Genomic DNA, 144,179 nt, shown 5'->3' on the forward strand with positions numbered 1-144,179 from the left:
AGGTATGACCGATTCTTCTTCAACCTGTTACTTCGAAATTTATGGCAATTGCAACTTAACACATCGTTTGTCATGTCTTTATAACATATATATTTTAACAAACACTGAATGCTTTTTTTTTTGCTTTTATTAATCCATTACAGGACAAGTAATAGTTATTCTTTAAGTGATCTGACGACGTACGTTGAGAGAAATGATATTTTTAATAGCTTCAAATTATAGCTGGATTCGGTTAATTCTATTAGTTTAAGCAATGGCATGAAAGTGTGTTATAAATTTGACTAACTTGATATGACATATTTCATCCCGGTGGGGTTATAGTCTCTTTGACATATTCACATATTCATGCTCGTTATAACTTGTTTATTTAAAACCAAAGTGATATTTCAGCCAATTACATATTGTTTGTCCACAGATATTCCTGTTTACGGTGCTATGACACATGCCGACAGATATACTACAGAAAAGGACAAGAGATCGGAGGAAAAAGAGGGTGCTTTCATGAGATGTCGTGGACTAGAAAAACACCGGTTTGCAAAAATTGTGAACTACTGCCCAGAAGTTGATCCTGAAATGAAATATACTGATTCTATAAATCCTTCATTGGATGTACCTGTTCTTTCTTTTCTTAAACAGGTATATCATTATAAGTAGATATTATTTAATTGATAAACTTCTTTCGTAGCGGATATTTTATTTTACACAAATAGGCTAGTAAATACCTAGGTCATCCTTTAAATCACCTGTCAATTCTGACCATAAGAAGTTAAATATCTAGAGGTAATCGAGCATGACAATCATGTTTGTGTCTGTCTTCAGTCCAACAGTGAAAGAGTATATACATACTGATACTCATACTGAGTAATCAAGGGAACCAAGGTTATAGCGGTAATCAAAAGAATGCAATCCAGGAACAGACTAGACATGGAAAACAGACATACACAAAAAATCACATAAAGTAACTAAAATCATACATACAAAGTAACAAAAGTAAATTAGCAACTCGGACTCCACTAAAAACTGGGAGCATGGACCAGGTGCACCGGTAGGGTAAGCGCCTTCTGCTTTTCTAGAAACACCCACCGAGTTTCTCATAAAAAGTCAAGTCCAGGGTTGACAAACGTGGAAAGGAAAACTATGAACCGTTGAATAAATCAGTTTTCACGGTGCATAACGATCCACGGGTTCACAATGACGACTATAACACTTATGTAGTGATGACTTCAATCTTGTAGCAACATAAGCCTGTTCCAGAAGCTTATTTGTTAGAGTTCTAGCGCGATACAAATGTCTGCGTGGTTTCGGCAAGCTCTGACATAACATATGAGTTGTGATATGAAAAGAAAACAACAACTAACAGCCAAACCTACCACTAAAATCGTTGAGAAGAAATGTGGTTTGGTTAGAAAGTATTCATTAAATAACTTGCTAAAACTTACTTCGGATGTTGTGCCACTAGAAATGGCATGTTTTGGTGTGAAATTTCAAAAGGTCATTATAAAAATATTAATGTAAACACTTATAAAACTCCCAATTTTGCTAATAAAGGGATAATAAACAAAACTCAACTTCGAGACAAACTTGTATGTACAGAAACTCTTCCTATTAACATCATTAAAAACAATGCAAAATATATCATGATCAAATTATCTTCTTAAATAGAGTTATATGTGTTTTTGTTGTCGTTCTAAATGGCATTATCTAGTTTGTTTGTTCATTAGAAATTTATGCGAAATTAACAAAAGTCGACATCAGTAACATAAATTTTCTTTTATCAGGTATTCACACCAGATTTAAGTGACTCCTCTGAACCTCCTCCGGTTGACACTGACGACACAGGATACTGTTCTCAAAAATGTTTCTTTTTAACTGTTTTTATTATTGTGGTAGCAATCGTGTTTCAATGGTGGTACAAGAATATGAAGAATGGTTACTATCACTACAGTCATCACAACTATCACTATAGATAATAGAAATGGCTTGTGACATTCCAATCATTTCGTTCAAAAAAGTCTGTATTAAATACTTTACATGCTTTTTGTGAACTTTAAACATTAGATTGAGTGCATTATTTTCTATTCGTGTTTTTTAGTTTAAGCTTTGTTTCAGCAAGTAAATTAGAAGTAATTAAATAGTAATAGTGTGAACTTTATGAAAGAGTCAAATACAAATGTGTCTGAACCATAACTATTTGTGCACTACAACTTTGATATTTGATTGAAAATAAAATTAAATAGATCTTACCTCCATAAGCAATCTTCAGCCGCTTTATCAATTGTTTTTTCTTGTGATTATCTGATTATTTAATTCAACAATTGTCATAACTTTTGTTGTTTCATTTTTTTTTTTTATGGCAAACACGAAGATGACGTATATATAAACTAAATAATAATAAAATAATGAAGCAGAAAGAAAATTGTATGACTTTTTATTTACATCCAAATATATAGTTGGCTATTGCTCAAAAGTCCGATAATGTATAAACAAGCACTCCACTAGTTAACTGAAAAACCAAAAAATGAATACAAAAGACAATTAACAAATAAAATAAAAGTAAATTAACAAACTCTTATTCGAATAGTTCAAATGAAAAAAAATATTTTCGTGTTGGTGACTTTAACATGTCACCATATAATGTTTCGTCAAACTAACTATTAAGTCACCGATAAATAGGGGAAAATGTCCATTTCCATGACAGAATATAATACTCGCAACAGATCTTGCAAAATTACACCCTCTGTTCAACAGATGATAATCGATTTAATTATTGTTGTAATATTGTTAATTAATTGAAATACAGAAGTACCAGTCTTTTGTTAGAAACATGCAAATTCTGTAATATTTGATACAACCAAAAAAGGCTACAAATTTTTGTCATTAAGTTGTTTTATGGGTCTTTGGAAACAAATTTATGATCATTCATTCCAATCTGTGTTTTAAGGAGATAATTAAGATCGAAAATCCAATAGTTTCTACAGTATTTCAGTGCAATTCACAGAGTTATCACCCTTAATTTTGAATTCTACAATACAGACTTTATAATATACATTTCCTAAGAACAAGGACTATTTGAAAATCTGCATGTTAATATCTGTTTACTAAAACATTTTAACAAAATATAAAAAATAAGAAAATGTGGGATTTTCAACCTTGAATCACATTTTCGCTGACTCTTAAGTAACTTAAAAGACAATAGAAATTCATCAGTACTTTGTGTCATCTATGTGGTAGTAGACCTCAAGCAAAACGATCCGTCAGAAATGAATGGCTACTTACATAGATATGGAAAAAGGGATAGTAATATCATGTGTCTTTTCTATCTTGAACGAACAACACATATGTATAGATTGCAAAGATAATGAGAATTTGGAAGTAGCTATAAGGGCTTATTTACATAAGGTCTTGCTCAATAATGCCGTTTGATAGTTTACTTATAAATTCTGTGATGATATACATGTAACGTAAAAGCATATCCAAGAACATTAAAATTTCATATCCCTTATTTTTGCGTAGTGATTTAATTTCTGCTAAATACGCAGTTTACGCCGGGACGCAAAATAAAAACAGATGGATTAAAACTAAAACTCGTGTTCTTTGACTTCTTGTTTTATCTGATCAAACAACAAACAATTTTACAGAGAATAAATTTCTCAAATTTCTAACTGCTTTTCTCATTAGTTTTCCCACATAGAATAAAAAACATAAAACTTAGGGTTTTTATCAGACACAAGGAATGTCGTTCTTGTCGTCCGTAGATATAAATTTTACTATTATATACTACAAGTATATAGTACAAATTATACTACAATAACTTAAATGGGGTTTAGTATTGTTTTTTTTTAATTGACTATTCAGAACTGGCTAAAAAGTGAAAAGACAAAAACATTTTCATGATATTTCATGAAGCAACAGTCCGCAAGTACGCATGTTACCACATTTTTACACATTCATCTGACAGTGGGAGGGTTGTTTTCCTTAAAACGATAAAATTCGAGAAGTACCTGTAGTTGTTCAAACAATAAAGTTCAAAGAACTAAAATGAAGAATCACGTTGATTAAATTGGTCAATGTAGTTTATGAGCAAACACTTCAGTAAAACATCTAATAGTAATGGCAAAAGTATTTTGAATTGCAAATTAAGTTAAAATAAAACAATGTGAAATAAAATGGAATCGATTAAGAAATGACGACAAGCAATGTAACTCAATACGTAAAAAGACAATTTTGTCTCAATTCCATGTATTTTTGGTGTAGAAGTAAAGAAAATCCCAGCGTAAAAGTATATATTGGGCATGGATGAAGACAACTGAGCAGCCACAACGTATGGGTCTAATTGCAAGCCTTCATGACAAGTGTTTTGTCAAAATAAAAAACATTTATTCTTTACAGATTGAGTACATAGATATATTCAGTTGGTATTGAGTTTTAAAAGTCATTCAAGCTACATGTAAATACGAATGTCAATATCATTTGTATTTTGTGATGAATAAATGTGTATTGATATCATTCTCACCGTGTAATTGATTATTTTTGTTTGCATAATTGCATCATACTCACTCTATTTTACAAATGGAGTGTTGTTTTGTACAACAATCATCGATAATATCTATCTTTGAGATCTAAACAATATTCGTTTCCGACAGAGTAACTTGGATTATCCAGGCACCAGATTTTTGTTTTCAAGAGGCTGTGAAGAGGAGGCCGAGTTCCAATGTCCTTCAAATATTTAGTCTGATCCATCTATCCAGAATCATTATGAAAGGAAAGTTATTATGTAAAATATAATTTTTTTATGATATTTTATCTATTTACGGTTGATAAAGTTGCAAGATATATTTGAAAAGGTCAGACCTTGGAGACTTACGGTTCCACTAAAGGAAAATGTCAGTTGTTAATTTCTTCGTTATTACTCCATAAAAAGACTTGAAACTTGGCCAAGAAGTTAATTTTGTTACTATCTTTATATCTTTAATGTTATGTTGGTGTGCCACATATAACAAATAGTGTATTTATGGAAAAAATGTAGTTATTTTGAGAATTTTAAAAAAGTAGGGTCACTACAGAACACATTTAAATGATACCAAATCGTTACCAGTAACTCATTAAACCTTTCAAAAAATAATCTAAAATATCGGGTGATACTGAACCGATCTAGTCAGTGCCGACAATATTTCACCCAAAAATTTTTTTGCGTAACTGTAACTTAAAATATTTATGATGATAGTCGTTTTCATCAGAAACTGCTGCTTGCATCCTGCACAACTATATCTGTCCAAATCGAAAGTAAATTGATGTATCCCTCCGCTCTAAAATGTATTGTTACTATTTTTAATTTTACAATGAAGTTAAGATTACCCTTCTAAATTTTGAACATGCTCTTAAATATTCCCGCTTTTAAATAGAAAATCATAATTTCCCAATTTATTTATATATAATGGATAAAAAAACACCATATGAGGGATAGTACCCCAAATGGGAGGTTAACCCTTATTTCAGGTCTTGTTCCCAACCTGCAAAATGGCAAACAAGATAAAAGTAGATGAACTAGGGGGAGGGTCTGGTGCTGGAATATCCTTTTCATTGGAAAATTTTGTTACATTTGTGCTTAATGTACTGTAAAATTGGTAAATTACAGCCTTGAAACCACCCTTTTTAACGCCACTTTTTTCAAAATCTTTGGGTCTGCAACATGCGATAAATGTAATGTTTGTCCAGCTGTCCCGGATTAAAAAACTCTTCTGACAAGTATATGTACATGTACATAGTCAATTTGAAAAACAATATGTATACTTTTATTTTTCAGGTTGTTCTATGGAAAAAAATGACAGATCCATACAAATACAAAAAAAATGTTACCAAGACCTGTAGATGGAGAGAGATTAAGATGTAGATCTTACTTTAGATAATATACATCTTATAGTTGCAGAGTGTAAGTTAAAATTCATGTACATGTATATGGATATTACTTTTTGAGTAAATAATATTGAAGTGTCGGATAATACTCACTATATAATTAATTTATGATCATCAGGTGACATTTAATAGATCGAAGTAAGTCTCTTGCCTAATTGATTTTTACCATTTTTTTTATGGATTTTTTTTTCAAATTGAAAACTGCACCATGCAAAACATTTTATTTGAGTTTACCTTCAAATTTGTTTAGTATCTGGCAGCAATACAACTTTAATACAATTGATTCTATAGTTGAGCATGAAAGTAAACTAATAGTAAACTAATTTATGACCGATTATTCTTATTTTTTTTGCAATATGACAGTATGTAAGTAATTTTGTAAATTTGTCCATCCTCGGGTACTGTATGTAATAGTTGGGAATAAGTTTGCTACTGAATTCTCTTACTACACTATTATTGCATATAAATAAAACATGATATTCAACCCCTATCACATTCTTACACAAAGTAAACAATCTTTCTTGTCTTGGCACATTAAATCATCTTAAAGTTTCTATTGGGAGACGTATATTTGATGTACGTAATTTAGTTTTCCAAATTCTACTAGTTTTTTTGAAGCACTATAAGATTTTTCCCAAGTGAAAATTATGATATAAATGAACCAAAAAGTTGCCCTTTCGTAGAATTATTTATGTTACTGGACATTTTTGGTATAAATTGATACTGTAAAATTTAGGTTACATAATTCAAGTCAAATTGACCATTTTGATTTAAAAACACATATCTCAAGTCAGTTTGACTAATTATTCATCCATTTGAAGCTCTCAGTTTAAAACACTTTAGTTTATACATAAGAACATAATAAACCACCAAAGTTATCTTTGTTATTGATAAGTGTAAACCAAAATGACAACATTCTTCTTTTAACACTCTTTTCTTATGGAAAACGCCCCAATTCTCCATAAACCATAAAATTAAAGGTCAAGATTTGAACCTTCAAAATTCTTTTACAAAAAGCAAGAAATATTCTTTCTATAATTTTCAATTTTTCATATCCCCAAATTTCAGAACCATACAGTAAAAGAGGTTCAATCATTGTTTTAGCTGAAGAACAAAAGGAATGTTGTGGTTTCTAGTATTTTTATTAATGTTAAATTAATCTCTTTGAGCTTAGGAAACAATTTTTTATATGCAATCAGAAAAATTGCTATTGTACTTGAAAAATAATCTCAGATAGGAAAAATTATCTATAATTCTATTTCTTCGTCTTGTAATCTAAACTGGAAAATAATTTAGGTTCACAAAGTATAATAATTTTTGTCTTCTCTTTATAAACTTTCAATTTTCAATAATTACAGAATTGTTGAAAAATATCATTTAATTGGTTTATACTGCATTCTTTAGTGGATCAATGTTTACATTCATCTTTTCAATTAGTATTGAAATTGTGTGTACCAAATACAAATGTAGCAATTTCATTAAAGAATAAACATCAATCATTTACAAATGAATATTTGATCAGGGTCATATTACTGTGATCTACATTAATACGTTTGACATCAACATTTTGTAACATCAACATATTCTAAATCATCTCTCAATCATTTGCTTTACGCTGGTTCCATTATAACCTTTCTTTACATTTATTTGTAATTTTCTCTATTTTCAACTTTATCAGAGCCAGCTGTTAAGGAAATACACAAATGCGGCCATTTATTCATATATGAAAACATTGGATTAAAATCAGTGATTTCAAATTCAGTCATAACATCGAACACATAAGGCAAGAGTAACAACAAATCAACCACACAAGATTTTTTACAAGAAGTTCGTCCTATGGTCAATACTTATACGGTCATTAGCGACAAAAATGTTACACTTCTTAAATAGTTCTGACAGTTCTAAATCATACATTTTTAACACGGCCAGCATCTTCACCTGTTATTTCTATTGGGATTTGTTTGTGTCTTCCATAATCAAAACCAGAAAAAAAGTTCGTCTGGACTATATAAAATATTTAAAAAGTACTCGTCAGGCACTGCAAATCTGGTACAATAGACGGTCGTGCGTTCGTATCACCAACAACTAGTGCATATTATCTGATATAAACATCACAAAACTCATTCTCTTTTCCAATGAAACATTAATCTGAAAAATAGTTCGAACCTTAAGGCGGTACATAGAAACATTCAATAGGAATAAGCTCGTCTAAAAGAGAAATTTGTTTTGATATTTTAATCCACTGGACATACTCGGAGTCAGAGTCATTTAACTCTAAAAAAAATCTGAAAGCACTCTTTGTGTATAACAACGGTGCTACTAGATATATTTATTAATTAATCTTTTTTTTTGTTCTGGTCTTAAATAAAGATTGTAACCCTGTGGAATATTTTAGGGATCAAACTGATCTGTTCTTGCTTTTCAAAAATAAATATCAAATAATATTGCTTTATCAATAGGTGAAAGTCAGTTCAATAACTTGTATTCCAGAGACGTTTAATAAAATCGATTCTACCGTCTGGTGCGTTTTCCTAGTCGTGGTTGTCACGAATTTGATCTTTATTGTATATTGGTTGTGCGGGTGGAAGATCTAAAATGATACTGGTTTTATTCATCAATAAACAAAAGAAAGTCAGCAATCAATTTTGTGAAAAGAGTACAAAAAATCGAAAAATACCATCATGTAATTTAGAAAAACAAAGTGTTATCATATAGCATGGTGAAATATTGGTCGTGAACGCAAAACCGTGCGCGGCCATGCAGTCCTTGAATCAAATGACTTTAACTGATAGTCTTACACGAACCTATAGTCATGAATATCATAAGATAGTACACTTACTGTTAGTAATGGAAGTACAATAAACGAATCATTTGTCTTATCAGCTAAAGCCGAAACTGCGAATTGTATAAAGTAATACACTGGCGGATCTGGCCTATTTTGAAGATAATCCATAACTTTTGTTTTTTTGTTTTTTTTGTTTTTTTTTTTGTTTTGTTTTTTTGTTTTTTTTTTTTGTTTTATTTTTTGTTTTTTTTGTGTTTTTTATTTTGTTTGTTTGTTTGTTTTTTTTTTGTTTTGTTGGTTTGTTTCGTTTTGTTATATTTTTTTTTGTTTTTGTTTTTTTGTCTGTTTAAATGGGATAGGCACACCCCCACCCCCCCCCAAAAAAAAAAAAAAAAAAAAAAAAAAACACTGAGTAATGGATGACTTGATTGATCGACAGTAGTACAGGTGACAAGCTGATACGTACAAAAATGTTCGGTCACAAATGGATACATTATTCGCGTTTCAAATAGAAAATAGCACGTATTATTGAACTGAAACCAACCAATTATTGCTTAGAATCTAATTAAGAAAACTCGCTTATAATACTTAAACAAGTGTCAAATAAGTTTAGTTACATTCAAAAATTTTCAGGTTTTGAAAATAGTTAAAAATATTATGTTGATCAGAACATCTTTTTCCTTGAAACCTCATCTGAGATTTTATTTTAACAAAATATTTATTTTATATATAAGTCAAACACATATTGGAAACTTACATTTAATATATCACATCAAATTTTCAATTATGTTAGTGTCTGTAGACAGCTCATGATTTTGCTGTCATTAGTTGTGATAAGTAAAGCATGCACAGTGAATGAGATTATTATCGTGCTGGAAATAATATCCATGGACTGAAAAGTGACGATCAATTACTGTCCAAAGATTGTACTCAAGCATATCAATGTGCATTTTTGTTACCCTGAAGATGTGTTATTGTGTAGACTCCAAACCGGTATACACCCCAAATCATAACATCATATTTTAATTAGGCTGACCGTGTTTAGTTGAGCTACCTCCAGATATGATTTAGTCTAATTCAATTACAATACTGATTTCATCGGAGAAAATTACGCTTTTCGTTGCAAATTAAAAATTAAAGAACATTCTTTTTGTCATGTTAACACCCTGAACTACTACTTTCTACTTGTACACTCGGCGAATGCGTCAATTGAACGTTCGGACGTTTGGCCAGTGTTTTGTAGTGCTACCATGTGCTCAAATAACCGCTTAACCACCCCACTATATTTTGTGTAATTGTGTGAAAAAAGTTCGTTAAAGAATAACAACACTGTGAACACTTTTTCTCGACCAAACAGTAAGATATCGATTCTTCATCCGATGTTAGGGACTAAATTCTATATTAAGGTATCGTTGTTGTAACATAATAGTAAAAGAGAAATACAGTGTACATATACGATTATATTGTCCTATTTTTAGAGTAATCAAGGGAATAAAGGTTATAGCGATAATCAAAAGAATATAATCCAGGGACAAAGACCAGACATGAAAAACAGACATATACAACAAAGAACATAAAATAACTAAAATCATACATACAAAGTAACAAAAGCAAATGAGCAACTCGGACTCCACTAAAAACTGGGAGCATGGACCAGGTGCACCGGTAGGGTAAGCGTCCTCTGCTTTTCTAGAAACACCCACCGAGTTGCTCATAAAAAGTCAAGTCTGGGGTAGACAAACGAGGAAAGGAAAACTATGACCCGTTGAATAAATTAGTTTTCATGGTGCAGATGGATACATCATAACAATCCACGAGTTCATGATGACGACCATAAAACTTCTGTAGTAATGACTTCAATCTTGTAGCAACATAACCCTGTTCCAGAAGCCTATTTGTTAGAGTTATAGCGCGATACAAAAAGTCTGCGTTGTTTCGGCAAGCTCTGGCATAACGTATGAGTTGTGATATGAACACTCCATACGCAGGTGCTGAAGGGATGTCGCCACAGATGAAAGGAAAGACGACAATTTTGAATGAAAAGTCATCACGTTTGTCGTAAAGTTTGGTCAATAGTTTTCCTTTACCATCGATTTCTAAGTGTAGGTCAAGATATGAGGCTTACTTCACAGTGTCTGTAGTATCCTTTATCTCAAGTTCTTTTGGGTAGATGCGATATATCAAATCCCCGAAATTAGGATTGTTTAAAGATAATACGTCACCTATATAGCGGAACCTGAGATTAAAGGATCTATAAGTGCAGATCACTATTATCGAAACCAAAAATGTCATTAGAAGACATTTGTAGTTATAAAAAATCAGATGATCAATCGCCAAATTTTAAATTGTAATTAAGAATATTAATACTAATGAAATTTAACACAAATAATCAAAATTCCTGAGAATAAAACGAATTTTATATGCTTATCTCATGACCAAACTTTAATATCTGAAAATTGTTCTAATCAGAATTTGAACTTAACAGCTGAACGATAACTGTAAAATGTATTTATACCTGAATGAGAAAAGACAAGAAGGGGTTTTTGCTATAATTAACAAATGAAAAATACAAAAGATTGGCCAAACATATAGCGAACCCTGAAATAAACGACTTATAATATAATATGAGACATTTGAAACGATTATTTCGTAAGGAAATAGTTCCAATACCGAACACACATTCGAAGATAAATATCGTTGGATTGCATTATCGTTATGACAACTGCCTGTTGGTTTATTTGAAAACAATTTAATCATGTATATGTTATAACCGTTACGAGAAATTCTGCACGAAATAGTGCTAGCATTTTTTTTTTCATATCATTTCGTTAGATTAACAACTCTTTTTCTAATGAAACAGGTAAAGTGAAAATAAAACGGATGCAGTTCTGGTATCTGGTTGGTACTTGACTCAAATTGTCATGTGCTCAGAAAATGAGAATCAAGGGTATTCGTCAACCAGAAATTATGAGTATGACGAATTACCACGATACGCCGAGCATGACCCAGAATACAGGAAGAAAATAAATTCGATACGTCAATGCCACAAATTATTGGGTGTAGAAAACCATGATAAAGAGCCATTAGGCATTATAATAATCGGACCACCCGGTTGTGGGAAATCAGCCTTCCTTAATACAATATTTGCAAGTTTCAATGAATACAATTGGCTAGAGTATGTAAAGTCTGGTGTTTTTTGTTTTTTTTTTTTTAAAAGATGAACATTTTTCCGTTCGTTTTAAGAGGTAAGATGATTCCAAACAAACATGTTTTGCTTTTCTCATGTTCCGTTATAGTTACTTAATATAATGACCAATTGCAGTTTCGGTTCTCAAATTTAGATGTTTTTTTTTTGTTTCAGTTCTCTGTAGAATTTCTAAAATAACATGTGTTTGATAGTGCAGTTTCCAGTAATAAATTTGACAACATAATGTATTTGTAACATTTCGAACTATCATTTGAAAAAAAGAAAGATTTTTACTTGCTAGCTAATTTTTTGCAAGTTCATATTTTACGTTTGTAATTAGCGATTAGCTATGACTTACCTACTAAGAGGATTATCAGCCATACGATTGATAAGCATTTCATTTTTACGACAAATATTTTGTTTTTACATTGAACTCACTGTTTTCTTTAAGTATTTCAATTTATTGACTCCCATCACTAAAAATAACATTTTAACATTGATTTGAGGCAAAGTCAAACGTAAAACGCCAATATAACTTGAAATAACTTTATTTTAAAATTTCCGCATATTTAGAACCTTTTTTTTTCTTTTTAGTAATGACTTCATTAGGATGGATTGACTTAATATTATCATAACATTTAAAATGAAACCCTTCACAAGTATAATTTTAATGTCAAAATCCCACAAAACTAGATTTTTACATGTTGGCAACAGATATTCCTGTTTATGGCCCTATAACACATGCTAACAGATACGCTGCAAAAAAGGATAAGAATTCTAAGGTCAATGAAGCTGCTTTCATGAGGTGCCTTGGACTAGAAAAACACCGGTTCGCAAGAATCGTTAACTACTGTCCGGAAGTAGATCCAGAAATGAAATATATCGATTCTATAAATCCTTCATTGGATGTACCTGTTCTTTCTTTTCTCAAGCAGGTATTCATAATTATCAAGCTTCTTTGTTGTCAGACTAAAGCAATCTCTTACATGCTAGCAAATGAATTAAGAGACGTTGTTTTCGAGAATTTGTACAATACCTGAAAAAAAAAAGAAAAAAAGACGTTAATTGACATATGATATTGAATGAATACATAATTCATTCGAATGAATTACTAAACTTTATTCACCTTTGCAAACAACTGTACTATTTAAAAAAAGAAATCAGCTTACTTTCTTACGTATGACACATGAAAATATAAGAAATGTTTAAGTTTTGTATGGGTGCAAGGAACTTTTCAAGAAATAAATCTTGTCTTAATCATTGACCGAAAAAAATTAAAACAAACAAACAAATAAATAAACAAACATACATACAAACAATTAAACAATCAAAAAAGAAAATCATGGATAAATAATTGTTTTATATTGGCCCACAGTTTGTCCATGAAAAAAAATTCCAGGCTTGATTGCATAAAAAAATCGCGCTGTGTTTAAATATTAGACATCATTTCGCCCCTCCCCTTCCCACAAAAAAAAAACAAAACAAAACAAAAAACAATGTGCATTTTCATAAAAACTTTGTCTTTATTTTACTTTTTAAATGAAAATATATATATAGACTTGCCTTATAGCAAACTAGTATTGGATGTCTATGAGTGAACTGATTGATTTACATACTAATAATATTATACCTATGATAACAATTATGTTGTTTTATTCATAGGTATTTACGATAGACTTAAGTGGTTCGTCGAAAATACCAGAATTATTGGATCGCCGTCTGGATTCAAAGGCTACAGATGAAGTTCCAAGCAACTCCTTTCCAATATTGACATTTAACATTGTAATAATATTGATTGTTTGTCTTTTAAGTGCTGGATATTTTAATGATTGTACCTTTGTATGATTATTATAGCTCTTGTATTTCTCATATATTATTTTACAAAATCAAGAGCTTAGATGCATTTAGATAAGAAGATCTTCTTACTTTTTGTGACTAGCTATGACTTATTCAAATTGTTCAAGTAATACTCAAAACATTACAGAGATATAGAGCACAATTACAATATGACATTTGATTTTAATAATTTAAGTGCTATTACAATTTCTAGTGTAATGAAATCATACTTAAATTTTTATATCAATCTTAATCTTTTAACTGCTAATGAGAGGATTCGCCTTGAAACCCGTGTACAGCATACCGATATTGCAATACCTATGTGATTGGTTATGTTTGTATTTGAAAACAACTGGGCCGATAACATCGCTGGTAGGCCAGAGGTCCCCTAGGATATTCATCAACACAAACTCAGACTTGACTGGCAACTAATTTTATATCATATAGTATTTAAAACAAAATCCGCTGTAGAACAAAACGTGAAACTGGTTAAAACTGGTGTAGAGCTGGCATGTCAGTTAATGCTAGTAGTCTTTAGTTTGTGCATTTGTGTAGTTAACATTTAGTTTCTTTATTAACGTTTGACCTTTTGAACTGATTTTTAAGTGTTTAATTGTGTGATATTTTTCCCCAGTTGCCAGATTTTAAAGGAGGGTTATCATCATATCAAAGTACTTTACCCCAACAGAATTTTTTGCGCCTGTCCCATCATGAATTTCTTGTCTCTGTATGTTTTACCTTTAGTTCATTTTTTGTAACTTGAGTATATAGGGACAATTGTTTCGCTGTACCTGTGTATAATATTTCGGGACCAGCTGCAGTCTGCCCTGTGATGTGAGGGTTTCCTCGTCGTTCATTGAAGATAAATGGGTGGCCTTTGACTGACATTTTCATCCCGGTTGGGTTGTTGTCTCTATGACATATTCACCATACCTATTCTCGTTGTATTTTGATGTAGTTCGAAAGGACACACATTCGCTTCTAGTACTACTCCCCGTTATACTGGTACATGTATTTCAAATGGAAAATGTTGTAGAAAAAACAAAACCAATAATTTTGTATTCAAACAATACTGTAAAATATAAACAAAGTATTCAGACTATAAGTGGATGTTTCGCGAGTCTGGAATCGAATCCCACGCAATGTAACAAGCCTATATAATGCTTCTGTCAAAATATTAAGTGGCTGTGATAAATTGTATGAGCGAAAACTGCAACAAAAAAGGTGGGGACAGAAAATCAATTCGAGAAGATAATGTATAAAATAATATAATATAAAAAATAAAATATAAATGAAAGCAACATACAGCAAGAATTTTGAGCATGTAAAAAATACAAAAAATGCAATTCCATGCAATTGGGTTCTGGTGGTGGTGGTGTATATAAGTTAGTCTCTTTGATTTAGTTGTGTTAAGTAAAAGCTAACATTCACAGCAAAACACATATGAATAAAACAAAATTCAAATTGCAAACTCACATATCTATTTTACAACCTATCTTGAACTTTCAGTTAGTCAATAATGAAAGGATTGGATCAACTCAATAAATATATATCAGTGTAAATAATGTCATGTTTTCGATGTTTACCTATTGTATATCAGTGGCCTTCTAATCAGAGATACGTTTTAGCAATCACCATACAATTTCAAAGAGTCTCTTCAATTAAAATATGAAGGAAAGGAAACTGAAACAAAAACTATCCTCTCCTATCTCATTGATAAAAAAATGTTGATAAATAATAATTGATTGTGGTTTTACCTCTTTTGGCATATTTGTGGAATTGAATGATATCGTTCAAGTATGAATTGTTTTTGATGAGACTCCTTTGTGACTCGTGAAGGGGAGCTGCATTATTGTGGCTAGACACTCGTTTGATGAGACTCCTTTGTGACTCGTGAAGGGGAGCTGCATTATTGTGGCTAGACACTCTAAAGGATAGGATTGTTCATTTATTTTTGTACTATGATTATTTCCTTGAATCAACTGTTATTATTATTATTTCTTGCTATTATTAGTTTGTATATTTCCATTAATTCTAAATTGTAGTTTTTTTCTTTCGTCATTAGTTTTTCATATTATTTTTCATCGCTCGTTTATCTTGCGGTTATACGCACACTAGGAGTGTTCGTTTATCGTTCGTTTGGTGAGCGTTTAGCTTACGTTTAGGTACCGTGCGTGCGGGAAACCTAAACTCTCAAGGAGTGTATTGCGTATTCGGTAATATGTAAATTGCAATTTCTTTTCATTTATTGGCGCATAATAAATACATATTGTCCTTATCGTTTTCCGTACCCTGTCGTACTTTAAGACGAAATGACTGAACGTAAAAAAAAACCGACATACTGTTGTTACATAACGTTAATAGAAAATGACCACATGTAATTATTAAACCACAGCAAGTAATAGAAAACTGACAACACGTAAATAAATGTGTATCTCATCAGACAGTTTAGGCGTTCCATACAATTAGCTTAAGATCGTGCACCACGCTGCCTTAAAATAGAATATTTTAAGCTTATTGACACTTGACTTCACAAAAAAATTCTTCATTATTTGCATGATGTATTCTGTATTCCAAAATCAGCAAATGATTTATTGTAGTGGCTTCTGCACTATCAAAGAACCGATTTGTTCAACGTGTTTTCCTTTTCTCTTTCGTCTACCCCGGACGTAACATTTTTGGAGCATCTAGAAAGACAAAGGACGCTTACCCTACCAGTACACCTGATCCATGCTCCTAATTTCAATTGAGTCCGGTATATCATTTATTTTTGTCTCTTTTTACATGTTATTATTGTAATTTCATGTTTTTTGTTGTGAGTGTCTATTTTCCCCGTCTTGTTTTTCACTATTTATTACCCCCCGAATCTTGATTCCCTTGATTATTCTTTCATTAACTGAGAATTGTGGTAGTTAACTCTTTGGTGACATATTTAAAATAAGATCCTGTTGGATATGTGAAGAAATGGGCAATTTTTACCAAAACAGCTATTGTATTCCCTTACCAATGCATAAAGTTCATCAAACTCTTTTCACTTAAACATAAATAAACACATATAAATGTACAACTAGGGTATCTTTTATTATCAATAGATAATGTATAAAGGCATAACTTTTCAAAACTAATCAACAAACATTATATATAACAAAGTTCACCGAATACCATATACCCTTAAATATGTCAACAATTAACAACATCTGTCATTTCAAGATGCCGGGTAAAACCAGAAATTGAATCAAAACTGTTTACAATGTAAAACCATTTATAAATGTGTACTCTGATCATGAGGTATTTGCTTATTCCAGTGTGCAACAATATTATGGTTAAATGTTATTTCACACATAATTAAGAATAATAATAACAAAAAAACAATGTATGTTTTTGTATTAATGTTTTCTTAGTTAAAATTAAAAAAAAAACATGCCTATACAATAAAATGTGAGATGAAAAGAAACACTTGAAAAATTGAACAGCAAGCACATTACGTACCCATCTCCATGGTGTAATTGAAAAGGCAATTCCATTCGAGGTGTCTTAATAATAACCTGGACTTTCATTGTCAATTCAGAACACCACGTTCAAAAGCTATAATGTATCAAATCGGACTGATTTAAAAGGAAAATCTTTTGCAAAACAGTTAATGCATTTTTTCGGATCCTTCTTACAAATCCAAACATCTATCAGTACAGAGTAACAAATAGGGCATTAGTGGAACATTAAGTAATATCCGGCCACATAATGGTGAAAAAGAGTGATGGCAAAAATTTCAGATTGACCTTTCTGTTTATGCAGAAACAAAAGTACTATCTTTTAAATATCATAACTTGAGGGGGACGTAATTTCACCAAAAAAAAAAGATATGGAATTTAAAAAAAAACAGCAATAAGGCTAAAATCGGTGAAAATTAACAAAATCTGGAAGGTGACATATTCATGTATATTTACTGTAAATTCAAAAGACCAATTTCCAAGAGCAGCAATACATCCAAAAGAGATCGCATTGCACTACACATCACACTTCTAATATAAAATCGCTTTAAATGGAAAATATAAATTCTGAATCTCGACTTTGGGTGGTTACTTTATATTCATTACACTAAGTATACAACAAGTTTACATCATTTTAAAGTAAGTAATTAGTTTCCTGTAGTAATTAACGTCAAATATATTTTAGGCATTAAAGCCAATTAACATATGTATTGAAAACCTACAATGTCCATCCATATTACAACAAATTTCACAGTTGACAATTTTTTTTGGCTGACCAGAACAAAAAATAATATGTTTAAAGTTCAAAACAATAAATTGTTCAAATAACATGACAAAAACGTTAACACTCTACACTTTTTGGTAAGCATAAATATTTTTAAACCAAGAACATTGTTTTCGAACGAAATAAATTAAGTCAAAGTATTGAAAATTTGTAAACTTTTTTTTAAACATTGGTTTGATTGTACAGTATTTTATTACTTTACCCTAACATGAGAAAAACATAGTATTGATATGAAATTGATTAAAATAAATACTGAGTTGAAAGGTATAATATAAATATAGTTAATACTGTCTGAAGCAAACAAATGCAATGTTACATTGGCCGTGAGTTTAATTAACAAATGATCAACAATGAATTAAATCTGGTACTTCCGAACTTCAGATAATGTCTGGTTTAGGCAGGTTTACCTATACGAAAACAATCTTTTTGATCTTTTTATTACATATATCTTAAAGTGGTCTCAGCAATACTGTTTAACACTGCATTACATGTATGAGAAACGAAAAACTCCTATTTCTTTGGGTATCAGCTTTGGCATAAAATAATAAAAAATAAAAATTGGCACAAATGAAATGCATAAATGTTTTGTAAAAATGGGATAGAAAAAATAAATACTTTTAAAACAAATAAGACCGAGGTCGTTTTCAAAATTTCAAGCATAAGATGAAACCCAAAATATATTAACTTTTTTGAGAATTTAATGCTAAGTAGTATATTTGATTGTTCAGACTATGCCTTAGTTAATATTTAAACATAGAAAATGTATGAATTATGGATATAAACATAATGTAAAAACTATCATACAAATTTATAATAGAAGCTCTAAAGATAAAGTAATCTCAATATTTTAAGAAAAATAGATAACTGAAAAATGTAATAAACTGTGAAAATTACTATAAAAGAGAAACTATATAAATGTGCACAATAAAATAATAAAGTACATAGCTTATTTTATTTCATTTTCATTTCTTATCTTCAGATTGTAATCTGCGGTTTGGAAACTGGAAGTATTTAATACGTTTTACATCCTTAAACATTTAAAATAAATGTGACACACTTAAAAGCCGATTTTTCTATATGTGTATTTTTCCTAATTTTCAGCAAAAAAAAAACAATTAATAATCTTAAATATCACCTTAAAACAAAATGCATACTGACAATTAGACTGAAAAAATAAACAGCATTTTTTTCTATCAACATTTTCTTCAGAAGAAAAAATGTTTTTTGAAAGATATGAACTCTATCAATGACACAAATTAATTAAGTATTAATATGAATATTTGTTGTTTTTTTGGTTTTTTTTGTTGTTGTTCAAAGTGATTTTTATCTTGAATTCACCTCTCACTAATAGCATAGATTCAAAAGATTCTTATATTTCAAGGGATTAGGCATCAAAACTTGGATAAAGTTTTTTGCACAGCAAAAAAATAACAATCATAATTTTAACTATAAAGTAATCAGCAGAATTATAAAGTAGGAACATAATTAATGAACCTCTCAATAGGAAAGAGAAGTAGGAGAAACAATTGTTCTTTCTTTTTCAGTGAATCCCAAAAAGAAAAGGTGCATCCTCTTTGACATTAACATTTCATTTTGCTACAGCAATTGCATTTAAGGAGGTCGACCTAGGGTAAGGGACATAACTCTTAAAAATCATTGGAACGTTTGTATTCAGCATTGTACATCATTGTTATGTAAGCATCTAATTTACTTGGATTCATTTTATTCTGCTTCAAACAAAAGCTTAAGAGGCTTCAGTGAAACTGATTATAATACAAACATATCACTGATTTCATGAGTTATGACCCTTACCCTAAGTCTACCTCCTTAAAGTAGAAATGATGTAATACAATTATGTTATACAGTACAACCTGTCAAAACCTAACTCTCTTCAGAATGGTTGATTCGATCTGTAAATAATGAGATTCAAAATGCATCAAAACTATGAAAAGTGATCTATGAAAAGTTTTATTAGACAAGTTGTTTTTGGTTTTTGTTTTTTATTTAATCACGATTCGATACGACAGGTTCCACTGTTTAACTGGGGTTTATTTAATAATAGAAAAATATTTTTTTCTTCCTTTCTCCTCTCTCAGACCACTTCATGAGATGGTTAAAATGTGTTCTAGAGAAATGGTATTAAAATGTTATATTTGAGTAATTATTAATCTTAGAAATATTAAATAAAGGTCATATATAATTGGCACTATGGTATACAACAGTTAACAAGAGTATAAATAAAGGACTAATGTGCAATACCTCCTTTCCACACAAAGCACAAATGAACATTTTGGTAACTGTCTAGTGGTGAACCCTTCTTCAAAAAACACTTTTAAGTCTTTTAAACTAATTTACAATTGTTCATGATCATTCAAATTTAGGACACTAAGTCATGGTGGGAATAATGATGAGAACTATGAAGCACTTTATAAATTAAATTGTAAATGATGAAACATCAATTGGGTTACCCAAGAAAAAATTCAGCAAACCAACAAGTCAAAAATAAAGTTTCAAACAAAATTCATAATCAATTAACCATTAACAATAAAGAAAATGTTATAGTTTATAAAACCACCGGTACAATGAAATCTAACAAAGTTTTGCACTAAGATTAACAATTCATTTGTGCTTATTCAAGAACTGACAGAACACACTTAAATTTTACAAATCTTCCACCAAAGAAACAAAAAATCACATCTTGATTCTGTAAAAAAGCACACACAAAAGTCTGACTAGCTAAAAACTAGGACAAGGTGAAAGTTCAAAGGTTACCTATTTGCATATTAGCCTTAAAGGCCAACAGCCAGATTTCTGAAAAAGAAATAAATTACTATTAATAACCAGTCAGGACCAATTTAAGTAGCAATCTTGCTAAGAATCATGCAAAATGTGATATATGGGTAAAACGTCTACATATTTTTATTTTTGATATTTTGTTTGAATTGCCACAGTAAACAGAAATTAATATTCAGTTTTTCATATAACCCATGTTCTTAGGAGATAAAAATTATATAGAATGCACTGTAGATTTCAAAATTAAGGGAGAGAACTCTGTAAATAACACCCTAATACAATAGAATCTATTGGATTTCTAATGTCAGTTATCTCCTAAGAGCAGGCAGATTTGAATGAATAATTAAATATTTCATAATATAGACCCATAAAACAACTTAATTGCAAAAATAAAAATATGTAACCTTTTTTGGGGTTTATCACATTTTTCAGATTTTACATGATTCTTACAAAGACAGTTACTTAATTTCTAAGCTAGATACTGCAATGATAAACAAGGTTTATTGGATTTTTATCTACTTAGCTACTGCATAGGATGTCTAGAATTTTTACAATGAACACTTACAAATTAATTTTCTGTTCATGTTTATTTTAATTTTGTATTAATTTCCCCTTCAACTTTTACTTTCTTTTTTCAGGCTAAATACTATGAAATAAACAACAGATTATGACAACTAAATATGCTATGGTGATATTGGTCAATTAAATAATTAACATTAGTTTAAACAAGTAAATATGTATTAATACTAAACGTACTCAAGAACCTAATACAAGACAACAGCAGAAACAAGTGAAAATTCAAACCGAAATATTTTTATTATCATCTAACAACAGTTTGTCCACAACCTTTTCACCAAATATTTGTAATGATACATGTATATTGAATTTAATTTGACATAATCTGTGAAAACAATTTCAATTGTGGGTTTGTCAAGTTGTTTTAATTGATGGAGTTTTTTATCTTGAGGATTTCATTAGACCATATAAGTTTTCAATTGCAGTTTAGCATTTAGTGAAATTTGAATGCATAAAAATTGATATCTCAGAAATGATAATTCATCAACAGTTAAGCTTTGAAGCATTCCATTTACATACAAAATTTAAAATGAAATGTTCCACTCACCAACACAAGAAAACGACAAAATAAATCCTGTTAGAATTTGTATTATACAGCTCACATAGCCAGACAATAAAATGTTAGAATACATGGCAGCTTTTAAAATACAAACAACTGATTAACACAACATATGGTACGGTACAACCATTACAACAGATATACAGCTAAAAAAATAAGATTAAATAAAAAAAGGGTCTTCATGAAAGCAAAGAGAATTTCAGTTAAATATCTTGGTACAAACAATGTAATTTTTTTCTGCATGGGCTAAAAGTACTTAAGCATCTCATCTATGATCCCAGGCAATGGCTTCATAATTGAGACTAAATTGGCAAGGAAAAATCATTTTGAAAAGTCTGTAATACTTTGGTTGTATGCAGTTAAAACAAATAGTAAATAAGTCACCGAGGACTTATTGTTTGTACTACATTTTTTATTTTACTTTATTATAAATTTTTCATCATCTTCCACTTTCCAGATCATAGTTTCTCAGAAATCATAAAGCAGATTCTTTACACTTTTCAACATGGGCAAAACCATCTAAAAATTTTGAAATTTCCAGGCACACAGGAGGGGACTTGCTATGTTTCATGAAACATAAAAATTTATTATTGTTCTAATTTTACTGTAATTCACATATTTGCTTTCTAAGTATGTCCCTCTTCTCATTGTGAGTCTCAGGCCACTTTTATTGTATGCCTATTTATTCATGCCTTCTTACTATTATTCTTTAAGTTAAATTTGTTTTTAAACCTATTGTCATTGAGCAAACCACAACCTTTCACATCAAAAAATTACTGAACGGCATTGAGCAGCATTGATACCTACAGCAACACTAGAAAAATCTTCATTTTCTTCAACAAGCATACAATTTTCAAGTGATTGCTGCAAAGAAGATAGTTAAGAACTGACAGTTACAAATGAATTGAAAAAATACTGTTTTAACCCATGCTTAGCTTTTTACTACTAGATGGAAAATCTTAAAAACCATTGAAATTTGCTTGATGCAATATCCATACAAAGTAGTTCTTCTAAATTTATGTAGTAATTTAAAGCAATGTGGTATTTATATTGATAAACCATTATGTATACCTGTTGTCACTGCTTGATATTCTTATGATAAAGTGCAGTTGGGCTGGGTATTAGTGAAATAAATAAAAGTTTGGCGTTTTAAGGAAAATATTTTCATTTTTCTGATATCCAATGTTAATAAAATTCATAAGTATCCAGAAAAAAATTCCCAAAAATACCAAATAATATAGCACTCTGAAAGTCATTTTCATAACTGAAATCGAAAATTGTCACATTGTGTCCAAACAAATATCATTTTTAAATTGTTCACACATGAAAATAATGACAAGCAATGTCAATTTATTACATCAACAAGTGAAAATTAACTTTATATTCTCCATGAAATCAATGCTTATTATACAAGCTAAAACACAATCTTAATGCACTAATATAAAAATGACTAGACAAAAAATGTAATATCATAACAACAGAATATTAACAAAACACGAAACATAATTTGAACGCTCTTGGACATAATAAAAACAGAACTAAAAATTTCAGAAGCTCACTGAAATATGGAAAATAATTTCTTTCTATTATAACAAAAAGAACTACAAATGTCAGTAATCTTCTTCCAAACATTTGAAAATATAAATATAATTTATTGTTGAAATCACTTTAAAATGTTTAACACATGTATATTAAAGAGAATATCTAAAAATTTTATTCCTAAGTCATCTTAAGTTAATGACAGGAAACATTGAGAAAATATGAACATGAGTTAAAATACAGTTGAAAAGAGTGAGACTGCATTAGTAACCAAGCCCAAGAAGCAACCTTAAAGTTTGTGATAAATGTAAAAATGTTTAGAACCATTAAAGTTGATATCCAAGTCCTTGTAACTCAAATTTATGATGTTTAGTTTGCATTTACTTTCTGTTAAGGCATTTATAGAGGCTCATTCAAGAATTAAAAAAAAAAAACTCAAAAGAAACAAAATTTTCTTTTTTTTTCACATAACCACAACTTGTATTGTTAAAAGTAATGTGATGAAGAACAACTGAAAAAAAAATAAATTAAAAAGGTCACATTTAATTAATTAGAAGATAATAAGCTAAAACCTCAGTCAGCTCATATCATTTTACTTGATATTGTAAATAGCTAAAAAGATAACAATGGCAAAACTACAAGGATTTGGATATTTGCTCTATAAGATAAAAAACAGGTTTTACAATCAAGTTCCCCTGTATTTCATTTTTTACAATTATCTTTAAGCACTTTACAAAATACACTTGGTACAGTATATGTAACAAAGCAGTATAAAACAAGGCACTATGTAAAAGCTACTAAAATATACATGTAAATGTAAATGTAAATAGTGAACAGCAGGGTAAAATATCCATTTAAATAACAATGGCACTGTCATAACAATGAAAATTCTTTATAAAACTTTTATTTATGAGCCATTATATACAAATTACAATAAACGAAATTTCATTTGTTGTCACTTGTGTGACCATAAAAGAGTTCTCATAGAGATGTAGTAAAATTTTGAAAATATTCTCATTTAATTTTCATCACCTTAATTTGATGAATACCAAACACCAAAGCATCATATATTTGAACTAGGCAAAAAAAATTACATTCAATAACATTGTTAAAAAATATTCTAGACACAATTGTCAGATGAATTTTTTGTTCTTTTACAGTATGCCGACTTAGCTCTTCTTTTTGGTATATATGTTGATTCATACTCAACTGAAGCTTTTGATGGAGTCAAGAAAGAAGTTCGATGCTTTAAAAATTCTGCTTCAAAATCTGAACTGAAGTCTGGGTAAATGAATTTTTCTGGCCCATACTCAACAAAATTATGGCCACTCCCTAATAATTTTTCATCAAGAACATATTGAAATACAGAGTTCTGATTGGCTGATTTAGATTTAGTCCGAATCATACCAGAGTTTGTTAGATCAGAAAAACTCACATTGTTGTCAATTGGATCAGTTTGCAGAATTACCTCCTCATTTCTACTGGTCCTATATTTCCTATAATCCCCTTTCTCATTTATTTCACTTTTGTCCTTGTGACCCCTATCTGACTCTACTATAGTTGTACAGACATTGTGATTGAAAGGTGAAGGTAAAGGCTGCTTGTAGAAATTAACATGTTCTAAAGATGACAAGTGCACTTGCTCCTCTGCAGGAGGAGAAAGAGGAGGTAATAAGTCCTTCCTTCTTGGAGACCTCCGTGCATTATTATTGAATGAAAAATTGTCTGTATTATGTAAGTCACATTTAGGAAGATTTTTCTCCTTTTGAATCATACTGTCATTTTTTATCACTGGTGTTCTGGATTTGACAGAGGAATAAGCCAAAACTGGTTTTTGAGTAGTTGAAGAATGGCAAGCTGCTCTTTTAGAATCAGCTGACTTTTCTGAGGCTGATGATTTCCCTGATCTGTCTGACTTCGCTGAGCTGCAAGAGTATCCCGAGTTTCCAACTAAGCCTGATCCATCTGTCTTCAGTGATTTCCCTGATTTCCATGGAAATTCTGATACAGTAGAATTTTTTTCATCTGTAGCAGAAGCCATTGATTTTAAAGAGGTAGTATCAAGTGACCTTAAAGACAAGGTATCTACAGTCTCTATGTGATTGGTATTATGAATATCAGAAGCAAAACCACTATCAACCCTTGGGTCTTTTTGAGCCCCCTTAAACTTACTCACTGGGGTGTAATCCACATTCCCTCCCCCTTCCCCATAATCAGAGCTAAAATAGCTATAGTCGTCATATTCACTGCTGGTAGACTCTGTAGAATGACTTTCCAGAGGACTACCAGCTTTGCCTACTTTAAATCGCCTTCTACGAATGCGTCTCACCTTATCTCCTATTCTCCTACCCTGCTTAAGACGACGAACATAAGCTGCTGGGGCGTTTCTTTTTTGATGTTGTAAATCTAGTCCATTTAATTGTGCAATGGCCTTAAGATGTTTCTTGTATCTGATTTCATTTTTCATGAAAGCTGGTAATTTCAAACAGTCTAATCTGGCTAACCGTTTACAGCGTTGAACCTCGTCTACACAGATTTTTCCACTCATCATAACATTAAAATCAATCATATCAAGACTCCTCAAAATTTCTACAGCGCCTGTAAATACAAAAAGAACTGTTTAAACAGTGATTGATTAATTTATGGTAAGTTCCTATGGCAATTATTTAAAGTATTTCAGGACATGAGCAATTGACCAATCGAACAGACATCAATAGTTGTAAACTGTAATGGTCCTCATCAAGGATATTTTTAAATACTACATATCAATGTTATATCAGAACAAAAAGGCTGCTATAAGATTCAGAAGAGAAGATCCTTATCCATGCTGGTTCACAACAGAAAATTTCACTATTATTTCACATCGGAAAATTAGATACTACAAAAATAAAATTCCATTATCCATTTAAAGAAATTGTTCCAAGAACTAAAATTCTAATTGGTAAACAAAACTGTTGTTTGCACCAATAACATTGCTATCCAATTTGGTTATCTGTCATTCATAGTGATAATTCAGGCCTATAATGTAACATAAGGGGCATAACTCATACAAATCGTAAACCATTTTACATAAATATTATCATGTAAGCATCTAATATAAGTAACTCAGATTTAATTTAATCTGTTTCAAATGAATGCTTGAAAATTTTTTATGAAATTGAAGATGATAAAAACATATCACTGACTTCAAGAGTTATGTACATTAGTCTAGGTCTACCATCTTTTACTAACCTTCAAAGTAACACTGGTCTTTCCCATAACCTCCAAGATCATTAGGATCCAATAAACCTCTTTTGACCCTCATACAAAGTCTCCATCTGTGTTCCGGACTTCTGACATAGATACTTAGATGATCAAATAGTTGTTTAAAAGTCAACTCTGCTGCCTTACATGCTGTGTCTGCAAAAATAGAAGGAACAAGAAGAATTTACTGGAGGATTTTGAGCAGGGTTCAATGCCTTTCCCCGTTTATTATCATTTTTTTCTACAATGTTATCCTCTACCAGTTTATAAGGATTCATGTCGTATTTTCTTTAAGTAATCCTTACTTCAATCGTGTTTTATAATATTAAACAAAATATGATGAAGGTAAGGCTTGCTACAAGTCCATTTCTATAAATTATAAATGAAATATCCCTCTGATAGCAAATCTACTTATTTTTGCTGGAAATACATACAAAGTAGTTTGTAGAAGTGCTATCAAAAAGGTTAAGTACATAAATTTTACACTGAATGTAAAACAAAAAGGGACTTGAAACAAATCTGAATGGGGGAAAAATTTGAAAATGATAGGGGCAACAAGATATCTAGAATGACAAACCATAAAACAAGTCAACAAATAAAAGAAATTGTAAGAAAGCAAAACTGGACACAGATTTTAGTAATTTGTGAGCATTTTGTAAAGTATCTTGCACTTGTCTGCTAGACAATCTTTGAACTTGGCTGAAAGACAACCTTTAAAGTAAATTTCTTACATTCTTATGAAACCAAACTATATATCATTCATGCATTTTAGAGAAGGGAAAAATCATTCTAGAGTATATTAATTATGTAGTATATTTTTTTTTCTCTATTTGAAAATTTCATATCATTTTGATGTAAATAATATCAAAGCATAAACAACGCTGGAAATCATATGAATAACATCAAATTTTATCATAATAGTATGAATAAAATAGCAAATCTGCTAAAAAAATATAATAACTATATATACCCCCAAAAAAACTTGAGTTTACACTTTGACAGAAATGTCTATTTCATTAATTTCATACTTGTTCATGTACACTGTACTGAACAGTCATGGAATTGATAGATGAATATAATAGTTAATATATTAGAACAAGGATGATTCATTCATAAAGTTTAGCTCATCAATTGTTTGCGGAGTCTAACATTTAGTTAAAGACTGGAAGATTTTTCTTCTTTTAGGAAAATTTCAACACATCTTTTAGGTTTGCATATTTTGATATTGTTTCAGGATGGATATGCACAGTGAACTTGAATAGTACCTGTCAAAACTTTGTTTCTATAAAGAGCAGTGAAGGACATATAAATACTCTTAGAATTTACTTACTTAAATTTAGTATTTGTGATTGAATGTAAGTCCAATCTAAAGAGCTGAAACTCTCTTTTCAAAGGTATTTATAGGTTGACTTTCTTCCAGTTTTTAATTAAATGTTAGATCTCAAGCTGTTACATGCATGGATTTTCACTAAAAATTCAAAGCTGGTGCAGAGTTGACATATTCAGGGTAAATGCCACCACTAGAATATTTTTTACAGTATATCCTCCATTTTTTCAAGCTAGACAAAAAAAACATGCATAAATTTCAAGTATCAAGGCAAAACTTTCACAGTAACATTGATAAATAAAAAAGAAATTAGCCAATCTGTACTATAAGTTGAAATCACGCCATAAAGGAAAAAAAAAACAGAATAAAAAGTGAATAGAGAAGAAATGAAATTAGGATCAAGCTACCCAAGAAAACATTAGTATTTTATTAAGCAGAAAAGAACTTCAATGTCAGGTAGCTTTCAGATAATTCCAGATGATTTAAATTTGAAGCCAAGATATCAAATATTACGCTTAAAGATAAAGAAACAAATAAATGCTAAAATAACCCCATTTGTTTTTAATCTTGTGTCACAAACTTCATGCAGATAGCACATGGAACAACACAGAGACAACATTCAGTGTTACTGGTTAAGAAAGACAGAGTAAACTAAGTGGGACCAATTCAGAAATTCCATTTAGTCATTCTAACTTTGCTTATCTTCAACATTAATAATTATCTTCAATTTAGTTTTACATATAGTATGGTTCATATCATGTTTATAATATGTAAGAAGTGTTTTTTTTCATTGGTTTACATTTAAATCATCAAAATTTACACACACCAAACTCTGAGGCAATAACAGAGAAAGTTAAAATATTCTTACATTTTTTTCTCAATTTCTGCTACTTTATTGTCTAGCGTTCGAATATTGGCCTAAATATGATAAAAACTACCAATATGATACAAAATATAAAAGTGCGCCAATACATAATATAGCCATCCAATATGGATTTAGCCTTCAAATACAGCTTTTACTCATCCAACACATCATATAAGACTGGTTAAAATCCATAATGGCCTAGTGTATTGGACTAGTTAGGCAATAAAGGTATAATTGTGTAAGGTTTTCCATACTGACGTGGTCATTGGTCCTGGGCTAGAAATATTGGACTTTGGCTACGCCTCAGTCAATATGACTAGCCTCAGACCAATAACTAAGCCAATATGGAAAACCTTATGCAATAATACTGTAATATTGGCCAATCATAATTATCTAATAAAATACCAAGTGCAAAAACATTTGTTTCACTTCTGAAAAGGTCCATTGCATGCAAACAAAAGATAGAAATAAGAAGAAAGAAGATGCAAAGACACTTACAGTATAGAAGAGCAGGTCCCCACATGTACCTGGCTTTTGCATTTAAAATTGTGTTTATTGCCGCTAGCCCTTCTTCTGCACGTAACTCTTCAAGAGAGCTAAGGCTTAGGAGATCAAATCTTTTCCTATCACTATACCATGGCTGTAGACCATCATTAAATGATCGAAACTGTGCAAAAGGTCAAGGATAACAAGTGCGATAACTCTATCACATAGTAAATACAATATTCAGTGATATAAATGTACATTGTCTAAACATACTGCAATCTGTTTTCAACATTGACAATAAACCTACCTGTACCCTGTAAAAGGAAAAAAATAAGTAAACACATATGAGAGTTGTTTGGTTAAAAGGAGGGTTGGGAATTTTGATAAGCCAAATACTAACACTGAAAAAAAAACTTCCTAGTATTGAATAAATTACCATTTTCAGTTCATTCATGGATCTTATCCATGAAAAAGTTACTCAAAAAATGATGAAAGAATTTTTTTTTTATCTATGTACCTGACCAATTTTTTAATAGGAGACTTTCACTGGTTTGTCCAGCATAAAAGAGGAACCCAATGAATAACAAAACTTACCTTAATTACAGTCCTTAATTAAGTCCTGAATGAACCTGAAGCCCAACCTCAGTACAAAAGTAAAAAGGAGGCCTTAAGAAGCATGTATGTTAAGTCTGACCAAGAAATCATTTTGTTCAAATAAAAATAAAGAAAAAGTGCATATAAATGTATGTAATATTTATGTTATTATACATACTGTATATGTGTCTATACATGTATTTCATACTGTTCATGACAAAGAAGGTTAAACATGGTTTGAGATTTTTCCCATTCCAACATACATGTATACTTATACAATCATTGAGGTATTAACTAAGTACAAAATGTAAAGGGATGGAGTGAGGTATTGGGAGTTGAATCTTTGGATAGGATTACATGGGATTTTAGTAATGTGTCTAAATACTCACTGAACTCCTCTTTTACTTTCCCTTATCCTAAAATAATTAAAATTAGGGAGACACACAGGTTAAAGGAAGGGTTCTCCATTTTCATCAACACTGAAAGGATCTTTTATTGTAATATACATTTCAAGAAGAAAAAATACTATATTTACAATGTGCAATATGATATTAGTATTCAAATTTGTTCGATGATTTTTATCTAATTTACCATGACCTCAGTGACACTTATATAAGGCTACAAATGGTCATCTTCACATGAATATGTGCTTCAGTTGGTTCAACGACAACAGTAAAATCATTACTCCTCATTTGCAACTTTGGTTTTGTTACTTTTCTTTGAGTAATTAATTATAAAGAAAAGATGACCAAAGACAATCATTCCATCCTTGCTTTGTTTATGATGTCTTTGTTGACAACAATCTGTGTATTCTTTTGAAGTTTTTAGAGATAATTTTATTTTTCATTCTCTCTTACTACACTCTCACTCAAAAGGGATATTACCAGTCATCATAAAGATAAAAAAAATTTCACAAAAGAGCTATCATAGAGAATCTACCATTACTTTCAATGTCAAACCACATATTTTTAGTTAGCCTTAAATTTGGATTCTTAATAAATTTCTTTCATATCTTTAAACTGCAAAGTCAATACTAATATCCATAAACAAAACTACAATTCAAAATGAGCATACCACTGTAATGAATATCATCCTGCCAATGCTCTTCCCTACCTATCAAGTCAACAGGACTGGCAAAAGAACCTTATACCTTAGGAGATGTGCCATATTTCTATCCACAAAGACATAAATTGATTACTTGCTACATTTATACATGTATATGAAAAATCAAAATGTGGAATGTGTAAAAGGACCAGACAAAAAAATTATGTGATGAAAATGGAGAACGAAAGAAAAAAATGATTGGAAGAACATCTTTGACTTACAATACTGCAGAGCTGGTAGCCACAAATACTGCTCCCCTGCATGAAAAATTGTATGAATGGCAGCAAGCCCTTCCTCTGAAGCTAGTCCTTGTAAAGAATTTTTATCCCTTAAATGGAATCTCCTTCTATCACAGTTCCAAGGTTGATAGCATTCGTTAACAGAGCGTAACTACAAGTTAGTCAAGGATTATCTGACTCTTGTTTTTTTTTGGGGGGCTTTTTTTTTTGCAAATGTCATTGGTGATTTAAGCTTGCAGTCAATTAAATGGAGAATGACATTGATGATTTTTAAAAGCCTTCAGTTTTAAATTTTGAAGCCATGTTGCCACTTTTATTTAAAATAATGGATTCCAAGAGAAAAGTGCTCAATAAAACATCATATAAAAAAAAGAAATCTATAACAATTTTGTTTTTCTTTCAAAAATTAATCTTTACCTCTCATTTATTCAGACATCAGGGAAAATCCATTGTTATATCACATAATTTTAAGGGTATAGTGTATGCAGCTAAGATTTAAGCAAAGCAGACTAAGTCAATGCAAATATAATGTTTTCAAGAGGATTCAGCTAAGTATTAAATAAAATGCTACCAACTTAAACAGGAGATGCACACAAAAATAAAGGGAAAGATTTCTCTTATTAACCAGGAAGGTTTGAAGAGTAAAAAAAGCTGATAATGACTACCAAGATGTTTTTTTTTATATTATAAAAACAGAAAAAGATGTTTTCTGCTTTAATGCCAAAAACTGCTTAAAGCTCTAAAAAAAAGCTCTTTATCAAAATGTTTTGCATATCATACAGACAGTAACTTAAAAATCCTACTGACACAAAAAATGCACTAAACTTACAATACTGAAGTGCTGGAAGCCATAAGTATCTAACCCTAGAGTTCATGATAGTATTTAAAGCAGCCAACCCCTCCTCTGACCTTATAGCAGGCAGTGTTGTCATGGCAGAGCCGCGAAGACTAAATCGTTTCCTATTGCTATACCATGGCTGAAATCCATCATTGTATGCTCTAACCTGTGTTACGGGTCAAGGATTATTTCATTCCTAAGCTGTTAGTGATGGTGGTGATAGCAGCTCATGAATTTCTGTATGAAACTTAAAAGCAATGAATGAAAACAGGTTTGTGCTTACACACAGCCAAAATCAAAGCAAAAAGAATAGTTGCAAGGTGTATACAATAAATACTATGTAACAACTTCTTTTAATATAATAAAAGTTGTATAGTTTTGTTAAATGAAAACCAACAGAAACTAATCTTTAATTTCTCACAATTGAATTCAGAAGGTTCACTACAGCATCTATAAGGGATTAGTCAAAATATTGTTGTTCTTTTTTTTTCAATTTTAGAATTGAAAATATCATATGTCATCAGGGATCTTTATAGGAATATGGGCTCACATTCTCTATCAGAATTTCACATTCTAACAGACAATAAAGGTCTAACATCAAACATAGAACAGTATGGGTATTAATGAAAACATCAAACATAGACCAGTAGGGGTATTAATGAAAAACAAATCAAGTTAGTCATATTTCTTATCATTATTACTTCTTGAAAATATCGGGGCACACAATTTGCCACAGTGTTAATTTTGGATGCAGCTCAAACAAGACGACATATTAAATTAGAAAATTTTAAAAAGGCAAAGGTCAAAAATTAAATAAAAATATAATATGACCTATAATTTCTACCATTAACTGTGGATCGTAGTTAATGAAATATTAGAAAAAACTAATCAGTCATGGATTTCAGCTTGGAATTTCAAACATCAAACATTAAATGAAATATTGTTAAGTAATTATTCTTTCTCAGATTTTTTTTTATTTGGGGGGGGGGTGACTCTGAATCATATATGCAGAGAAAAAATTTATATTTCTAACTATAAAAACATTATACATATGTGTAGGCCTGTATACTTGTGGTTATTGCTGCATTAAAATGTCAAGTTCATAATGCTAAAGCCAGAGCAAAAATGAGCAACATACATGTTACCATTTAGAGGTTCAAATTAGTGTAAATTGGGGTCTGCAGATTTTCATTTAGTTAGGCCCCATACCTTCATTCCTTATACTTAATTTAGGTGTCTTTATTTTCCTCAAGTGGACCCTTGATTTGCAATTTGGACCATTCACTGTTGAAAATAAATTTGAACTTCTGCTATTCAGAGAGTTGACTTTAAAGTGAAATATGAGTCAGAACAAGAAATACTGTGAGCAAGTAACTCAAATGTTAAACCTTTAAGTGGGTTATCTCTAAAGTTCCTTCTGACAAGGCCTAATTTTATACCTATAAAATGTCATCAAAATCCCTTGAGTGGCTTAGGAGGGGAGCTGTGTGGACAGACAGACAGACAGACAGGGTGTTACCTTTATACCCACCAATCTTTGTTGGGAGGATATTTAAATGATATCTATCTAGTTTTTAGATCACACAAATTAGATCGATAATTCAATTAGAGAATAATATTATCAATTCTGTTTTTGCCAAACATTGAAAAATACAATTATGTGCTTACCATACCACTGTGCTTTCAGAAACAAAAGTCTAGCATCAGTTCCTGTAAATATGAAAGCTCTGTGAATGAAATTTTTTAACTACATGTGAATTTCTTTAAACATTTGCTAAGTATCATAGAATTGAAAGAAAGCTGGAAATTGACAAGTGATTACCAACTCAGCAGTGGATCCAGGTTGGAATATCAGTTTCGTTTTTTTTTTTAATTCTTGTTACTGTGAAAGTATTATCGTTTGTGGGGTACACATTTTTCAGGATTTTCCTGGGTATGATAAACCATGAAATTAGGTTCCACAGTAAAAAGAAATAGAGTTGTTTAAATCCACAAATTCAAGAATCTGCAAACTTATCATTTCCCCCATAACCACGAAAATTGGTATCCACTAACAAAAGTACTTTCATAGTACTTTTGTGCATATAATTGGGCAAAACTGATCATATTACAGCATGGAACACCCTCCTCATTTCATAAATTTTTAGATCTGCCCCTGAAATGGCATATTCATACTGTATACAACTTTTGTAAATAATGCAAAGGGTTTGTTGTGCAAGTGCATGACACATGTTTGCAAATATTAATGCCCTATAGTAAAATGATTTCCTGAAACATCATTCAAAAGGATACAAAATGAGTTCCTATTTCATGGTCTGCCAAACATCGAATACCCTGTTCACGTAAAAAATTATTGTCTGTTGAGTTTTTTATCCAGAATGAGTAACTTCTTGCTTCTGGCTTGTTGTGTTTACAGTGAGGTCCTATCCACATCATCCGTGCACTGAAATTGAACCAATCAAGAAAACATTAAATTTCATAGTATATTGCCAGCCTCTTATGGTTAAATATTGCATTTCATAGCATAGCAATTTTTTGTGGAGAAATATTGCATTGCATAGTAATAGGAAGATACTGTATGGTGGTGAAATATTTTACCAATTGCATAATATAGCATGTTTCTTGCGATGAAATATTGCATTTCATATTATGGCAAATTCATGGTTATGAAATAATTTAAAAAGTATTGTGACTGAAACAAAATAGCTTAAATTTGGTGATTGATCATATAAAATCAAAACTTCTTCATCTAGGAATGAGGTTTACTTTTGCTAAGAAATTTCAAAAGGTCTGTGAACAAGCTTATATGTATTTCTGCTTTGGTAAAATGATGAGTTACAAGAAGTCAATATGATAATATTTTATTCTAAAAAAAAAGTACACATGCCAAATTATCAGCATTTTTTTTTACCCAAAACCTCACAAGGTATTGTAAAACAATCTAATTTCTTAAATATTTTACTTAAAATAAAGTTCCTACAAAATTTGTTTAAATTAAGCGAAGTCCAAAATCATACATGACATTAAACTCATGATTATCACATGAAATCCATAATTTTCAAGCAAAATTGTTATGGCTATATACAATGGATGTGAACTCCTTTACAAAAATTATTTACTGACTTGTGATGAAAGCCCTGTTTAACATGCAGACAATTTTTCTGTTCTTTAAGAAATAATTCATGGAGGAGGTAGATTATGTATCATTTTAACATGGGTACGGCATTTATATTTGATTATTTAACACTGAGTGACAGTGAGGTGTTAAATGAGAATATAAATGCCACACCCATGTTAAAATGATTATAAATCTACCCCCAGAAGGAAATTATTTCTTTTCTAATATGACAAAAATTTCCCTCAGCATAGCCAAAACAACGACTGTTCCGCTTAACCTCCCCAGTATGGAAGTTGAATTAATTAAGAAATAAACAACATATCCAAGTAAACCATCTTTTGAATAAGTATCAGTATCAGTATCAGTATAGTATTAGATAACCTCTCAGCTGTTAAATCATTGCATAAACCTTTCAAAATGAGTGTTTTGTCTCGAAGTGACAGCGAAAGACAAGAGACAGTGCACAGGTGCTACAGGTGGAGTTGTACCGACATATACTGTTTGACGAAATGAAGACGTCATATTAGAATTTCAAATAAAATTCAATTTCCATGGTTTACAAGCAAAATTGTTCATGTAAAATTAGTGCGAAGGCTTTATGAAAACCAGAGAACATTAAAAAGTTATTTGCTCAATCCTGCAACTCTCAGTTACGTGTACCATACAGGTTTTTTTCCAGCAAAGCATAAATATTATTGGAAGTTTCTAGAAATCATTATGGACTGGTACTATTAAATATATTTTATAGATTACCTCGATTTTAAGCCCTACTCTAAGTATCAAATGGAGTAATACATTATTCACCTCAAAGTTCAAGGCTTCACATTGAATGCTCTATATTTACATGTATATATGATAATTAATGATATGTTATTTAAAACATTCTATAACAAATAATAGAAGAAATATCAAGTAAAAGAAATGATTAAGATATTGATAATATATGGTGTAAATTAAACAAGTCTATTGATCTTTATAACTTAACCCAGTATTTTTATTTTATTAAGTAGCTGTCTTTTGAAGAGTCATGCAAAATCTGAAAAATGTGACACACCCCAAAAAAGGCTGCATATTTTTATTTTTGTAATTAAGTTGTTTTATGAGTCTATACTATGAAATGTGTAATTATTCATTCAAATTTGCCTGCTCCTAGGGAATAATCAACATTGAAAATCCAGTAGATTCTATTGTATATGAGCATCATTTACATAGTTATCGCCCTTAATTTTGAAATCTACAGTGCATTCTATATAATTTTTATCTCATAAGAATACGGGATATATGAAAAACCACATGTTAATTTCTGTTTACTATGGCAATTCACACAAAATAGCAAAAATAAAAATAAGTAGGCTTTTTAGTAATGAATCACATTTTGCATGATTCTTAGCTGGAGCATTACTTAAGTACATGTCAATGAAAGAATCAGGCAGTAGGTGGTAAACTGAAGTTTTTGCTGAGTAATTACAACATTTTTGGACAAAAAAAGAAGAAATTATAGAGTGATGGCTCACTAGTGATGTGACTCCCACTTTCAATAACAATATTAGGAAAATAAACAAAGTCCTATGTAAATGTTCAGGAAGTTGTTGAATTTTTCCAAAAATGAATCCCACCCAGTGTTCTCCCCCCGGCCATCATAGTGCTGTACTTTGCAGCGCTATGATTTCTTAGCACTGTGCTATCAGTAATTAACATAAGTTTGAATGCACTATGGACACTGTGCTATAGCCTATAATTTTGGAAGAAGGCCAAAAGAGCTGTGCTACGCCATTAAGCACTGTGCTATTTACAAATTATGGGAAGAACACTGACCCTACCTTATGGCATACCTACAGGAAGCATACGTTAAAATTTAAAGCCATTGTGACGAGTAGTTGCTGAAAAAACTGTGATGGAAAAAATTGTTACAGACCAACACACAGACATACAGACAAGGGTTTACAGTACACCTCCTGATACACTATCTACCCTATTAATTTTACATCCATTTTGACTCAAGCACTGTTATAGTCTACATTGTTTCTCTGCCTCAAGCACTGTTATAGTCTACATTGTTTCTCTGTTAACTCAATGTTTTAATGTTTTGGAAAAATAAAATAATAAGTTCCCTACCAATCCATTGTTTCTTGCTGTTAGATGGAAACTTTACTATTATTATTTCTATTCATCTCAATACAGAAAAGCATTAACACACCCACAAAACACTCTTGACACAAATAATCTTAATGCTGAGAATACAGGATATTTTTTTCTCGTTATAAAGAAAATAAAAATGACAGAAAATTTTGAAACTTGAATTTAAACCACATCTTAAGTCATTAAATCTATCTTCACCATCAACCATCATAGTTTCGTACTACTGGTACTAAAATTGAGTGAATTGTTTCTGATATGCACCGAATGTTTTACATCAAAAACAGTTCTAAAAAGCTTAAGCTTTATTTATACTAAAATAGGACCTGCCTGATTCCTACATTTGTCTGTTATAAAGTAGCTGGCCTAGGTTCTTTCTGACCGTTTTTTTATGATCATATTGAAGTGATAATGGTCCAATGGATATATCAAATATACAATAAAGTTTGAACCATTTAAGTAGCACTCCACATAAGAATCATGCAAAATGTGATACATGGTTGGAAAGCATACATATGTTTATTTTTGATATCATGTTTAAAATGCTTTAGTAAACAAAAATTAACATTTGGTTTTTCATATAACCCGTGCTCATAGGAGATAAAAATTGTATAGAATGCATTGTAGAATTCAAAAGTAAGGGAGATAACTCTGTAAATGACACTCAAATACAATAGAATCTATTGGATTTTCAATGTTCATTATCTCCTAAGAGCAGGCAGATTTGAGTGAATAATTATGCATTTCATAATATAGACCCATAAAACAACTTAATTACAAAAATAAAAATATGTAGCCTTTTTTGGGGTGTATCACATTTTTCAGATTTTGCATGATTCTTACAAAGACAGCTACTTAAAAAACATTTTACTTTTATTATCCTTTTACCATATCTTTGAAGGGAAACAATAAGCCTTTCAAAACAGTATGATGACAACACAGTCCATTCAATAAAATTGCATGTATTTTTGAATGTTCAATAGATGTTACAAAATAGGTTTATTCAAAGAGCATTTTTGTCCTAAAATCAATAACCTGATTGAAAGATAGTTTAGATTTGTCCCATGAATAACCCATTTATATCCTTATCAATAGATTTATCTGACAGGCATTAAATCTCAATCTAAAATCAAAATACATTGAATGTTTATTGATCAAAGAATGCATTTCTTATGTCAGCAATTTAAAATGTGTTCTCACCACAAAAGTAGTTTACATATCTGATTAATGATGTATGAATAACTTCCAATATCACACATGTTATGCATGTAAAATAAGACTATGGTCTCACAACTTTATTGCACTAGTTAAAATTTTCTGAGTTTCTTAATAAAGGATGGTTTAATGTTTCTACATATAAAAATAATTGTAAAAGCATCCTAGAGCCATATTTGAAGGCACAACATGCAAGCATTAACATCTACTCTGGGAAAATTGATCGAACAAAGCAATAGCAGGATTGACACTCATCAAAATGAGAAGGGCAATATCGTCACTCTGAGTTTCATATATTTTTTTTTGGTGATTAGCTCCTACCTTGATGCCAAGTCAGCACACCAGACAATACTCATAGCTCCATCTAGGTTGTTTTCCCTCAAATACTGCTCTAGTATATGTGTGGCTTCCTCTTTGCTGATCTTCTCACCAAACTGAGCAGTAAGATAATCGTCTCCATCTCCATATTTCTGTTTCACAGTCTTTAAAATATATTCTGCTTCACCAAACAAATCAAATCTTATCTGGTTTCTTGCCTTGTTAAAGAGATCCTCAATTTCTTCTTCTGATCCTTTCAAAACAAATTTTGGTAGCTTTCCATGCTTCAAAAATCTTTCCTTTTGCTCTTCTACATTCAGTGGACAAATAGCTTGGGCAAACTTAATTGGTTGTTTCTCTAGCGTTTTAATGGTAGTGTTACCAATTCGACGTGAGTTGAATCGACGAGTCATGGTTATTGCACTTCACCAATAGATGGAAGGCAGCTTGTGAGGTGTATTTCTGAACTCCACAACAAACAGAACCTAAAATTTCAGATAGAAACAAAATGGAGAATACACCAATCATTTTTACATGTATTTTTTGTTTAACTCATGTTCTTATATATGTTGAAAAGTAAGAACTATGACCTAATTATTAAAACCTTTCAGGTTCCACCATTAACTGAAATTAATAGCATATGGCTAAATTAATTTTTATTAATAAATAGTCAGCAGTTATGTAAAAGTAGGAGAGTACACATACTTTTAAGAGAGATATATAAATGCATGAGAAAGCTTTAAGCTAGAAAAACTCTAAAATCTTAGCACAAAAAGAATATGTTCATTCATGAATGGGTAAAATTTTCATGACTAAAAGGATCCAGTTTTCCTTTTCAACAAGCCTAACCGAACAGACTTAAAAAATGTTTGATTGAAGTTGCATAGTAACTTTGTGGTGAAAAAAAGTTCTATACATGGGTTTGTAAGCTGATTTTCTTAAAGTTTCTGAATATGGTATATAATATGTTACAAAACACAGTCCGTCAAAAATGAATTTAATTTTAATAATAAAAAATGTATATAAAAAAGCTGTGATTAAATTTGGAGTTATTGAAACATGCTATGTTTAATCACTATACAAAATTACCTGAAAATGAACAACGGCAATAAAAAAAAATAAATAGCCATTTTCATGGTAATAGTAAAAACTGTGGGTAAGTGGATGAACACGTGTGACATACATGTACTTCTGGGTGGTAGAGTTTGAGGAAGAACAAAAGAATTTTCATTCTAGAAATTTTTACTATTTAGCAGTTAACACAAAAAGGTCATTTTAGTAGAAATTATGTTATCAAATTTAGAATTGAATATAAATTAGACCTGTACAATTCATCGAGTCCAGAAAAAGAAAAACAAATAATATGAGATTCCTACCACCTGACCTACAGCATTTTTTTTTCATACAGTAACTACCCTAACATTTTAATGCCATTTTGGCTCGAGCAAGATAAATTATTTCACCAGTAACTCAATCTGAAATGTACTTGAAAAATGAAATAATTTCCCTACCTACGTACCCTATTTATTTTTTTTTTTTTGCTCAGGTAGCAGGATACAAGATTATCTTTTCTTTTTCTTTTATCTCACTGAAAACTAAGATTTCAAAATTTACAATGTAATTACTACTAAGGACTTAATGTTCTGTTCATGTTATTACAGCAATTGAGCCAGTTTTGGAGCAACGATGAAACCGTGATCTTGTAAACATCAATACTACATTTCCCACCAACCACAAAGAAGATTTAGCCCAACATTTTGGACAGAACTCTACATTTTTGTACCTATCATGATCATAAACCACCCTCTGCATTGACTGTAATACTGCAGGTGGCTACCATTTTTTTTATATTTTTGACATAATGCAATCCTTAGAAAGAACAGAAGCATCAGACTGCTATATGAAAATGCAAGTAAATTTAAAAAAATAGAATGCATACACGCACTGATGCAGTCTTTTGCCTTTGGAACTGTGGCAGGACGGCCTACCCGCGTTGTAGTAAGTAGTGAGGTATAAATACCAGTTAACTGACTTGGCTAAAGGATCAGTTTGTCACTGGCTTGTCACCGAGCGGTCTAGGGTTCGATCCTCGTTGGCGGAGTATAATTTTGGAAGTCAAATCATGTTCTTCCGTTACAGAACAAATGTAATCATATAAATGCACTTACCAATGTGTGGCATGTTTTATGCCACACAATGACATATATTGTTCTCCATATGAATCGATTTCACTTAATTTTCACTTCACGTCAACTATGCACCGCCATATCTAAATAAAAAAATGTAGCTAAGGTTATTAGTGACGTAGGAGCTACTCGGAGTAAATTTTAACCGGAAGTTCTCATTCAATGTGGGGAAAACAACTGAAAACTTCGAATAATATCCGGGATCACGTTACTTTCAGTTTCACTTTGCCATTCGAAAGACTCGAGACTCACGCCGGTATGCATACACGTGTATTTCCTTTAGTTTAACTCTTTTATGATGTTTTAGATTTATAAGCAATAATCATGCCATGGATCATCCACCATATACTTTATATGAGGAGACATACATTTATTCGTACATATATCTATCGATTTTTAAATTGTGAACTTAAACCTTCACAATAGATGCTTTCTTGCTAACTGTGGAATGGTGGACGAACACAAAAGAGTCTATTGCTTAGGATTACTTTCACAAGGAGTAAAGTCTATTATGACAAAAGACCAGACAAAGTATATATGTTTCAAATTCCTTTCGTTAAAAATGGTACATGTAAGTTACCCATTAGAGTACTTCACACGTTTTCAAAAGAACTGTTAAGTCTGCAGAATCATGTTAACATCTCAGAAAATCTTTAGGTAATCTTTAGCATGGTGGATGTGTTTTTCAACAGAAGGTCAGCATTCTCATGAAAAAAAAATGTGCTTACCTATTCCTTCACGCTTATGTCATGAGGCTGACTTAATAGCTGATCTGATCCATCAGAAGGAACTTTGTTTAGCTAGATCCTTTTATCTCAGTTTCTGCTATACATTTGTATATATCTAGATGACATATTGTCTTTAAACAATCCTAGTTTACGTTATTTTTTACACCGCATCGACTCCAAAGAACTTGAGATAAATGACACTACAGATTCTGTGAAGTCAGCTTTATAAAGTCCAATACTTGTACAGGGTTTGAAGATTAGCAGAGAAATGAATCACACTTTGTCTCTGATATTTCATTTGGAGTTTCCCAGGTAGATTCAGGTCAATTGAGTGGTCCCTTAACCCTTATATCCAAATGAACAATATGATCCAAGTTAAAATGAAAAAATGTTAGTGTGAAAATATAAGGCACCCTATGGAATCAATAATTAAATGGTTATGGCCATATCTTGACTTAATATATTTAGATATCAGTGGAAAAGGAAAATTCTTGACCAAACTATACAGCAAACGTGATGACTCCTCATTCCATATTGTCAACTTTCCTTTCATCTGTGGCAAAATCCCTTTTACATCTCAATTTGTATGTTATGCCAGAGCTTGCCATAACTACCCAGACTTTAGGTACCATACTATACTCCTTACAATTAGGTTTCTGGAACACAGTTATGTTGCTACAAGTTTGAAGTCGACATAACAAAGTTTTATGGTCATCATCATTAATTCATGAATCGTTTTAGTGTATCCATTTGTACCATGAGAACCGATTTGTTTTTAGTCTTTCTTTTTAAATGAACAACTCAGCAGATGTTCCCAGAAAAGCAAAGGACACTTACCCTGCCAGATCCTCTGGTCCAATTGGTCATTTACTTCTGTTTACTTGTACATGTTATTTTGTTTTTCCATGTTTTTGGTATGTGTGTCTGTTTTTCCTGGTCTTTAGTCTTTATCCTTGTAATATATTCTTTTAATTTCTGCTGGAATCTTAGTTCCCTTGATTAATCATTAAGATCAGTAAAAAAGGCATTAAAATCAGGTGTGTACTTCATTTTCATGTTCATCTAATAGTTTATGATGCTGAGGATCATACAGCATAATATGGGCTACTTGCTTGCCCCAAAAAAATATCAGGACTGAAGCATATCTTAGGTCAATTGAATTTTTTGGGGTAACCAACTGGTTCCTAAGTAACATGAACTATTTGCTGTACTATATTATGTTTTTCAAAAGTAGTTTACTCTGGAGTAATGTAAATGAAAAGAAAAATGAATTTTAGCTAAAGGCCATGTGAGCTATTGCCATCACTTGGCATTAGTCGTTCTCATTGTCATTGTTAACAATTTTTAAAACTCTTCTCCTTTGAAACTGCTCAACCAATTAGAACCAAACTTCGTGTGAATATTCTTTATGGTATTCTGCATAGAACTGATGTAGAGTTTTTATATGTCGAAAAAAAAATTAGAACATAAGGGTTTCCCAATTCTGACAAAGGACATTGGTGTTTTGCATGATGAGATCTATGTGGTCAAAATATCATGTAAATCTGTTTGTCCATGCCCTTTTTTTTTCTCTATTTGTAATGTTATTTCTTTCAAAAACTTTCTCCTCTGACAACATCAGTCCTATTAAAACCAAACTTGGTATGAATGTTCAATAGGTGTTCTGCATAGAACTGAAGTGGGCATTTGTGATCTGTCTAAAAATTTGGCTGCTGTTACTAAAACTGGAACATTCGGGTCACACAGAAGTATATCACATATATATCTCTAAAACTGTTAGGTTTAACCTCTTCTGACATTGGGATAAAATATTCATCATAATGAGATCTATCAGTAGTGAAATTTTCATGTAAATCTATGTACTGATAGCCATGTTAGAGTTATTGCCCTTTTTTGACACCTTTTTGCTAAGTTTAATGTTATTACTTTAAAAAAAATTATCTCCTCAGAAATTGCTGGAAAGAATTCAATGAAAATTGTTATGATTGTTCCTTAGGTGTGAGTGTTAGGAGTTTTAATTCAAGAAAAAATATGGTCACTTTTACAAAAATAGAATGTTTCTTTTGGAACCAGGAGAGCAATTCAGGCTTTTTAAAGCTTCAAGTTAAAATTGTGACTTTACATTCTTAATCTGAAGGTGAGGTGTCTATATGATATTATATGGATCAGCAGAGATAAATAAGAAAGTAAACAAATAAAATCTTGACAGTATAATATACCTTGAAATGTTTTTTTTTTTTTTTTTTGAATTTAGTATACCTTTACAAGTTTGATTTAATCATGGCTGAAGATGAAGATATGCCACAGTTGTCTGCCCATACTTTAGCTGCTTTGCAGGAATTTTATACAGAACAACAAGAACAGCAAAAGCAACTATTTGATGCTCAACAAGGGAATGTCAAAGATGTTGATCTGAAAGAAGATTGGGTGACATTTAGATATTGATATTGCCGCATGTTTTTTTTGTTTTTTGTTTTTTTTGTTTTCTATCTATACCGACACATTTGCTTCTCATAATTTGTTTACAATAAAGTATTTGTATGTTATTTATTATTCGCAACTTGATCATTTTTCTATTATTCTTACTGCATGATAATTTCTATCTTAGGCTGCTGCCTTGATACTAAAAAAAAAATTAAGCAATTTTCAATTACAACATTATGTTGAATAAAGTGTGAGGTCGCCAATTAACAGAATAAAATCAGTTATGAACTTGACGACGGAACATCACATCTTGCCCTAACTAAATCTCCTGTCTTAACATATTAATTTACAGATAATTTTTATTGCAGCAATTGAGCCAGTTTTGGTACAATGATGAAACTTCAACAAGGTTAGCTGAAGAGGCACTTAGAGTAGTCGGAGATAAGGGGAGGTAATAGCATTGTGTGTGTTATAAACCTAAAACATACTTAGTAAACTGAAATAATGTGCAGGTATTGTCTGTGGTATTTTCTTAAGTGTCCTATTTAATATATGCATTTACAATTATATTGTCTTATGTTCATACATTTCTTGTTACCCATTCACAGAGAAACTAGTAATACAGAAATTAGTGATATCAATAAAATTTGGAACCACACAATACTTTACAAAATATAACAGAGTGGGGATATTTTTAACTTAACATTCAATCAAAGTCATAGGGATTTATGACATACAGTCCAGAATATACTTAGACTAAAATTGAGACATTTCTTTTTAATTTTGTTGTGGCAGTGGGGCCATTACAAATCTAATACCAAATCACATATTTGACAGCTAATTAAATTATGACTACATGGATACAATGCGATTTTTTGTAAAGAATTATATCTTTTGTATTACACAGGACAAATTTAAGCAATGCATGTATTAAGTTACACCTTTCACAGCCTAGATAAAACTTTGAGATATCTTCTTGAGGTTTTGGCATTATCTCAATGATTTTTTTTTTCCATATTCAGAAATACATGTACATGTTCCTGACAACTTTAGAAAACTGCCATGCGAGTTCTTAGGTGGAATTACGAGTGCATGGACAATTTTGCAACATATTTTGCAAACTGTTTGGCTTTTACTGAATTTATGTATGAGTGGCACTCATCTAATATTAAAAGGCTTTTCAGTTGATCAAATGTTTTATGACAATATGTGCATGTAAGGCCAAAAAAATAATGGTCCTGTTTCCTGCTACCAGCAAGAAAAAAATAAAGTAGGTAGGTAATGAAATTATTTTATTCTTTACAAAACATTTTTTACATTCAGTTAATCTAGCCTTTTAATAGTGCTTGATACAAAATTGTCATAAAATGTTTAAGGTAGGCCCAAAAAAACTAGGGTAGGAAGGGTAGCAGGAAACAGACATATTATATGGCCTATGTAAATTTTGTAAGCCCTTCTTTGTGGTGGTCTGACAGTATAATTTTGTGAAAAATTTTTTTTTTCAGTATAGCTTGTCTTAGTTCACCTACAGCTTACAAGAAATTAAGAGCAATCAAACCAGACACTGTTACAGTTAAATGTATGGAATTTGATACAAGATTTGAGATTTATGGAGAAGACTTTATATTTTATGACTATAAGGAGCCATTAAAATTTCCCGAAAACTTGAAGAATAGTTTTGATATTGTGATAGCAGATCCTCCTTTCTTATCTGATGAATGTTTGTGCAAAACAGCTGTTTCTATAAAATATTTAACCAAGGATAAAGTTATCTTATGTACAGGTAAGCACTCTCTTTCTGCGTGCGTTTGATATAAAATCTGTGTATAAGAATCAGGCAGAATGAAAAAAAGCCAGGGAGTCTTTTCACTTTGTTTTTTATTTGCACCAACAAAATTAACACATGTATACTGTATCTTTCTTCTAGGAGTAATATTTTCAATGAAATACAAGATACAAAGTATCACAGTTGTATAACTTATGCCAGGTTTTTTGTTTTTGTTTTTTTTTATGGTCAAGTTTTTATTTAATTTGTTTACTTTGTTTTAAATTGTACTTTAAGATTTATGCATGATAATTATAATATTGACTTATGAAAGTTTAACATAAGAAATCCAGAAAGTATATTGTTGTGATCTTCATTTAATGTAAGTCATGGATTGCTTTCTAAAACTTTTCTCTTTTTACGAAGTATGTAATTACAGGTTTTTATTTTGTTGATTCATTCAATCTTTCAGGAGCAGTGATGACAGAGTTAGCGGAGAAGTTGTTAGGTGCAAAGCCATGTGAATTCAAGCCTCAACATACAAATAATTTACAGAATGAGTTCACATGTTACACGAACTATGATAGTATACTGTTAAGTAAAAGTTGATCAATACATTTATTACTTCTTGTACACATGAACCAACGACAGGGCATCAAAAATAGTGTGGTTTCACCACTCTTTTTATTATAGATTTAATGCTAGATTCAGCTTTCAAATTGTAGCTAATTGATTTTGGAATGGAGAAACTAGCTTAAAAATCGACTTGTACCACTGAAGGACAACTCCACTACCACCAATTAAGAATATTTGACAATAACTCATAAGTCATTTATTCTACATTGTAACATTTCTAAGATTTTAACAAATAAAATAATACCTCATGTGGTGATTTTTGACTTGTACTTAATGCTTAATCCAATGTACAGAATCTACATAACAAGAATGTTCAGCATTTCAGAAATGATATAAAGGTTTGAGTGGGTTGTTCACATTGTTGTTCAGAGTATTTGCAAAAATATCAAAGTGTCAATAATGGGATAATTTAGATTCATCAAAATCCCAAAACGGCCTGAACATGAAAACAGGAAACAAAGGCAATCTACGTATACATACTCCCTCAAAAAGCGTGACTGACATTAGTTGTGCATAAAGGATAAGCATGTCCTGCTCTATCAGTGGTACTTGTCACATTGCAAGTGAGTGAAATCAAGTTGAGTCAGATTGATGTGTTTCCATTATGTTTAAAGATTGTATTAAAAGATGGCAACAAGGCAGTCATCCACTTTAAAATTGAAATAGTTATAATTATCCATGCTACAAAACAAAATATCACTTTCAGCACTGAACTCATTATCATACATGTTTACTATAAATGTAATTTGAATTCCCATTTTTTATTTTATTATGAAATAAGCAATTTCAAGGATTTTTCTACTGTGCAATGGATAAACTATCTATTTTAACTACAGTATAAGACCTTAACACAACTTTTTAACCACTTGATCTTGCTGATCTTGTTGAAGCATACTTTCCTTAAAAAAATGCCAGGTTATTTGTTTTAACCATGTTCAGTCATATAAACTACTTTAAAATTGGTACTTTCTTCTTCACCCAATATGTGGTGTATGCAAGATAGATGGTAGTCAGAATAATGTGTCCAAAGTTGCTTCTGTGAAACACACAATTAAATCCAGCTAAGTGTGATTAAACAAACATTCTCATCCTTAATACATAACATACATGCTAATAAACATTTAAGTAGCACTCCAGCTAAGAATCATACAAAATGTTATTCATGGGTAAAAAGCCTACATATTTTTATTTTTGATATTTTGTTTGAATTGCCATAGTAAACAGAAATTAACATTCGGTTTTTATATAACCCGCGTTCTTAAGAAATAAAAATTATATAGAATGCACTGTAGGTTTCAAAATAAAAGGGAGATAACTATGTAAATTCAACTCAAATACAATAGAATCTATTGGATTTTTAATGTTGATTATCTCCGAAGAGCAGGCAGATTTGAATGAATAATTACTAATTTTTAAGTATAGAACAATAAAACAACTTGCTTACAAAAATAAAAATATGTAGCCTTTTTAGGGGTGTATCAACATTTTTCAGATTTTGCATGATTCTTACAAAGACAGCTACTTAATCACAATCAATCAAGCAAGCAATAAATTATTTACTGGAATTGTATTATCTTCCCTTATAAGTATTTCTTCTTGACTATATGTTTCTTTCTAAAGATGACAATGGTGGATTGTAAGTAAAAAAGTGTTTACAAACATAAACGAAAGATTTTAATAGAGTAATTCCTTATAATGTGTAACCCATTAGCAGAGATGTTAAAATTCAAGCAGTACAAAAATGCCTTTATTGATAATAACAAATGACTAGCATCAAGATTCTGTCCTCTCCTGTGTGTCTGATGTTCTTAAAGAGTTGACAGGTTTAATTGCATGTACAGCATAGTTAATGTCAGTGTTACTGATCCAACTCCATCTGTTTGTGAGAGGGTTATAACACATACCATGGATTAAACGTATGACCATGCCATCTGGAAGAAGAGAATTATTCAAAATCAAATTAAATATCAAAGACTATGCCAAGATATAAATTCAACCAAATAAATATTCCATATACATGATGAAACATCTGTAGGTTTTTAAATGATACATTATAGTATACAGTATACTATGATAATGATAATTTTAAAATTTGTTTACACATGTGGTTCTTCAAATTGAAGACCTATCAAAATGATAGTATTGTCAAATTAATTGTGGAGTAGAATTTAATCTTAAGAAAATGATTGGATGTTCATAAAATAGTGGTAGATCCAATCAGGATTCATTTTCTAATTGTCAAATCCTGATCAGCTGATTGCTCCTCAGAGACTAATTATCTGTCATAAAAGTACCCTTACCTGTTTAGACAGCAATTAACACCTTTTGTCAGATTAATGACTCAATTAATTAAAGAAATGAGATTGAAACGTGAACTAGGGGTTTGATTTGGGAGTTTTTAGGTAATTTTGACAAAATTAGTGTCAAATTTGACCTAAGAATCGTATTAGGTAAACAACAAAAATGGCGGCGAAGTTTCGTGATTTCGAGAGGGCTAAAATTCTAACAGGGGTACATTTTCACGACCGGAAAAGGCATTTGGCATGTTGGAAAAGGGGCATGGCATTCTGAATAAAGGGCATGGCGCCGCGCCATGCTATTTGGCTTTAGATTTAACAAGTATTACTTGTACAAAAGTTGTCAATTTAAAGGACAATTTTCATAGGCATATATTAGTGGTCTTTCTGAAAAAAATTTTAAAAATTCCATGAAATATTTAATCTTGGTTTAAGTACTCCGTGCATCATTTAAAATCTGACAGTCAAAATTAACAAGATTAATTTGTCATTTACCTTTTGCTTCAAAACTGAAAAATTTTACACCAACCAGATAAGATTCTTGCTACATGTACCATTAAACTATCATTAAGGACTTATTTCGATTTGACTTTAGTGTAAGTAAATATATACATGAAAAATATTTGAAACTCCTATAATTTCTTATATGACTACAAGTTAATTACAATAACTACAAAAGCACTATTTTTTGTGGGGTATCAATTTTTGTGGTTTTTGTGGATCTTATAAATCATGAAATTTGGTTCCAGATAAAAAGGAAATGTTCTATTTATTTGTTAAAAGGGTTGTCAAGAATCTACAAACTAACATTTGTTCCCTAAAATTGGTACTCACAAATGAAAGTACTTTTGTAGTAAATGATAACTAAATATGGATGTCCATTAGTAAAAGACCTTGTCTGGCAAAAAATTCATATATTGATCATAAATCTTAGAATATTATGTGACTTTTACCATTAATAAAATAGCTTTTTGTATTAACATGAAGAAGAATATGGTCTGTAGACTGAACTTTCCCATACACTGATTATGAACTGTATGCTCTCTATAACATTATTCTCTTCTTATAAAATGTAGTCAATAAAAAGTTCGTACAATTTAACATGCTGTCGAAAGTTCAGTTTAAGGCTTTAAAAAGATGGTACCATCCTACATATTGAAGCATGAGTGAAACTCCCTTCAAACCTAGAGCAGATCATAAATTTATATAATGTTAATCATTAGTAATGATTGCCTTTTCCCAACAGACTAAAATCAACCCACTTTTTTCTAAATCTGTCTGGAGATCTTCTGGTGGAATAAATTTGTTCCAGTCATGTGTACCAGGGGGCACCACTTGCAGTATCCTTTCTGCACCAAACACTGCAAGACCATATGACAAATTGGTTTTGTTCAAGGTTGTTATGAACAAGGATCCTCCAGGCTAAATAAAGAAAACAATCAAAATGATAACCTGACTTAACCACTAAGCAGTACCCATTGTATAAAAAAGTACTTGCATTAACATACTAGAACGTATAACCTATTCTTAATGCTTAAAAATAGAGATACTCCTCTTTAAAAATAAAATTCCATTAATATTTAACAAACCTATGTGAAATCTACATAAATGGATGAACCAACAGTGATTAAGTTTATCTACAGGAGCTGCTTCTAAAAAGTGGATACCTAAGGTATGTAGGGTCATTGCATATATCTATATTCTATTGTTTACCAGCTTCTTAGGATGATAACAACAATAACCTACAGAAACTAGTCAACAATAAATTTATAAAAAAAATATTGCAAATATGCCAAAGTGACCTGTTCAATTTTTTTCTTAATGTCTTAAAAGCCAACATATCAGCTCAATAACAAAACATAAAGTTGCATGTATTGTAGTGCTATGCATACCCAACTTGTACAGAAAGTTGATATAGGACAGCATTCAAAATACTGTAGCTTACAACATATACTCCATCTATATACAGTCGCACACTCACAACAAATTTGAAATCAATCCATCTATTGGGAGCCATGTTTTTTGTGACAAGGATTTTCTTTATCATTCCATATAATGGACAATGGAAATGCCCCATGAAACAGGAAGTTGGTATCAATCAGACAGCACTGAAAATGTCTTACAATGTATGAGCCATGTTCCAAGGATTGAAGTTGAGATGATTACAACAGAATTCGAACAAACAGACAGACAAAATGATGGACAGACAAGTTGATTTAAAAATCATTGAGTGGGTGTATAATTACAAAAATAAAATCTACTTGTATGCAAGCATTAATTTCTAGCTTAACAGTACAAGATAATATCAACAATACACAAACCTTTATAAGTTTACAACAGGAAGATAAAAAGGAGCTAACATCAGAAACATGTTCAACAACTTCTGAGGCTACAATGGCATCAAACCTGCCTTCCTCAGTACCAACAAGGTCTTCAACAGCTCCGTGTATGTACTTGACATGGCCCATTATACTGGGATCTTGTGAAAGGTGGGTCTGTGCTACTTGTATATTCTCCTCCACCATATCAACTCCTATCACAGTTGCTCCTAACCTGGCTAAAGGCTGGAAATTAATTTTACAAAACTCAGCATAATGTTATAACAGATAACATATTACACTATATGCTACTGGTATTTTAGATCTTCACAGGGAATATATGCTCATTTATATTCCCTTTGACATGTTTGAATACCCCAAATAAAAAATGAATTCTACTATAAACCTTTTATCAGTTTTAGTAACATTTTCGTATTTCCTCAACTAATGCCATCTTAGCTTCAAATATTCACATCTTTTGCAATGTTACACATCAAGTTTACATAATGTAAGAAAACAGCATTAATTTTTCTTGAATTTTGCTCATTCTTATTGTAAAAAATGTTCGATTGATTCTTTTTCAAAAATTAAATAGGAAACTGCAGAAGTGCTGAGGCCCAAACAATTTTTCAAAAGATTGAAAAAGATGATTATATACACTGTACCGTAGAAACTTTCCCCAAGGAATTTAAAAACAAAAATTAAATCAATAAAATTATACTCTAAGGTACCAAATTTGTGAGTGTCAAATTTTTCAAATTGTTCAAACTAATATTTTCGGATTCAATATGACCTTATTATCTTATGATTAATTGCACTTTGGCATCGAAAATTGACAACTTGTTATTACTGTAACTAACATAAATGTATCCATAAGACACAGATGCTCCAAATAAATGATTGATAACTAGGTTATTGATTTGTGACAGCACCAAATTTCAGACAATACATGTACTACATTTGTAAACAAGTATGTAAAAATAACAGTTGTGACATTGCTTAGTTTACCATACAGATAAATAATAGTAAAAAATACATGAAAGACACATTTCAAAGGTAAAAAAGAAACAAAAAACACATAAAATATGTACATGTAAGTTCAACTATAGTACTGCTTTACTAGAACTACCTCAGCTATAATTCCTCCACCACTCCCAACATCCAAGACAACTTTATCTTTCAGAGGAAATATATTGTCTTCCACAGCATTATCTATTCCATCCCTAATCAATGGAATTCTTAATTTATTCATTGAATGTAATGCAAAGTATTCTCCCCTTTCATCCCACCATTGGTTGGCAAGCTTCAAAAACTTATCATGTTCTTGTTGATCAACTGTTGTGTGTACCTCAGATTTGTTTGCTGTTGAACTGAAATGTCTGAGCTGTCTAGAAGCCTGTAATCTATACAAAAAAGAAAAAAAATTCTCAGTGTAATTCTAATATAACATCCTTAACAGGCTTTGAGACCACAACTGCGGTTGATATTCGATTGCCATATGAGCAGCACACGACTAATTGAGTGCGGTATTGGGCACGTCTTGTGTGTAAATTACTTCCCACCTTAATCATGTAAACAAACACACGTAGCATTCAAATGTGTAACAGCTGTTCCCATTCATTTCAGTAGCGTGAATAAAAATCAAATTCATATTTAATGAAGATATTAAACGCTATGTTTCAGAAAAGTTACATTATATCTCGTAAAAATCACTTACACACATACTCGGTAGCATGCCCCACATGCCAAGTGCACCATCATGCATAAAACCAAACAATAACAATCACCAATGAATGAAACATTGTAACTGTCCATGTGAGAACACTGTGACCTTATAAATGGAAACAACTATTGCCATATCTATCATCGATCTACTTAATTCGCCTTTCCTTCATTATAAAAAAAACTAAGGAAAGTTTCACAAGTGACCATTTCAATTGACATAGCTAGCGTAAAGTGTATAGCCAAATATGGACAAATACATGTACGACGGGTCTAAGGTTGCCGTAATAGGACACAAAAGTGTAAAAAAGTACGGTTTTTATCCTATCAGAATCGAAATACACATCATGGAAAATTCATTTTATCATTGTTTTACCATGGCTGACCATTTATGCCGATGTTTTACCCCTTTCTATTGCTCGCTGTAAAATAATGTGACATAAATGGTCAGCCCGTGGTAAAACAATGATAAAATGGAGTTTCCGTGATTTATTTCTTAAATAGCTTATGTTTACTATCATAGTAGTGGTTCAAAGAGGTTAACTTGCCGAAATAAACTAAATAAAGTTCTATTTCACTTGTATTGTATAAAACATACATCCACATTTTACATAATAATTCAATGCCAATTTTCGAATAAGATTACAATACGATATGCATTTGACCAACAATTTAGTCAGACCAAACAAACTTTTGTCTACATACTTAACAATGAACTGACCATCTCTATTCACAAATTATCTCACTTCAATGGTAACAAAATTAATTGCCCTAAAGACTAGACAGCTAGAGCAATAAAACCTCTGAACTTTTGATTTAAGATAATTAATAGGCTGACCAGCTGTTCTTATTTCTCAAGTTCTGAACTAAAATTAAATGTTTTAAGCAAATCAAATGACATTTGAGATACAAAATACCTTCGGACAGTTTTAACTGAAAGTAATTAAAAGTACATTTCTCTTCACACCAGTTTATTCAAACCATAAAGTCATTTTCATTTAAGCTTTGTCTTGTCAAACACTGGCATTAGAGGATTATTATTTCTAAACAAGCTAAAACATAAAAATGCATACAGTAATTTCCATGCATTTGTGTATATCCCACACCCCTTCTCAGTCAAGGAAATTGATCGTTAAAGCTTATGTATGGTGAAAAATGTGCATTCATGCATTGTTGTGGGGACTGGGTAGTGAGTAAAATTCCATACAGAAGATCATTTGGAAATGGGCAGGTACATATATTCACATAAGTTTTCATTCAGGTTCTACTCAAGTCAAAATCTGTGACCCACACATATACACATATAAAATATCTGCAAGTCGTTTTTGAAAGCTTTTATACTTCACATACATGTACTTCTTAAAATCATAACATATTTTTTTCATTTTCTAAAAATTATTTTTCATGCAAATTTTTGGTAATTTTAGGATTTAAAAAAACATATACAGACAAGGGAGATAGATATTTCATTCCAAAATATTTGTTACTAGTTCTTTTGACATCTTCCAGTGGTCATCCCAATTTTGGTTTTATGGGGAAATACTTTAAAAGTGAAATAAATGATTTCTTGTGTCATTTGGAAACATTTGTGGCTAAAAGACAAGTCATTCAGATCACAGACTAAAATAGTACTCCAGCAATGCTAGAGGTGGTCTGCCAAGCTATTTTCTGACTTGGTGCCATCCTAACCTCATCCACTAGTTTCAGAAGAAAAACACCATTGCTACTAATCATGCTCCTCATCCTTCTCTCACTTGTTAATCGAACTGAAAACATATAGCTCTGAAGGTTGCTATTTCTTCGTTTGGATTTTTTCTAGTCACAAAAAAATATCCAATAAAAAGAGCAACTTTCAAAGCTTCATATTCACAGCTTAGGTTGCCCCTGTCTCAAATTAGTAAACTAATTAATAATGCATGTACTTGGTATACTGGCCACAGAGTAGACCTAAACATCTTTGAGACAGAAGCACAGTTAATGTAATTCCTTAATGCAAATTGTTGTCTGATAGCTCAAATTTTTGGAGCAATATATCAGCAACGAGTTTTACGATTTATCATACACTTGTTTCACTTGAAAGGATGACAAATCGCTTGGCGAGAACTACTCCATGACAAGTACAAGGGAGTACTACCAGTAGCTTTTTTTTCATTTCTCTTTTTATTTTTAAATATAATTTTGGTACACAGGCCCTTATCAAACTTACTTTGTCAATACAAAAGGACTTTTATGGTGTTTAAAGCTAAATCTTGAAATTAGATTGTAAAGTTTGATAATTTTTATGCATTTTTGGCATCCAACAAAGTTTGACCGAAGAGACATTATTAGTAAAATTTTGGTTGTGTCTGGTTTCTTTTGAACTGTTTCCCTGTTCTTCGACCGCTATTATAAAGTGTTCATTATGTGGAATAATTCTTCGAAAAGTAACTTAAAAACTTTAGTTTGATCTATGTATTGATTAGTTTTGTGATAAGTGAAATGTATATAAACATTATAAATTTATCTAATTTTTTTATATTGCACGTTTTAGGATGTGTGAAAATGTTCAATGAAATGAATGAATTCAACATTACACCATAGAAGGTATTAGATGAATTTGATTGGATACCAACTTCGACTGAATCGATATCATGGCGGTGACTATTGCACCAATTTGATAAATTGTTTTGACTGGAAAATAGAGTACAACAGACTTACAATAACACATCATATCCCTTTATTCATAACGCGTACGTAGTTGCTAAACTGCAGTTGTTCTATATTTTTGATGCGCGTCTATTATATTAACTACAACTTTAGTATTATGCATCGATGCAAATGATGCATGCCCTTTGGCTTTTCACATTATTTTCTATAATTGGACATTTTTTTATAGGTTGTCAAAAATTCCAGTCTGATCTTTTTCCATTTGGTTAGTGATATATTAGGTCAGAAAAATGGGCAATACTATAAGTTTTAATTTCGTCAGTAGTACACTGTACAGTGTGGGGTATTTCCTGTGTTTCATTATGCCAAGACCATTCAAATTTGAAAAAATGAAGTAGAACTACAATTGTTGCCTCAAAAAGGAAAGAACGGAATTACATTTGAAATTTGTATTGAAAATTGTAATATAAATGTAACAATACATATAAATAAGGCCAAAGTCACCAAGTTGTGTTGGTCTATATTCTCAACTCCAATGTGTAAATCATTTAGAACCACTGTCTCAATCTCATATATATATATATATAGAGAGAGAGAGAGAAAGGTCTGAAAAATTCCCAACAATGTTAGAACTGTCAAATTTGCGTTTCAAATTTTTGGTAATTCCCTCCGCATAACTTGAACTTGTACCGCTGTGACATCTATGGCAATACCGCCTGCACAAAGTCCAGCGCCCTAGACCACTCGGCCAGCTAGGCTATATAAAAATATAGCTTTCGCTGGCCGGGTCATTCCTCCTCGTAGGATTAATCTAGGGCTGTGACTTAGTACACGATGTATGGTAGTACGGGACAGTTCATTTAGATGTTAGTATGTAGGATAGAGGATCAAATTAATGATGCATGTCACAACAAATCAATATTATACAAACGTCTTAGAATGTGACGACTCTATTCGCTACACTGCTCCATCGGATCAAATTGATACAGGGAAGATATATAATTGTATAAAAAGGTCTGTCGCTGTAAGTAACTGAAACACATCCAGAACAAAAAATCCAGAAATTTGGTGATTGCCTTAAGGAATATTGTGCCCCAGCAGGGCCTACATGCCACATTTTTTATGTACCATTCCTAAAATATCCGTGCCAATGGCGCAAGGGCATGGTCTGGATTGAACACTGTCTTATAATGCAGGTAATTCAAATATGAAAGAAAACTTGGTTCTGTAGTTTTGCAGATAGGTATTTGGATACTAACTGTTTGTCTTATTTCAGAACAGCCATTTTAAAATGTGGGCTAACCCATGGCCTGGGGGAATGAACCCCATGATGCACCAAGCTGCCTTCCAAGGTGTTCCACATGGACAAAGTAAGTCAGATGTTGTCACTTACAGTCAGTAGAATTAAGATGAGTACTAATGTTAGGTATTTAACAATGGCAAGGGCATAATCCTTACTGTTTTTAGCACTATTCCACTCATAGGAAAATTATCATTTGCAACTTTGTACAATAAATGTAGATTTCTTTATATGAATTGCGTGAATTGTTTTGTGTTTATTTTGTTGTCGTCTTTTTTAAACAATTGAAGAAACAAACCTACAATACAGCTTCCATGATTAAACAGACAACATCAAGTCGTTTTGAAAAAAAATACGGCTTACATGTACATGTTTCTTCTTTTGTTGAATTACATGTAAGAGGAAAGAGAAAGCTTTTTTTAGTTTACATAATTTCATTGATGAATATATGAAAAATTATTATAAGCAATCACTTAAAGAGTAATTTTTAATTTATTTCAATTACAGTTGACTGGGCTGAGCTGGCCAAGCAGTGGATCCAACACAAAGAAGTGGCAGACAATGCACCCCCACAATCAAACCATGAAGGTGTTGACCTGGGACAACCCCCTCCTCCCCCACCCCCCATGCCCCAGGGTGATGACATGGAGGTGGTGAATGAAGAGGAAAACTCCCAGGATTCAAATAGCAATAGTATGTATACAGGAGGGAATACAGATGCAGTATACAGTATGTATCTCACATCAATTTTTTTTCTGTTGTAAAATTGACTAAGCTCGTTTGTTTTATCATTGATTTTTTTGGGTTTTTTTTATGGGGTTTCATTTGGTTTTATCGATCTTTAGAAGGTGGATTCTGTGTTTAAAAATGCATGCCAAACAGGAGTGAAATAAAAACGAGTTGAGAAGTAACTATATTATAATTTTATATATAGAGGGACAGTTGTATTTAGTGTTGTGATGTACATATTTTTTTTCTCTTATTGCATAGTTTATCTTTTTAAAAAAAAGATAGCTTGTTTGCTTTACTGTCATTATTTATTGTATTGTTAAAAAATGGTAAAAGTGTAGATCATCATGTACTTAAGTTATATTATTATTAGATATATAGGAGTAATGTACTGAATGTTCCCTGTGTAAAAAGTTTTGATAATTTACACAGAAATTAATTCAGTAATTTCACTCTTAAACTTTCTACTGCCAAAACGTTACATGAATATCAATCTGCCGTTCTTGAAAATAAAAAAAATATATATATCGATTAGTAGAGAAAATCTATATAATAAATATGAAAGTCAATCGTGAAAAATATGATCACAAAGAATGCATTAAGATTTATCTTGTGCATGGAACATGTTCCACACAGTTGTTAAATCTATGCGTTTTTCAGCACTTGTGATCATATTTTGGTTATTCACTCTTTCGAAATAGTTATTAATTGTTTGGCAATTATTTTCTTGATTTTTATGTGGAACCACTAAATCAAGAATTCAATGATCAATTATTGATGACTCCCAAACCCTGAATTCAGGTATGCAATGAAATGTCTGTATTCCTCTACCCACGAAATAAATGGAACTACTACAGACAACAGTATTAGTCAGTTTTATTTTGAGTGCCATTTATTATTCCAGTAAAAAAGTCAGTCTTGGAGTACATGTACTGATTAGTCTGATATTTATAATGTTATCCAAACAAATATTGCATTAGAAAATAATACTAATTTATCCATTGCACTGTACTTAAAATTTACATGTGTAGAAAAAATTATCAAGCTTTTCTCTAATATTTGTTTTTATTTTCAGCATATCAAGGTCCTCCTACAGGATGGAACTGGAACATGCAGTGGAATGCCCAGGGATGGGGAGTGCAACATGGTGATAATAAGGTGAATAAATATGATAAGTTGGTATTTCATATGACGGAATACATACTAAAGTACATATATGAGGTTGTTGGCTTAAACTACTAATTAATATACAAGCAAGTCTCTTTAATGTATAGATCTTGCAAGACTTCCTTTATTTACTCTCTGACACTAATATGCAACTTGACTTAAGTGGATGATAAGCCAAAGAATAGAAAATATGTTGTATAAGCTATTAGTAAAATAGTGTAATGACACAAGACAAAATGATTGTGTCAACTTGATAGGCTTCATTACATATTTAAATAACCCACTAAAATATGGTTTTGTTGTCAGTACTGTTTCAGTTGTGTTATTGTTTGCATCAGTTGAGGGTCACATGATCCAGAGATATTTAAATCCTCATACAATAGAAGCTGTTCAAACATACAGAACAAATTGAAAATGTAAAGCCTTTTTTGTATTCTTTTTTTCTATTGAGATAAAACTGGAAACAAATTTTCTTTAATTTTTATATTTTTATAGGATAGCATATTAAATTCAAAAGATTAAATAATTTAAATAATTAATTTTTCAGGAAATTTTCAAAGATTTATAAAACTCAAATGGAGTTCAAATTCAGAGCTGGTTGTTGTTTTTATGTTTGTCCTAACTGTTCAGGGTCATATTAAGCTGCATTATTTATTGTCATAAAAATTTGATCAACTCTAGCTATGTTAGTAATTGATTGATTGTACTTAAATTATTTACATTTGGATCACAGGAAAGTTAACTTTATTTGTAGAGTAAAAATCCCCCACCCCATTCTGTTATCCCTCCTACATAATTGGGGAGACTCCAACAAAAACAATTAGTCTAGTCAATCTAGCAAAATTTGCCCATGATCTAAACAAATTGCAACAGAAGATACTTAATTTCTAAGCTATAGCATTATGACCATATTTAGAAAAAAGTCTTAACTAAATCTAACTTGTGGAAACCTCAAAATAAGCATTTCAAATTTCCTCTGGAAAATGTCAATGGAAAGGGGATATAACTCTGTTAAAGTGGCAGAAATAACAAAGCAATTTGGTACAAAATTGTAATTATGGTTTTAACATGTTAAAAAAGGGAGAGGGAAATGATAAAGAACTCGTTTCTTTTTTATTTCGTCTCCATGTACATTTCAATAGGAAATGTATATTTTGAGGTTAGATTTTGTTCGACTTCTTTTCTATGTTGGTATGGGTAAATTTTATCGAAACATTTTCTGTTGCAATTTAATTATGTTTAAGATTTATTTTGACTAAATGAAAAAAAATTAGAATCTCCTATAAAAAATATAAAATAATTAGTATATTTTCTGCAAAAAACAATACCTAACAACTTTTAAGTAAAATGCACCCACACAAGACTATGTCAGTGGGGGAAAATATTGCATGAACTTCTCAAAAGAATTCTCCGGGAATGCCATACCTGTGTTCAAATAAGAATTCTTATATGCCTTTTGTATCAAAATAGTAAAATATTTTGATATTGATTAAAATGATTCATTATATTTAGCAGGAGGGAAGTACATTTGAATACAGTAACTATGGTAACCAGTATGATTACAGTAATGGTGGACAATATTATGACCAGGTTTGTTAGATTCATGTTTACTATCACTTGATGTCATTTTCTAAAGTAATAAATTACATGTACTTGGGCAATATTTCAATGTGAACATCTAAAGTTGGAGAACTCTCTTGTCAACTGTTTCCTTCCCATGCAAGTACAGCAACATGAAAAGAAATTCTTATCCTGTTTTTTTAACTTTACAAACAATTCATTACTGCAAAACAGAATTTTTTTCCAAAAATGAAAATAACTTGTATTTTGTATGATTGAAAACTTGCATTGTGGAAGTTTTAACAAATAATTCAAATGGGATTGTATTTTTCAAAATCTTAGTTTTAACTAAAATGACATAATGGTTTCTGAATTTACAGTATTTAAATTTTATGGTAAGGTATTATGAGTAGCTTGAAATATTGACTTATCATTATCAGCACAATTTAATAACTAGACATTTAGTGTTCTTTTAATGATAACCTCTTTTTTCCACAGAATGAACAAGGAGATTATAACAACCAGTACTGGAATGATGAAAACCAAGATGATCCACAGTTTCAGCATCATGGACGTAGAGATCGGGGACGGAGAGACAGAGATAGATTTAGGCATAATGAGGATAGCAATGCTTCTGAGGATTCTGGAATTGGTTTGTTATCTAAGTTTAGAGTCAGAATCTGTTTTAAGTAACTATAGTGGAAAAGAATTCAATACAAAAATTATAGAACATGTACTTGCTAAGTCAATACTTTGAGAGATTCTAAGAAAGGATCTACAGTAGTATATATATTCAAATACAGAAGTGTAAAAGTTGTCAAATGTGTTTAAGGTCACAAAATAGAAAATGGCCCGAAGACAATAAAAATTGATTTCCAGATTCTTGCATGTCATACATATTAAGCAAATGACTTGGTACAAATCAATAATTGAAACAATGTTTGGTTAAACTGGAAAGGAAAATGGGAAAGTTCTTAACTGTACTCGACATCACATACATAACATATCGTTCAAGTTTGAAATAAAGTTGGTGTAGAGTTTAATTGACACTTACCGATATTTAAAATGTGTTAAATAACTTGCTCATTCATAGCACAAAACAACTTCTCCTTAAAATATGAATTGTTCAAATCCAATGACATATTAAATCATGATCACAATGTTTACATTGTCAAATTGGCCATGATTTTGTTACCAAGATGATTTTCGATTGTTGGTAGTGATGATAACAAAGATTTATCGCCTTATTTTGTGTTAAAAATTCTTCACAAGGTTATCATTCCTACTAAATAACTGTTTATTTTTTAAATTTGTGAGAAATTACATTTTTGTCAACATAGAAATTAAAAAATACTATTATCAGTATTTTGTCAACAATCAGCACTTAGCAACTAAAATGACGAATTTCTGATTAGGAATTATAAAAATCTTTATGATTCTGCATATCAATCGTTAGTACTGATGTTTGGTTTTTTATAAACTGAGAAACACATTACAACTAAAATGAAAGACAAAGAACAGCTGAAGAAAATTATGATTAAATTGAAAATGGGCTTGAACTGACAGTGAGTATAGATATATATAGATTACGATCACTAGAAACTTGTTCAGTTTACAATTTACAATGTTGTTAGTATAACATATGTGAACTTTACATTTAAGTTTTCTTTCACATCTACTTAGATGCAGCTAAGAGGAAAACTCTGCCAGCATGGATTAGAGAAGGCTTGGAGAAAATGGAGGCAGAAAAGCAAAGAAAAATGCATAAAGAACAAATGGAAAAGGAGAGGGAAGAACAGGATAGACTGAGAATGGAAAGAGAAAAGGCAGCTAAGGAGGCCATTATGGCACAAAAAGAGGGTAACGACTCAGAACCTTCATTGCCCAAGAAAAGTCGCTTTGTAAGTTTGTCTCTTTTGAGTCTTTTCGTTTTGAATTCCTTCATTTCTTGTCTGAGCTATTCTATTGCAGGTTGATTCTTTGATTTTAAGTGGTTTATTATTGAGGTGTTGATCAAAGTGGTTTAGATGTCCTAAAAGACCTTCTCTTTATCATTGGAATATAGGAATTGCATAACCAGATGACAAAAGAGTGTTTCAACCTTCTATTTCCTTTTGTGCCTACGATTTTTGGACCGATACAAATATAATTTCCAAAGGGGAAGGGCTCCTAAGATATTAAGAAATTAAGGTCGGCCTGAAAGAAAGTAACAGTATACCAGTGTAGTTCTTTCCTTCACACACTTGTACATTCATTTGTTTTTTGTTTTGTTGCAACTTTCTTCAGTAAGCACCTTTGTTTCTTCCTTTACATTCGTGGTAAGTTTTAAACCCTTTTTCACTCAATATTTTGTTTTGTAGGAATCTGATGATGAAGGAAGTGAGAGATCAAGGTCACCTAGTAAAAGTAGGTCACCTGAACCTATTTCTGTCAGAAAACGCAGTCCTTCTCCAGAGGAGTTCAAAACAGAAGAGGAGAAACAGATGGAAATGGTATTTTAAGTTATGATTATACAAATGAAACAAAGATGTATTTTAGAAAAATGATAAAAATATCAACCATAACCTAAAAACTGTTCTGACATCCTTTTTGAAAAAGATAGCTGTGCTACTTTGGCATCAAGCCAAGGGTTGGCGCAATTATTTCATATTATATAGATGGCAGTGATTTACCAATTGTTCCCAGTGTAATTTTTTTGTTTTGATGATTCACACTGTGAAATAAATTCAGTAATTTTACTCTCGTGCTTTCTCCCTCCAAAACGTCACAACACGATTATCAATCCGCCGTTCACAAAATTTTAAAATGTGAGTATAGATATATACTGTGTTGAAAATAACAATGAATAATGGAGGAAATCTATATAATAAATAGGATAATCAATTGGTTATTAGTGAATAACCAAAATCTGATCACTTGTGCTAAGAACACATTAAGATCTAACTTGTGCGCGGAACAAGTTCTGCATACACATTAAATATAGGCATTCTTTGGCACTCTTGATCATATTTTGGTTATTCACTCTTTCGAATTAAATATCCTTTTAATACTACATTACAATTGAAAGATTTAAAGTCTTACTTATTCTTGTCGTGTGATAATAAACCACTTCACAGCTGCAATATGTACATTTATTATACTCTTCTCGTTAAAAAGCAATAAAAAAATTTTAGATTCAGCTCAGTTACTCCTAATTTGGTAGAGGATTTATAAAAAAACACAACAAATGAAAACATTCACATCTACATAGAAAAACTAGTGGTTTCCACTAATTCCTACATGGGGTCCAATTTTAGTTCATCAGTATGTTAACTGGCAAGTTTAAAAAAATAATTAAGACTTAATTAGTAGTCTTTGTTGGATTCATGCAAAGTCTGTAATATGTGATACACCCCAAAAAGGCTACACATTTTTTTATATACATTAAGTTGCTCTATAGGTTTATATGATAAAATGTATAATTATTCATTCCAATCTGTCTGCTCTTAGGAGATAGTGGACATTGAAAATCCAACAGTTTCTATTGTATTTAAGTGTTATTTACAGAGTTATCTCCCTTGATTTTGAATTCTACAGTGCAGTCTATATAATTTTTATCTCCTAAGGACAAGGGTTATATGAAAAGCTATATGTTAATTTCTTTTTACGTATATGTTTTAAACAAAATATCACAAATAAAAATATGTAGGCTTTCCAACCATGAATCACATGATTCTTATCTGGAGTGTTTCTTATTATGTTACAAATGTACAAGTCATTACGATTAGGGACAATATCTTTCATTCATGAAATAGCCTTGTCATTTATGTATTTTCAGATGATGAGAGTCAAAAAGATGTTAACAGAAGTGCTATTAGAAGTGACAAACACAGAAATCACTGATATTGTTAAGGAGGTGTACAATAAAGCTAAATCTAAGGCTGCTAAAGGTACACTTTACATGTGTAATGTGGACTCCACATGTAAAACTATTGTAAAAGTGATCAATGTTCAAAATGATATCAAAATGAATATTTTGTGCAATACAAGTACTGGTACATGTTTTTTACAGTTTAGGTAAAAGATATAAATTAATAGGTGTTTGGCAAAAGATATCTTGTGAGTTCAAAACATGTTTCTTTTCTTTTACACACAATGTGAAATGGGAACTTACAAATTTTTGTCTCTAATTTGAAGAGCATGGTCAGAAAACGACCTACTTAAAATTTGTTTTCCTTATTAACTTGGCAATTGAAAGAGAAGTGATCCAAATTTCTGAATTCATACTGTCAAAAATGTACTTTATTGTCATCTGAAAAAGGAATGTTGTATATCTTGTCAAACAGGTAAACTATTATATCTTGTATCATAAAGACTTGGTCAGAGACGTCTGAATATCTTATCTATTTGGATAAGAAAACTTATCTTTCATTCCTATTTCTACAGATTTTATAACTTAATTGTTGTGCATGTTTATTTATATGTATATTAATCAGGCTTTGTATTGTAGCCAGTTTGGAGAGAAGAGATATGTTTGATTTTCAGTGATTTTCTACTTTCACTTTCACATTGGAGACTAATTATATTTCTCTATTAATATAAAAGCTCCAGCTAAGCAGCTTGCCAAGTCCACTGCTTTAGCATCTATTACGGGTCTTGGTAAGTAAATTTTTTAATTTTAGCTAACAAAATAGGTCAGTACACAGCAGATACAAGAGATGAGAATTCTTCGATATTCGAAGAGTTAAAACAAGTATTAACACAATCCTTCTGAAAACTGAGATTGTGGCTCAATCATTATACCTTTAGCAAATTCTAAATTTTTTGATACACAAAGGATCAGAATCTGCCTGAAAATTGAGTTTGCAGCTCAGTGAATACACCTTGAAAAGGTAAAAAAATTGTCAACATTTATAGGTAGAAAAACTTATGAATTTGGCTTTTTGTTGTACAAAGAATGTCTGAGGTAAAAAAGAACAATAATATATTAGACTAACATTTCAACTTACAAAAATCAAGAAGTAGGCCCTACATGCTTACATGATTTTTTTTTGTCTAGTATTTTGAAGAAAAACATTTTAGAATTGAAACCAACCTAATAAAATCCAAGTTTATATATGAACATAGAAATGATCAAATGATATTGAGAAAGCATGATTATGTCTGTTAAGTTTGTCTATATTCCACACATTTTGTGAACTTACCAATTCAATGACTTTCTGATTTTGTTTTAGGACTTGGATATGGTTCAGATAGTGAAGATGAAGATGAGGAAGAAAATGTTGATGATTATGATAATGGTGTTGATAGAGACTCAGATGAAGAATTAGAGGAAACGATACGACGAAAGAAAAAAGAATTTGCTGAGAAAATGAAAAATCAAGCTATATATGAGGATGATGAAATAGGTAAATGCATATATTGATAAGTAGAATTATTTTATCAGTTGATGTCCTGATTTTTAGTTACACTGAAGACTTTGTATTGAAAGTGGTAGGAGTTCAGTTTTAATGGACACTTTCACAATAACTGCAGAACCCTTATTCGGTTGGAATTTGCAGTGTCACAGTATTCATTTGATTGTTTGATGCCCATCAAACACAAGGCAAAGAGCTGTTTCTACTACAAAAAAAAAAATCCACAGTAATTGTGAAAGGGTCTATTGCCATAATTATTTTGAGTATCTATAACTATAATTTTTGAGATAGCATGTGAAATATATTTCTTAGCTTTTTTACATTTGTATCAGAGTCAAACGTACATTTTACATAAGTTACTAGTTGCTTATATACCCATATAGATTTTCTAAAAGATTTACTAGTCCCCTACAGGCAAATTTTGCCGAAGGGTGCTTTAGGCTTGTACTCTGTCTGTATTCACACATTTTTTAGGTCATTCTTGCTGATATACATTTGTTATTATGTACATTTTTTACATTGACAAGTTACAGATCAAAGATCAATTTTTTTTCTGGTCCATTAATTTGTGGCTGAGTTATGGCCCTTGGACTTAGAAAGTTAATGCATAGTCATGTACAAATTACGCATGGTTTGCATTCTGTTCTCTTCAACAGAAATTTCTTCTGGGAGGGGATTTTATTTTGCCTTCCGATACTCTCAGAATGCCCGTTTAATCTACATGTATAACTATATTTCTTTTATTTCAGAACCAGAGACTCCTGCATATTTAAAAAATCCCATCACTGAAAAAAGCAATAACCCATTTGAAAGCAAATATAGTCAAATTCCTGGTTTAGATGTGCAAGTTAAGGAGGAAAAAGAGACTCCAAAAACAAGTGATAAATCTAAAAAATCCAAAGGGATATTGGGGGACAATAAGTCTAAAAAAGGAAATAAGGGGAAAGGGTCTGAGGAAAGTTCTAGTTCAGATAGCACAACCAGTTCAAGTTCTTCAGACTCTTCTAGTTCAGATAGTTCTTCCAGTTCAAGTTCAAGCTCATCGAGCTCTGACTCAGAATCAGAATCTGAGAGCAGTTCAAATGCCAAAAAAAAGAAAGCTAGGAAAGTTGAAATGGTGCGAAGGACTTCTAGCAAAGAGGAGAAACGCAGAGAAAAAGTAAAACATCAAAGTAAAGAGTATTATGAAGAGTCCTCAAGTAAATCCTCCAAAAAGAAAGAAAATGAATCACGGACTAGAAGCAGGGAAGGGGGTAGGTCCCATAGTAGGGAAAGGGAGCACAAGCGGCATAGAAGTCGCAGCTACAGTAGGGAAAAGGAAAATCATAGATCACATGACAAAGATCGTCGTAGGTCACATGATAGTGATTTTAGGAAAAGTCATTCTAGTTACCATGACGATGAGGACTACAAAAGAGAAAAACAAAGGCATAGAGACCGTAGCTATAGTAGGGAAAGGGATAGGGGCAAAGATAGGTCTAAAAACTCACGCAAATCTGAGAGGCATAGTAAATCTAAAAAACGTAAGAGGTCTCGATCATACTCTGAAGATAGCTATGAAAGTCATAGTAAGCATAAAAAGTCCACAAGGAGTCGTAGGAGTTCATCAGATGAGTACAGGTCAAGAAGGAAGGAAGATCGTAGTGGTAAGAAGTCCAGTCGAAAACGAAGGTCCAGATCAAGGTGGGAACTCTTTTTCCTAAACTAAATTCAGATATTTAAGTAAATCTATGTCTGTTTGATAAATTTATTCATGATGTTTTTGAAGACCATTTGAAATCTTACAATTTTATTATGTGTACTTCTATGAGGTTTGTCTTTTATGTATGCTAAATTTTGAAGATTTTTCTTTGAAGTAAATTAAATTAAATTGTTTTTTCTGATGGATGAATGGACTGAATTGGTCCATCTGTTGTAGTTTACTTCTCTCACAGACATGCCATCTGTTTTCCTAGAAATTTTGTCTTGGACTTTGTATGTTCTTGTTCAAATAAGTTCACTTATTTTAAATTCAATTATAGTTATAATTAAGTTTTAATGTTTTTTTTTTGTATGCTTCAAATGTAACCAGCTTTCTGTAGCAGTTTTTATTTACAGACCTGACTAACTATTTCATTTCTTTTTTTATACTGTTGATTTCCATTAGATTTTGCCAGTTGTGATCTGTTATTCTAAAACCACTGCTGTGATTACCTTTTCAAACTCTATTTTTCCCTCTTCCAGGTCATAGCTGACGGTTTTGTAGATGATGAAAGCACAATGGACTTAATGAGTTGCCAGAATTTTTACCATGTCAAATAAACAGTTAATATATTGCCTTGTGGATTGGATCAACCAAATGACAAAGTTTATTATTGTTATAATGCTTTTTTTTTTAGAATAAATTGTAAGCTGACAGGAAATGAACTACAACTGTTTGAATCCATATAGCTATCATTCTTTTGTTTTATAGATTTGATTTTGTTCCTGCTTTTTAGCAGAATTCCATTTTCAATTTTTTTTTATCAGTGTTAAATTTTGCTGTAACATTTCTTTTTTACCCAATGTTTACCTCCAATTTCACCAATTTCTAATTTTCTATTGGCTTTGTTAAATCATGTCTGATTTTATCAGGAACACATAGACAATCTAACAATATAAAGTACAAAAAAGAAAGGTTATGCTATTATGTATGGTGAAATTCTTTTTTGCATCATTCACAGAAAAGAAAATCGAACTACTTGTAGGTTTGTATTTATGTTTCCTTTATGGCAGATCCCTGTAAGTCATCATAATATCACTTGTCCATTTTTCTTAAATTCAGTTTAGTTGGTTTTGTAGAAGTTAATCATCAGAATTCAGTTCAATGTTCATTCGTTAAAGGAGTAAATACACAAGGCGTTTTCGAAGTACATATTAATATATAAATCTTAAGTCTTAGGTACATGTATATACAGGTAAGCATTTATGTGGAGCTATAAAGACTAGGTTTGGATTCAAATGGTTGTAGTTATGTTTGCTGTCAGTTCCTCATACAAATGATATACATTTTCTTGCTCTTTAAGTGACTCATCTTGCTCCAGTTTTATGATTTAATCTAAACTACTATCAGTTGTGTAATGTATTATGATATAAAGTTGTCTGTCCGTCCATAAATCAACAGTTCACCATACTTTGAATTACAAACCTGTAATCAAGTTTTCGCATTGAACACTCTAAGCTTACACTTTATTTGCTATTGAATAGCCTGTTTACATTTTAGTTTTCATTCAGTTCAAGAGTTGTGGGACTTTCTAAGATAACCAAAAACTAATTTTTCTAGTGTTGCACTGCTTCTCCTAATTAGTGACTTGATTCAGATTTGATACAGTTCTCTTTGTGTGGAGTTCTGGGACTTTGTATCCACCAATGAATGTTAGTCTGTTTGGTATACTTCTGTCTGTGTGCCATGTAAAAACTAAGAAACGTTGTAGGCTTGGATACAAGTTTCCTATGATATTTTATTGGTTTATTTTTCAGTTTTTTCAAGTTATGGGATTTAAATGTCCAAAACAGAACTTTTGTGACAAAGTTGAGGAGTATTTAGGAGTCACTTTGTCCACATATTTTGTTAGCAAAAGATCAAAACAACTGAATACGTTTGAAATTTTAGAAGAAGGTTAGACATCATATGTAGATATATGTATAAATGAAGATCATTATTGTCTGGTGCCAGCAAGTGGGGATAACTCAACTTGAGAAGTTAAAGTTTCTTTAAAAAATGAGATTTGATGAAACATGTTCTGAAATAACCCACCACATTGACACATAACATGACTTTTTTGTACCATAATAATCAGAAAAGTTGTATGGTAAAATGAGTGGTGTTTTTTTTTTCATTTAGATGCAAAGCAAAGGATGGTATTGTGATTTGTGATTTGATACATGTAGCTCTGCAGTGTTTAAGATTTTTTTTTCATTCTTGCAAAGACTTTTACTTTAAAACTTATAATGTAAATACACCTTCTAAACTGATCAACATGATAAAATATTGAAGAAGTTTATAAATTTTGCATTTGTGGGAGAAAGAAGATAATTGACCATTGTTGCCATGGTTGTATAATGGGATGTTTCTGTTGTCATCTGTGTGGACACCTGATTTTTGTATGATATCCTAAATATTGGTTGATCATTATAAAGTTTTGAATTGAGAATACTATTGTAGGGAAGAAAAAGTGTCCCTAAATCACCCTTGAATTTCTTTACATATAAGGTGTGTACATGTACAAGATAATGTTTGCTGAGGTTGTTAAATGGTATAAGAATGGGCGATTTATGTGGTATGATTGCCAATGAGGCAGTTATCCACCAAAAGCCAAGCAACGAACAAGTAAAAACTACAGGTTAACACAGTCTTCAATGATGGAAAAACTTGTACCATAAAGCAAACTGTGAAAGGCCCCATACTGAAGTGAAACTAACTATTAAAAGACGAAAATCAACCTAGTCTTTGGACAAAACGAATAACAGTGAACAAAAAAAAAAACAGTGACAGTTCATTAGAAAACGCTGGAAAATTTGTATATTCCTAAGCTTGTCTAGTGATGTCAAGGTTGCAGTAGCAAGCGATTGTAGAAAAATGGAGTTTGAACCTACAGATTCTTGTTCAGATTAAATTAAGACGTATTTGGTGATGATACCAGTGTTTATTAGATTCATCTCCTGCAATAAGGAGTAATGTGTTATATTTTATTGAGGGAATGAGTAGAAGCAACCCCCCCCCCACAAAAAAAATGCATATTTAATATTGGGAGCGGGCACCTGTGGCGGGGTTAAATATGTTTGTGAGCGCTCAACCCTCCTACTTACCTGGGACAGTGGTAGGAAAATAAAACAATAACACGAACTATAAAAGTCTGAATTCGGATTGAACCCCCGAGATAGATAAAAAATACGAACACTTTAATAAATAGAACAAACAACAAGCTCTATCGATCTCAAATGTATATTTTTAGAAGATAATCGATATCTATTCTTATGCAAACCTCAATTATGCATCTGCTCGGCGAAATTTTTTCAAAAGCAGGTATCTAGAAGGCTTAACACTAAGTCAAATATGTTTTTCTCAATTAGGTTATAGCATACACCATGAAAAACAATGATACTTCATCGGGACATTCAAGCTACTTATCCTGGCATTGATGAAGCATAATTTGTGCATGATACTGTTCTTATAGGCCTTTCAAAGTTAATTTCACAGTTCATGGAACATTTTTCATGAAACATTTCTTTTTGCGTTTTAATTGTCCTTAAAATGGGAGTACTTATCATAATGTTCATAGATGAAATTCTTTTTCGTTTGTTTTTCTTTTGTTGATAATGCAATTATGAGGCACCGTCAAAATCAGACGAGGGGAACTATGCAATTAACTTTGGAAGGTCTTAGTTATAGGAAACTTAATACTCCCATTGAAAAAAAAAATGATAATCCGTTTTATATTTCCTTGCGTACATATGTACTGGTAAAATACACTCTTGCATAAATACTAGAAAAAAATGGTTCTAACTAAACACACACTGCACTTGACGAAAATATCCGGTCATCTATCAAATACAGTTTTGACTTCTCGCCATTGATCGGCCAGTTTCCGATGAGAATATTGCCATTCCAATCAGTTGTTATACTATATGGCATCTCGATCGCCAGTTCGTTGGCTGACACTGCTTTCAAAAGCATACCATTCCTATCGAGAATGTGTAAAAGACTATTGCTGTAATCGCAGACGACGACATTTCCGGTAGCGACTGAAGTTACACCAGTAGGATCAAAAGGCTTTTCTAATGTTAATGATATATCACCGGTATAAATATGATTCAATGCACCATCTGTGGAACACATGATAATCCTACCGTCAGTTTGTCCAGTAGAGTCAATTGCTAAAATGTCTCCTGTTTTCTTATTGACCGAACAACGTAGTGGAAATGTGAAAATGGCCATGTCATTTTTGTCTCTTTCTATTTCAAACAAGATGGTTCCCGGGGGTCGGATTTCAACAAGTTTTCTAACGCTATTTTTGTCGACCCAAAGACTGCGTTTTTCTGACAACCCTAAAAGTACTGTTTCCTTCGGGGTTACGTAAACGCAAGTCGGCAACAATGACTGGAATCCTTTGGAACTCAGCTTTTTACCTTGTGGAGTAACAACTGAAAGGCTATTGTCTTCTAGACAAGAAATCCAAAGAGAGTCTTCGCCTTTAAAAACAGAAAAGTCTATGAATTTAGTATTAATTTTAGCAATTGTTTGAAGACTTCCGTCATTTGTTTTCCTTACAAGATGAATACACTGCGTGCGTATATCGCCAATCCAAAATAATTCAGGGCTTATCGCACTTATTGAGGTTATTTTCACCAGTTCTGTAGGATAAAGAGATAATTTTGATGCTGATTCAATCTCATCCTCCTCGTGTGTCAGGAAATCGAATGCCCCATCAACCGTGTCATCTATTGAGACAGTGTCCGCGTGGTCATAATCTGTAGTTGGCGATTGTTCGTCGCTACTTTGCACGGACGTGGCTTTTCTATTTCCTATCGAGAATGATCCTAGAGGTGAAGGAAAGTTCGACAAAATATCTGGGCCAGGGGCATACTGAATATCGTTCACTGAAGGGAGTGTTAATGACTCCCATTCTTTAACGCTTTTATCCACGCCCAAAACCAGCAATTGTGTATTATCTGATGATGCTAAGCATACCAGTCGTTGTTTTTCCTGTTGTAGCCTTTTTAATTGTGACTGAAGTATGGGTTGAAATTTTGAGAGTTTTGTCTGCTCAGTGATAGAAAAATCGTCCAGTTCATGGAGTAGGGCATTGGTCCATCCATCTATCTGGTTTTTTAGGTAAGCTTGTCTACTCAATATTTCTTCTTTAGTCTTCTTTGATTTCGTAGTATGTCTAGCTTGCAATATCCCCACTTTTGCCTGTAAATCATTCATGTGAGGCATATGTATGTTATCAATTTCCGAGATCTTTGACTGAATCTGGTTCTTCTTCTGTTGATTGACATTTTCGAGTTTCTCAAATGAGTGCCCATTATGCTTGGAAGCAATACAAGCAACACACACTAATTCCGAGCACTGAGCGCAGAAAAGAGAAATTGTACCTTTCCCCTCACAAGAACACATTAAATTAGAATTGATTGCTTCCTCCTTATGGCTAGTTTCTAATGTTTCAATACTTGTAAAGCTATGCGATTTGAAAAACGATTTTCTACCGTGAACTTTCTTGCAGCCATCACACAGAATCTTTTTACATTTAACACAGTTCCATTTAGCACAGTTAGGCCTTGAACATTTTGAACAGGTCGAAACCACACTGGTTCTTCGTAGGTTAACCTGTCCAGAATTTTTGATGTCAGACATCTTCTCTGTAAAATTGTTCTAATGAAAATCCGATACGTGTTGTTCTTTATAACACAAGAATGCACAGGTCCTTCGTGTCATATTGGACTGTAATTATGAAAATGATTCGGACGTGTCGTCTTCCTCTTGATATGAGGCGCTTCAGGATGATTGAGACGTATAAACTTTCTACTTGACTCTTCTTTAAAAGTTTAATATTATTTAATGTGTAAATTCCCCCATTTAATGCCTCATTTTAGTAGTAAAAGTATATATCACGGATAACAAAAGATACGAGGAGACCGAAATTTAATCAAGTAAAAAGATACTTTTAAACAGCACAATGGCTTTTCATGGGTGACATACCACACCTTTGGATGGCTTGTAAATTTTTGATGTATTTTAATATATATATAAATAGGTACATGTATCTGTGTATATCACTGTCGTTAAAGAGAACTAATTCTACAACCCTTAACTAAGTAGGGGCTTTAGACTTAGTTTTCCTAATGCCCTGATTAATTTTAAACTTTGAAAGTTCATATAAATAATTATTTATGGACGGTTTGATATGAAACCATATTCGTACATAATTGGTATTTTAGTTAAAATGCAGTGGCAGATCCAGAGATTTGCAACGTAAGAGTAAACGAGGGCTTTTTTTGCTCAAGAAAAAAGTAAAAAAAATAAGCATTATTTAATTGTGATGATAAATATAATGCTAAATTGCTCGATTTTTTATTGAATGAAATATTGCCTTATAAGTATTTTACTCAATGCAGTGTCTTCGCGCACACAATTTGTGTACTCGGAGCCTCAGTGGCTCCACATACACAACAAAAATACTGCATTTTCATTGGGCAAGAACAGTTTGTTATATAAAATGACGATTTGATTAATAAACTGGATAATTAACAAAATTTCTGGTCTTGTAATATATGATTCTAAGTTTGAAGGTAATACACAAACTCTTTAATTATCATATTTTAGTAATCCTTTAGCTTTACATCGATATGCTCCCAAAATTGGACTTTCCTTAATATATATATATATATATATGAGAAATAAAAGTTTGCTGCTATGCATGCCATAAATATTTTGATCGCTGAGAATATCAGACTTATCGAACACATTCTTGCATCATCGGACTGCTGAATCTGGCTGTGGATGATTGTACCTTTATCGAAGACACACATTACCAAATGATTAGGAATCTGAACGAGAATGAGAACGGGGGTGTTTTTATCAAAAACTAGAAATGAATTAAATGTTGAAAAACAATTAAGAAAAGTCATATTATGGTAGTAAACCGTATTGATGTATAGCATAGTGCTGTACTAGTGTTTGACCAGGACCTAACAATAAATTATTTCCTGGTTAATTCCATCTGGAGAAATTGTTTGTATTTTTTTTTCATCCAAAAGCTTTCCCGAGACATATATGTATAAACGCCTCCCCTTCGATCTGGGCCTGAAAAAGTTTAATACAGTTCCAGAATACAGTAAAACTTATTATTCATGAATAAACCTGAAAGCTATCTAGACCAGACATAGACTTATTATAACCTTTTATATTTTTTGAACATATGCCGCAAAACATTTGCCCAAGCTCAATATACCATTCAATCATAAAAAAATTGGTAGCTAGAAACATATATTTTATGTAGGTTGACTGGCCGTGTAGTCTGGGGTATTAGAGGTCGGCAGATGTTATAGATGTCAGGGGCGCTGGACTGTGCAGGTGGTGTTGCCATAGATGTCACAGCAGTACGAGTTCAAGTCCCGAGGAGGGACAGTATGAATTTCCTGACACTGCAACCCTCCTTTTTTTATTTGGATATTGATATGTCGGTTTCCAAATAAAAAAAAGAGGGTTGCAGGGTCAGATGAAATTCGGACTAGAGGAGGGAATGACCAAAAATATGCTTTGCAAATTTGACAGATCTAACATCGTTTGCAATTTTTCAGACCCTTCTAAAAAACATTATCTCCCCTGTCATCACATTGTGAGACATAAGAATATATATACCTGCCCCATCAGAATCAAAGAAAAAAGATTAAATCTGCCATATTACCTGATAAATTGAATTATAATTTCATTGAAATCCTCTGAAAATGAACATTTTAAGGGCAGATAACTCTGTCAAAAACCTCATTTTTCTAACATTCTGTCGAAAATTTCTGAGCAAATCCATTGATGCAGAGAACTAATAATGGTCTTTTCAAATAAAGATATCATCTTTGAGTAAAACTGTAATGTCAGATCAGTGGGTTTTTGACATACATGTTTCTGATTTTTCTCATTTTGCCTGATTCTTACAAATACTTTTTTATTACCAAAGATTTCATCATTATATGCAATCAGGAATATTCAATTACTGATGCAATAGTGTAAAATCGCAGGCTGACATTCAGTTGCTTTCTGCGGAAAGAATTAAGGCACTATACATCCATCCCGACAGGGACTTTATATTATATACTTCCTGGACCCAAAAATTAGAGAAAACAAAAACAAATCATATGTTTATTTTCACAAATTCTTCATATGTGTACATGTAATAGTACAAAGTGTTTGTTTATTAACAGCCCTATGAAAATTTTAATAAAACCATTTATGAGGCTCTCTTTTGTCATAAAGTTATAAAATCAACAAATATCACAGTTACACATTATATACATGCATGTATATATAAAAATCAAAAAGAAAAGAAAAGAAACATTTAAAAACAGTCTCACTTAGGAATGAAGTAAATATAGAAAGGGCAATAAGTCGAACAGGTCAATTTCTCCTTTATGAAGTCAAATTAATTTAGAAAGGTTCTTATAAGAAAGGACAAGAGGTGATAAAGGTTCTTATAAGAAAGGAGAAGGGGTGATAAAGATTCTCATGTCTATATAATACAGCTCAAAACTAATTATAAAATGTTGAAAAATTTCATTGAAAATTTGGAGATTTGAATCCCTAATATATGAGAAAAACATAGACTTTTGATTTCATTTAATGGACAAAACAGGTGCTTGAAGTTGACTAAAATTCAGATATACTGCCAATTTTGTACTTTTTGGTCACTTTCCAGTCATATTTTTGGCAAGGAAATGTTGTCCATACTTCATGTTTATTTAACATGTTCGTTATTTCATAGTTACCATATGTTAACATATCAAGTTGTTTCAAGAGTGTGGGCATTGCTTCTGGAAGTACATATGGCAGAAAAAAAACAACAGGATTTACAATGCTCAGCAGTTTTTGTAAAATGACTATACATATATACTTATGGCACCTTAGGATGTCATTTCCATTAACTACCGCCATGAAACTTTTTTCCCTATTTTTTATATATTTTACTGTTATGAACAATTTTTATGTTGATATTTTTGGGTAATATTCATAGCTAAAATACCCTACACCTTTGTCTAATATATCAGTATAGTTAAATTTCATTGAAAAATATTTCCAGCCAATTTTTTCACTAAATACAATTATATAACAGTCTTTTATTTCTCTACTTCTATCAACTTCTCCGTTTCTCTAAGTCACTAGTATTGAATTTATTTCAACTAATAAAAAAAGTTGACAAAATATGGACTTAAAATTCGCTGCATGATTTTTAGGTGAACCTGTGTTTAATTCTAAGCTTGAGGTGCCCTAAACCTTCAAAGCTGTGTATTTACAAATGACAGAAAAATACAAGTAAATTATGATTTAAATCAAGGGCAGTAACTTTGTAATGAAGTCCTACAGAATCCTACAAGTAAAGAAAATACTGACTTTTCTTTGGTTAAACCTACATACAGTTCAACAATATATTTTACTGTAACAGTAGATTCAAGTAGAAGGCATTTGAAAATATGTTTTTAATGTTGCTAAAAAAGTTTCAAGTATTTTTAAGATTTTGCAGTGATGGTACCATTGTTTGTAGGATACATGTATAATTAATTGAATTAATTTTCTTTAATGAATCTAAATAGAAGCTATCTTTAGAAAATTACAACCTAATCCTAGTCTATTGCTCTTTCGTACTATAAGTGAGAGCATATTAGCAAGAAAATGCCAATTCAACGGTTGCCAGGTTTTATGTTCGCTTGACCTAAATATATTTATTAAATAATATTTTTAAATTTAGAGTTTGAACAATTGAGAGGAAAATACCAGGTGACCACTAAAAACAACAAATTCTCATGTATGCGTATACTGAAGCTTACATGACATATGAAACTTTTATGGTAATCAAACTTCTTCATTACATTTATACAAATTTACACTTATTTTGGTTGAGGAAATAGAGTCTTACATATTAAATTGTACCCTGTTATCAATCAGAGACAAAACCAAGTAAAAATTATTCTGAAAAAATTTTCATTTGACTAGTGAGATTCAAAAACATAAGCCTAAATATTTATAACTGGTCGAGGTAGTGACACAAAAGTTTCAATTTGTTGTAAGTATCCAAGAAATTCCACACCAAACAAATCCAAAAGAAAATCAAGTCTAAACCATCCTAGATCTATATAAAAAAGAATTTAAAAAAACTCTTTTACTCTATAATCATAACCCCCTATTATCATCATTTTTGTCTTCACCAGTTACTGAAGACCCTGATTTGCTTTCATCTGCTTTGGTTAATAATTGATTCTGCTTTGACCACAAGTCACAATACAAACTATTGGGGTCGGAAAGTAGTTCATAGTGTGTCCCCTGTTCAGCAACACGCCCTTTATCAAGCACCAAAATCTTGTCAGCATCAACTACTGTTGAGAGTCTATGTGCTATCACTATGGTTGTATGTTTCTTTGTTATTCTTCTTAAAGCCAGTAGAATGTTCTGCAATATAAAAAAAGTCTTTCTTCATTTTTTGCTGCATTTCAAAAATAAAAACTGTGAAGATATAGTCAACGGTATACACCCTACATGCAGCATATGTTTATGGAATTCTAGATAATGTCATAGGCAGCACATCACAATAACAATATCAATGTTAGAGTCATTCTTGAAATATTTATTGATGATGAAAACAGAAGAAATAGGTCCTTATACTTATTATCAGTGACAACTCTGGTTCTTACACTCACATGCAATATTTTACATCTTTTCCTTGTTGCGACTTTACTACATTTGGAAAAAAAAGAAGATGGAATTTCTTACACTCACGGAAGGTGATCAAGATCTTCACTACCCAAAAGTATAAGAACTTATGAATCCATTTTTACACATTTTTGCTCTGAGAAAAAAAACAAGATGTTTTGAGAGCTATAAGCAAATGAGACCCCTTTCACTGTCAAACAGGAAGTCTGTGAGACAAAGGATATGGTGACAGAAATACAAATAGAAGCAAACATGCATGTACACCCAAAAGCAGAAGACAGGAACTATCTTTTCTTTGATAGTATCCAATGTGTACACCCAAAAGCAGAAATAAAGACATGAACTACCAGTTCTTTGATAGTATCCAATGTGTACGCCCAAAAGCAGAACAGAACTACCTGTTCTTTGATAGTATCCAATGTGAACACCCAAAAGCAGAATTGAAGACAGGAACTACCTGTTCTTTGATAGTATCCAATGTGAACACCCAAAAGCAGAACGGAACTACCTGTTCTTTGATAGTATCCAATGTGAACACCCAAAAGCAGAATTGAAGACAGGAACTACCTGCTCTTTGATAGTATCCAATGTGTACACCCAAAAGCAGAACAGAACTACCTGTTCTTTGGTAGTATCCAATGTGAACACCCAAAAGCAGAATTGAAGACAGGAACTACCTGCTCTTTGATAGTATCCAATGTGTACACCCAAAAGCAGAATTGAAGACAGGAACTACCTGTTTTTTTATAGTATCCAATGTGTACACCCAAAAGCAGAACTAAACTACATTTTCTTTGATAGTATCCAATGTGTACACCCAAAAGCAGAAAAGAACTACCTTTTCTATGATAGTATCCAATGTGTATACCCCAAAGCAGAATTGAAGACAGGAACTACCTGTTCTTTGATAGTATCCAATGTGTACACCCAAAAGCAGAACTGAAGAACAGAACTACCTGTTCTTTGATAGTAACCAATGTGTACATCCAAAAGCAGAATTGAAGACATGATATAATACACTACCTGTTCTGTGATAGTATCCAATGATGAAGTTGCCTCATCATATACAATAATTGGTGGGTTCTTCAGTATAGCTCTGGCTATAGCTACTCTCTGCTTCTCTCCTCCTGAAATATAAACAGACATCTATTTCAAATTTGACAATTCTTTTACCACATTCCTGAATTTTTCTGTCTACTTTCAAATCATGCCTTTTATGGCTCTTACACAAAGTATGATCAGAAATCAATGAAAATTGCCTGATACACAATGTTTGCAATAAGGGATGTGCTAATACTGGAAGGAGATTTTAGTAAATATTTACAATCAAATTTAACTGTCCTCTAATACCGAAAAATACAGGAAAAATGTACATCATTTTACATTATAACCAGTTAAACAAATCTCATAATACACAACATTCCAGTTAAAGTAATATTGTGTGAAGGATCATTTGAAGAGTCTATTATTATTCAAAACATTGACTACTTTGGGTGAAATATCCAATAGTTGATTACAGTAATCATCTTCTGCATGATTTTTAGACAGAACTGTACTTAAAATAAAATGTAAGAACAAGAGTCATACCTGATAGTATCAAGCCCCGTTCTCCTACTAGTGTGTCATACTTAATAGGAAATTTGGTCATAATAGAATTATGTAACTCTGCCACACGGGAAGCTTCATATATTTCCTCTGCAGACTTCTGTAGATCTCCATATTGTATGTTGTTATATACAGTATCATGGAAGAGTATACAGTCCTAGAAAATAAAACAATTAAACCATAAACTTATATAAGTTTCAAAATGCCGAAATTCACAAAAATGTGATTTACAAAATATATAATTGCCAATTACTTTGAAGAAAAAGGTGCACAATCAACTGAAAGAAAACACATATCTATATCTTTAACATGAATGATTGTACCATGAGTATTATACACATAGGCCTGAAAAAGTAAATTAGTTGGTTCTCAGATTCTCTCTCATCTCATCTGAGGGTACCTTGTTATGCATAATTACTGAGATACCAATTAAATAAAAACCAAAAACAGCCTCCCTCATAATTTATTTCTGACTATGAACAATATTGAAAAAAGAACCAACATAAATTATTTGGGGCATTAAAATTGTAAAAACAATAGTTTTAATGAAAAATGGCCTTAGAACCAAGAAAATAACTTTGAAGGACCTTATGCATTTTTATCTTTCTTATATTCAATAAACAGAAAAATAATTTTGTATTGTGTTCAAAGGATTGTAAATGTAAGATAACCTTCCCAGACAAACCTACCTGAGGTACAACACCAATAGCCTTGTGTAAATTGTGTAAATCTCCACACCTTCAATGTAGAAAAGCCTTCCCAGACACACCTACCTGAGGTACAACACCAATAGCCTTGCATAAACTGTGTAAATCTCCACACCTTCAATGTAGAAAAACCTTCCCAGACAAACCTACCTGCGACACAACACCAATAGCCTTGTGTAAATTGTGTATATCTCTACACCTTCAATGTAGAAAAACATTCCCAGACAAACCTACCTGAGGTACAATGCCAATAGCCTTGCATAAACTGTGTAAATCTCCACACCTTCAATGTAGAAAAACCTTCCCAGACAAACCTACCTGTGGTACAACACCAATAGCCTTGTGTAAATTGTGTATATCTACACCCTCTTCAATGTACGAAAACCTTCCCAAACACACCTACCTGAGGTTCAACATCAATAGCCTTCATAAGCTGTGTATATCTACACCCTCTTCAATGTAGGATAACCTTCCCAGACACACCTACCTGAGGTACAACACCAATAGCCTTCATAAGCTGTGTATATCTACACCCTCTTCAATGTAAGAAAACCTTCCCAGACACACCTACCTGAGGTACAACACCAACAGCCTTGCAAAAGCTGTGTATATCTACACCCTCTTCAATGTAAGAAAACCTTCCCAGACACACCTACCTGAGGTACAACACCAATAGCCTTGCAAAAGCTGTGTATATCTACACCATCTTCAATGTAAGAAAACCTTCCCAGACACACCTACCTGAGGTACAACACCAACAGCCTTGCAAAAGCTGTGTATATCTACACCCTCTTCAATGTAAGAAAACCTTCCCAGACACACCTACCTGAGGTACAACACCAATAGCCTTGCAAAAGCTGTGTATATCTACACCATCTTCAATGTAAGAAAACCTTCCCAGACACACCTACCTGAGGTACAACACCAATAGCCTTGCGTAAGCTGTGTATATCTACATCATCTATCATCTGATTGTTTATTTTAATGGTTCCCTGCTGGGGGTCGTAAAAACGGAACAACAAACGTACTATTGTTGACTTTCTGAAAATTAAAATCACCTTATAAAATACAGTATAACCTGTTATGTCTGCCAGCTGAGTATTCCAAAAACACTTACATTTTGACAATTTGTTTTTATACTAAATTACATGTAAATGTATGTCTTGCACTGATTTTGAAAATGTGTATTCCCACAACCTGTTTATCAAGAATATTTTTTGGTCCAGCCAGTGAAGTTGAGTACATAAGTTCCACTGAATAAAAATCATTTATGCTTCTGTCAATTCATTCATCCATATACATTGTAGCACTACTTGAATTTTTCTCTTATTGCTGTTCCAAATAGTCTAAATTTTAATTACATTATAAATATCAAATCCAATCTATTCATGTTATGCTACATTTAAATACAATAAGATAGAAATCCCAGCCTAAATTTTGTGGTATAGAACCTTGTAGTACAATTTCATGCAGATCCATACACTTTTATTAAAGTCATTGTCTGAAAAACAGCCAGAATATATGTTTGTATTTTCAAATTCTTGTCCCTTATGGGTAATTCCAAAACATTTAGTGTCATTCTCCAAAATGAATTCTAATCTTCTTGTGGTATTGAAACCATGTGTACAATCTCGTACAGATCCTTACATTTTTACACAAATTACTGTACAGAAACAACATTGAATCATGTTTCTTTTTGGCCCCTTTTGCCCCTATGTGTTTCAAGTCATAACCCCTAATATTAATCTCCGTCCCTTTGTGATTTAACTTTACCTTACCCAGATCCACTTCCACCAACAATAGCAACTTTCTTCCCTGATGGCACATCAAATGATAAACCATTCAGAATTCTCTGACCAGGTTCATACCCAAAATATACATCATTGAAAGTAATAGCAGACTCGGTAGGTGATACCATCAATAAGGGTGCATTGATTTTGTTCTGAAGTACAATATTAAATTAAATAGTCAGATATTTGTACGGTTTAAGCCCAAATGGTATAGAGTAAGTATAGAGGGCGCCATTCTATTGGCATTTAATGTAACTTCACATGCTATTTGTATAAGGCCCAAATACATGTTTGTTTGTTTGTTTGTTGGGGTTTAACGTCCGAGCAGCAATATTTCAGCTATATTCAGACGATGAACATGAAATTGATGATAAAATGAACATGAACATGTATTACTGTTATTTTAATTACAATACTGTGAGTTTCTTTGGTTAAAAATTTGTTGTATTTTGCATAAATAAGTAACTAAGAATGACGCTTGAAAAATTTCATGAAATTTTCAGGTTGGAAATAAAATATCTATGCGAAAAAATTGGAAAATATTTTTTTTTCAATTATACAAAAACATGTATGTGTTTTTCATATCTTCTCATAAAAGGCTCTCAGACTACCTTACATAAGTTTTGTCCTGGAAATAACAAATAGCACAGCACTTCTTGACAAAGCATAGTTCATTAAGCTTTCCAAAACATGTAACACACTGACTTTTGTGTATTAAAACACAAATCACTGATACTACAGTGATTTGGATTAGATAGGAGCAGGTGCCATTATCACATTCTTGATGTAAATATCACATTAAAATCTTAATATTTTACCCAAAATGTTAAAAAAATGGTCTTTGAAACTTTCAGTACATAACAAAACGGCTCATTCTTAAAAGAATTAACCAAAATTGATGGACAGTTAGGTGCTATAAAGTATTGCACCGGAAAGCATCATCATTACAATTATTTACCTGTACTTTGGGTTTGATCTCCAGAAGGGAGAACATGCTGCCCATGTCAATAAATCCTTGATTTAGGTCCCTGTATATAGATCCTAGAAAGTTCAATGGTATAGATAACTGGAACAGGAGACCATTTACCATAACTAAATCTCCTATAGTCATTGTTCCTGGAAAAATAGGAGAAAAGAAAACTTATGACCTATGTGTGCAGAAAATAATAAATGATTGTGATGACATACCTATACCTGTTAACCACTGAAACAGTTAATGTGGGAGATTTACCCCCATCACCATTCTCTCATGTGGGAGATTTACCCCCATCACCATTCTCTCATGTGGGAGATTTACCCCCATCGACATTGTCTCATGTGGGAGATTTAACCCCACTGACATTGTCTCATGTGGGAAATTTTTACATGAAAGCTTTTTATCTATGTAAATATTCAATTATTTAGAAAATATAGTAAGTAACTTAAATCAGAAACTTCTCACAAATCTTACATTTTTATATGGGGGATTCTAAATTTTTCATTGATTTTGTTGGAGTCTCCTCACTAATGCTTGAGGCTTATCAGGTATGCATGCATGACATTGACTTGGGCATAAAACTAGTAAGTTTCAGCAAATATGATCTAAAATAAATGTCAAAGATTGATATCAAAAGTACTTCATATTGGGTTTTGTACAGTGTACAAAGTTGATGGTTAAAGATTTATGTATTACTATCTAATTACACACATCAAATGAAATATACTGTGAGAAAAAAAAACTCGTTTGACAAAATACAAACATTTGCAAACATCTAGAAAAGTGTCAGTTTGTAAGCCCTGACCACCAAAGAATTGTTTGACTTATAGCCACTTCTTGTCCAATTTGCTCATTTATTTTTGTTTCTTTGCATGTGTTATTTCTTGTTATTTGTTTTGTGTGCCTATTTTCCCACTCAAGTTTTTATCAATTTGGTTTCTGTTCCAATCTTTTTTCTCTAAATGACTCTTCTAACATAGGAAACTACCGTAATAATCCAGACCTAGGACTGCCACATTGTACGAGCATATCAAGTCAAAAACCGACAGACTGGTCATAATTTTGGAAAGTCTGCATCTAAACAAAACAATAGGTATTACCTTGCAATATATTTTGTGCTGCCAGCACCATGATAAGTGAAGAACCAATGCTAAATATAGCATTCTGTCCAAAGTTTAACCATGATAAAGTCTTAGTAATTTGAAGTGAAGCTTTTTCATAATTGCCTAAAATAGCATCATATCTCCTTGCTTCATATTCCTCATTTGTAAAGTACTGAAATAAAACAAGTTATATCAAAATAAACTGAAAACATTCAGTATCAGCTGTTTTGTAAAAATCAGGAAGTTTATGAAACATAATAAGAAAAAATTACCTCTTGGTGACAGTATCAATTCACATCTTGTAATATCACATCAAAGAATACCACCTACATAGCTTTATTCTTTTAATCCAATTTATTTTAATATAATAGTTTTGATGATCATTCATTACTTTCTGTGATAAATACTAAAACCTTAATTTTTACTCTCACATGAGGCAGTGTCAATTGGGGAGATTCTTCCACAAGAACTGTGAAGTATGAAAGGAACTGAATATGATCTTTCATCCTAATATAATTACTTTTACAGTGCATATCATTAAAATATTAGAATCTCTTAGGATAATCAACTTTACATGTGATGTTTCATAAGTTGATGAAACACATCTTCAAGCTATTTATATATGACACGAACTACTTTTATTGATCACTGTGTATTGCCTATTATAAAAACAAAATAGAAATAAAATCAGAGAAACATATGAAATGTAATCATAAGAACTGAATGCTTCATTTTTGATATTGCATTGGCATGTAAAAGTGCTGACCAGTTGTATGAAGCATTAGTTCACTTAACTGAAAATGTGCTTTGCTCAACGCTTATGCATGCTGATGAAACACAAAGAATGAAGTATTAAATTCATAAATACAAACCTTAACAGTAGTATAATTAACAAGGGAATCATTAGCTATATTTCCTGCGTCTTGATCAGCTCTGTTCTTAGCCCTACGGAACTGTTTCCTATCATATACAATATACCCTTATAGAAACAATGTGTACAACCAAACAAATGTAGTAAAAGCAATATGTGTATATGTTTGCAATTCAATTGTATCACAAATTCTGTTTGCAAGTGCTTTCGATAATGTACAATTTCAAAGTAAAGTTAAAATAATATAGAATATAAAAAAACTTTTGAAAATGCCTTAAGTGACTGTCATAAACAAAAATAATATGATACAAGACATCGTAATTTTGCTGTCCAGTCAAAGAAAGAGTAACACTACGGCATTTTTTCTCCTCTCTACAGGCAAGTCAGGTATTTCTGGCCTCTAAAAGTACTGTTTTGTTTCCACTTTCAGTTTACTTTTATGTTGCTCGAGTGTAGGGGAGAAACTGTTTGCCTGTACCTGTGTAAATGTTCTTTTGGGGCCAGCTGCAGTCTGCCCAGCAGTGTGAGGGTTTCTTTGTCATTTATTGAAGACCCATGGGTGGCCTTGATCTGATATTTTTCATCCTGGCGGGGTTGTTGTCTCATTTTCACTATATCCATTCACATTATATTTGAAGTAGAACACAAGTTGGAGTTGTTTAGAACTATACATATACCCTATAATTCTCAATCAGTTTTCTTCTGTAATTTGTTTTAGATTGGAATTAGAAACACACACCCATCCCTTGTTCCCTAACATGTCTTTTCAGAACCAAGCATTTAAGAAGGGATTTTGGATGGGTTTTAGGGTGATCCTCCTAAAAAAACAGCCATCAAGGTATAACTGTTAATCTACTGGGAATAGTAAAATCAGATTATTGAACATACTAGATACATGTACTGATACATGTATATTGCTTACCTATATTCAGTCATACGGAAAGTAAAAACAATATAACATCCAACACATCCTAGAGTAACAGCTACAAAGCCTCCACCAAACTTATAACCCTGTAATATAAATACATTTGTACATGTTTTTACAAATTAAGGGAAAATGCTACATATGTTTTCAACATGATCTCTTCAATCAAAAGCATAGCGGTATGTTACTCATATAATTTTGGAAAAAATCATTTTATATGTATTATATGCACAAAATCAAATATTTCCAAACTGACCTAAATATATTTTGGATATGTTTTTAAACAAATTGAAATATGAGTTGCTATTTAATACTATCAATGGTATGTTTTTGCCAATGAAGTTTTAAGGTCTGAATATTCCTTAAACTGATGCACAATATACTGTAATGAGAATGTCAAAGGAAATTTACTTTTGAAGAGCTCTCAAAATGCTATCACAGTTGATTATTGAAATTATATAAGAACTTAAAGATATACCATATTTCATAATTCTTATTGAAAGTGAGTAAATATGGAATAAATATATGGAAAGAGTGTTTATCCAGAATATGATCACATTTTCTGAAGATTGCAAAGAATGCAAGGATTAGCGGAATTTGTACCACACAAATGTATATCTTCCAACATTCCAGACACAATGGTTTTTTACAAATGGCATTACCTCAACTGTCAGTAATATCAAATCACATGTTTGTCAAAATATCAAATTATTACGACTTGACTCTTAATAGGATAATTAATTGGAAGGAGTGAATAACCAAAATATGATCACGAGTGCCGAAGGACGCCCAGGTTTAATGAGTGTATGGAACTTGAGGTTAAATCTTCAATCATTTTTGGCATGAGTAATTATATTTTGGTTATTCACGATAATCATTTGATTGTCTTTTGTATTATAGAAATTTTCTCCATAATTTATTGCTATTTCCCACAAAATTTTTAATTTGTGAATGTGATTGTGATTTCGTTTTGTGATATTTTTGGTTGAGGAAGTTCAAGAGTGAAATTATACAATTTATTTTGGAATTTTTTAAACAGGGAACATTCAATAAATCAGTGCCATCTATTTACATGTGAAGACATTTTGTGTTCTTTTTGTCTGGATTTTTATACTTAACTTTCAATAAAGTGGTCACTTGTGATGAAATAATCTTTTTTATTTATCCTAACAAAAAAACTACAATTATGTCCTTACCAATATTCCTGTAACCATAGCAACTTCTAAAAATGTTGGGAAAATTCTGAATACAATGCCTTTTAATACGGGTTCAATTGCTCTGAAATCAATATAGACAACATTTAAAAAACTCAGATATGGTTTCACCAGTAAAATACACGTTACACACATATATCATATATTCAGATAAAAATATATCTATTTTGTATATATACTATAAGAATTCGTTTAATCCCTATATCATTTACCCTATATCGCATACCCTATACCACACCTCTACACCTTAATCGCATATTCTATATCACACCCCTAAACTATATCGCATACCCAACATTACACCCCTTCACGAACCATACTTAAAGTACAGTTAAAATATATGGTATAATGAACATGACGTCAAAATCTGTATCACAAGCTGTATCAACCAGCGACCTATATCACCCTATGGGCTGGTGGCCATCTGGATGATATAGGAGTCTCGGGTTGATACCATGTGATACAGATTTTGACATGTAATATTCAGTATGTATAAAGCAACATTGTTGAATATACAAATTCAATGAAACACTTGTGGAAACTGTTCGAAGAGAAAAAAAAAATATTCAAAGTAATATTTAGACAATTTAAATTTCATTTGTCAAACAAATTATTCTGATTTACCTTGATCCTCTATCTATAGCTTTTGCCAACTCTCCTTTCTTTTTTGACAGATGGTAACTTAGATCCAGAGAGTGTAAATGTATGAATATATTCTGTGCAATTCGCCTGATGGTATTCTCAGCTACCTCAGCAAACACAAAGTCTTGCATTTCTTTGCAGAAGGATGCTGTTAGTCTTACAATGCCATCTAAGAGAAATCACAGCAAATACATATATATATACAGTTACTGTTATTAATATTCACAATCCATATAATTGCAAATTTGACAATTATAACTGACATGGAAAAATACTGACAATATTGATCAAAGCTTGTAAACCAGGAAAAGAGCACTGCTTATCACTTATTGCTTGAAACCAGATTAAATTAGAAAAATCAAGCTATGTACTTGTGATTCTTCAATAGAAGAAAATAGTCCAATGCAAAGCAAATTTATAGTCATTTCAATATACAAGGGCAGAAGGCTCTATAATCCCTACTTTCATTTCTATGTATGCAGTGATTATAAAAACTTACAAGCAAGCAACAGTGCTGTAGAAAGACTAATAATAGCAGTCGGTCCATCCTTTAAATTAAGAGTATCACCTGATGCTTCATTCAAATTGTCTACTGCCCATTTAAATAAAAAAGGAACTGAAATACTAAAAACCTGTAAAAATAGAAAACAAAATTCATATGATCTGGTGACCACAGATACCACCTCCATCAAAATGAGCAAATTAAAGGGCCATAACTCTTAAATGTAACCATTAGGTCTCACTAACCACTTCTAACGTTTCCATTACTTTACATGTTAAAAAAGTAATTTTCAAAGTCTCACTGTGAATTCCCTGGACAAATGACATCTTAAAGTTGCATACCGTTGTGAAGCTTGGAAAATAAGGCTTCCAAAATCATTATGCTAATGGTATGATGATAGTAGAAATATATGATTTTAAAGTACACATTCTCAGCTTTATTTTGACTACTTTTAATCATAATACACACAAATAATGCACTAACAATGCATATGTCTAGGTTCAGTGTGTTTTTGGTACTACATAGGGGGTGGCCATTTGACCCAGAAGTGGTTAGTGAGACCTTATCAAACATTATCTTATGTTAAAGGGAATAGGAACTCTTTTCAACATGTGGGGTATATTGATAGTCTTTACATAATACAAGAAGAATCTGAAGTTCATTTTCCTATATTGTACTTAATTACTTAATTAGAGACAATAATTGCTCTAAATCTGTGGTTACATGGGGCAGCCATCTTTGCCATAAGATAATCTCCCTTTCTGCCAAATTACGAGATGGCAGCACTAATTAAGATGTAAATGTGGCACTTCATCTGATGTATTAAGTAAAAAACCCTAAAACTGTGTAGAATGTACAGTTTGTCACAAGTAGAAAATCATGAAAGTGGTTGTGAAAATTTATTTTACTCGTGAGTGAAGTTTACATTTCTGTTAAATGGAATATACACAAGATAATAATGGAACAAAAAGGACATATATTTATATTTATTTTTTTTTAAATTTAAGTCATTGACACTGCTGATGTATTATATTTTTTTGAATTTTTAAAAACCGTTTTCAATTCTCAAATTTTATTTTTTTTACACCTAATGATTTAAAAAAAACAATTTCAAGTTTTGACATTTTTTATTATACAATTGTTTTGAATTATATTTTATACTTCACACACATTTTGTTTCTTGTGTGACCACATGATAAGATAAAGTATTACTTGATCACATTAGTGCCACAGATACGTCATAAACATGATGCATGCTGGGAAAAATGTCAGCCTTTTGTGTTAGTGTTTACCAGTTAATTAAGGCTAATTAGTGAGGCTTTGAAATTAAAGAAACACATTTATATGCATGTTTACATAGATACCATTAAATTAGAGTAAAACTCTTTTGGGGTTCCTATTTCCTTTAAGCTTGTGTTATTGTTTGAAAAGATATTTATTTGATGAAGAGATTCTTTATCATCTAGGATTATAATTGTAAAGAAAAAGAGCATTTTCAGAATTTAGAATTACTTCTAGTATGTACACCAAGATTCGTTCATCGGTGAAGGAAATGATATAATAGAATCTTTATTAATCATCAGTTCTTCACCCACCACAGTATTCAGTGTTCAAAACAGATTTTCATGGATGAAAAATGTACAGGTAAATAAATATTAAGCGAACGCTGATATATTAGGTTTTGACAACATTTGTACTGTAAGCATATTAATTTTCAGCGGTATCAATTTTCGCTGTTTCAAAAAATGATCAGCGATATACAGTGTTAAAGTCAATTATACAGGTACAATATTTTGCACTTTTCTGTCTACTGTGAAAATAGAAATAAAATGCTTTGCGGAGTGCAGCTAGATATGCTTGCAGAGGTCAAACCCTTAACAGATAGGGCAAATATGGACACAAAGTTCAAGCTGCATACCGTAAGCTCTGAATTCTGATTGTGATTACCCCTGGTAAATATTTGACACAAGATAATATTTTGACCAGAATGAAACTGGTCAAACAATTTGAATACTTGCAATAAGACTTAAAAATAAAAAAAGATAACATGAACAGACAAATAGACGAACAGAGAAAGTGCTTTCTATCAAAGAAGAGATCCAAGAATTTAGTTCTTGTATTTGTAAGATAAAGATACAATGAAAAATCAAAAAAGCCAAATGTCATGACATTTGGTGGAAGCGTTTTAGAGTTAAAGAACAAAAAGTGGAAATTTCCCCATATTTGTATGAATTTAGTCTCGTTACTGAAAAATGTAAAATCCAAAATATAAACACATTAAAAGAGAGCTTACACTAATACAAATAAACTATATTCAACAAACGTTTCCAAAATATTGCATGAAGCATTTTCAGGTTATGACAGGAGAACATGGGAAATTTCCCCTTTTATTGAATAAAGCCCCATCACTCAAAAATAAATTATCAGAAATTTATAAAAATCATCAATCCAAAGAAACAATTCACCACAGTTTCATGAAAATAGGTACAACCACTATCAAATTATAGTCTGAAAAACTGAGAAATTCACCTTTTTATGAATGAAGTCCCATACTCTAAATTGCAAAATCACAAATTTTCAAAAATTGAAAGGGACCTTTCATCAGTATATTTAAACAATTCACTAAAGTTTCATTGAAATTACTGCACAGGTTTTTTTTTCAATTGTCTGAAAACAGAAAAATCAACCATTTTTTTGTAGAAATAAAGTCAAATAACTCAAAAACAAAACAAAAATTGAAATTGATTCAAATGGAAAGGGAGCACACATCAATGAAAATAAACAATTCACTTAAAGTTTCCCAAAAATTGGTGGCAGAATTTTCAATTATTGGGCAAAATATGAAGAACAGACAGATGAACAAATGGGGACTCTGGTATACCATAATATGTCCTGTCTTAAAAGATGGATGTATAAAAATTAATACACTGCAAAAATTGATACATTTACAGTATACTGTATCTAGTTGTAATGCTGCAACAAATAACCATTTAACCAAACTTACTACAATCTGATTTAAGGAAGCTCTTGTAATATGTTTGCTATGTTCCCACACGCTAGTTTTATTTAATTGAACTTACTTTAGATCCTAATAATAAGACTAGAGCTAGAATAACTCGTCGTTTAATTTTCTTATCATGCTTTGGCCACACATAAACCATCATACGCCTCAAAATCTGTATGTTTTTTGTTCCTAAAACTTCTTTCACTCTGGTCCATCCTGCTGGTTTTGTCAGCCGTCTTGTTGTACTGAAATACTTTTTATCCCTGATTATCTGAAAAAAAAAATAATTACAAGCTAGTCAGGAGGCAATAAAAAATATGCTTGTGTTTCTGGTTTATCATCCTTTCCAAGAGTAAAATAGGTGCACAGAATTATTTTTTTATAACCCTGCAATAATGGAAAGGAAATTCAAAGTTCTATAGTGATTGAGGCATAATAATTATGAAAATGCTAGCATAGGGACCAAAAACTAAAATAGATTTGGAAACCAAAACACACAAATTTGTTTTGGTCAACAAAGAATATACAAGAAATGGTCTGAAGGTTGTCATGAAAAACTGGAATTAACTCTTTCGTTGGTAGGCAGAAAAATCTGTACAAAAATAAAACAGTAGTCAGTAAAATGAGTACAAAACTAAAACACACATCAGAAGATACCAGTAATAAGTTTCAGCTTCTTTATTCAAAGAGGACATTGTATTAAAGACATTAATTAATTTGATTTGATTGTATGTTATCATACAATATCTGTTTAAAAAGTACGTTAAAACATATATGGAAAAATTTTACATTATCTCCCCTTGATATAAATTCTTTGCAAAGTTACTCATTAAAAATTTAATATACCAGTACATGTATGAAGTTTTTACTGAGTCTTTTATAGCACCTGCAAATTTATATAATCCTTTAAATATACATTTTCATATCATTTGAGCTATTTTAACTATCACATGTATAAATAATCATAAATGATAAAGGTATTAATACCCTTCCTCTGAGTCTATTTGACAGTCGTTCGTATAAGTTCCATGGTGGTGATTTCTGTCTGTAAAGGCTTGAATGCTCTTTTATCTACAAACAAAGCAATAAGCAATGGAGTAAAAATTTATTAGCACATTAACCAAAGAATTTTTAAAAAAAATATGCCTCGTTAAAATGTACAATGTATATGAACATTAGCATTTTTTTATTTGTTTTCTAGTAAGACTAAATACTAAACTTTTTTGACAGTTTGTTAATATCAATTTGTTATTGAGTGTTGTAAAAATTATTTTGCATTGTTCAATGAAATCAATGTCCAGTGAAAGAGAAAATTTATAAATCAAGCTATGAAGAATGCTAAAATTATGACTAAATAAATTGGGTGTACATAACATCAATATGCCTCACCCCAAGCTGGATAAATAATTGTACATAACATCTTGGATTAAATATTATTAGATACTGGAAATATACAATCAGTTTGAATAAAAAGTACTTTACAACCTTAACCTTGTCATCACCTTTAAATAAAAAATAATCAGAACCTTTTCTCTTTTCAACATGGAGCTTTTGAAAATTTATGACATTTGTCTTTAGAAAATACACTCCTTCTCCAACATTGGATCAAGAAAGGGACATATATTTCCTTTGTTGGGAGGCTGCAGTTCAAGGACATGCATGCACACATGTATGGACCTTCGCAGAAAACAGCTCGGGACACTGATTATATTCTTTTGATTTTCCTGTGAATTCTGGATCTCTTGATTTCTTGTTTAAAACAGTCAAATAGAAATGCATACAATGAAAACAAGATTTTGAGTTTTTTTTCAATGTTATGAAATACTGACACACAGAATATTACTTTTGTGCAATTTATGTTAATTAGACCAAAAGGTAAATTAAATTAAGCTATTGCTGAATAATTTGTATATGGCAAAGAATGTGTGCAAAATCCAATATATCAACATTTATAGCCCCAATAATAGTTATAGGTTTTATATTTAAACAATGAACAATATTTTTGTGCACTTTACAAGGACACAGTCGGAGATTCGACATCCTACAATGCTATGCCTATATAGACACACGAAATGGTTTGAAATGATTTTATAGGAATTAATGTGTGTAATTCGCAATTGAATGTTTGACAAGACTCTGAGCAAGTATTTTAGGGCATTTGTTGACACGTTATCGTTACTTGAGCACCAACAGTTCCATCCTTCAAACTCAAAGGCTTGACAAAGTTTTTTATCAGTAACTTACACTAGTTACAGAATGCTTTAGCCAAAATACATTGTTTCCCCTCGACAGAATATGAGTTCTTTGAAACGAACTAAAGTAACTTCGGTTTTGAAACACTTGGTGAAGTTTGCAGGGATTGTTAGTAAAAAGTTTTGAAGAATATAGTTTTGATAATGCCATTATTAGTGTACATGTCGAGGTTAAACAAAAGTTATTTCCCCTTAGAATTCTGCAAGCACTTCCGATTCCAATTTTAGAAATATTCATTCGCGTTATATTTTGAAAACAAAGCAATATATCTTATTGATAAATTTTCCCATCATTTGTCAGTATGGAAAACTAAGGTTTTTATGCCAATTCTGCATTAAATTATAATATACATTCTTATTAAAGCAGATATTGGACTAAATATATTAAACTATTTTATGTGCATTAGAAAAACTCGACGGTGACGTGTCATATGAAAACACGGCGGACGCGATTGTGAAAGTAGACAAAAAGAAAATGAAGGAACCAGATTTGATTCAGGATTCTGTTCATCATTCAAGTACACAGGAAGTTGAATATGGATCTAATTTTAAGAAACTGAGAATTACCGACAATGTCAGAGAACTTCAAACAGTTTTGAGAGATAAGTAAGTTCACACGTGGTAGGCACCTGTCGGTAATTTTTTTTATTTCGACAAATGTTGGTAATTTTCCCGTAAAAGGTCTTACAACTCTTAACGATTAATACGACGAAAATGATTCGATAAGATATTCAAATTGATTATGTGATTTAGTTAGGAACTTATTTATTTGAAGAAATGGGTAACCGTATGTGTCTCTCTATATTACATTTATTTGTTTATACTTATAAGTTATAGTCTAGAAATACTCCAATATCATACAAGTACATGTATGGTCTTTGCATGTGTTATTGATCACCAGTGAAAATGATCAGGAAAAAAACATGCATGTACAGCATGTGTTGATGTACTTATATTAAATTTGTGTATGTTTGAAAACATGTAGCAGAGTTACCCTATGTCTATATCAGACAAAAATTATTTTAGAATTAAACAGGTAAATCTCATTTTTTTATTCTCCCCTTGTGTGTCCACCTCAATTTGCTTAATCCCATTCTCTTTGTAACTTTGTGACCCCTGATAACACATGTCTTAATGCTATGAACTTTTCCCGCTCTGTTTGTCTGCAGGCTAACTTGGGTAATGGTATATGTACATGTATCAAAAAATCATAGGATGATCTGACCAATGAACTTTTCTTATTTCAATGAGAATCTGAAGGAGAATGATTTAGATGTATATATTTAGTGTATTCTTGTCATTAAATCAAAGTTTCATTTTTCCACTTGCATTGAATTTTAGTGAAGTTACTTCCCAAGTATTTAAATTTCCTTTATTTCATCTCAATCTCTAAAAAATCATAATTTAGAAATACAGAAAATTCCAATAAAATCTTAATACAGTAAAAGAATTAAAAGACAAGTTATCATAGATATCTTGATACTGACTAGACATACAAATGTACATTTTGTACATACATTTTTATCAAGCATATTCAGCAGACATCAAATTCATTGTGCTAAAATGTAAAATATAACATTTCAACAATTTGTCTTTTACAGTCATGTCTGTTGAAAGCCTCAGTGAGTATTTATTGGAACTTCTGTAGGGTGATTGAATTCACATGTCAGCATTATTAGACACACACTTTTTGGAGGTCTGTGTAGTCAGGGATAAAAATGAGCAGTAGCCCATTGCTACCAGAATTTTAGCTGGGCTATCAAACTTAAGGGTAAAATTTTGTTGAACATATAGAAAATATTCAACAAAAATATAGTCAGGGCTACCAGCTTGTATTGCCAAATCTTTACCCCTGGTATTGTGAATAAAAACAAAACAATCATGTCCACTAATTTTCATCAACCTACAATGTATGTAGAAAAACTAAAATAGACTTGATGCTTGGGGGACCCACATCCTATATACAATGTATATAAGGTGATAGGACATGTCCCTGGAAATAGTACCATTTTCCGCCTTGCAAATATGTGAATCAGTGGGGAAAAACTAACATAATTGTATGATAAGTCAATAAAGTCATGAAAGTTTACATTATAAATTACATGTATAGGAATAGTCAAAAACATTTTTGTCCTATCAGTTGTTGTAATTATTTGTATATGCAGGATGAATATTGTTATATGCACTAGTGTTACATTTTTGTATCACTCCTTATATATATGGGATTACATGTAGGTCTCTTTTCAGCTTTTTTCTGACTTTAAGCAACCAGCCTCAAAACTGAAAAAAATTAAGTGAAATGTAAATTTACTAAATAATACAATACCTGCTCTTTGGTGATCAAAAATCCATACAACCACCACAATTATGCTGTCTTGGAAGGCTATATTCTGTTTTGCATGGTTACAGGCTTTGTCACCTACTAGGCATGAGTGTCAGATTTGATAATGTTCGGAACAATTTTATTCCTATTAATAGGCAAAGTGTTAAACACATACAAGTACACTACTGTCAACCAAAATATTAATGCCCCCACTCTTCGCAGTGGAGTCACTCATGTCATCCACTGTGACTCCACCAAAGTAAAAACCAGTATAAAATTGCCCAATTCAATAGTTTTCAATATTTTTTTCTGTCCTGTACTGAAATGTAATTAAACTGCTAGAACCATTAAATATACCTTTGCATAAAGACAGGAGAAATTAATTACCGATAATTTTTGAATTGGTGACTACACTGTGGAAAGTGGAGACACTGTGATTCCACTCAAAATATCTTCACTGTGGAGCGTGGAGAAATTAAAACTTGTGTTGACTGTAGTGTACTATTGTCTGATAAAACAACACTTACAAAAAACGTGTATTGAACAAGTACAAAAATAGTTGAAAGTTTGCATTATTGTCATTTTTTTTTATGAGGAGAATATATGACGAAGGGAATGAAGTGACATTTCCTTTTACTTAATGCATTCAAATTTGAATGTATATAGAGCTACCAAAAATTTGTAGCTTGTATCATATTTGTTATCTGTTTGTTCCATGGTTCCACAAAATTTGGCCCATTAAATTCAAAGTTGTTCCATCAAAATGACAGGAAAGAAGACTATTGTTCCATAACTAAAGTTTTAATCAACGAGGAAGGTTAGAAATCATACATATGTCTGTATTGTCAATAAAGAGAGACAGTTCAACTACTACATGTACACTGTAAGTTTTACATATAAAATCCATGAACAAATTTATGGTTAAGACCAAGATAAAAATGTGTGTTTCCCCTGTTATGCTCTTAAAACATGAAAAAGCTAGGGTTGGTAAGTAAAAATCTTTTTAAATACCTTTTCTGACTGGTTAAAGTTGTAGACACATTCAGACTTTAAATAATGCTTGTAAAAGAATGGGAAAAAAATTCTCCTAAACTACATATGTATTCTATTGATTTTGATGAAATTTTATAGAAGATTAGGCATTATATATTGCTATGATGTATAAAGATAGATCATGCTTAGTGTTAGATGTCCCAAAGACGGATAATTTCTTTCAAGCTTATAAACTGCACAATGGATTTTCATGAATTTTTTTGGGATTGTACATGTATGCATACCACACATAGTAAGTTAATGCCAGGTCACAGCAAGAAGAGATTATCCAAAGTATAGTGTGACATGATTCAGGTCCACTTGAAGTTGGGGGATATTTTCGTTATGAACTTGTTGACAGTTGTTTCATGTCATAATTTCTTTCATGCAGATCCATGCATTTTCTCTTTCATCTCTTTCAGGTCCACTTCAAGAGGGGACTTTATTTTTTATGCAGATAGACTGGTAAGCGTAAAGGATTGAAATTCATTATTTACTTATAAAAAGTTGTTAATCTAAGTGCAACAGGTAGGAAGGACTGTCAGTTGATGCCAGTAACTAGTACTTAGATCCTGAACCTGGATTTTTCATCGTATACATGTATAAATGATTTACATGTATTTTGATTTCACTTGTTCGACTTTTTTTCTTCAATTCTAACTTTTCTGAACCTTTCAATCATGTCACTCTTGAATGCTACAAAATGTACTTACCCCCTTTTAGGATATGTTGTACTTTTGACTCATACTGATCTTTGAGATTTTTTGGGCCTAATTTGACAAATTGAGTAACCACAAGTACTTATAGGCAGAATCCAGTGTAACCTATTGACGTCACTTCCCCCTTTTTTACATAGGCAACAAATCCGGAATGATTAGAAAACATTGTTCAATAACAATAATTGTATTTGGAATGACTACCAGGTACATGTATGTAATTATAGAGAGAAGAGAGTAAAACTGAAAAATACAAAATTTGATGTCCAGGTCAAATAGGGGAGTAGCATCAAGAGCATCCTTTGGACCCTTTCTTCAAGTATCTGTGTTAATAAGTCAAGGGCCTTAGCTCCCTTATTTTGTCTGGAAGATGTAGTGTGACAATTGATAAAATAGAGGAGTCTTCACAGTGTGGGAAACCATTTTTTCCCCATATGGCTAGTGGAATATTGATCTTACTAGCCAAATAGAAATTCAACTAGTCAAATTGTTTTTTTTTTTTGTTTTTTTTGTCTGTACTATCATCTGTTTTCTGGTGAGTGCTGGTTTCCCACACTGTCTTCAATGAAAATATAAAAAAAAAACATATGAAATATGTATTATGCTTAAGTACATGTGAAGTGGTTACATATGTACATGTATTTAGATATAACAACTATTGGTACCTGTACAAGATTAAATTTTGAATTTCATGAACTTAAGTTGTACGTGTACATCCAAAAAATCTTAATTTATTATGATTTAGGCTAAAAACCACTAATTCCACTTCCCATAGGCTTCTATGCTAATTTCACAATATTCAATGGCTTCTCTGGACTTTACCTTAACTTTAACCTGCAGATGACTATATATCAGCATGATTCTACATATGTCAGCTCACAATCCTCAGAATGGCATGTGGGGTTAGCAGACTTGCAGTGCAGTACTGGTCACCGGAAGTGAAGGGTCTATAAATAGCATGGGAAATCCCAGTGTTTTCACAAGATAGGGGTATATTTAAAAATCATTACGGAGATTAGGCTTCACATCACAAGAAGCAAAATGCACCTATAAAATGTACAGAAATGTTTTTCCTTTCAGAAACTGTTTAAATTTTTTAAATAAGATGAGAACTTTTTTCACAGCACTATGAGGAACAGGGGTAATTTCTGCGTAGGACTATTTTTGCGTACGTTCCAAATGCTCATTGGTTGAATTGGTGGTCTGTAACCTAAACAGTCACTTTTTGTCTTAGAAAAAAATAAATAACTATACAGGTATCTTCCTACACACATACTGAATGCATTTGCAAAGTTTCAGTGAAATGTGACAAGCACTTTTTTAAATATTTGATTTTTAAATATAGGGTAACCAAGTTGTGCGAGCAAAAAAGTGACAATATTCTACCATACTTAAATGCATTAAATATTTGCCAAGAACTTTTTCTGACTTTTCAAATAAAAAATATCAATCACAACTTGTTTTTTAACAATATCAATGAAGAAATAGTTTTAAAAGTAATCATTTTCTGAGAAATTGGTCTATTTTTAAAAATTTATTTCTGACATGCCTCCCCCTTTTTCTTGATCACATGTCAAAAATCCTAAATCTTTAAATTTTCACAAAAGGTGATATATTTGGCTTTAAATTTGTAAATACAGTGTTTTCACATTAAAACATGACCAGTAAAGGGCACCTAAAGCAAAAAAAGTGCTCAATAATGGATTTTCCATGTTGCCATAGGGGAATGCTTATATGGCCTTAACCGCAGTAATGAAAGTGAGTTTTTCCTCATTTCTAACCTAATTTTTGCTCAAATCTACACAAAACTTGATTTCAAGTGCTTATTACTACCATATTTAGGTAAATATAGCCCTCAAAGTTTAATATTTGATATTTTTACTAAATTTTCTACACTTTTTACAAGATAGGACATAAAAATCAGCCAAAAAGACCAATTTTCCATAATTTGGACCTATAACTTAAAAAAATGCATATTTTGAAGGATTTTTGTAGTGTATTCCTCTCATGGCAAAGTTAACAAGATCTTCAAGTAGTTTAAAGCTATTTCAAGAAACTTTTCATTTTGCCATGGCTTCAGCTTAAGGCTAAAAACCACTAATTCCACTTCCCATAGGCTTCTATGCTAATTTCACAATATTCAATGGCTTCTCTGGACTTTACCTTAACTTTAACCTGCAGATGACTATATATCAGCATGATTCTACATATGTCAGCTCACAATCCTCAGAATGGCATGTGGGGTTAGCAGACTTGCAGTGCAGTACTGGTCACCGGAAGTGAAGGGTCTATAAATAGCATGGGAAATCCCAGTGTTTTCACAAGATAGGGGTATATTTAAAAATCATTATGGAGATTAGGCTTCACATCACAAGAAGCAAAATGCACCTATAAAATGTACAGAAATGTTTTTCCTTTCAGAAACTGTTTAAATTTTTTAAATAAGATGAGAACTTTTTTCACAGCACTATGAGGAACAGGGGTAATTTCTGCGTAGGACTATTTTTGCATACGTTCCAAATGCTCATTGGTTGAATTGGTGGTCTGTAACCTTTAGGCAACACTCTGTAGATATTTATGATGTGTATTTTTATTTTAATTTTATTAGAGTGATGCTATTTTTATGTAAAGGTTACGGCATTAGGTTGTTTTGTCATTTTGACCTAAATTTAACTTAACACCTGACATTACTTAAGTTGGGACTGTAATTCATATCAAACTTGTTGTATTACGTAAATACATCATTCAAACCTTTAATTGTATTGACAGACAATGCAATACATATTCAGAGTCAGAAATAGTAGCCCTCCCGCCATCCCAAGACTGGCTATTTTTTGGCAGGGCTGGCTAATTTTAGCAAATATCTATACAGCCATATAGTAAATACATTGGAAAATTGTATTCATGACTGGCTAGAATTTGAGTTAGTTTCCTACCCTGACGTAGTTAAAAAATCTGGGCCAACTTTTGTGAGAGGCCTAAAATGCATTCATGATTTGTACATTAAATACCATTTCTTAAGTGTATCTCATTATACTAACATGCATGTAGTTATGATAGTGGTAGCATATTTCTACAATCAGTCTATTTAGAACTTTAATGAGCTAAATACAATTTTACTTGTTCATCTTATATAGAAATGTTTAAAATATAACCTAAAAATATTTCTGGGCATTCGGCCAAACAAATTTAATTCTATTACTGGACTAAAGTACTCTTTACTGGAAATGACAATTTAATCATACATTGTACATGTTTAGCATAGACTGTTTAATTATGAATTTTTACTGGCATTGCATAACTCTTTAGGTTTTTCTATGATATATGCAGTAATCATGGTAATAATTATAACCGAAATTGAATTTTTGATTACTTGTAGCATTAAATCAAAGCACCAAAGGTGCTGAATTTCGGAAGTCGCTTCGCGTGCAACCTGCAACATAGGTTCCCGATGTTTATTTTTTAAGCAATGTGCTAGAGTGCCGGTCATGACATGGACCAAGGTTTGAGAATGTTTTGGTGTTGTACCCATATTTCCCTTGTAACCTGCAGCAAAACAAAAAGATGTACACAAATATCGTGAAAATAAGATTATTCCATTTGTTTACGTTCTTGAGACCTTAAACTTGAAAAAAGGCAGCTGATGATTTTGATTGTGACGCTTCTTTATAAAACGATTTTGATTATAATGACATTCACAGGGCATAGTTAAAATCCTACACTACCCAAAGAGAGCAACTCCAGTTAAATTGTATTGGCTTTTAACTATCTTCTTTGAAATTACTAAGCGGCCAAGCGCAAAAAGTAGTTTGGCATCTCGATTTACCAGATCGACAATATTTAACAGAAAATTAACACTTAAAATTTTTGAAATATCATTCATTAGGGATATCGATGAAATATTTAAAGTTTAAAAGAGAATCGCGCATTGATTTGAAGAAAGCATTTCCGTCTGTGAAGTTATCTGCTGGAAGCCCTTTTGTCATTCTTATACTTACGATACTTAAAGCCACTGACGTGACTTAAGAGTAAAAAAAGTAGCTTATTTAATTTTTAGTTAATTTCATGTTGAATTGCTTCTGAAATTCTGAGAGTTGAAAGTTTTTATTTTAGATTCGTCTTGTTGTTGAAGAGGGCTTGAACCAGCTTCCATACAAGCACTGTGATGTCATTACACCTACAGGTAAACTTTAGAAGGACATAGTACATTTACCGATGGAACTGGCCCCCTTGTAGTTTTGAAAATTTAAGTTTGAATCCTAGCAATCTTTTACCTACTGAACAAAGAGTGTTAATTCTGAAACTAAACTCTCAATTAAACCTTTCAGATTTTATACAGTACTGAACCATTTGTGATTACAGTTTTCATTATTGAATTTGTAGTTAAATGATGTGAGTATGTATGTTGACTATGTCAAAGAGACAACAACCCCACCTGGATGAAAATGTCAGCCCAAGGTCACTCATTGGTCTTCAGTGAACAATGAGAAAACCCTTACACCACAGGGCAGGCTGCAGCTGGCCCCAAAACATCATTGTACACAGGAACATAAAAAAAGTTGCCCCGATATACTCAAGTAACATAAAAATAATCTAAAGGTGAAACTGAAACAAGATATACAAAGGCTAGAAATTACTGACTTGGGACAGACATAAATTTTTCGGGAGTTAAGTACTTTGGAACGATTACTGCCCTCCCCCTTAAAAATCATGCGGCTGTTGAAAAATATTACACAATTATACACACCTAAAAATCTGTTAAAAAAGGACTGAGTTCCTTGTTACAATGGAAATAATGAAACTGAATATAGATTACACAAATGTAAAAACTAAGGACTACTAGCAGTTAACTAACATGCCAGCTCCAGACCAGATAAAACCTACAAAAAGTTATGTACCTACTGTATGTAAAATCAATCCCAATTCTTCCCATGTGAGGTTGACAACTATGATACATCATAATATACTATCCTTAATGATTTGACAACAATATTATAATTATATCCCTTATAAATGAACCTATTCTGCAGTTTATTTGACTTATTTGGTAAGTATCAAGCTTTCCGTGCTTTGTGTAGAATATTACTGTAAGATGGTGAGAGATACCCGCACATATTAATCCTTTACAAGTACATCTGTATTAGTGAATTAGTTCCTTGTATCAGTTAAAAAAAATTGTGAATGTTTATATGTGCTTGTGATATCAAAAACCTTGATGTAGTAATTTGTCGTTGAAATCCGATGTTATTATGTTTATATTATTTTTTTGTACAAAATTGATTTTTTATTAAAAATATACATTAAGAATTTTGTTCTTTTAAAAAGATATGTATTCAAATTTCATTGTAGGTCAAAAGTATCAAGGTCTAAGTTACCAGAAGGGTAACTGTGGAGTCAGTATTATGAGAAGTGGTAAGTTGAATAGAGATTTATGTTTACAACAATGATAAAGTTTATGACCAAGAATTGGTCTGTCATTGATTAGTTAACAACCACTAACAACCTTTCTTTAAAGGTAGATGACATGAAGTTGAGATGAATTTAACTTAATCAGGCAATCCTGTAGGTATTGATAAAAAGGTTTATCTTGTTCTTAAATGTCCAGTCTAGTTAAAAATCATTATTATTTAATTAATTGAAAAATAACTTGAACTATTTTATGTGCTATAAAATCAATTAGATAAGAAATCTGATATCAACTTTTTTTTTAGATTTAAACTTTCATGTGATTTTGTTAATTTACAACAAAAAAAATACTAAGATGAATTTTTGAAATCTACAGCTCAAATTTTGCATGACTTGTCATTTAAAAATGGTGTAAAAACAGGTTTCAAAAAGATGTTTGTCACTGAGAAAAAGATAAGGTTTATGCTTTATGGATTCATAAATATTTTACAGAATTGTTTAGAAAATGGTGATATTTTTCCCAATATTCAATGTGTAGACCATTACTAAGACAACCATAAAGTTTGAATTTTCTCACCATTAATTTCTAGGAAACTAAAAATGGCATCCATAAGAGAAAATTTTGAATCACCTTGAAATTTTTGGAATGATTCATATTGAAATATTTTTTTAAGGTGAAGCTATGGAGCAAGGGTTACGAGATTGTTGTCGTTCTATCAGAATTGGTAAAATATTGATACAGAAAGATGATGACACAAGGGAAGCCAAAGTGGTTTATGCCAAACTACCTCCAGATATCTACCAGAGAAAAGTCTTACTCATGTATCCAATAATGAGTAAGTACTTTTAGACTTAACTCATTTTGTTGTGAAAGTATCAGAAAAAAGCTTATTTTATTTCCTCTTTATAAATATCAACTTTCCCGATTACTTTGTAGCGAGATTTTTCAAGTGACATAGGGAAATGCTGTATCAACATAATCAGGTTTAAAATTGAAAATCATTCTCTTGTTATTTAGGTAAATGAATGATTTAATCATGTAAATAATATATTCAATTTATCATTGAATACTTGGATAATTAAGAATTGGCAAGAACAAAAAATTTTGTCTATTGAAAAAAATAACAAATTTTCCATGTGCATATTGTTTATTGTGTGAAGTGCAGTAAACAAAACATACACATGGAAAATTTTTGTTGTTTTTCAATAGACAAAATTTTTATTCTTGCCAATTCTTATAAATTCATTTTAAAAAACATTTTTATCTTTAAACATGAGAAAAGTGGCTCTGAATTTAACTGAATAGGGGCGTGTCAATATTTTTTTTTATCCATTGAGATATAACAAATTTTTTTTAACCAATCAGATTACAGTATTTATCTCAAATTAATTTATTGATAAATAAATATTAGAAAAAGGGGCCTGTTTATGCAAAAATTATGTTTAAATAAAATAATTGGAAAAATCTGCATTTCTGTTATTTTATTTATGTACACTGTATAAGAAATTAAATCCTCTATAATTGCCTCCCTTTGGTAAATAATCTACATGTGAAGAATTTGTAAAATATATTTAGATGGTATGAATAAATTCTTTGCAGACTCAGGTAACACAGTGATAAAAGCAGTACAAGTTCTGAAGGACCATCATGTCAAAGAAGAAAACATTATTTTGCTCAACCTGTTTGTAACTCCACAAGGTATTCTTAACATAAAATGATTAAGTGGAATTAAAAGGTTTAACAAGTTTCCAAAATGGATATGAGAAAGTATTCTGAACATTATCATCTCTTTTTTCTTCAATAGTTCTTGTCTAAGTATGCTTCTTAGCCCATAGTCTATTTTTGAGTCATAAAAATTAAGTTGTGAAAATGATATGGAATTTTTCAAGTTCAAGGAGGAAAATTGTTGCAATTTTCAATTGAGGATTTCATTTAAAAGCTATGATGATTCTGAATAGAATTTTGATTGTCCAAAAATTTACCATGTAAATACTTGTCAAATTAATTTGTATTCACCCTTTCAATTTGTTATCAATTGTTATAATGTAATTGATATGTTGTACTTGTTATTTGCTTAATAAACATGTATAAACTAAATGAAACATGTATATTATTTTACAAAAAGAAACTACAGGCCTAGTTTTTGTTTGGATGGGAAATGTTCTGTTGTCATTATCCATGTATAGTAATGTGTTTTAATCTTGAATTCTACCATTCAAAGACATAATTTGATGATTTGATATCAGAGGTAACACATTCTCTGAATGGATAAAACAATATTGACACATCTACTGGACACAGTTTTGTTATGTGACTCTGATGTCATCAAACTTTTTCGATGATTTACTCCGTCAATTTTGAAACTAAAATTAAATGATAAAGAGAGATTGACTGTTGTATTTTTTTTTGTTTGTTTGAAAAAAAAAATCAAAACAAAAACCAATGCTTGTTGTGCACACTTTAAATAAAAACTTGTGTAGCAGAGTTTGCACCACATGCATTGATAGTCCTAAACGTTATGCAATAGTCCTTTTTCATATTTAAGGAATGTTAGCCATTTTAGCAAGTTATTTTCAAAGGAATGTAACCCACCAAAACATGACTACCTGGTTTCCGGTCTCATTGGGGAAGAGGGAGTACAGTTAACAGTTTTTTTTTTTTAAATTAAACTATCAATATTTCAATAAGTAGCTAAATAGTTTGAATAGTTTAAATAAATTATTTATAAGTATCTAAGTACTTACCGCTGCTGCAATAAGTCAAATACTTAAATTGAAAGTTTACTGTGTCCATTGCTCCAATCGGACAGTAAACCTGTTTTTTTGTTGGACAGTTACTTTCCATTGCTCAAAAGAGTCAAAGTCGGGAATATCAAAAATGTCTGTTGTCATTCCTTCAAAAATTTTATTGAATTTTTTTCAGCTGCCAAAGCCTTAGTGAACAAATTTCCTTACATGAAAGTATTGACATCAGAGGTACACGCTGTAACACCAAATCACTTTGGTATGAAGTATTTCGGAACAGACTGAATATAAATTGGGACCACGTTTGCCTACCATGATGTTGTTTTGTGAACGAGAAAGTGTGTATGCTTCTGTGTACAAGGTTGTTTGCAAGCTTTTTGTTTCTTAATGATATGTACATATAGAATATTCATATCTGAAATGCTGATTTTTTTAAACTTTTAAAATGCACTTGTGGCTAAGAAGTCATTACATATTAAGGAACTTGGACTTTGTGTGTTCCAATTTTGTTAAAAGTGCAATGGGATGAACATTCAGTAACTTTATACCCCTGTTTTGTCTTAATGTTATTTTTAGACTGATGTTGACACTTTTTTTTATATTATTTCTAGTGTTCAAAGTTAAAATGCAATACTTCACCATAAATATATTTGAATGTGACCTCATAAAATTTTTACAGATGCACTTTATTCTTTTCTAAATATTGATATTTCAGATGGCATTAGAATGCATTTATTGATTTGATGAGAATATTTATGTGAGTTAATATAATACAGGTTATGCTGCTTTCATACTAAATGACACTGAATACTAAGAATTTTCTCAGTTTATACAAATTATAACTTGAGCCAAATTTAATACCCCTCTAAAAATGGGAACCTTTGAAATCCCACTGTAAATTAACACAAATTTAATATCCCTCAACTTGAAAGAGTGAGGTATTATGTGATACCCCTCGAAAAGTTGCTTTTCTGTTTGCCTACTGACAGCGCCAAGATGATAATGAAAGAAGATATGGAAGGATATTTTCAAACTCTTTATAGATATTGAATATCATAGATGAAGTTCAAGTTTTGGATTATTTACACAAAGATTATAGCAATTTTAAGTTGTTTTTACCACAAATTTATTCCCCAACATGGCAGGGGATCATTTAATGCCCCATTAGATGCCTATTATATATTTTGGTATGATTGTAAAGTATCCTTTTAATGGATGCAGTGTTAAATGGACTTGAATCTGATATTGTTGACGAATCTCACATGTAGTTATTTTTTTAAGCAGATTACCTCAAGTTGAAATGGGGAACAAGATGTTGTATGTTAGCTACATACTTACTTTTGAGAGTTATTTTGCACCATTTGTTGAAGTTCTACAGAATAAGTTGACTTATATGCCGATTTAAGTTGTTTTTGCTGCTTTATATATTATGCATGTTAGTCTCTGTGTCCATGAACTGTCTCTTTAGAAGTTCAGTTTTAGTTCGAACAATATTCTGAATATTCTGTAAAATCTAGTCTTATCATAATTTAAGTTTTGCATGGGTGCAAGTTAGCAAAGGTCCGAGATTTGGAACTCCCAGTCTCTGATGTAGGACCATTGAAATTACAATACTTTACATTTGCCGTAAATGAGAATCTTGTACATCTTTTTGTTGGGCCTTTCATTTTGGGTGCTGAAAAGTCGAGGATCTTTTACTCTCCGAAGTATATTTGAATTTGTTTTGGTTTTGTTTGTTTCTTTGAAGTCATTCATTACTTAAGATTATACTAATTAAACTAAGCATCAAAAACTTCAAAATGTTTGAAATACATGTACTTACTGTGAAAGTACTTTCATTCGTGGATACCAATTTTCGTGGTTTAGGGAAGAAACACGTGGTTTTGAGGTGTTCAGTATACACATCAATGAAATCAACTTTTCGTTAGGAACCAAATTTCGTGGATTGGCCTACCCACGAAAACCATGAACATTGGTACCCCACGAACAATAGTATTTTCACAATACTTGTTTTAGATGTTTGTTAGAAGCTTTGATATTGAAACAAACATACCTTGAAATTAATGAGTGTGAAATTTCATAAATAATCAAATGCAGAGAGGTAATTATTATTTCAAAATTAAATATTTATTGAAATATTAGAAAATTATAAATCATATTTATCTCCCTTTGACTATTGTGCTGGCTGGTGATAAAAATCTCCAGAACTTCATTTAAGTAAATGAATTATTAGTAGAGTTGTCTTATTTAACTTTATTCCATAATTTTTGGAAAATTCACCATAAAATACATGTTGCTGAACATTTGGTCAGATGTAACAGGACAGTTGTGTATTGCTCTATTGGTCTAGCCTTAATCATTTTCATGTTTAGTATCATATGATATATCCCATATTAATAAGTCATAATCAAAATGTTTGACCACTGTAGTTAAATTTATGAGAAGTTTTATAAAAATTTAGATCTGCCTCAAATGATTTTTGTGACAATCTTACTTAGATCTTAGTTATGTCATTACCCTGGTAGGGAGAGTGGTGATAAAACAAACTTTATGTATAGATGGTGCTACTTATTTTTCACTCCAAGTAATTTCTTATTTTCAGGGTTTTAAAATTTTTACTTGAAGAGAGTGTCCATGAAAGAGGCAGGCAGAGTTAGACACATGCCTAGTTTTTTTGTATTAAATCATTAAGAAGAGATGATATATTTCTGTTTTCTAAAAAAATGTTGGTTTAAATAAATGAAATGGTAAGTATGAAATAAGTTAAAAAAAACCACTGGAAACTGTCTTTCTTAAGTTGATTTGGTATTGAACTTTAAAAATATATTTATAGTCACCCACATCATAGGGTCTGCCTGGTTTCTACATGGACAATCTCTTTAAATCTTAATTTTACAATTTGGACTGGAGTAATCAAATTTCGGCAGAAGAAAAATAGGTTTCTCCTCTGAAAACCGGTCAGGAAATTTGAATTGGTGGGCTTTTGCTTGTAGTAGGTAAATCAGAACTGGCCCAATAATATTTGTTCTTAGTGTTTGATCAGATAGGCCATATACTGCAATATAAATTTGTTGACTGGTCATGAGTGGAACCGTAAAATAATTAACCTGAGGTAAATTTTCTTTGGCGATGCTGAAAGAATATCGTAAATTTTATTAGCCAATGAAAATTGAAGAAGAAAAACTGAACAAACAAGGCTTTTAAGAGTAATTACCATTATTTAAAACTGTTACACATTATTTACTGTAGGAAATATAAACTGAAGTTTAATAATATAGTTAAATTGAACAAATTTTATTTGCGTGTGTATATATATATATATATACAACGTCTCAGAATATGACGACTCCATTCTCTACATTGCTCCATCGGATCAAATTGATACAGGGAAGATAACGTAAACTTATAGAAGGGTCTGAAAAATTCCCAACGATGTTAGAACTGTCAAATTTGCAAAGCAAATTTTTGTTGTTCCCTCCGCGGGAAAAATTCTGAGAAGTTGTATAATATTGATTTGTTGTGACATGCATCATTGATTTGATCCTCTATCCTACATAATAACACGTAGATGAACTGTCCCGTACTACCATACATCGTGTACTAAGTTTCAGCCCTAGATTAATCCTATGAGGAGGAATGACCCGGCCAGGGAAAGCTATGTTTTTATATAGCCTAGCTGGCCGAGTGGTCTAGGGCGCTGAACTTAGTGCAGGCGGTGTTGCCATAGATGTCACAGCGGTACGGGTTCGAGTCCCGCAGAGGGAACGACCAAAAATTTGCATCGCAAATTTGACAGTTCTAACATCGTAGGGAATTTTTCAGACCCTTCTATATATATATAGATATGTATATTGTTTTGTTTGTTTTGTGTACAATTGATATTACATTGTTTAATTGATTGTTTTGGTTATATATATGACATTGTTACAAATCTGGTACTAAGTTTGTAATGAGAGAAATACTGTTTCTGTTTTGTCATTGATTAATACCACTATATATATCAAAGAACCATTTCATAAGCTGGTCTTTAGATTGACATTTCAAGATGCACCTATATTGTGTGACCAGCTTAAAACAATCCAATTCTTTTTTGGAACAACAATTTTTTACTCAAAAGGATCTGTTTGATCCAGTTTATTTGTTATTGAGAATTTTACATCCCTTCTGAACATGGTGCCTGTAGTTTATTTGAAACAGCCTTTAATTCATTTGTAAGATTTGGTTTGATTTGATGACAAGTGTAGGATATAGTTGATATTTTGCATGACATTGTTAATTATTTTGTTGCTTGAATAAAATTATCAGAAAATTACCTACACATAAGGAAAAAAAGAAGGCTTATAAAGTTTTTGTTATGGGCCATTAGAACTGTATTTTTTGGTTCACAGTATCCCTTTTAGTGTACTTCATTATTACCCTTTGTATTGTATAAACAAAGTTAAAAAGCCCCTGTCTTTTTTATTTCATCTGTCTATGAAAAATCACCCTCATTATTTTCAGAAGGGAGCAATACAAAAGATAAAGAAATGCTCCCTTTCCATTGGTTTTCATTAGAAATTGTTAGATACCAAGTTATTATCTTTTAATGACTTAAGTTCCTTACTTTTGAATCCAGTAATAAAGTCTACAGCTTGTGATATGTTGAACAAATACACAATTATAAATGATTCCAGGGTAAAATATTTTTTGAGCTTGAGTACAATAATGAAGTGACAGTTTCAATTGTGTCCAAAGGTCTTAATGGTATGTTTTTTTATATTAATTTTTTGTACTATAATTTGGTGACGTTTTTATTTCATTTAAGGAGGTAGACATAAGGGTAAGGGACATAACTCTTGAAATCAGTGGTAAGTTTGTATCATATTCAATTTCACCAAAATATATCAAGCTTTCTTTTGAAACAGAATGAAATCAATCCTTGTTACTTTGATGCTTACATGAGATTGATGTCAAATGCTGAATACAAACGTTCCAACAATTTGTTAAGAGTTATGTCCCTTACCCTAGGTCTACCTTCTGAAGGAAATGTTTGATGTTGAATGAACATTTTGAAAAATTATTGATTTTGTTATGTAGATACGTGCATAAATAATTACTTTGCATAGAAATAATTGATCAAAATTCTGCGTAACTTCTTACACATAGGCCAAATATGTATCGTTATACATTACATGTATGTTAAATCTCAAATTTATGGTGTAAACATCTTGTGTTTTGAGATTGAGGTTAGAATAAAATACAAATCTTCAGATTTACCTACATTGTTCTACTTAAAATAAGAAATAAGATATTTTAAAAATCAGGTCTGTTGCGGAGAATTCATTCCAGGCAACCAACAATGTATTGATCTTTTACTTATTTGTTGTATTGTGCATTTTTGTGATTAATTATTTGCTCAGTAAGTTGTCCATTGTGCGAAACCTGTTTCTGTTGATGTGTCTTTTATTATTTGTTTTTGTTTTTATGAAATTGTACAACATATGTTTTTATTTTTGAGAACCCAAATATAAACATCAGTTTGCTGAAAAGAAGAGAAAAAAAATTGGATAAATTTATTTTTTTTAAAATGCATAGATGAAATGTCAATATGTGAAACAAGGATGAATTATTAACAAATACAAAGATACCAATCATATTTATGTAAATTGCAAATTTTTACACATTTCAAAAAGTAAACTCTCACCCACAAGTGTAAGGAATGAAGCCTCCGTGTTTTAGGTATTTTGAAATTTTAATACTGCAAACTAATTGATATAAGGGGACTCTGCTTTTAAAGAAAAACTTTCATAAAACAGTATCTTTACTTTGTTAAAAAAAATGTTAATTTTGCCCCATTAAATCGGATATTTTGTAGAATCCAGGTTTTAAAAGGAACGATATACATGTAAGTGCCTAAGGTAAATTTGACCTACATTTTTTTGTGTTCATATATTTCAATCTTTCTTTGAATGCAATGTCTTCAAAACAAATGCTTTTGCTTTCCTTGTAATCACAGACGACAACTGTATTTTTTTCAAACTGTCCACTTGTTTATTGAAAATAAAGTCGTGTAAATTTTAAGTCTTTTTGTTCATTCAAATGCCAAAACCACCTTATGTTATGGCATGACAATTGATTTTGATAAATAAAATTGCATTGGCAGCATCAAGGTCATAGTCCAAATGTAATTTATTTTTGAGATACCAATTTTAAGCTTATGTCTCCTAGAGTAAATGGCCCCAATACCGCATGAGATTGTGTCATGACCATTTTGGTCTCACCTACCGTTTGAACAATCTAAGAAGTTCTCAGTATAAAGCCTTCAAAGAATATTATATAAACGCAACAAAATTGCGACGTACATCACGTTACTGTTTTTTTACTCTTGAATAACTGAAGTATTAATTAATATTTAATAAGGTTCCAAACAAAAAAAGGAACGTTAGTATTAAATGTCGACGATAAAGTCCGGACTGTTTAAGAATCGGATGTCAAAACAAGCATGTCGTAGATTTTTTAAACATTATAACTCCAGGTACATCATTATGTCCATAATATACCACTTGGGTCGCACGTGGATTGATTGTGGGAGTTTTGAATTAAACCATGTGGGACTGAGGGGCAAGAAATAAGGATTATGGTTTTCTGATATCCGGTAATAGCTTTACTCTAAGTAATTTGGTTCCTACAATTGCACCAAGGGTTGTCATACCTCCGGAGGAAGGCTGACATTTTATTTGGAGTTTGTGACTTATGACTCATTTTAGGACGAATAAAATGAAATGGATGTTTTTGACGCGTTGAAACCACTTGAAATATGATGTACAAAAGAATGTCACGTCTGAAGGGCAAAACAATCGACTCAAATGACAAATCGCTTTACTTACTATTGTTTACTGCTACAACTGAATTGACAGTAGGCCACCTGTAAATTATGACAAAACTCTTCTCAGTTTTCCAGTAATTTTTAGTTCCAATTCCAATTTATTTGGAAAGCATACTGGGTTTATATAACGTTCTGTCGATTCCATGCTCATATATTGAAATTTGATCTCGCAAAATATTTTACTCTCAAGGAATACCTGATTAAGCATTTTCTACGGAGGCACATTTTTACTTTCAAGACTTGTTCTGTACTGGCGGTTAACGGTTCATGGAAATACTACTATATTAGAGCTTGCCGAAACTACGCAGACTTTTTGTATCGCGATAGACTTCAAGCAATTAAGCTTCTAGAACAGGGTTATGTTGCTACAAGATTGAAGTCATCATTACAGAAGTTTTATGGTCGTCATCATGAACTCTCATGGATCGTTACGGTGTATCCATCTGCATCATGAAAATCGCTATAACCTTGGTTCCCTTGATTACTCTTTAAGTCTTTAGGTTGAGAGATGAATTGCAACTGATTAAGGCTTTGGATAAAGATCTGTGTCTATATGAACTAAGACCGAGGTCTCATGTATTGAAGTGGACAACTGACTTCTCCAATTGGTTATTCTTATGTAAATACAGTCTGAGAAAATTATGATATCAAAATTTACCTCTGTCTTTGAATTGTTACTGATTCGCTTTAAAATCTTTAATCTTAATTCATTTACACATTCATTGAGCTTAATGCAGGTCCGGATGTCAAAAGAATAAGCCAGCAGCAGCGCTAAGCTTGTCGTAAAAGGCGATTAAATGGTGCTCAGAAACCTAGCCGGGAGCTAGGCGATCGCCCACAGAGCAACTGGGATGTATGCCCCTGGTGGTGGAATGGAGTACCCCTGGCGTGTTAGATGCTGGAGTTGTCAGGCTATAATACGGAAAACCTGACAGCCACAAAAGTGATGCACCGTGTTGGGAAAGATGCCATGTTCCTCGCATGTTAAAGAACCCTGCTGTGGTATTCGATAGGAGTAGAAACATTTGTGCTCCGACACAGGAGACTAAATTACCCAACCCTACCCATCCCTTCCCTTTATCTTGTGGCAATCACAATTTGTCGACCCTATTATCCTTGTGTCCCATCCCTTTTTTCATTTCATCATCATCATCATCATTCTATGTTCATTTTATCACCCTTTCATGTTCATCCCCTGAATATAGCTGAAATATTGCTGCTCCGGCGTTAAACCTCAATAATCAATCAATCAATCATTGAGCTTTATTGTTCCGTCGGTACGTGCCTAAGCAGCAGTCTTATCAAGCAGTTCTATAAGATTAAAATAACAAATACTTATTCCCTTAATTTTACTAGCTTCTTCCTAATTTAAAATTGACTAGCAAGACTGGGCTTTGTTGCAGAGCCCATATTTTGTCGTGTTATTTTCAAACATTTAACATTTGTTTTTTTTAAAAAAAAAAGTATACAGCACTAACAAATTATAACAAAGAATAATCAAGGGATTTCTAGCGGAAATCAAAAGAATGCAATCCAAGGACAAAGACCAGAAATGGAAAACAAGCACACAACAAAGCACATAATATAAACGGAAATAATACATTTAAAGTAACAATAGTAAATGAGCAACTCAGACTCCACTAAAACTGGGAGCATGGACCATAAGCGTTGATAGGGTGAGCTTTTCTAGATATGTTTTTCAATCCCATTTTCAAATTCTTAAAATATATATCATAAATTAATTGAAACTTGACAACCTAGTAATTTCAAATTTAACAGCGATGCATATGAAAGAGTAATGAAGGGAACCAAGGTTACAGCAGTAATAAAAATAATGTAATCCAGGAACAAAGACCAGACAAGGAAAACAGACATACACAATAAATAACTTAAAGAAACTGAAATCATACATATAAAGTAACAAAAGCAAATGAGCAACTCGGACTCCAATAAAAACTATGTCCTTTGACTTACAATTAAGTATGTCTGTCATACGGAATCCAGTCATTTCTATAATGAAAATATTAAACAAAGAACGCATTCTTGTTTTGTTATTTGTTTTAATTTCTTTCTCAAATGCCCGAATTACATATAATCGTTTCGTCAAGCTACCTTACAGTGGTATCTTAGTATTCTTTTCAGAATAAAAAAAAAAAACAATCAATGGAAATCTATGATATCATGAAATTTGTGTGTACTATGTTAGCTTTAAAACAGTGTTATTCATTTTCATACTGATCTGCCGAAACACCACTAAGTTGATGATAACAGACCATGTCACTTCCGGTCATATTGAGACAACTTTAAGAGGGGAAAAAAGTAGCATTCAGTCGCCAAAATGTCATTTAAGCAATTCAAATATGCACTAGTTTACATAATAAAATTGAATTTGTTTTAAAGCGTAAGTTGCCAAACAGAATTAAGCATATTAAAGAGCAGATATGTTGCAATTATCGTTATAATTATTCATATTGCCCGAAATGTTTTACAGTGTTTATATGCGAAACAGCGGTTTCATTGGATATGAAAAACTTCTAGTATTTTAAATTTTGTTTTAATTATGTATTAAACAATCAGTAAATGGCGAGTGAAATAGGATGGACTCTTAAAATCCGAAAAGGCGCCCTGTATCATCCACCATACTATCTTAAATGCCACAATAATATGAACTGAACGTACTTTTTGTTTCATTTTGAGACCTCTTTTATAGAGATAGGGGTCATATTTGAAATTATGGGGAATTTCAAAATTAGTTTTTATGGTTTTATTATGATCAAATAATGAATTATTAATCGATTGATGCAAAAATGAGACGTTTTTGACGACTCATCAAGTTTGAAATTTACCGGACTTAACTCACTTGCAATGTGCGGAATGACGCTGAGAAGCAGCCCATGTGTAAATTTTGAAGAATTTGATACCACTCTATTTTATGCGAGTTGTAATTGCAAATGATTTGATTAGTTTTGTCGTCGACAGTATAGGACTGCCTTATGTTTTGCCCATGTCTTTTGATTCCACTTCCGGACAATATCTTGGGTTTAAATGTATAGATCTTTATGAAATTGAATTGTACTACAAGATTCCATACCACAAAAAAAATAAAAACAATTAATCCCCATCCTCACCTTTATTCCAGGTATGAAACATTGCTACTATAATATTATATCTTCTTTGACATACTTTGGAAGGACTTTTTGAAGTTGGGTTTTAGTTCCAATTTTTACATTTTTGTTTTCAGTATTTCTTGTTTAAAGTAAATGAGCAACTCGAACTCCACTACAACTTGGAACAAAGAAAAAGGTAAGCGTCTTCTGCTTTTCTAGAAACAACCACCGAGTTGCTCTTAAAAAGTCAAGTCCGGGGTAGACGAAAGAGAAGAGGAAAACTATGACACGTTGAACAAATCAATTTTCATCAAGATAGCTTTTCTCCTGAAAGAGTAATCAAGGTTATAGTGGTAATCAAAAGAGTGTAATCTAGGGACAAAGACCAGACATGGAAAACAGACATACACAACAAAGAACATAAAGTAACTAAAATCATATATACAAAGTAACAAAAACAAATGAGCAACTCTGACTCCACTAAAAACTGGGAACATGGACCAGGTGCACCGGTAGGGTAAGAGTCCTCTAAAATAAGCGTATAGTTATTTAAGAAAGATTGATTATGATTATGGTTCCACGCGTTTATAAATCTTATTGTCAAAGGATCAATACGTGGGTGATTTGCTGGAATGTGGTGGCATCAAATGTGAAAATAAATAAATTACGGACAATGAAGTTAACGTAAGATGGAAGACTACCAGTCTTGTGGAATAATTATTATCCGTTTTATTTTGTCAGTAAATTCATCGATAGAGGGGAAAGGGAAGGGAAAGAAAAAAACAAAACAGAACAAAACAAAACTTCACTTTAATACGATAATTTGTATCTTCGTTTTTTGTCAATGTTTATGATTAAGACTTGTACATGTGAGAGTAATAAATATTTCATGATAAAGATGCATTCTAGGGTACATAAAATGTAGTGGATATAATATTTCACCCGATTTTTTAGATTGGTATAGATTTATTTTTTTTTTAAATTTAATGTTTTAAAAATATGTTATTATAGGTTGATTTAACGCACTAAGTAGAGTCAATTTTGAGGACAATAGTTAAATTACTTGATTAAATTAAATTAATGACCTCAATTATTTATGTGATCAAATTGCCATTAATTTTAAAAGATTTCATGTGAGATAATATCTTACAAATCAACACTTAGAAGTAGAACTTTTTTAAATCGTCTTTGTAAATTTAAAGGTATGCGCAATATTTGTTTTTTGTGGGTGCGTATAAATTGAGTGACATTGTCTTTTGAGCGACTATCTTTTGAGCGACCCTTTTTGAGTAATTGCGTATATCATTTGAGCGACATCAAATCAATACAAAATATAAAAACGGCATATAAATTCAGCGACATATTTTTTAATTGATTAAATACAGATGTACATAAAATTCACATAAACGGTCCACCAGTTCGCACTGGTCAAAACTAGCCCTTTCTCGAATGTATTAGTTCAACTTCAGTGAATCGACCAGTACTTTTTCCCTTCTGAATATCACTCAAAAGATTAAACGACAATAAATAAAGACAAAAATATATTAGTGAAATACATTTAAAATGGAGATTGAGAAGTACACAACGAATCGAGGGAAAGAAGGTATTGTTGTTGATGGATTTAAGTATAGGCTTGACAAATATTATAGTGCCACACATCTTTGGAGATGTATAAAAGCCAAATGCAAATCCCGATGCAAGACAGATTTAACGGATTTGATGATATTGGATGGACGTAATGAGCATAACCATGAAGAAGCAATTTAGTGAAATGTTTTATAGCCATCATCCGAATATTTATGATTTTTTGGCGAAGGTCAAACTTATCCAGACACACAACAGTTTTAAGATAAGAGCTTCTATGCGACCAATGCTTTTGACTATTAACGAAAAGTCAAATGTGCAGCAGATGCGTGAATTCCAGGAACAGTACAGAGCAGGCGATATCTCAAGACTTGAGTTCGTTAAACTTATGGCATACAAGTCTCAGCCGGTCATCAATTTATAACGATTGTGTACATAGAAGTTTTTAATAGTACATTATTTTTAACAATTGTAAAGTATTTTATATAAACTATGTGGTTTCAGTGAACAATAAACAAACACTATATCTTGCTCAAAATCCTACTTCCATCTCCCCGTGGTGAGCAGGGGACACTGACTAACGGAAGAGGTAATAAGTATTTTTCTCAGGTAAATGTCGCTGAATTTAAAAAATAAAAAGTCGCTCAATTTATATGTGTTTTGTCGCTGAAAAGATCATGTCGCTCAAATTAAAAAAATGCAAAATGTCGCTCAATTCATCATCTCCTCCCAAAGTTACTGATTTTGACAACATCTTGGAGAAAATTATGCAATTAACAGGAATGTCTGTTTAGACCTATGCAATAAAGAGGATTTTTAACATGGAAGAGATGAGAAAAGATTTGGTTCTTTGAAATGGTATGCAATTAACCGAAATATGCAATAATCAGGTATGCGATTAAGTGTAATCCACTTGTATACATGTATAGAAATTCTGATTTTTTTAAGTGTACATGTATTTGCAGCAATTTTTGTTGTTTTCCCGTGTTGCTTAAAAATGATTCATTGTTCATATCAATTTTGTATAATCATTTAATATTTGTTTTAGTTTTCAAATTGTTAATTTTGTAGACTAGCATATATATGTTTATATAGTAGTATATCAACATGCAATACCAATATATTCCTCAATGTATATTTTATGGTTCAGTGACACGGTAGAAGTTTTTTAATGACATGACTACCTATTTAGATGGGACATATAGTGTTGACCTTGTCCATCGGTCCTTTCCATCCGACCGTCAATTCAATTGGTTAATTTTCTGGTTTGGGTCCCTGCATATAAAGTCAAATATTCACTTTAATTATCTCCTCAAAGGTAAATGTCGCTGAATTTAAAAAATAAAAAGTCGCTCAATTTATATGTGTTTTGTCGCTGAAAAGATCATGTCGCTCAAATTAAAAAAATGCAAAATGTCGCTCAATTCATCATCTCCCTTTTTTGTATATACTGAAAGATTGTCCAAGAGATAGCTATTTTATTGATGATAGTTGCTAGGTGACGTTGTAACAATGGTACCCGAAGGTTTAAGACGCGAGTCCGCGGAATAATGGATTTTACCATTCCTCCCTTATTTCAAACAAAATAAAATTATAAAATTTTATAAAAACTATTTGAAAAAGTCTCTAAATTAATTGTTGTACTTGTCCTTGATTTCTACTTATATTATTTGCTATATCATTCACATTACAAAGTCCTTAAAGTATTGAGGTGCGCGTCTATCTCTTTGTGGTCTACGAGAAGTTTGAACAGTCTCTGTTTCATTGCTTTGGTTTTTCAGCTCTTGTTGATCTTAATAGTCTTTCCCTAGTGGGGCATATTCATCTTCTGTATAATTGTCTCCGTTGCCCTAAAAGTGATTTACCATGTCGTTAACTTTCTTATATTTGCTCGCATAACGTGTTACTTCTCGACCATTTGTCACTCTTCTTGCATTAATTGTTGGTCCTGTTATTCATATACGATATAAAATGCGGGTTCCTAGGCTGTGAAAAGTTTGTTAGTTTTGCTTTGTTCCAAAAGGACGTTGTCACCCAGTTCTATGTTGTGTTGCTTCATCTTCATGATGCGGGTTAGTGAAAATCGGCCTTTAATGTGTATCCTAATTTGGTGTTGACTTGTCTTTTCTTTAATGCTTCATACAGTGACATCCCGTAGCTAGATGCGGTGTTGACCGGTAGCCCATTAACATTTCTTGCATGGCTATTGTAGTGTCCTTATTCTGCATGTGGGCTATTTGCTCTTTTTAAAGAAGTTTCATAAACATTTCTGCTTCACCGTTAGCTCTAGGATGCCCTGGTATAATTCTGTGGTGTTTGAATTATTGTTCCTATGCATATTCATGGGAATTGAATGACGATCCACTGTCGCTGTCTACTCGCCTCGTGTCCATGTGTTGAAAACAGCCTTCTTAGTTTGTTCTCCGTTTGATTGTATGCTGTTGTTCTCAATGTCTCAACGTTCGGATATCAACTACTGCAAGATTATAATGTTCGTCTTGGTAGGGTCCTCCAAAATCTAAAGACACGACCTCCCAAGGTTTCTCTGGAATTCCTTCATTTACAATGATTCTTTCACATACTGCTTTGTAGTTACTAGACATTCGTAACACTGTCCTACCATAAAATTTCGTCGACCAATTTGTTCATTGATGAGAACCAATATTTGTTTAGTTTTTGTCATTTCCAGATGTCTCATGTTATTAGCAACTCGAAGACTATTCTGTTCCATTTTTTTTTCTGGGGCAACAATTTGATTCAATCGGAATAAAGTTCTTGGCTACGTATAAGTCTTTTTCCATGTGGTAAAACGGCGAAATGTCAACGGTTTTCATTAACGCTCCCAATCTACTTTTATTATTTGATCTTTGAGATTCTGCAATTGTGTATCACTCGATGTTTCATCCTGTAAACGCTTTAGTACAACAGCATATTCGTTGTTGATGACTGCTTTCACCTCTTTCTTGGTTCTATCTGTATCAGTTTCTGGTAATGTGTGTCCTGATAGGAAATCTAACGGATCTGATGCATCTTTGCCTGGCTCATATACATTTTGCATTTCCATCACCCATTTGTCAATACGTGGAGGTAGTTTAATAGTTGATTTGCTGAACATAGTTATCAAAGGCTTGTGTGCGGTGACGATCCTGAATTTAATCTCTCCTAACAAGTAAATGCTTAATCAGTTTTTCGCTCATCATATAGATAATGCGACCTTCTCAGCTTGGCTGTATCGTTTCCCTGTATCAGTCATTGTTTTGCTAATTTGATGTACACATATGGTTGTATACATCTCGATGTCTGTGCTCTGCTGATAATCCTGCTGATAAACCTTTGTTGTAACTTGTTTCACATCGGAGAATGATCAGAAATGCTGGGTTGAAGTAAGCCATGGTACATACGTTGGTTATGCTTTCTTTTAGCTTCTCGAATGCTTTTTGCTCCCACTTGAAGTTTCTTTGTGTGTCAATTGTCTAAGTGGTGCAGTTAGCGTCGCGTATCTTTGGATAAACTTCCATAAGTTCTCTAATCATTCCGAGAAAACTTCACACTGCATCTTTCGATTCTGGCTTTTGGGAAAGCGCTCTTTTTCTCATTTGTTGGTTTGAGGCCGTCGTGCGTGAATTTACATATAATTCGAGCTCCTTTATTCCAAATTGACACTTTTCCCTGTCAAGTGTGATGTCAAAGTGCAATGCACGTTGAAATACTTCCTTGAGTGTTATGTTGTGCTCCTCTAAATTAACTTTGCCTATCAAAATGTCATCTCTTTGGTCAAAGCAGTTCGGTATGTCCCCTAATATCCTGTACATCTGTTCGTCAAATAAGTTTTGAGTACACTTTGCTCCGAACATGAAAGTGAGACTTCATATTTCCCCATGGGGTGCTAAAAGAAGCTATAGATTTTGATTCTAGGACTAACATGAGTTGATGTTATCGTTGTTTCAAGTCCATTTTGGAGAAGATATTGCATTTGTGAAACTTGTGTGTAAAGCCCTTTACCACTCGGCATGGTGTTATTCTATTTACTTTACTTTCATTGTCATGTTTGGAATCCTTAAGTAAAACCATGCTCTGATCATGCGCGATTCTAACTCATCATGTGGTACTTTCATCATGTGCGAATTTCAGCTTTAGTATAGCTGCTAATGGTGAACACCATTGAACTGACATTCCTTGCAGTACTTCCTCATAGATGTAGGATTTCATTCCTTGATCTAACCATTTTTCAGTGGTTTTAGTATGTAATAAGGTACTTGCCTCGGTTTCTGTGCAACTGGCACTACGCCCGGTTTAATGCTAAACCTCACATATAATTCATTGTCGTTCTTATTGTCTCTTATTTTCCCGATGCCATGAAAAACACTGTCATATTTGCCTAATATTTCAAGTATCCTCATATCTCTTTTCTTTTGCTTATCTATAGCATTCAATTCATTAAGCATATATGTATCTGTTATTCGTAAATCGTTCGGTTTTTAGCGATCGATAAGGTCTTATCTGTGACATTCCTAATTTTGTGGGGTAGATTTGCTTATCAAAGGAGGTGAATTGATCTTGCCTTCTAGAACTATGAATTTAGCTTCTATTTCGCACGTCCTGTTTCTAAGATGTTTTTGAATTCACCTTTATCAGGCAATACTTCCTTCAATTCGAAGTTCAGTTCGGATTAAATTTTATTTGAAATAACATTACCAGTATATACATCAGGTCATTGTTCATGTTATACTTATTAAAAAACTAATTTGGAAACATTATTATTTAAATCAATTGATTTGTATCATTTAAAATGATAATTGCAATAATTTTATGCATAGAATATAAACCACTTTTTCCAAAAGTGAAGTTATCAACTAGGTCGCTTATTTATATTTCATTTGTATAACCGATTGTTCAAACGATATTTATAATCAGAAAAACTTATCAATTGTTGAGAATTAAACCATCTATAACGCAAGAAATATGATATCTAATACAATAGATATTTTTATACATAAAATTTATATTTGAATATACATAAATATGAATATGAATATTAATACAAAACAAATGATGCTATTTCTGAAGAAATTAATTAATTTCATTATAATAGATTATAAAATCAACCCATGATTAAATAACAACAACATAACTAAGCGTAAATTAGTGGGTAGACATGTTTATGCAGCTTTTTAGTTTTAGTTATTGTGTGATGATTTATAATAATGAAACAATCAATTATAGACCCGAACAAGGATATTGTGAAGCGACATTGCATAAATAAATAACAAACGTAAATGTCTGCTTTATGGAGGAACAAACAATTTATAAACAAATAACTGTGGTTATGCTATGTTAAAATGGTGTTTTCAGATTTAAAATAATTGTCTTTACTGTGGATGCAAAACAATAATACATATTAATTCACATTTCCGAATTCAGTTAAAACGATGAATAAATAAAGATTGTTTTTAAATCGGGTTCAGTCCTACTACCTCCACACGGGAATATTGTCTACGTGAAATTCATGTCAATCGAACTTCACAAGTAATTAACTTGATTTTCACGAGAAATTCACTTAACATTAACGGCATGTGGACAATGCACGTGAATTTCAGATGAAGGTTCGATTCACATAAATTCCACATGAGCTCTGTCACACAGTTATTTTCTCAGTTCGGGTGAAAATAGTGTGTAATTTGAATAAATATGATGTGAAACAATTTTGTCTGTGTACCCTTTGAAGTGTTTTCCTTAATTTTAGTGAATATTTTTTGCGAATACATTAAGTATGGGAGTAAAGAAGAAATAGATACAAAACATGGTGATATTTTATTCGTGACATTATGAACCTTCGGCATAAGGATATGTTATTATTGTGCATTTAAAAACAAATACAAATATTTTCAACTACAAAAATAGATATTAAATATTCATACATGTGCTATATAGTATTGCCCTTTATTAACACATACTTGTTTTCGCAGTATACTTCATTTGTAATACCTTAACAAGTTAATAAGTTCTTCTACCGATATAATATTTGAATTCATGTAATGTATCGATATATATAATACTTCAATAGTGTACTCCTCGAGTGTTACAACACTTCTTTGTTTATTTTAATTAAGGTATACATTGCTTCTTAATTTTTGCATAACTCGGCCGTAAAAAAAACCGATAAATTAGTGAGGTCAATGATTAACTGAAAACGTGGTAACAGCTATATTTATACTATGCAAATCAACACTTATAAGATCAACATTATGCCGTACTCGTGAATTTAAAACTACTCAGTACTTTTTGTTGTCTACAAAACCTTTTGTTTTTTGTCAATTCATAGAAAATAGTCACAGAGATTAACTTTTATAGCTATGCGAATGATTTTTCACCAGCTTTATTGGCAACAAAATGCGGGAAAACCTTGCAGTGTATTTCAATATGAATAAATATATTTGTCGGCACGAATACATATGTGTAATAATGACTTTAGGTAGTGTTTTTAAGATGACAGTTAACTTAATAGAGAGCACGAAATACATTTCAACTTATTTATACTGACTAGAAACGACTAGCAGTTGGCTACCAATTTAGACAATTTCATGCACCTTTGTTTTTTTTTTTCTGTGTTAATTCAATGCTTCATCATTTGTATAAATATTTTGCATTTTAGTTATACCTAATCTTGTATTTTTATTTCTACATACATCAGTCTACTTTGGTATATGCAGTCTATTATTTTTTTCATTAAAAAAACATGTCTACGTGTTTCTTTTTTACCACCACTCATCCCCACTCTGCTTAGGTCAAATCTTCGAGTTATATTCAATATTTCAATTTTTGTTACTTGGTACCAATTACCAGCCCTTATAAAACTGAAGTAGATGTAGAGTTCTTACATGAATATCAGTAAAGAACAACAGTAAAATGTAGTAAAAATGAAAACCGCACTTTAATCTAAGTAGGATTCGAAACAATTTGATGTATAGTAAAAATTCAGCATAAGACTAGAATTATTAAAAACTACATTATACTTTACTAGCACAAATGAACAATCACACGGCTTTTGTATATACAGATATGAGTATGCAAGACAATAGGGAACAATGTCAAAGAATAATCAAGGGAACCAAGGTTATAGCGGTAATCAAAAGAATGTAATCCAGGGACAAAGACCAGACATGGAAAACAGACATACGCAACAAAGAACATAAATTAACTAAAATCATACATACAAAGTAACAAAAGTAAATGAGCAACTCGGACTCCACTAAAAACTGGGAGCATGGACCAGATGCACCGGTAGGGTAAGCGTCGCTTACACGAAAATCTACTATTGTGCAATATATTATCAAATGTCGAATATTTTATTCCTTTCTAGACTATTTGCAAAACGTGATGCTATATTTCTCGTTTCTATATTTTTTTTAAAATTTTTTTGTACACAATCGTTATTATTTTTGCCTTGAGTTTTCTAAACATTTGGTTTTTGAGCTGCTGGTGAGAGGATTTTCATGGCAATATGTGTACAGCATTTCACAATTTGAATATTACTGAGGTTTAATGTTTATTCTGTCGTACTTACCGTCGTGGTTTTCATGGGCAAAGTTGAACAATGAAATTAAGATTCCAGCGAACTATAATTTCTATGAATAAATTTTTATTCAGTTTAATCTCTGTATTAGTCAAGTATCACGGAGAGAAGTCGTAACGAGCGGTCTACACCCTGTGACTCGTACTTGTTTAATTTAACGAAATATCATTTGTGTTATAGTCCCATATGACCATGTAACCAAAAATAAATCATAAGAATGGCATTCGGTAGAATCGGTTTTCCTCGTCTTTCCACTGACAGCGGTTGTCGATCGGTAAACTCGGGTTTTTACAATTTCACGTTTATCATACAACAAGCAATGACATCTCAAGTTTTTAATCGCAAGAAGTTAGACTTTCTGAAACTTTTTCTCGTAATCGGAAAATAAAAACGGTAGTCCTAATTCTCTGACGGATGTATCAAATATATAAATTAAAATAACATATGAATCAAGGCATAAATGCATTTCAGTGACAGTGTGGGAAAGTACACGTCCGCAAAACAACTTTAAATAATTTAAATGCTTTCAATGTTTACAAAATATTCGTTTGAAATAATGAACAAAATGAGCATTGCTTGAGTAATAATTTGTCAAAATTCAGAGAATCGTCTTGATTTGTTTTTTTTTTAATTGACCCACAAACCGCCAATTCAACTACCCCACTAAATGTCGTTTTTCTTCTAATAACGGCAATATATATCAACAAAATTAATGAGAAATCCGTGGATTTTTTTTTATCTTTAACAGTAAATTCGTCGATACCATAAATGGTGGAACAAGTTTCCTCGAGGATATCCATCGACCCAGTAGTCAGGCTTATTCAACTCGATGTTTATTGAAATGTGACTATTACGAAATTTAAAAAGGCTGAAACACTGAGATTTTATCGATGTATTACTCTTGATAGATTGACTCGGCGCTGGATTTAGCTGCCCATTTTGATTTTTTGTGTTGATAACATTTTGTAGACAGTTAAACATTTGTATCTTATGTTGATGCTTAGAACAGTAAACCGAAATTTGCAATATTAAATAAGTGGTATCTTTGTATTCTCAAATCAAATAAGGTACTACATAGTTTGTATTTGTGAGATATTTATTAATATTTCATTTTTGTTACGTACATTAATTTTTTCAATTCTTACATTTATTATTCTTGTATTCCAGAATGCACGAAAATGGCATCCATGACCAATTTTCTTGGCTTAAACAAATTTGTCAGGATTGTAACTAACATTCGAGAAAAATTTGGCACTTTGCATTATTTGATTTGTTTTGTTTTATTTGTTTGTTTGTTTTTAAATGGCTTATTAATTAGCCATCTCAATTTTTCATTTACTTTATTATTCACAAAACATTGTAAATGGTAAGATATAACTTTGTCATTAGTCAAAATTTAAGATAATGTATATAGTTTTTCCTGTAGTTTTTTATAACCTGTAAGGATAAAAAAAATTGTAGTAGCATATTTTCCCGATTATACAGAAAATAACAAATGATTAAAACAGATTGTTTTTTTTTATTATTTTTTTAAAGCTTTTCTGCTACCTCGACATTGAAGTTCCGAGAATCTTGATATTAATTAAGTGGCTTTTTTTCATTTAAAATAATTTTTTTTTCATCTTTTTCTTAGTTGCTTCAGAGGATAATACTTCTTACGTTTTGTCTATGTCACCTAATTTTAGGTCATTACTTACAAATTTAGAATGCAGCTCTGACAAAAACATTTAAATGCTATTTAAATTTTGATCAATTGCACGAATTCGAAGGGTGTAAAGGTCACCGATACCCCTGATTTTGCGTATCTACATAAGTTCTGCAGAAGTTTGTTTAATTCTACTCTGCACATTGTTTCATCAGGCTCAAACAGAGGCTGTTCGATTTTCATTCTAGACGCTGAAGATAACGCTCCGAGCAATTGAAGATTTTTGTCAATCAATGTTAAACTAGAATTTGGTTCTTGTTTTTCAAATTATTTGCTTACAGCGGTAGTAAATGTCCGTACTGTCTTTTGGCAACGTACATCTATTAATGTACCAATCCAATCTACATTTAGAACTCAATACTTGATGGTGTTTATAATTTAATAGAAAAAACATGTAACAAAAATGTAACAAAATTTAGGATTGTCAAATGGTGGTTCAAATGTTTTTTTATTCATAACTGATAACAAATGTAGCTTTTACTTTCTGTTTACAGACATCACAGATACTGACTTTATCTCCACAGGTTTGACAGCAATACAGATGTCGGCAAGATAAAAATAAAAGATTACGTGGCCTCACTTTACACTTCATACACATGTAGTTGGACGTATGACCACTAAGTAGAGGCACTGGGTCTGAAAGATGAAATTGATAATAAATACAGAAATGAGCCACAAAATATACAGGTATAGGAATAAGCACAAGATGTGGAAGATATTAAGAATCTTACATCGCGTAGCGTGCAAAGCACAGAAATTCTGTCATCCAAGGATAAGATTTCAAGTTCAATTAAAAGGTCAATTTTTCAAGAACAATTGTAAGGTCTTTCCCATACATTTTCTATATATTCTGCCCTGAGCATAAGCCATTATCCTCTTAACATAGACCAGCATGTCTAGGTTGTTATATTATGATAATTACCTATTATGGCGATGAGACAACATAATTTATTTCAGGGATATATCCTAAATGCTGAGATTTTTGACAATTATTAAATGTACAAAATAGTTATCAATCTAATAACAGTAATTTAGTAGTTACATTAGATATGAATTTTTTTTCTGTTAATTTCATCGAAACTGTCATTGATAACAATACTAAATAATAGATTTCATTATCATAGAATAAAGCAAAGGAGGGGGGGGGGGGGTAATTATAAAGTATAAAAAGTAAAGGTCTGAATTATCACTTCCAGGTCAAATGGCCATCCCCCTATGTAGTACTAAAAATACACAAAGAAAGTAAATTTATGCATTTTAATTGGATAATCTGTGTGCGTGATGATCAAAAGTATTCAAAATAAATCACAGGATGTGTACTTTTAAATCATATTTGTAATTTATTAGATAAATGTATGAATAATGTAAAAATATGTGAGTGATTTGACTCCATCATGTTAGTTGACACAACAATGTTGAAACAATGTGGCTTTTCAGTATAACAGTATTACTTACGGTATAAATGTTTAGTGACCAACCGAATAATTTCATTTTAGGTCGCGAAATCGCGTAACCAGGGAAACCTCAAATATTTCCGAAACCTTGTTAAATAGTACTGACCCCTGTTTCTGAACAATATGGAGCTTTCGGTTTGCTGTATCTCAAACGGTTTAAGAAATTTTACCAAAATTTGTCTTCCGCTACGGGGCAGATAACTCTGCAACTACAAATGATCACGTCTAACAGGGTGAATTCCAAAGTCTTACCTCATTTTGCAAAAGATGGTCAAAATCTTGTCGTGGTAGAATTTAATCAGAAGCGGGCAAATTGGGCGGGGAAAAAATAATAATCAGAAGAAATACAAGAAGGTCTTCCCATTGAAATATGAAAGACCTCAGTAAAATTTGTCGAAAAGGGCTTATAATGGTTATTTGGATGAAATATGGTATCATAGAATCAATACGACAAAGAAACTACACTTTTTGAAAATGTCACAAATCGGTGTATTTTCACCGATTTAAACAAATCATCAAATTTGACCGAAAGTATCATTTGATGTTGAACCATGCTTCTACATTGATTGGAAGTAGTTTGCGTTGTCTATCTTGAACCATATTGGCAAAAAATGGCCAAAAAAAAATTCTGACCAAGTTTTTGACCATTTAAGGAAATGACCTTGACCTTTACCTTGGAATATTTAGGTAGCATTTATGCTCCTGATCAAGAATATATGTAGTTTGTAGGTACTTTTATTTGAAATCAATTGCTAAAATTGATCGATCCTATCAAAATAGCATTAAAAATCAGGTTTTGGCATAACACTTACAATTTTTAAAAAATGTTGAATTGACACCTTACTTTTCTTGTAGAGCTTGTTATTTTGAACATATTTGTCTATTTACAGTAGACCTCTATCTGTAACAGTTTGTGACATATTGGCAAAAAACTGCAAAAATCACCAAAAATACCGGTTGTGGGCTATAACGTCTAAATGCTTCATCTGAACGCTTAGAACGTTACATAACGAATGAGGATCTAATCAAGATGCATATTTTTCATGTTCATCATTTTCTTCTATCTGTTACCATTTTCAAGTTTGTCCTCTAACAAGGCCAAAGTAACGTTTAACCTTTGACCTTGACATTTTTAAACACACAACATATCAACAGTGAAGGTCTATACGACTTACGGTTTAAAAGTTTAGTGGCCAACCGAATAATTTCATTTTAGGTCGCGAAATCGCGTAACCAGGGAAACCTCAAATATTTCCGAAATCTTGTCAAATAGTACTGCCCCCTGTTTCTGAACAATATGGAGCTTTCTGTTTGTGTGTATCTCAAACGGTTTAAGAAATTTTACCAAAATTTGTTTTCCGCTACGGGGCAGATAACTCTAGAACGACAAATGATCACGTCTAACAGGGCGAATTCCAATGTCTTATATCAGTTTGCAAAAGATGGAAAGTCTTTCCATTGAAATGGGAAAGACCTTAATAACAAGTTTCTGTCGAGGACATTTTAATTTTACTTCCGAGGTTAATTCATAGTCACTTTGTTTATTATTAATAGGAGTAACTCCTTCTCTACGATTTTTTCCTATTGTTTCATATTAATTTTATTTGACATATTTTATGCTAAGTGTTTCCTGTATATCATTAGTATTTGAGGCGGATACTTAAATTATTATATGATTTTATTTTGTCACTAAGATCATCAATAAAGGGAAAGACACTTACTGCAATTAAGTTTTGCGTCCGGAGCAATACAGTACTGAAATTTTTACATTTATATGAAAGAAAAGGCATTTTGGATTTCTTTTATTTTACTATTATTCTAACATAATATATCTAACTACTTGCCATCCAATTTTTGTTTTGGTATCGGTAGGTAAAATGGTTTCTCGTCTGAATGAACAACTGTGGATTTACAATTAACAGTTGTCTAATTTATATCGTGTACTTAAAATGATAACAGTACGTTAATATATTATGATAGTCCAACACTGAAGTACAAATTTAAAAACATAACCATTTAGAAATTCAAATTGGATAAAACAATGAAAAAATGGATTGAGCCTCTAACTGAAGATTGTTATACACTTATTAGTCTTGTACAACTATCTTACCAACTTTAACAGGCATGGCGATTTTTCTTTTATTCCTGTTGCTTCTTGTGTCGAAAATCAACTATTTTGTCTGTAATATAATAAGTAAAACAACGTGTGTCTGTTTTCTGTCCTTTTAGTGAAAAGTATGAACTTTTACATTTTTTCTAACATACACAAACAGTATAAAAATAACATTAAATAAAACACTCGTAAGAAGATTCTCTCTTAATTTAAAATATTCTCCAAGTGCTACACATATCACTAATTTTAAACTTAAACACTACAAAAAAAGTGTAGTCGTATAGTACCAATGTTCATTCTTTATTTAAAAATCACAATGGATCATTGTTTCTCTTTTACACATTCTGACTCATTATCATCCTCTATCATATCCTACTAAAATGATGTATTCAGTGAGATAAGTGAATTTTATTAACAACTGAAAAAAGTATAAATAGCAGTTGTCAATCATGGGTGGAGTTTGCATAGGAAAATTTTCCTGCAAAGCCAAACGGATGTCGACCCGTTTATGGGATTTGGATCCGTAGCGATAAAACTTTAAGTTTGTTATTTAGAAATAAATCTTTCTTTATCATAATTAGGTCCTTGAAGTAAATGTTAACTCCTTTTTCTTTTCTTTTTTTTTTGTTTGTTAAAAAGCATTATAAGTTTTAGACAACCAAGTAAAAACAAAATTATCTAGTATTAAAGCATCAATTCATTTACTTCCTGTGCCATCATCTTTCATATCGTTCTGAAACAAATTACACTAATGTGTGCTATTGTACTCCTATTTCTATCCCCAATTAAGTTTCATAGTTTCAACTAATTAGGAAGATGGAATGTCAGAATTATGGACATTGTGGATTATTTAGGCTTTTTAAGAAGTTTCAATGTTAAGGAATCAGGCAAAAGACTAATATTCTACCTTTGAGATTTAATGTCTATTCATTAATAAAATACGAAGCAATGGGATAACCATGTACAGTGAACACAATTCTAGACCCAAGGCCAAAAATTTCAAGCTAACCATGTACTCTAACTGCAGGTGTGAATATATTAAACACGTTTTATAATAAATAGATATGTTTTTGGACAACCTAATAAAACATATTGAATACTGGTTACTACTTATCATCAGACATACGTAGAATCTGAATCCATTAAACATCGACGAAAGCGCGGTTTGAATAAAAGGTATAAAAACGAGATTGATGAAAAAGACCTTAGCTGTATTATTTGCAGTTGTAATATAAATCAAACACAATATTCAACTTAAAGTATAGAAACCTTTCAATTAAATCGTAATGATACTAACCAGATATAATAAATAAAAATAAAGTGGTCCTACCTCAATCTAGCTCTCCGTAAGTATTCCTTGCAAAAAAGTGGTTTCATGTGTTATATGGTGCAGTAATGTAAATATCATTCAATAAATAGGCGGAGCTTACTTGATTAACGTGGGAAATATTTTCTGCTTGGCCAATCAAGTTTTAAACAGTACAAATCGTGCCTTAACCACGGTTTTCATAGCAAGATTTAACTACATGGAATTCAAAAGGACATAACACTGCTGTTTTCACAAAATAACCCCATTCATAAAATATTCAACTGTTTAGCGATATTTAAAGAGGAGAATAAAACGGGGCTTTCATTCGATATAATAATATTTTGCATGATGTTAATTTAAATCGCCCATTTATTTCTATCTTACCCCAAGTTCAGGTTATAAACCCGGCGGTCGATTTTGTCTTTTTGGATAACTTTACACCATGTCTGCATTGTTTACTTTATTAACATCGTGCTACTTAATTGAATTGACAGATATACTCTTAGTTCGAATTGTTTTTGATCTGATCCCGCCGTGGCTCATGTCGGGAATCTTATTTACTTTCATATCAGTGTTCTGTTTCAAAGAATCATTTACACTTGTCATCTGTCAACATATTATACTGTCAAACTTACGACGACTCTAAAATCACAAAATTGTCAAAACATTTGAAAATAGAAGTGCAGAGATACCATTTGTAAAAGATTTCTACTCAAAAACTGAGAAGTGTATATTTCCAGTTGTTTTCTCTTTTATTTTATTTGAGTTTTTTGCTCGCGTGTACCCGGTATCAAGGTGCACATTCACCCCTATTCCTTGGGTGTTCGCTTGAATTGTTATGGACAGAAGTTTTACTGCTTTGAATTCGATCGTTGATCTAATTTTCGTAATGTGTATATACGGTATGTTGATCAAATGTTTCCACAACTCATCTTCATCATTGTAGCGTTGTAAAATAAAAGTGTCACACCTTAACTTTTGAGATAAATATATGCTACACTTGTAAAAATATGTTCGTATCTCATTAATAGCGGTCGTAGAATAACTTCGTATGTTTCATATACATCAATACCTGGAATGTGATGTCATCAAGTCCCAGAATTTGTCAAAAAATCCTCCTGAAAAATAAGTTGAAAAAACTATCAATTTATTCGTAAACGTAAACGTTAAAAAATGTTTCAAATAACTTGTTTATTGTTTTAATTATTTTTTTTTTGTTTTGTTGTGTATGGTGGTAAGGGTTTTGTGGACATTACGAATTAGGTGAACACTTCTGCTTGTTATGATGATAATCAACTCACCAACAGCAATATATGAAAATAAACTAAGTTATATTTCAAACTGAAAATAGTATTATATGTTCTCGAAGATAAACAATTATGATCTTCAAAGTAAAATGATTAAAAGAAATTTAAAAGATCAGCATACATGTAAAACATTTGTTCTTATAAAACAACCAATTTTAACTGTCTTTAAAAAAACTGTGTTCTCGTCGTTTTCTTTGCTTCAAGCTATTACTTTCATTAACAAACACGATTAAGAAATATATAATTAAATATACTTGACACTATACATCCTTCTGCACTACATGATGCAGTTGGTTCATTCATGATATTTCTTCCGAGACTTGACCTTACTTCATGTCAATTTGTCTATTTGAAAAAGAAATCATCGAAGATAAAGTTTAAAGCGGCTTCTATTATGGTTCATGTACGATATTCATTCCGAGACTTGAATCACAGATCTATAGTTTCAATTTGACTATTTGAGATATAATTTAAAGCGGTGTCGACTAATTTCATAGGTGCTTGCTTAACATTAAGTGGGAAGTCAATTGATTATCGTCTTATCATCAACACTGTCGACAAAACAATTGACAATAAATCAACGATATATAGTTACAGGGAATGTAAGGAATCCTTTTGGAAATTTCATATTAGTATATACATCAAGTTATCATTAATGTCATTTTTTCTAAATTTATTTATTTTTATTTTTGTTTTTGTTTTATATGTTTTTTGAAACCTTTTAATCAAGAAAACAATTAAGTAAATAATACGTATACAAGTTATTAATGACAACAACTATACTTCGTTTATAGATGCAAATCCGTTTTTTTTTCCAAAAGTGAAGATATCGACTAGGAGCAAATCCGTATTTCATATGCGTAAGCGATCTAATTAACTGTTAAGAACTTATATCATCTATAACATAAAAAGCATACTATCTCAACAGATAGGAAGTTAATAAAAATGTATGAACATTATGTACATGTATATTATATTAACACAAAAGCAATGATTTTTTTCTCAAGAAAATAAAAAAAAAATATGCTCAATATAATTGATAACATCAAAACACTCTGTAACATTCAGCATAGATTAAGAGCACATTGAATGGTAAAAATCTTAATGCAAACTTGCTAAATTTGGTTATTCTGAGATGATTTATCACTTATTTATATAGCAAAATATAAAATAATAATCTTTTATTACAGACTCAAACAACGATCTTGTGCGGCTGCGAGACATAAGAGAGTATTGCAAACGCAAATGTCTGCTTGGCGGAGAAACTAACAATTCACAAAGATATGAGTGTGGCCATGTTATGTGTAAATTCATTTCAACTAACGTAATGTAGTTTTTATTATATTGTTAACGTTCACAGTTAACAATTTGCAGCTTTACTTTTTCCTTTATACTTATAGTTCTACGCAGTTTACGATTACTGTAGTAACATTATTAAACTACTTACTACAATAAACTCCTTGAAGTTTTCTTGGTTGTATGCTTTGATAATTAATCGGAATGACACACCTCCTATAAAAAGACTTAAATAAGATACTCTCGGTGTGTTTCAAGACCTCTTTGTTTGTATTCATTTTGCTGTACATTGCCTCCTAATCTATGCATAACTCGGCCGTTTAAATAAACGATAAATTGTTAGGTCAATTATTAACTGATAACTTAATATCATCTCGATATATTTAATAACATTGCCATTGGTTTTAAAATATATGAGATAACACCACACAAATCAACACTTGGAAGATCAACGATATGTCATCTTTGTAGATTTAAAGGTACGTAATACTAAAACAGATGTTTACATACCTTGCCTTTTTAAAGTTCATTTTGTAAAATCATACATTTGAAATGTAATAATTAAGTCTTCCAAGTTAAATGATTTATATAAAATAAATCAGAAACAGTCTTAACACAAATCATACAGCTTTATGGTGAATCACCTCTAGTAAATCATGGAATCTATTTTAAAACGTAGAAAATAGTCTTCACCAAAAGGTGCATTTAGGAGGGGTTATTTGTGACTAGCTACTTGACCAACAAAATGCGGACAAGCCTTGCCGTATATTTTCAAATTAATTGTCTATAATGGCACGAATATGCATGTGTAGCAATGACTTAAGGTAGTCTTTTTAAGACTAAAAATAACTTTCTAAAGTGCATAAAATACATTTTAAACAAGAAAAATCTACTAATTTTGCATTTTATCACCCTTAATTGTTTAATTCAACAAAATATCAGCTGTTTTATAGCCCCATTTGACCGTGTAACTATAAAAATAAATTGAGTGGCATTTGGTAGTATCGGCTTTTCTCGTCTTTCCACCTTTTTAATAGTTTAAACACTTTCAATTCTTACAGAATTTCCGTTTAAATGTTGTAGCAAAGGAAGCATTGCTTGAGTGATAATTAGTCAGAAATACAGTGAATTGTGTCGACAAACAACGCATTCGAGTATCCAATGTCATGTTGTGTTTTCTCTTACCACGGAAATATATATCCACGATAATTATTGAGTTATACTTGAATTATATTGTATATAACTTCGAATTGCTCGATATCAATTATGGTGGAACAAACTTCCCCGAGGATTTTCACCGAGTCAAGCTTACTTGTCTCGATATATGTATCGAAATGTTGACCGTTACGAAATTTAACAGGGCTAAAACACTGAGGTTTCCTTGATGCATTTTACTTGGTAGATTGATTTGGTGCTGGATTTGTCTGTCCATTTTGATATTGTTAGGCTAATTCCTTCTTTTAAACAGTTTACTTTTGTATCTTATGTTGCTGCTTAGAAATTTCTCCTTGAAACATGTACAGAAATTTACAATATTATATAAGTGATATCTTTGCCTTCTCAAATAGAATAAGGTATTGTATAGTTCGCATTTTTGAGGTAATCAACAATGTTTCCACTTTGTTAATCATTTTTTAATCGTTACAATTTTATCCTGGTATCCCAGGACGCACACAAAAGGCAGCTATAACCAGTTTCCTTGTTTTAAACAAATTTTGTAACGGTTTAACTAACACTCGATAGAGTGCGCTTTGAGTTTTAACTTTATTTGTTTTTTTTTTAAATTTATTTTTAAATGGCCTGTCTAAAAGACAATAAAAATAGTTCAATATAACTTTAATATTTATTTTAGATAACGCATTTAGTTTTTTCTGTAGATTGTTAACGTATAACTTGTAGGGATACTAAATTATAGTAGCGATTGTCCGATTAACAACAAAAAAAAACCAAACAAACAAACAAACAAAAACAAAAAACAAAAAACACAAAAAACAAAAACAATTACAAACGAATGACATTTATTGTTTCTATTTTTATTTTATAAGCTCTGCTGTCTTCAGTCTATCGACGTTGGAGTTCTAAAAATCATATTTTTTTGCATTTAAAAACAAAATATTTTATTGCAGAGTTCACATTTGTGTCAGATATATTATATACTTTTTCACTTTGTAGAATATATACATTTTATATATAGATGCAGTTTGTCTTACCAGACAATCTAAATTTTAAATCAGGCAAAAGAATATTATTTCTCCAAAGGAAGGTGAATGAGATGTTCAAGTGGCTAATGCTTTGTTTTGCCCATTGCATGTAACTTTTCGGTCATTACTTGTGATTGAGCTTGCAGATCTGACTTTAATATATTGATGCTATTTGAATGTTGATTAATTGTTCAAATTCTAATTATGTAAAGGTCACGATTTCCCTTCATTTTGATTATCCACATAGGTGTGGCATAAGTCTGTAATGTTTCACTTCTGTAGATTAAAATGTTTGTCACCAATGTTCGATTTTCAATTCTAGATACCGCAGATAGTCTTTCCAGCAATTTAAGATGTTTGGTGAAAAGTTTTATTTGTGTGACCAGATTGTTAAACAGTGTTTGACATGAATACGGGTCTTAATTTTCAAATTATTTATTTGCAGCGGTTAATTATTTCCATATTGACTCCTTGAAACGTAAATATCTTAATGGATATCCGATACATTTAAACGCACATGAGAAATCAATACTTGAGGGTGTTTATAATTTAATAGTAAAAATGTAACAAAATTTTACAGAAAAAAATTTGAATAGTCGAAAAGTGGTTCAAATGTTTTAGCCATAACTGATAACAAATGTAGCTTTTACTTTCTGGTAACAGACATCACATATACTGACTTTATCTCCACAGGTTTGACAACAATACAGATGCTGGCAAGATACAAATAGAAGATTTCTGGGCCTCACTTTACACTTCATACACATGTAGTTGGACGTATGACCACTAAGTAGAGGCACTGGGTCTGAAAGATGAAATTGATAATAAATACAGAAATGAGCCACAAAATATACAGGTATAGGAATAAGCACAAGATGTGGAAGATATTAAGAATCTTACATCGCGTAGCGTGCAAAGCACAGAAATTCTGTCATCCAAGGATAAGATTTCAAGTTCAATTAAAAGGTCAATTTTTCAAGAACAATTGTAAGGTCTTTCCCATACATTTTCTATATATTCTGCCCTGAGCATAAGCCATTATCCTCTTAACATAGACCAGCATGTCTAGGTTGTTATATTATGATAATTACCTATTATGGCGATGAGACAACATAATTTATTTCAGGGATATATCCTAAATGCTGAGATTTTTGACAATTATTAAATGTACAAAATAGTTATCAACCTAATAACAGTAATTTAGTAGTTACATTAGATATGAATTTTTTTTCTGTTAATTTCATCGAAACTGTCATTGATAACAATACTAAATAATAGATTTCATTATCATAGAATAAAGCAAAGGAGGGGGGGTAATTATAAAGTATAAAAAGTAAAGGTCTGAATTATCACTTCCAGGTCAAATGGCCATCCCCCTATGTAGTACTAAAAATACACAAAGAAAGTAAATTTATGCATTTTAATTGGATAATCTGTGTGCGTGATGATCAAAAGTATTCAAAATAAATCACAGGATGTGTACTTTTAAATCATATTTGTAATTTATTAGATAAATGTATGAATAATGTAAAAATATGTGAGTAATTTGACTCCATCATGTTAGTTGACACAACAATGTTGAAACAATGTGGCTTTTCAGTATAACAGTATTACTTACGGTATAAATGTTTAGTGACCAACCGAATAATTTCATTTTAGGTCGCGAAATCGCGTAACCAGGGAAACCTCAAATATTTCCGAAACCTTGTTAAATAGTACTGACCCCTGTTTCTGAACAATATGGAGCTTTCGGTTTGCTGTATCTCAAACGGTTTAAGAAATTTTACCAAAATTTGTCTTCCGCTACGGGGCAGATAACTCTGCAACTACAAATGATCACGTCTAACAGGGTGAATTCCAAAGTCTTACCTCATTTTGCAAAAGATGGTCAAAATCTTGTCGTGGTAGAATTTAATCAGAAGCGGGCAAATTGGGCGGGGAAAAATAATAATCAGAAGAAATACAAGAAGGTCTTCCCATTGAAATATGAAAGACCTCAGTAAAATTTGTCGAAAAGGGCTTATAATGGTTATTTGGATGAAATATGGTATCATAGAATCAATACGACAAAGAAACTACACTTTTTGAAAATGTCACAAATCGGTGTATTTTCACCGATTTAAACAAATCGTCAAATTTGACCGAAAGTATCATTTGATGTTGAACCATGCTTCTACATTGATTGGAAGTAGTTTGCGTTGTCTATCTTGAACCATATTGGCAAAAAATGGCCAAAAAAAAATTCTGACCAAGTTTTTGACCATTTAAGGAAATGACCTTGACCTTTACCTTGGAATATTTAGGTAGCATTTATGCTCCTGATCAAGAATATATGTAGTTTGTAGGTACTTTTATTTGAAATCAATTGCTAAAATTGATCCATCCTATCAAAATAGCATTAAAAATCAGGTTTTGGGCCATAACACTTACAATTTTTAAAAAATGTTGAATTGACACCTTACTTTTCTTGTAGAGCTTGTTATTTTGAACACATCTGTCTATTTACAGTAGACCTCTATCTGTAACAGTTTGTGACATATTGGCAAAAAACTGCAAAAATCACCAAAAATACCGGTTGTGGGCTATAACGTCTAAATGCTTCATCTGAACGCTTAGAACGTTACATAACGAATGAGGATCTAATCAAGATGCATATTTTTCATGTTCATCATTTTCTTCTATCTGTTACCATTTTCAAGTTTGTCCTCTAACAAGGCCAAAGTAACGTTTAACCTTTGACCTTGACATTTTTAAACACACAACATATCAACAGTGAAGGTCTATACGACTTACGGTTTAAAAGTTTAGTGGCCAACCGAATAATTTCATTTTAGGTCGCGAAATCGCGTAACCAGGGAAACCTCAAATATTTCCGAAATCTTGTCAAATAGTACTGCCCCCTGTTTCTGAACAATATGGAGCTTTCTGTTTGTGTGTATCTCAAACGGTTTAAGAAATTTTACCAAAATTTGTTTTCCGCTACGGGGCAGATAACTCTAGAACGACAAATGATCACGTCTAACAGGGTGAATTCCAATGTCTTATATCAGTTTGCAAAAGATGGAAAGTCTTTCCATTGAAATGGGAAAGACCTTAATAACAAGTTTCTGTCGAGGACATTTTAATTTTACTTCCGAGGTTAATTCATAGTCACTTTGTTTATTATTAATAGGAGTAACTCCTTCTCTACGATTTTTTCCTATTGTTTCATATTAATTTTATTTGACATATTTTATGCTAAGTGTTTCCTGTATATCATTAGTATTTGAGGCGGATACTTAAATTATCATATGATTTTATTTTGTCACTAAGATCATCAATAAAGGGAAAGACACTTACTGCAATTAAGTTTTGCGTCCGGAGCAATACAGTACTGAAATTTTTACATTTATATGAAAGAAAAGGCATTTTGGATTTCTTTTATTTTACTATTATTCTAACATAATATATCTAACTACTTGCCATCCAATTTTTGTTTTGGTATCGGTAGGTAAAATGGTTTCTCGTCTAAATGAACAACTGTGGATTTACAATTAACAGTTGTCTAATTTATATCGTGTACTTAAAATGATAACAGTACGTTAATATATTATGATAGTCCAACACTGAAGTACAAATTTAAAAACATAACCATTTAGAAATTCAAATTGGATAAAACAATGAAAAAATGGATTGAGCCTCTAACTGAAGATTGTTATACACTTATTAGTCTTGTACAACTATCTTACCAACTTTAACAGGCATGGCGATTTTTCTTTTATTCCTGTTGCTTCTTGTGTCGAAAATCAACTATTTTGTCTGTAATATAATAAGTAAAACAACGTGTGTCTGTTTTCTGTCCTTTTAGTGAAAAGTATGAACTTTTACATTTTTTCTAACATACACAAACAGTATAAAAATAACATTAAATAAAACACTCGTAAGAAGATTCTCTCTTAATTTAAAATATTCTCCAAGTGCTACACATATCACTAATTTTAAACTTAAACACTACAAAAAAAGTGTAGTCGTATAGTACCAATGTTCATTCTTTATTTAAAAATCACAATGGATCATTGTTTCTCTTTTACACATTCTGACTCATTATCATCCTCTATCATATCCTACTAAAATGATGTATTCAGTGAGATAAGTGAATTTTATTAACAACTGAAAAAAGTATAAATAGCAGTTGTCAATCATGGGTGGAGTTTGCATAGGAAAATTTTCCTGCAAAGCCAAACGGATGTCGACCCGTTTATGGGATTTGGATCCGTAGCGATAAAACTTTAAGTTTGTTATTTAGAAATAAATCTTTCTTTATCATAATTAGGTCCTTGAAGTAAATGTTAACTCCTTTTTCTTTTCTTTTTTTTTGTTTGTTAAAAAGCATTATAAGTTTTAGACAACCAAGTAAAAACAAAATTATCTAGTATTAAAGCATCAATTCATTTACTTCCTGTGCCATCATCTTTCATATCGTTCTGAAACAAATTACACTAATGTGTGCTATTGTACTCCTATTTCTATCCCCAATTAAGTTTCATAGTTTCAACTAATTAGGAAGATGGAATGTCAGAATTATGGACATTGTGGATTATTTAGGCTTTTTAAGAAGTTTCAATGTTAAGGAATCAGGCAAAAGACTAATATTCTACCTTTGAGATTTAATGTCTATTCATTAATAAAATACGAAGCAATGGGATAACCATGTACAGTGAACACAATTCTAGACCCAAGGCCAAAAATTTCAAGCTAACCATGTACTCTAACTGCAGGTGTGAATATATTAAACACGTTTTATAATAAATAGATATGTTTTTGGACAACCTAATAAAACATATTGAATACTGGTTACTACTTATCATCAGACATACGTAGAATCTGAATCCATTAAACATCGACGAAAGCGCGGTTTGAATAAAAGGTATAAAAACGAGATTGATGAAAAAGACCTTAGCTGTATTATTTGCAGTTGTAATATAAATCAAACACAATATTCAACTTAAAGTATAGAAACCTTTCAATTAAATCGTAATGATACTAACCAGATATAATAAATAAAAATAAAGTGGTCCTACCTCAATCTAGCTCTCCGTAAGTATTCCTTGCAAAAAAGTGGTTTCATGTGTTATATGGTGCAGTAATGTAAATATCATTCAATAAATAGGCGGAGCTTACTTGATTAACGTGGGAAATATTTTCTGCTTGGCCAATCAAGTTTTAAACAGTACAAATCGTGCCTTAACCACGGTTTTCATAGCAAGATTTAACTACATGGAATTCAAAAGGACATAACACTGCTGTTTTCACAAAATAACCCCATTCATAAAATATTCAACTGTTTAGCGATATTTAAAGAGGAGAAATAAAACGGGGCTTTCATTCGATATAATAATATTTTGCATGATGTTAATTTAAATCGCCCATTTATTTCTATCTTACCCCAAGTTCAGGTTATAAACCCGGCGGTCGATTTTGTCTTTTTGGATAACTTTACACCATGTCTGCATTGTTTACTTTATTAACATCGTGCTACTTAATTGAATTGACAGATATACTCTTAGTTCGAATTGTTTTTGATCTGATCCCGCCGTGGCTCATGTCGGGAATCTTATTTACTTTCATATCAGTGTTCTGTTTCAAAGAATCATTTACACTTGTCATCTGTCAACATATTATACTGTCAAACTTACGACGACTCTAAAATCACAAAATTGTCAAAACATTTGAAAATAGAAGTGCAGAGATACCATTTGTAAAAGATTTCTACTCAAAAACTGAGAAGTGTATATTTCCAGTTGTTTTCTCTTTTATTTTATTTGAGTTTTTTGCTCGCGTGTACCCGGTATCAAGGTGCACATTCACCCCTATTCCTTGGGTGTTCGCTTGAATTGTTATGGACAGAAGTTTTACTGCTTTGAATTCGATCGTTGATCTAATTTTCGTAATGTGTATATACGGTATGTTGATCAAATGTTTCCACAACTCATCTTCATCATTGTAGCGTTGTAAAATAAAAGTGTCACACCTTAACTTTTGAGATAAATATATGCTACACTTGTAAAAATATGTTCGTATCTCATTAATAGCGGTCGTAGAATAACTTCGTATGTTTCATATACATCAATACCTGGAATGTGATGTCATCAAGTCCCAGAATTTGTCAAAAAATCCTCCTGAAAAATAAGTTGAAAAAACTATCAATTTATTCGTAAACGTAAACGTTAAAAAATGTTTCAAATAACTTGTTTATTGTTTTAATTATTTTTTTTTGTTTTGTTGTGTATGGTGGTAAGGGTTTTGTGGACATTACGAATTAGGTGAACACTTCTGCTTGTTATGATGATAATCAACTCACCAACAGCAATATATGAAAATAAACTAAGTTATATTTCAAACTGAAAATAGTATTATATGTTCTCGAAGATAAACAATTATGATCTTCAAAGTAAAATGATTAAAAGAAATTTAAAAGATCAGCATACATGTAAGACATTTGTTCTTATAAAACAACCAATTTTAACTGTCTTTAAAAAAACTGTGTTCTCGTCGTTTTCTTTGCTTCAAGCTATTACTTTCATTAACAAACACGATTAAGAAATATATAATTAAATATACTTGACACTATACATCCTTCTGCACTACATGATGCAGTTGGTTCATTCATGATATTTCTTCCGAGACTTGACCTTACTTCATGTCAATTTGTCTATTTGAAAAAGAAATCATCGAAGATAAAGTTTAAAGCGGCTTCTATTATGGTTCATGTACGATATTCATTCCGAGACTTGAATCACAGATCTATAGTTTCAATTTGACTATTTGAGATATAATTTAAAGCGGTGTCGACTAATTTCATAGGTGCTTGCTTAACATTAAGTGGGAAGTCAATTGATTATCGTCTTATCATCAACACTGTCGACAAAACAATTGACAATAAATCAACGATATATAGTTACAGGGAATGTAAGGAATCCTTTTGGAAATTTCATATTAGTATATACATCAAGTTATCATTAATGTCATTTTTTCTAAATTTATTTATTTTTATTTTTGTTTTTGTTTTATATGTTTTTTGAAACCTTTTAATCAAGAAAACAATTAAGTAAATAATACGTATACAAGTTATTAATGACAACAACTATACTTCGTTTATAGATGCAAATCCGTTTTTTTTTCCAAAAGTGAAGATATCGACTAGGAGCAAATCCGTATTTCATATGCGTAAGCGATCTAATTAACTGTTAAGAACTTATATCATCTATAACATAAAAAGCATACTATCTCAACAGATAGGAAGTTAATAAAAATGTATGAACATTATGTACATGTATATTATATTAACACAAAAGCAATGATTTTTTTCTCAAGAAAATAAAAAAAAAATATGCTCAATATAATTGATAACATCAAAACACTCTGTAACATTCAGCATAGATTAAGAGCACATTGAATGGTAAAAATCTTAATGCAAACTTGCTAAATTTGGTTATTCTGAGATGATTTATCACTTATTTATATAGCAAAATATAAAATAATAATCTTTTATTACAGACTCAAACAACGATCTTGTGCGGCTGCGAGACATAAGAGAGTATTGCAAACGCAAATGTCTGC

The 144,179-nt window shown here is 31.5% G+C and overlaps 9 protein-coding genes and 2 long non-coding RNA genes across 26 annotated transcripts in view; 5 read left to right on the top strand and 6 right to left on the bottom strand.

Annotated features, from left to right (window-relative positions):
* LOC148614176 (uncharacterized) overlaps window positions 1-2,416 on the top strand; it is a 6,979-nt gene extending 4,563 nt beyond the window's left edge. For all 3 annotated transcript variants that reach the window (XM_088588084.1, XM_088588083.1, XM_088588085.1), the window contains 3 exons: window positions 1-2; window positions 416-636; window positions 1,779-2,416. The exon at window positions 1-2 is cut by the window's left edge and continues 318 nt beyond it. In XM_088588084.1, the coding sequence (XP_088444210.1) occupies window positions 1-2; window positions 416-636; window positions 1,779-1,970 (415 nt within the window). In that variant the 3' untranslated portion in view covers window positions 1,971-2,416. The remainder of the gene's footprint in view (window positions 3-415; window positions 637-1,778) is intronic.
* Window positions 2,417-11,617: 9,201 nt separating this feature from the next.
* LOC148614177 (uncharacterized) lies at window positions 11,618-13,252 on the top strand. Its single transcript, XM_088586248.1, has 2 exons — window positions 11,618-11,873; window positions 12,562-13,252. The coding sequence occupies exons 1-2, from the start codon at window positions 11,620-11,622 to the stop codon at window positions 12,923-12,925; spliced, it is 618 nt and encodes a 205-aa protein (XP_088442374.1). The 5' UTR covers window positions 11,618-11,619; the 3' UTR covers window positions 12,926-13,252.
* Window positions 13,253-16,783: 3,531 nt separating this feature from the next.
* Window positions 16,784-41,242, bottom strand: LOC148614178 (uncharacterized). Of its 4 annotated transcripts, XR_015923588.1 has the most exons (7): window positions 41,112-41,242; window positions 38,947-39,428; window positions 34,449-34,599; window positions 32,148-32,322; window positions 26,692-26,859; window positions 22,729-26,058; window positions 16,784-20,804 (listed from the first exon to the last, which is right to left on the bottom strand). XR_015923588.1 is itself a non-coding variant. In XM_088588081.1 (6 exons), exons 2-6 carry the CDS (start codon window positions 39,354-39,356, stop codon window positions 24,581-24,583), a joined length of 2,376 nt encoding a protein of 791 aa, XP_088444207.1. In that variant the 5' UTR covers window positions 39,357-39,428; window positions 41,112-41,242; the 3' UTR covers window positions 21,935-24,580. The 4 variants fall into 4 exon arrangements, 3 of the variants coding, with proteins under 3 accessions (XP_088444207.1, XP_088444208.1, XP_088444206.1); XM_088588081.1 differs by lacking the exons at window positions 16,784-20,804; window positions 32,148-32,322 and adding an exon at window positions 29,394-29,562 and having other exon boundaries at window positions 21,935-26,058; XM_088588082.1 differs by lacking the exons at window positions 16,784-20,804; window positions 32,148-32,322 and adding an exon at window positions 31,301-31,469 and having other exon boundaries at window positions 21,935-26,058.
* Window positions 41,243-41,289: 47 nt separating this feature from the next.
* Window positions 41,290-46,938, top strand: LOC148614179 (EEF1A lysine methyltransferase 1-like). 3 transcript variants are annotated; one of them, XM_088588099.1, is made up of 5 exons: window positions 41,290-41,385; window positions 44,112-44,284; window positions 44,650-44,732; window positions 45,787-46,064; window positions 46,519-46,938. In XM_088588099.1, the coding sequence occupies exons 1-5, from the start codon at window positions 41,292-41,294 to the stop codon at window positions 46,653-46,655; spliced, it is 765 nt and encodes a 254-aa protein (XP_088444225.1). In that variant the 5' UTR covers window positions 41,290-41,291; the 3' UTR covers window positions 46,656-46,938. The 3 variants fall into 3 exon arrangements, with proteins under 3 accessions (XP_088444225.1, XP_088444226.1, XP_088444224.1); XM_088588100.1 differs by lacking the exon at window positions 41,290-41,385 and adding an exon at window positions 41,538-41,660; XM_088588098.1 differs by lacking the exon at window positions 41,290-41,385 and adding an exon at window positions 42,669-42,771.
* A 1,406-nt stretch (window positions 46,939-48,344) lies between these two features.
* LOC148614180 (ubiquinone biosynthesis O-methyltransferase, mitochondrial-like) lies at window positions 48,345-55,413 on the bottom strand. Its single transcript, XM_088588096.1, has 5 exons — window positions 55,226-55,413; window positions 52,427-52,700; window positions 51,301-51,543; window positions 50,242-50,401; window positions 48,345-48,613 (listed from the first exon to the last, which is right to left on the bottom strand). The coding sequence occupies exons 1-5, from the start codon at window positions 55,339-55,341 to the stop codon at window positions 48,456-48,458; spliced, it is 951 nt and encodes a 316-aa protein (XP_088444222.1). The 5' UTR covers window positions 55,342-55,413; the 3' UTR covers window positions 48,345-48,455.
* A 194-nt stretch (window positions 55,414-55,607) lies between these two features.
* LOC148614181 (uncharacterized) lies at window positions 55,608-68,840 on the top strand. Of its 7 annotated transcripts, none has more exons than XM_088588093.1 (13): window positions 55,608-55,748; window positions 56,942-57,035; window positions 57,473-57,658; window positions 58,770-58,852; window positions 60,374-60,451; window positions 60,920-61,073; window positions 62,105-62,322; window positions 62,782-62,913; window positions 64,239-64,350; window positions 65,006-65,059; window positions 65,635-65,808; window positions 66,567-67,500; window positions 68,041-68,840. In XM_088588093.1, the coding sequence occupies exons 2-13, from the start codon at window positions 56,957-56,959 to the stop codon at window positions 68,045-68,047; spliced, it is 2,211 nt and encodes a 736-aa protein (XP_088444219.1). In that variant the 5' UTR covers window positions 55,608-55,748; window positions 56,942-56,956; the 3' UTR covers window positions 68,048-68,840. The 7 variants fall into 7 exon arrangements, with proteins under 7 accessions (XP_088444219.1, XP_088444216.1, XP_088444212.1 ...); XM_088588090.1 differs by having other exon boundaries at window positions 57,473-57,694; window positions 68,041-68,528; XM_088588086.1 differs by lacking the exon at window positions 68,041-68,840 and having other exon boundaries at window positions 57,473-57,694; window positions 66,567-67,660.
* Window positions 68,841-71,244: 2,404 nt separating this feature from the next.
* LOC148614182 (uncharacterized) lies at window positions 71,245-73,315 on the bottom strand. The gene has a single exon (XM_088588095.1). It carries the CDS (start codon window positions 73,190-73,192, stop codon window positions 71,342-71,344), a length of 1,851 nt encoding a protein of 616 aa, XP_088444221.1. The 5' UTR covers window positions 73,193-73,315; the 3' UTR covers window positions 71,245-71,341.
* A 2,366-nt stretch (window positions 73,316-75,681) lies between these two features.
* LOC148614183 (iron-sulfur clusters transporter ABCB7, mitochondrial-like) lies at window positions 75,682-94,030 on the bottom strand. The gene is made up of 15 exons (XM_088588094.1): window positions 93,837-94,030; window positions 92,580-92,663; window positions 91,669-91,863; window positions 88,586-88,718; window positions 88,069-88,255; window positions 87,427-87,508; window positions 86,228-86,316; window positions 85,307-85,394; window positions 84,432-84,606; window positions 83,314-83,471; window positions 82,344-82,507; window positions 81,477-81,606; window positions 79,841-80,015; window positions 79,277-79,380; window positions 75,682-77,992 (listed from the first exon to the last, which is right to left on the bottom strand). The coding sequence occupies exons 1-15, from the start codon at window positions 93,993-93,995 to the stop codon at window positions 77,717-77,719; spliced, it is 2,199 nt and encodes a 732-aa protein (XP_088444220.1). The 5' UTR covers window positions 93,996-94,030; the 3' UTR covers window positions 75,682-77,716.
* A 214-nt stretch (window positions 94,031-94,244) lies between these two features.
* LOC148614184 (uracil phosphoribosyltransferase homolog) lies at window positions 94,245-107,858 on the top strand. The gene is made up of 7 exons (XM_088588101.1): window positions 94,245-94,450; window positions 97,622-97,664; window positions 102,029-102,098; window positions 103,265-103,327; window positions 103,996-104,157; window positions 104,922-105,020; window positions 106,245-107,858. The coding sequence occupies exons 1-7, from the start codon at window positions 94,320-94,322 to the stop codon at window positions 106,349-106,351; spliced, it is 675 nt and encodes a 224-aa protein (XP_088444227.1). The 5' UTR covers window positions 94,245-94,319; the 3' UTR covers window positions 106,352-107,858.
* Window positions 107,859-127,261: 19,403 nt separating this feature from the next.
* Window positions 127,262-133,679, bottom strand: LOC148614185 (uncharacterized). Of its 2 annotated transcripts, XR_015923180.1 has the most exons (5): window positions 133,338-133,679; window positions 132,849-132,894; window positions 132,161-132,418; window positions 130,465-130,534; window positions 127,262-127,536 (listed from the first exon to the last, which is right to left on the bottom strand). It is a non-coding gene; the product is annotated as an uncharacterized LOC148614185 (long non-coding RNA). The 2 variants fall into 2 exon arrangements; XR_015923179.1 differs by lacking the exons at window positions 132,161-132,418; window positions 132,849-132,894; window positions 133,338-133,679 and adding an exon at window positions 131,798-132,032.
* A 2,753-nt stretch (window positions 133,680-136,432) lies between these two features.
* Window positions 136,433-143,522, bottom strand: LOC148614186 (uncharacterized). Of its 2 annotated transcripts, XR_015923181.1 has the most exons (5): window positions 143,181-143,522; window positions 142,693-142,738; window positions 142,005-142,262; window positions 140,309-140,378; window positions 136,433-137,385 (listed from the first exon to the last, which is right to left on the bottom strand). It is a non-coding gene; the product is annotated as an uncharacterized LOC148614186 (long non-coding RNA). The 2 variants fall into 2 exon arrangements; XR_015923182.1 differs by lacking the exons at window positions 142,005-142,262; window positions 142,693-142,738; window positions 143,181-143,522 and adding an exon at window positions 141,641-141,961.
* Between the last annotated feature and the right edge of the window lie 657 nt (window positions 143,523-144,179).

The sequence above is a fragment of the Perna viridis genome, chromosome 6 (assembly GCF_037379345.1).
Source record: "Perna viridis isolate PV_CMFRI_1.1 ecotype Kerala chromosome 6, ASM3737934v1, whole genome shotgun sequence".
Classification (NCBI taxonomy): Eukaryota; Metazoa; Mollusca; class Bivalvia; order Mytilida; family Mytilidae; genus Perna; species Perna viridis.

What these genes read in the sequence shown, in the direction of transcription:
- LOC148614184 (XM_088588101.1), top strand. Translation starts at nt 94,320, where the DNA reads ATGAAGGAACCAGATTTGATTCAGGATTCTGTTCATCATTCAAGTACA. An exon ending in ACTCATGTATCCAATAATGA is followed by an intron (nt 104,158 to 104,921) that starts GTAAGTACTTTT and finishes AATTCTTTGCAG; the next exon opens with ACTCAGGTAACACAGTGATA. An exon ending in CCTGTTTGTAACTCCACAAG is followed by an intron (nt 105,021 to 106,244) that starts GTATTCTTAACA and finishes AATTTTTTTCAG; the next exon opens with CTGCCAAAGCCTTAGTGAAC.
- LOC148614181 (XM_088588086.1), top strand. Translation starts at nt 56,957, where the DNA reads ATGTGGGCTAACCCATGGCCTGGGGGAATGAACCCCATGATGCACCAA. An exon ending in AGGTGTTCCACATGGACAAA is followed by an intron (nt 57,036 to 57,472) that starts GTAAGTCAGATG and finishes TTTCAATTACAG; the next exon opens with TTGACTGGGCTGAGCTGGCC. An exon ending in TAAATCTAAGGCTGCTAAAG is followed by an intron (nt 64,351 to 65,005) that starts GTACACTTTACA and finishes TTAATATAAAAG; the next exon opens with CTCCAGCTAAGCAGCTTGCC.
- LOC148614179 (XM_088588099.1), top strand. Translation starts at nt 41,292, where the DNA reads ATGTGGGGAAAACAACTGAAAACTTCGAATAATATCCGGGATCACGTT. An exon ending in AAGACTCGAGACTCACGCCG is followed by an intron (nt 41,386 to 44,111) that starts GTATGCATACAC and finishes TTTTGAATTTAG; the next exon opens with TATACCTTTACAAGTTTGAT. An exon ending in GTAGTCGGAGATAAGGGGAG is followed by an intron (nt 44,733 to 45,786) that starts GTAATAGCATTG and finishes TTTTTTTTTCAG; the next exon opens with TATAGCTTGTCTTAGTTCAC.
- LOC148614177 (XM_088586248.1), top strand. Translation starts at nt 11,620, where the DNA reads ATGTGCTCAGAAAATGAGAATCAAGGGTATTCGTCAACCAGAAATTAT. An exon ending in AATGAATACAATTGGCTAGA is followed by an intron (nt 11,874 to 12,561) that starts GTATGTAAAGTC and finishes ATTTTAATGTCA; the next exon opens with AAATCCCACAAAACTAGATT.
- LOC148614182 (XM_088588095.1), bottom strand. Translation starts at nt 73,192, where the DNA reads ATGTCTGACATCAAAAATTCTGGACAGGTTAACCTACGAAGAACCAGT.
- LOC148614183 (XM_088588094.1), bottom strand. Translation starts at nt 93,995, where the DNA reads ATGGCATTATCAAAACTATATTCTTCAAAACTTTTTACTAACAATCCC. An exon ending in TAAAGCATTCTGTAACTAGT is followed by an intron (nt 92,664 to 93,836) that starts GTAAGTTACTGA and finishes CTTTGTTTGTAG; the next exon opens with ATAAAAGAGCATTCAAGCCT. An exon ending in GCTATAGATAGAGGATCAAG is followed by an intron (nt 87,509 to 88,068) that starts GTAAATCAGAAT and finishes TATTGATTTCAG; the next exon opens with AGCAATTGAACCCGTATTAA.
- LOC148614178 (XM_088588080.1), bottom strand. Translation starts at nt 39,356, where the DNA reads ATGACTCGTCGATTCAACTCACGTCGAATTGGTAACACTACCATTAAA. An exon ending in ATGAAATAGGAACTCATTTT is followed by an intron (nt 32,323 to 34,448) that starts GTATCCTTTTGA and finishes CCCGTAACACAG; the next exon opens with GTTAGAGCATACAATGATGG. An exon ending in GCTTCCAGCACTTCAGTATT is followed by an intron (nt 26,860 to 32,147) that starts GTAAGTTTAGTG and finishes CTATTTTTGCAG; the next exon opens with ACACAGCATGTAAGGCAGCA.
- LOC148614180 (XM_088588096.1), bottom strand. Translation starts at nt 55,341, where the DNA reads ATGTCTCTTCGGTCAAACTTTGTTGGATGCCAAAAATGCATAAAAATT. An exon ending in AGTCCTTTTGTATTGACAAA is followed by an intron (nt 52,701 to 55,225) that starts GTAAGTTTGATA and finishes TTTTTTGTATAG; the next exon opens with ATTACAGGCTTCTAGACAGC. An exon ending in CCTGTTGTAAACTTATAAAG is followed by an intron (nt 50,402 to 51,300) that starts GTTTGTGTATTG and finishes TTCTTTATTTAG; the next exon opens with CCTGGAGGATCCTTGTTCAT.